The sequence below is a fragment of the Geotrypetes seraphini genome, chromosome 14, assembly GCF_902459505.1.
Source record: "Geotrypetes seraphini chromosome 14, aGeoSer1.1, whole genome shotgun sequence".
Taxonomy (NCBI): Eukaryota; Metazoa; Chordata; class Amphibia; order Gymnophiona; family Dermophiidae; genus Geotrypetes; species Geotrypetes seraphini.
In genome coordinates this window covers 1,108,061-1,230,593 of record NC_047097.1, presented here as the reverse complement: position 1 = coordinate 1,230,593, position 122,533 = coordinate 1,108,061, and the positions used below count along the sequence as shown (strand labels likewise).

At 43.4% G+C, this 122,533-nt stretch overlaps 4 protein-coding genes across 11 annotated transcripts in view; 2 read left to right on the top strand and 2 right to left on the bottom strand.

Moving 5' to 3' along the window:
• Positions 1-1,089, top strand: part of MPEG1 (macrophage expressed 1) — a 3,564-nt gene extending 2,475 nt beyond the window's left edge. The window contains exon 1 of the mRNA XM_033920948.1: positions 1-1,089. This exon is cut by the window's left edge and continues 2,475 nt beyond it. The gene's annotated coding sequence lies outside the window, so the exon portion shown is untranslated.
• Positions 1,090-16,686: 15,597 nt separating this feature from the next.
• On the bottom strand, positions 16,687-57,063 carry LOC117348706 (membrane-spanning 4-domains subfamily A member 4A-like). Its single transcript, XM_033921122.1, has 7 exons — positions 56,906-57,063; positions 52,837-53,022; positions 29,910-30,029; positions 29,191-29,247; positions 28,260-28,412; positions 24,941-25,063; positions 16,687-18,987 (listed from the first exon to the last, which is right to left on the bottom strand). Exons 2-7 carry the CDS (start codon positions 53,008-53,010, stop codon positions 18,895-18,897), a joined length of 720 nt encoding a protein of 239 aa, XP_033777013.1. The 5' UTR covers positions 53,011-53,022; positions 56,906-57,063; the 3' UTR covers positions 16,687-18,894.
• Positions 57,064-59,691: 2,628 nt separating this feature from the next.
• On the top strand, positions 59,692-60,822 carry LOC117348704 (actin-85C-like). Its single transcript, XM_033921112.1, has one exon. The coding sequence runs from the start codon at positions 59,692-59,694 to the stop codon at positions 60,820-60,822; it is 1,131 nt and encodes a 376-aa protein (XP_033777003.1).
• Positions 60,823-62,935: 2,113 nt separating this feature from the next.
• Positions 62,936-112,319, bottom strand: LOC117348705 (glycine N-acyltransferase-like protein 2). Of its 8 annotated transcripts, none has more exons than XM_033921118.1 (9): positions 112,219-112,241; positions 112,019-112,081; positions 101,371-101,519; positions 99,864-99,961; positions 91,456-91,563; positions 90,995-91,042; positions 89,463-89,589; positions 88,809-88,989; positions 62,936-64,238 (listed from the first exon to the last, which is right to left on the bottom strand). In XM_033921118.1, the coding sequence occupies exons 4-9, from the start codon at positions 99,939-99,941 to the stop codon at positions 63,815-63,817; spliced, it is 966 nt and encodes a 321-aa protein (XP_033777009.1). In that variant the 5' UTR covers positions 99,942-99,961; positions 101,371-101,519; positions 112,019-112,081; positions 112,219-112,241; the 3' UTR covers positions 62,936-63,814. The 8 variants fall into 8 exon arrangements, with proteins under 8 accessions (XP_033777009.1, XP_033777008.1, XP_033777010.1 ...); XM_033921117.1 differs by having other exon boundaries at positions 101,371-101,522; positions 112,219-112,234; XM_033921119.1 differs by lacking the exon at positions 101,371-101,519 and having other exon boundaries at positions 112,219-112,288.
• Between the last annotated feature and the right edge of the window lie 10,214 nt (positions 112,320-122,533).

Genomic DNA, 122,533 nt, shown 5'->3' with positions numbered 1-122,533 from the left:
ACCAATTCTAGTTTCTTTTGCTAGCAACTCGTTTTGCTTTTTGCTTTTTCCATTTCAATCTCCAGTTGTTAAAAATACAGACTCCCTATTTGCCCCTTTCGTTAAGCTTATGCAAATGAAAGCCAGAGTTTTACAAGAGATGGTAGGAAGGAAAGCAAACAGTTAACTTGCAGCATGAAATGGAGCTAGAGCTCACTATTCTCTGACTTTTACCGATCCTCATCCTAACCTAGTCTCACACAACCCACAGAATTTAGGACTGGCCCAGGCTCTCGCTTTCCGTGTCTCTGCACAGACATCATCTCCTCACAGCCTTTAACCCTGAGATTTATTCAGAAAACTGAGTTGGATTTTTTTGCACCGATTTTCACCTCCTTTCACCGTATATTAAGCCATGGAAAGCCTTAATTTACAATCTGGTGCCCCGGAAATCCCTCTGCTCACTGTAGCTTTATGGACAATTTTTTATTCTCATAAAGGTCACAGCAATTTTATAACGGGAAGGGTGTGCTAGCAACCCCGCTCCGTTTGGACCTGCCATTGAAACCATCACACTCATGGTAGCCCCAGAAGCCAGTCCAAATTTCCATTCTTGCCCTTCACCTATTGTACCTGTTTTTATGTCCAACTTTATTTAAATCCATTGAATGTTGTATTTGAGTAAACCCAAATTTTTTATTGTTCACTGCTTAGAAACTTTGTCTAGGCAGTTTAACAAATTTTGAAATAAACTTGGAAACAAAGCTAGCAATGGCATTTTAACTCTGCAACTGAAGAGTTTACCATTTAATGAACATTTTTATGCATTTCTACATCTTTTATTAGGAGGTTTCAGAGCCTGTTTAAACTCTGTTGCTCCGTATTTTGTTACCAACTTGTGCTTGTATATAAAAGAGAGAAAATAAATCTTGAATGTAATTTTAATTGTATAAGTATTCTTTATCCTTTTGCCTGAGATTGCATTTGACTTTATGGTAGATATCCTGGAAACAAGTTGGTTGGATAGGCTGGAGTGTGCTTGGACGGCAACTTCAGCATTTGGAACCTAAGATAATACCAGGTGGACTTTATAGTCCATGACCCTGAAATATCAAAGAAGAGACAAGTTAATTTAATCATGTATTTTTAATGGGTATAACTAATGGGCAGACTGGATGGACCATTCAGGTCTTTTATCTACTGTCATTTACTGTACTATGTTACTATATGTGAGCCCTGTGTGCTGAAATTAGATTCTTAGAGGCCCTTTTACTAATGCTTGCTTACCCCAGGTTAAAATCCGTTACCATGGGGCACGCTCAGGTGTCTCACAGTTTTCAGATCTCTGTGCACTTCCCACACATGTGGGTGCTGGGAGCATGTTTGGGGGGTGGAGAATGGGCATGCCCAGCACTAATTAGTCCTAACGAGAGCCCTTACCACCTAGAAAATAGGTCTAGTCTAATCTAATTTGGTGGCCATTTGGTCTGTGTCTGTATATGGCCATTTGGTGGAGGATGGGCTGTGGAGGGCTTCAAGGGCCGGTAGGGTGTAGATGGGCTGGAGTAGGTTTTAACGGAGATTTCGGCAGTTGGAACCCAAGCACAGTACCTAGTAGAGCTTTGGTTTCTTGCCAAGAAATAGCTAAGAAGAAAAAATTAAAAAAATTTAAATTGAATCAGGTTGAGCAGACTGGATGGACCATTCGGGTCTTTATCTGCCGTCATCTACTATGTTACAAATCTAATCTTCCATTTGTGTGTCGCTCATACCTATTCAGGCTTTAGGTGACTTACAGAGCGGGTTAAAGGGGCACGGGGGGGGGACTTGTGCGAGGAGAAGGAAAGGAGGGGGGCAGGATAGGCTCTGTTGACAGATAGGAGAGTCTGATGCATCTAGAATAAGATGAGGTTAGGTTCAATTCAAGGAGAGGCTTGTGGATTCTGCTTTTTCTGGAATGATGGGTGATCATTTCTGGTAGGTTGTTCCAGGCTTTTACGCCCATGAAGGTGAACATGAGGGTAAAAACAGGTGTGGTTACAGGCTCATGTACTAAAGAGAAAATGAGCACATGACCATTATTGCTAAAATACAACCTGCGGCCATTTTGCAGCCGAAAATAAACTGGCCTCAGCACACAGTCATAGCACAGGCCACCTTTTTAGGGCAGCTTAGTAATTAAAGAGAAAAAGAGACCAAAATATTAAAACGCAGTCAAACGCTAATATTAACGTGTGGTACATGCAAAGTCCATAAGAGAGAAACAGTGGTTTGGCTCCTACTAGCCGCTCCTGCCCAATCAGTAAGCACCAGGGAAAATGCAGGTTAAGTCTAGAAGCCAGGCAGTGCTAAGAGTACTTTTGAATATAAGAGAATTCAATTTTCTTTGCTACTCTTCCCTTCCTGTGTTGGCTCCAACTTACATCTGAACTCTGGATCTCATAACTTGCCATTGTAATTAAAAAGGACGAATAAACAGTTCAAAATTGCCTGAATCATTTCTTTCAAAACACTAAATGATGTGTACTTTTTTGGAGATGGTTAATGTTTTTCTTATATTGCATTTTATCATTTTATTGTAAACCGGTTAGATACCAGTTGATGGTCGGTATATTAAAAATTAATAAACTTGAAACTTGAAAGGGAAATGGAAAATGTCTTTTGGGATGTAGCACTAGTCTTAAGTTTCTGTATGGTACTTAAACGGGCCCTCACATTTAAAATTCACAATCCCATCAGGATCTCAGTTAGGGGTTCATCTGCTTCTGTACATGAAATAATCTCTGAATGGTCTTGTATGCTGTTGAATACACTGTCTTCGTATTTATTATGGGGTCGTTCTAGTTCAGGGGTAGGGAACTCCGGTCCTCAAGAGCCGTATTCCAGTTGGGTTTTCAGGATTCCCCCAATGAATATGCATGAGATCTATTTGCATGCACTGCTTTCAATGCATATTCATTGGAGAAATCCTGAAAACCCGACTGGAATACGGCTCTCGAGGACCGGAGTTCCCTACCCTTGTTCTAGTTATTTAATTTTTTTAGAGAAGGATAGGGGCAGAAATATTAATGAAGAACACACTGAAGTCCTCACAACCACAACAGAGGCTTAGTACAGGTGGCGTTCTTTTACTAAAGGCGTGGCGAAAGTGGCCTCAGCATGCCACTTACACATGGCTTTCCTAATTAATGGCTACATGTTAATCTTGTCATTGATTAGCGCTGTCACACCCATTCTCCACCTACAAACATGCTCCCTTAGAGAGAATGACGAAAAATTATATGGTTAAATATATTTTATTGAGCAAGCAAGAGCACAACATAGCAACACAAAGTACAGAAACAGCTCAAAAGTTTTGAAATAGTCCCCAAAAGAACCACCCTCCCAAACCCCCCAAACCCCCCTCCCCACCATACCCACCCCTGGGTCCTCCTTCGAAACACAAATGAACAAAGAATCTGAATAACAAACTATACAAAAGAGGCACAAAAAGGAAGTTCAAACAAAGCATCAATTAAGTATCCGGCTACGAGCCAGAGGGGTCAAAGTATTCCAGAAAGGTTCCCAAGTGGTCTGGAAAAGACGACCTTGTCGAGAAGCCAAGGCAGTCACATCCCTTCGCTCCCACATCAAAAGAGCGATCATGCGGCTCCTCCAAAGGGAATAGTCCGGAGCCTCAGCTTCAAGCCATTTCATCAGGATGCATTTCAAGGCGATCAGGATAGACCACTTGAGGAAAGCTGCAACTCCCTTGGAACGTGGAAAGTAGTGAGGAACAGTCCCAAATAAAAGCAAAGGGGAACTGCGAACAGTAACATGCCAAATAGACTGCACAAAAGCAAATATAGCAGTCCAAAAAAGTTGTATCTGAGGACAAGTCCAGAACATGTGGCCGAAGCTGGCTTCCGGAGCCTGACAACGAAGACAGGCTGCGTGAGGACGGAAGTGAGCCAAATAAGCCCTTTTAGGAGAAATATATAAACGAAAAATCAATTTAAAATGTTGCTCCCAAAAGGTAGTGTATTTACGAAAAGCAGGCAGTCGCCGGACAGCCTGAAGGAGAATATCAGAAGGCAAATCAACAGCAAGATCACCGGACCAAGCATCTCTCAGCTTAGAATGGTCAAACAAAGGGCATTCATCCTTCAAGTGGCGGTGATGAAACGTGAGAGGGACCGGTTGTTGAGAACCAAGGGTAAAGGCCGTGGACAAAGTCTCATGACAAGCGGCCTTCAAGGAGCTAGAAGGTAAGGAAGAGATGTAATGATGGATTTGCATGTAAGCAAAATAGTCAGTAGCAGGGAGATCAAATTCAGCTCGCAACTGAGCAAAAGATTTAGTGACGCCTTCATCATTAACCAAGTAAAATAGATAGTGAATGCCCCTTGTTTCCCACCGAGCAAAGCTCGGCCCATCTATCCCAGGTAAGAAAGAACCATTGAAACGAATAGGAAGGAAGGGAGATACAGAAGGAGAAAGAGTGTGAAATTTACAGACCCAACGCCAAACCTTCCGTAAGGGTCGATGTAAAACTTTCATAGAAAGAGACTCAGGTTCTGAAGAAGGAACAGAATGAAGATAGGCACTGAAATGAGTGGAAGAAAAGCAGGAAAGTTCCAGAGCTGAGTTAGTAAATGCCAAAGTACCCCTAAAGAGATCATTAATATGCCTCATTCCACAACCAACTGTCAAATATCGGAGATTCAATAATCCCAAGCCACCCCTATACCAGGGAGTCACCGCCCGCTTATAAGGCAAGCGAGGCCTCTTCCCTGCCCAAAGAAATTTCTGGACCAGTCGTTCCAATCGGCGCTCGTCACGAAACGTCAAATAAAGGGGAAGGACCTGAAATACATAAAGCCAACAGGGGACCAGAAGCATGTTGTACAGGTGTACTCGACCCAAAAGTGAGAAAGGAAGGGACTCCCAAAGGTGCAACCTATTTTGTAACGTTTGAAACAACGGGGTTACATTCAGCCGGTACAAACTGGATAAATCTAGCGGAATATTAACCCCCAAGTACCGCAAAGAAGAATCTGCCCAACGAAGAGGGAAGACACCCCGCCACGAAGTACGTAAATCTGGTGGAAAAGGTAAAGCCAAAGATTTATCGAAGTTAAGAGACAGCCCTGAATAAAACCCAAATTCAGAGATGAGATCCAGAGCCGCCGGGAGAGAATCTTCAGGTCGGGTAAGAATGAGAAACATATCATCCGCGTACGCCAGAGTCTTAAGTTCGAAGTCACCGACTGAGAGACCTCGGACCTCCGCGAACCCCCGAAGAGTGCACAGCAACGGTTCCAAAGAAAGAAGAAACAAAAGAGGGGAGAGAGGGCATCCCTGTCGGGTTCCACGAAGAATAGGGAAGGAGTCAGTACGAGTCCCATTAACAAGCAAGGACGCCAAGGGATTGGAATATAGGGAACGCACAGCGTCTAGAAAGAATCCCCCGAGCCCCACATACTCCAAGGTACGAAATAAGAAGGACCAGTGAATACTATCAAACGCCTTAGAAGCATCCAGGCTGACAAATAAGGTCGGAATCCGGAAAGATTGACACTGGGCAAGAGCAAGAAGTACCTTGCGAACATTATGTACAGACTGTCGGCCCCGAACAAAGCCTACTTGGTCCTCATGGATAAGCTGAGGTAAATGAGGAGCAAGACGATCAGCCAACATACGAGCAAAAAGTTTAAGGTCCACATTGATCAATGAAATGGGACGATAAGATTCCGGCAAATCAGCAGTCTTACCAGGCTTCAAGAGTAAGGTAATAAGGGCCTCGTTCGCAAAACGTGGAAAAGAACCACGGGCCGAAGCAGCATCAAAATATGCCAATAAAGGTCCATAAAGTGTCGGAGAAAGAAGCCGATAGAAATCTCCCGAGAACCCATCCGGACCCGGAGCCCGGTCAGAGCGGAGCGATTTAATGGCAGACTCCAATTCAACCGCCCTAAACGGACCATTAAGAGAGGCAATCGCATCCGCTGACAAACGAGGCAACCCAGAAGAGTGAAGATAGTCCGAAATCATATCCAAAGAAGCGTCTTCCGGAGCTTCATATAACCGACTAAAGAAATCAAATAAGACCCCAGAGATCTCAGAAGTCCGAGACACCACACCTCCGCCCTGGGTACGCATAGATAAAATCGGCTTCCTGCCAGTCGTAGCGTTAACCAAACGAGCCATAAGACGGCCGGGTTTGTTACCGTAACGAAGGAAACGATGCTGGTAAAAGGCTTTACATTTTTGGGAACGAGAATGGAGAAGGGAGTTCAGGGCCACCTGAGTAGACAAATAGCAGTCTCGAGTCTCCGGAGAAGGGTGGAGAGAAAAGGACCGCTTTGCCAGACGTAAAGCCCGTTCCAGAGTGACGATCCCCTGATTGATACGCCTATGACGAGCACATAGAAATGAAATGATATGTCCTCGAATCACCGTCTTCCCAGCCTCCCAAAACAAGATAGGATCATCCATGTGGGTAGCATTATTTGTCGAATAATCGTCCCATTGAGTCTGCAAAAAAGCACGAAATTCCTCATCCTTAGCAAGGTAAAAGGGAAACCGCCAGGACGGTGCGCGGAAGTACGCAGGATCCAAGACAACATCAACCCAAATCGGGGCATGATCCGAGATAGACAGAGGGCCAAGCTCCGCCGAGTGAACAGAAGGAAACATAGAGGAGGACAAGAAAATATAATCGAGACGGGACCAAGTACCATGGGCACGAGAGAGATGGGTATAGTCACGAACCTCGGGATGTAGAAGACGCCACGGGTCTACAATCGAAAGTGAGTCACAGAAATCAGAAAGGAGATGACTCTTAGAACCCAAAGAAGAAGCAGAAGAGCTAGACTTATCCTGATCGGGATGCATCACCAAGTTAAAATCTCCCAAAAGAAGCAGCGGGTCATCAGGGAAGCGAGAACGAAGCTGAAGCAATCGCTGTAAAAAGGCTGATTCACCAGAATTAGGGCCATATACCACTAAGAAAAGATAAGAACGACCTCCCAAAGTAAGGCGAAGAAGCAAGAAGCGACCGTCAGACGACTTGTCAAGAACCTGGACACCTATGGGCGAAGACTTACGGACCAGCACTGCTATGCCCCCATGACGACCCGAAGAGGAAGCAAAAAACACCTCCCCCACCCAGGATCGACGTAACTTAAGATGTTCTGCATCAGTCAATCTAGTTTCCTGTAGACAAGCAATGTCAGACCGGTAGCGTTGTAGAGCAACAAGTATTTTGGATCTCTTGACAGGCGACGTGATCCCCCCAACATTCCAAGAGGCAATTCTAAAAGGGGTACTCATAGTAGAAAAGCAGGAAGGAAACCATGCCAGAAAAGGAAAAGCCAGTGAAAACTACCCCAAGGGCCCAGCCTCCCCCAGAGCAGAAAGAATCGCCAAATAGTTTTAGGGAACAGAAAAGACCAACAATAAAACGTATCAAACTTATTGAGCAAATATAACGAAGGAGGACCCCCCACCCCCATGAACCCACCCCAACAACTCCCAAAGCCAGCCACCCCAACCCACCCCCAAAAAAGAACCAAGTAACACCTTCTAAAAGGTAACAGAAGAAACACAATTGGAAGGTGGACCCCCCACCCCCCAAACCCAACCCAACCCACCCTATCCCAAGACCCCCTAACTACCCAACCCATCCCAACTCCCACCCCCTTGAAAATTCTGCTCCACAAAAGGGGAACAGAAAAGAGTCACACAAAGATGTGAACGGGGCCCCAAATCCCCCCAATCCCACTCCCATCATACGCACCCCAGGTACTACAACACTCATCCATCATCCAAACAAACCCCACCAAAACCAGGAGAAACTAGGGCCCAAAATGAGGCAGGGCTGTGAAACCAGGGGAACAGAGAAGCCCGCCAACCGCCAGTACTAAAGCCCCCCCCCCCCCCCACTTCCAAACAGTGCACTAGTAGCCCAACAAGCGAACCACAAACCATGCAAAGGCCTTGCAAACCAAATAAACAACAGTCTTTCCCCAAAACAGGCAAACCAAACATACACACACACACAGGAGACCCAAAGCCACAGCGGACCCCATAAGCAATACAAGCAAGGAGCTGACACCCAAGAACCCACAAAAGAAAAAAGGGGGGGGTCAGCAGGCATCGCAGGAAACCCTCCAGAAACGGAGCCCTCCACAGACCAAGCTAGGGAGGCTGCCCACCCTCGCCTGAAGGTGCTTAAACCAAAGGTACAGCGGGAGCCCCCTGGGCGTCGCTCCCAGACAGGTGGCCCGCAAAAGCTCCAAACCAGCACAATGGTCAAGCAACCAAGAAGCAGGCAGAACCGGGTCCATCCAAAGTGCAGAGCAGGGGATACAAAGACGCGATGACAGCAAAAGTCAAAGAGGCAAGGCAATGGAAAAGTGTACAGACTCCAAAGGATAAACAAAACAAAGGCAAGGGAGTGTGAACACTCCAACAGGGACCAAAATGCCAAAAGAGCCAAATAGAAATAGGGAGCCATCCCAGAGTCACAAAGTTGGGTCCCGCAGACCAAGGGAAGATCTCTCCAGTGGAAAGTGCTAGGTCAGCACAGCAACCAGGACAGGAAGACTCAGGGGGCCGAAGAAGGCCCTGCTTCACCGGGTAACTCATCCAGGTAGGTTTGCGCGGCTTCCGCTGAGTGGAACATTCGCCATCCCGAAGGGGTCCAGATCTTGAGCTGCGCCGGGTAAAGAAGCTGGAATCTCAGTTTTCGGTCGTAGAGAGCCGAACACACAGGGGAGAAGCGCCTCCGGCGTTCCTGTAGCGCGGGGGAGTAGTCCTGGAACAGGCGCACCGGGACGTCTTCAAAAGAAAGAGTATTCCTCTTCAGCCTGTACTGCCGCATTAATTCAGCTTTAACAGCCGAGTTGTGAATCTTACAAATAGTTACTCGAGCCCGCTCTCGATCATCAGAGCGCCGGCCCAGGCGGTGTGCACGGTCCAGCCGCAGCGGTCCCACGCCAGATGGAAGCGGCAGTGCCGCTTGCAGCCAGGACTCCAAGGTGGAAAGCAGCCGGGCATCGGGGACTGTCTCGGGGAGACCCACCAGGCGCAAGTTGTCCCGCCTCGAGCGATTCTCGAGGTCCTCCAGCTTGTCGGCCTGGCGCTGAAGCTACGAAAAATTATATTAGCACGTGGTGTATGTACATGTGCAGATAGAGAAATTTCTTTGGCTTTATTTAAATCCCGTCATACCTTTTCAGTTTAAGATGGTATACAAGAGATGCTGTAAGGACAGCGAGGTTACATCAGATCAGAAAGCATTGGGAAGGACAGTTGAGTGACCGGGGTGGTACGGTGGGAACAGGGACAGCAGTGTACACCCCAAGTTATGCTCTTTTAAAATGTGGGGAGCATGTGCAAGCGCTTCCCCAGTTCAGTAAAAAGACACCATAATCTTCAAGCTGCCACATACATTTGTGATAAATCAGGGGTAGGCAATTCCAGTCCTCGAGAGCCACAGGCAGGTCAGGTTTTCAGGATATCCGCAATAAATATGCATGAGATAGATTTGCATCTCAAGGAGACAATGTATGCAAATCCATCTCATATAATATTCATTGTGGATATCCTGAAAACCTGACCTGCCTGTGGATCTTGAATTGCCTACCTCTGTAATAAATGACATAGTACCCAACTAGGAACCAATAGAAAAGAGGCATCTTCCTTCTGAATTCCCCCTGGCTTCTGTCTGTTTCTCCACTTGAGAGCATGTTCAGGACTTGGTATGTGTCAAGCTCCATGTTAGATAGAACAAAGAGATCAGAACTGGGACATCATCTTCACAGAAAAGTATCTGCCAACACAGAGAGGGGCATTTTTGACTTTGGATCTTCTGAAAAAAATGTCCAAAAATTGGGTGACGAAAATGTTCATTTTTGAACCTGTAAGACATTCATCCTTTTTTTTTTTTGTAATGATCCAGATAGAGGTTCCTTTTTGGCCTAAGGTCCTAGGCGCCCAAATGGTCGATCGCAAAGGCAACGCAAGTTAATCATGTTGCCTTTTCGATCTTGTTCTTCATGCCTCCCCGAGCCAGGCCAGGCGCATACAAACGCTGGACCCACAAGCCAACCTTCAACGTCAATCGCTGCCTGGCTAGCCTGGAACTTCTTCTTGTACGTCAGAATTGACGTCGGAGGTGAAGGCTTGTGGGTCCGGCACTTGTATGTTCCAGGCCTTGCTCAGGAAAGCAGGGAGAAATTGGTGTGGTGGCTTGGGGGGGCAGAGAGAGAGAAAGAATTGGGGAAGTGGATAAATCGGTGCGATGGCTTGGGGGAGCAGGGGGAGAGAGAAAGAAAGACAGAAATAAAGAGGAAGGCATGGGGAGAGAGAAAGAAAGAGAGACAGAAAGAAAAGGGGGGAGGGGAGGCAGAAATAAAGAAATACTGGATTTACAGTCAGAAGAAGGAAGTGCAACCAGAGACTCATGAAATCACCAGGCAAAAAGGTAGGAAAAATGATTTTATTTTCAATTTAGTGATCAAAATGTGTCCATTTTGAGAATTTATATCTGTTGTCTATATTTTGCACTATGGCCCCCTTTTACTAAACCACAATAGTGGTTTTTAGCGCAGGGAGCCTATGAGCATCGGGAGCAGCGCAGGGCATTCAGCGCAGCTCCCTGCACTAAAAACTGCTATCGCGGTTTAGTAAAAAGGGAGGGGGTATATTTGTCTATTTTTATATAGTTGTTACTGAGGTGACATTGCATATTTTAAAGTCATCTGCCTTGACCTCTGGAAAAAAAAACCCAAATACAAACGATAATTAACATTTTCTCTGCGTACAGTGCGCTTTGTGGGGGTTTTTTTAATTTTATTGTTGGTAGATCATTTTGACTTGGTCATTTTAAAAGTAGCTCGCAAGCCAAAAGGGATATGGCCTAAGGGATATGGCCAATCGGAATCTTAGTCCACTCCTGGCACATCCCAGAATGCACTGGGAGTCAGGCCTAAGATTCTTGGAGAGGCCTTAGGTGCCTGGGCCAATCAGGGCCTTAGGTCCCTCCAAGGTGAATCACACAATGCACCGGGAAGGGGAAGGGCCACCATTTTGGTGAAGGCAGGCCTGCCGGCCAGCTAACTACAAAAGGTAAAAGGAGGCAGGGGGTGGGGGGTCAGGTGGCCTACCTTGGTGGGGGGTTGGGTTGTCTGGCAGGAGGGACTGGGCATCCCTCCTGCCAGCGATGCTCGCAGGGAGTTCGGGGATGTCCAGCAGGAGGAATTGGGTATCCCTCTTGCTGGGGAAGGTTGTGGAGGCAGTCAGAAGGCCTAAAATGGTTTTAGATACATCTAAAACCCTGTTCACTCATCGGTACTTGGACAACCTATCTTTTTGATCGTACAAGTGCCGATTTAGATGGGTTTTTAGACGTATGTGACAGGGAGAGCCCTGCCACTCTGGAAGAAACCCTGCAGTGCTCTAAAACTATCCCTAAACCTGCTCCTAGAAGCAGGCAAGTTAGGGAAACTGCCCTGCAGAATTTATCCCAAGTGAAAGGCAGCCCAAAATTGACCCGATTATACTTGCCTAGTTCTAGTGTAGGGAATGCTAAAAGCAAAGAACTACAGGTACCAGCGGGCACCAGGCCAGGGATAGCAAAACCCACAAAGGGATTAGCTCCTACAATCAGCTCTGTTGGGGACAGGGCAGTACAGGATTAGAGAAAAGGGTGTGGTCTCTAGGCAATGGGGGCAGCCACAAACCTTTAGCATGCCTGAACCATTGGAAAGAGGCTTGCAGCTCTACTAGGACTGCCCAGAGTATCTGCAGCTGTCCTACAAACAGATATGTACTGTTTCATGCAGATATTTGGGGGGAGGGGGGTCAGTGACTTGTGGGGGGCCATATATTTCATCCCTCCAGTGGTCTATCTAGTTAGTTTGGGTACCTTTTCAACCCTAATTTGTTTTAAAAATAGATCTAGCTTAATTCAGGCCAAATTGTGCCCTGGACATTTTGTAAAATGTTTATCGCTGTAAAATGTCCAATTGCTAAACTTGCCCTAATCCTGCCCAAACCATGCCTCTGATGCCCCTTTAGCATTAGACACACTGGAGACCAAACGACCAGAAAGACATCTAAAAAGTCAGTTTTGAAAATGCCCACGTGGATGTTTTGACTAGTAAGACGTTCTAAGCAGTGGCTTATGCAATCTTTTGCATGTCTGTCATTTTGATATGTCTCAAGAGTGTTTTCTAAAATTCTTGCATTTGCAGTGGAAGAAGCCATTGTACAGATATACCTGGAGGAAAAATGGACAGCACAGAATTGTCAGCTTCCAGATGGAGGTGCTGCAAGTCTTATGTGGATGAGGCAATTTCACAATTTCCCCGTGTACATCCAGTTTTAGAAACCTACGTATGGAAGCGCCACTAAATAGCGTAAGTGGAAAGGACACAATTTTAACATAGCTTCATTTTGGAGGGGATAAATAGAAATAAAACAAAAAAAAGAAGATAATCTAATAAAAATGTATCATCTTAATACGTTTCTTGGAAGGCAATACCTTATATATTCCAGAATTTGTCATTTTTTGCTCATATCTGACCCAAAGAAGGTATTTATTACCTGTAAAAGTGAACTAATATGGCTACCACACTATTTTATCTATTTTGGAGGGAAAAGTCAGTTACAGTAAGTGGGAATAAGATCAATCCCTCATGTAAAGCACCAGCCGAAACAAGCACTTTAATAATGTGTTATTGAGTGGGTGTATAACCTGACATGGAACTTTTGCTTCATCCACAGGTATCCCCTTTGTGAACTAAAAAATATGGATAGATTATAATCCAAGTTTTAAGTTTCAAGTTTCTTCATATCTTCATATACTGCTTATCTATCCCCTCCTTTACTAAAGTGTAGCGCGGGTTTTAAAGCCGGCAGCGGCGGTAACTGCTCCAACGCAGCAGCTACGCATTACTAAAGGAGGGGGCTAATGCCTAAGTGGTTTACAATAAAAGTAAATATCATTTTTTTTTTAAATTGTTAAATTACAAATACTAGAAAAAACACACAAAAAAGTCAACTAGATACATAGGGATTGAAGGGGAGAAATACAATAATTTTGAAAAGAAGAAAAAAATACTAAGGTATAACATCAAGGGAGGAGAACATATATTTAAAAATTTCCAGAGTTGTCTACCTTTTGGATTAAAATAATCTCAATTTTGTTAATGATGGAGGAAGAAGTCTCTCTTTGTCATATGTTATGAGCATCTTTAAATAGAAAAGATTTGAGCTTTGATTTAAACCTGTCCATGGAAGATTCTTGGCGAAGACAGAGAGGCGTAGCATTCCATAGTGGCCAGTCAGATTTTGTTGACAAGAACGCAATGTTCTTGTAGGATTGTAGGGAAGAAGTAATCTCTCAATAAAAACTGGAGAACGTTGTTGTCTTGATTGAACGCAATGTTCATGTAGGATTGTAGGGAAGAAGTAATCTCTCAATAAAAACTGGAGAACGTTGTTGTCTTGATTGAACGCAATGTTCATGTAGGATTGTAGGGAAGAAGTAATCTCTCAATAAAAACTGGAGAACGTTGTTGTCTTGATTGAACGCAATGTTCATGTAGGATTGTAGGGAAGAAGTAATCTCTCAATAAAAACTGGAGAACGTTGTTGTCTTGATTGAACGCAATGTTCATGTAGGATTGTAGGGAAGAAGTAATCTCTCAATAAAAACTGGAGAACGTTGTTGTCTTGATTGAATGCAATCAAGCCCTTTTTGACTTAGACGAAGTCAAACCAGGTCTAAGTGCCTAAAAAGGGGCCGCTGAGCTGATTGTGGCTACTGCGATCAGCTCAGCGGCCCCAGTAACCTGCCTACCACTCCACCGCAAGCATCGCGGCAGGAGAGATACCTCATCTCCTCTACCGCGATGCCATAACTCCTCTACCCGAACTGCCGCGACCTGCGGCAGGAGAGATGCCCTATCTCTCCTGCCGCGGGTCGCGGCAGTTCGGGTAGAGGAGTGATAGCATCGCGGTAGGGGAGAGGAGGCATCTCACCTGCTGCAATGCATCACCCCCACACACACACACAACATCGGGGCAAGAGGGAGCCCAAGCCCTCTTGCCCCGCGGCAGCCATGGCACCCCTGACGATATCGGGGCAAGAGGGAGCTCAAGCCCTCTTGCCCTTGCGATCGTGCCCCCCCTGCCGAGTACGAGCAGGCCAGGAGGGAGCCCAAGCCCTCCTGGCCCCGGCGAACCCCTACCCCCCACCCCCCACTAAAATACAGGCAGGAGGGATCCCAGGCCCTCCCCCCAATGACCACCCCCCATTTGTTTTGGTTATGGACACTTTCTTTGCTTCTGCTTTGAACGTTTAATGACTTAGGCCAAAAGGGGACTTAGACGTTTTTTTTTTATTATGCCCCTCCACGTTTTTTAATGTTAATGCTTTTAATCTATAGGCATTATGTATCTTCTAGAAATAGCTTTTTTGTATTGTGAATCGGCTGGATGTTCAACCTTATTTTGCTGTGAACCGCCTAGAACCTTTTACTAGTTTGGTGGTATACAAGAAATTATTATTATTATTATTAAGACATCTCAAAAATGGCCTATGGCCTTCTCTTTTAGGAAATTATCCAAATCTTTCTTAAACCCCACTAAACTAACTGATTTCACCACATTCTCTGACAACAAATTCAAGAGTTTAATTACACGTTGTGTGAAGAAATATTTTATCCGGTTTGTTTTAAATCTACTAAAGTTTACTGCATGCCCCCTAGTCCTAGTATTTTGGAAAGAGTGAACACCACTCATTATTTTATAGACCTCTCTCATATCACCCCTGAGCTGCCTCTTCTCCAAGCTGAAGGGCTCTAGCCACTTTAGCCATTCCTCATAGGGAAGTCACCCCAAAACTTTTATCAGTGTCATCGCCTTTCTCTATTACTTTTCTAATTCCGCTATATCTGTTTTCAGATACGGCAACCAGAACTGCACATAGTATTTGAGGTGCGGCTATACCATAGAGCGACACAAGGGCATTATAACATTTTCATCTTTGTTTTCCATTCCTTTCCTGATAATTCCTTAGTATTCTATTTGCTTTCTTAGCAGCCGCCGCACATTGAGCTGAGAGTTTTAACATATCCTCAACAATGACACCTAGATCCTTTTCCTGGGCACTGACTCCTAACACAGAACCCAGCATCACATAGCTATAGTTCGGGTTCCTCTTTCCCACATGCATCACTTTGAACTTGCTCACATTAAACGTCATCGGCCACTTTGATGCCCAGTCTCACAAGGTCCTCCTGCAATTTTTCACATTCCTCTTGTGATTTCAACTTCAATTATCTCACTAGTTATTCCCATCTCTAGATCATTCATAAATATGTTAAAAAGCAGCGGTCCCAGCACAGACCCCTGGGGAACCCCACTTTTTAAAAAACTCAAATACCCTGTGCGCACAGAGATTAAGTGCCAATCGCAGCCCAGGAAGCCCAGACGCAGCTTAGCGAAACGCTGGCTGGCCATCGTTGGCTTTGGCTGAGCAAACTTGCCACAAGAACAGCCGTGTGTATGAAAGACACGTGGGCCTGATCCAGCCCAGCGCTGGGAAAGATAAGTGTTTATCATAACAGTATTAGGAACATTATATACTGACACAATCCGGACGCAGTCCAATTACATTAGCGGGAAGCGATTTTATGGTCGCTCCCGACACAGCTATTCTTTAGGAGTTTAGAGTAGGGCTCCCAGCGCATGTGGATGGAACTTTATTGAAATATTTGAAAAGTATTTATTATTGAAAAAATATTTATTACTGAAGGTAGGAATACTTGGAGGAGGGGGTTTTTATGCCGATAAGGTAACTCTAATAGTAGCCTGAATGCTTATAACATTAGCAGCATGCCTGAGTCTGAGGCTTTTTCTCCCCCTTTACAAAATTCCTGAAGCCTAGTAGTGGCTTTTTGAGTTTTAAATCCACAGTGCGTTGTTGAGCCTTAGGAAGAGGTTTAAAATGATGCTAATGTAAAGGAGTAATAAGTGAACTCTCATTTTTTGAGAACAGGATTTGCACTAAGGGTATTTGGATTATTACAGTCCCTTTGTGGTTGTGAGTGTGGAGTGAACCCCACTATTTACCCTTCTCCATCGAGAATATTTTTCTGTCTTTCAACCACGTCTTAATTCAGTGGTCTCAAACTCAAAGTTTCAAGTTTCAAGTTTATTTTTGATTTGTTGGATCGCTTATTTAATTTACTAAGCGATTTACAAATAATAATGCAAATAACAGGTTAGTTAAAATTTAATACATTGTTAAAAATAAAATAAAATCATACAGACTAACGGACACATAAGGAAAGAAAGGGTAAAACTACAATTGTATAAAAAAAATTAAAAAAAAATTAAAGGTAACAAAAACATGAGGTAAGGGAAAGAGAAGAGAAAAAAATAAGTTGGAGAAGAATTAGGAAAATTAGTTTCATACATTAAATGCGTCTTTAAAAAGGAAACTTTTTAAGCTACTTTTAAACTGTTTCAAATCTTTTTCTACTCTAAGATACTGGGGCAAGCTATTCCATAATTGTGGGGCATGTTTGAGACCGCTGTCTTAATTCATAATAAGACAAAACCCCCTATCCCATAACTTTCTAATTTCCTCAGAAGTCTTTCCTGAGATACTTTGTCAGATGCGTTTTGAAAATCCAAATACACAATATGTTTATGTTTAAATTTTTTTTTATTAACAAAATGAACCAGAAACACACAATGGCAAAATGACGACAAGCAAAGATTTTACAATGAAATCAACCTACTAGAGAGGACTGTACTCTGATGTCCTCTTAGGCCTCAAGAGAACCCCCCAGACTCCCACCCATGCCCCCATCCCCTCCCATCTCCAAACTAGAGAGTTGCGTGGGACACAAATCCCCTCCGTCCCCCATAAAAGTTACCTGTCCCCTTAGTACTTATTTGTATTTGGGCCAGTGGGAATCAAACCTGGATCTCAGGCCTCTGCACTTAGGCTACTCTTTGCCCATATTGTTTAAGCTCTTAAAGAAGTTGACTAAGAAGCCTGAATCTGTCTATCATACCATCACTCCCTCCACTCCATCATTCATTCATCTCTCTCCATCAGTATGCAGTGTGCTGCTAATGTCTTATCAAGGGCTTCTGGCCAGCTTTTTTTCGCTAACAGGGAATTCCTTTCCTGCAGTCTGTCTCCTTTTACACCATCACCATGCATGCCATTCTCAGCTGTCCATCGACCCTTCTTCCATCCAGTTCTCCTCTTCCCCCTGCCTTAGCCCTCTGAAATAATTTCTACACCGTGAAGACATGGTTTTGTTTGCGTAATGTGCGTAAGTGCCTCACAGCTGCACAAAGGATAACTTTGAGAATTGCAAGAAGCTCGAAGTGTGTCTGACATAGTATTTACCCCCCTCCCCCATTATACACATAATCAAGGCGAATAAAGATCTCTACTATCTGACTGCACCAGCCTCGCAGATGAACTTGATACCTAATTTCACGAAAGAGAAATCCGTAAACAGAGCAGCCAATTTGCTGAAAATGAAGGCATTCTAAGAATAACAGAATTTCCTCTGCCGGTCCACCTCACGCACTCCCTGCGCACTGGAGAGCCCCGATTCAACTTTCTCAGCCTTCCTCCGAAAGGGGAGAAGGCGGAGGTAGGGGAGCTGGATCACTGTCGCGTGTCTTTATTTCCGATTGGCCACAGCTGGGTTGAGGGCGGATGCTGTGTAAATGCATAGGTGGGGAGGGTGGACTCCATACAGGCTGACTTCCTGCTCTAGCCTTGCACGTGCCACCAACCGACCAATCAGCAGCAATCACATTGAGTGCCTACGTGCTGAGCTCACTGCTCAGAATGGCTGTTCCCACCACGGCACCAGAATGGTCTCATCTTGAAAATTAGGTAGGCCTCAGAATGGGAGCCCCAGTTCCATCCTAATGGGAGTCCCGTTGACCTTCGGGACCGTTCTTGTGCAGACCTCTACTCCAAACTCCAACAAGACAAGTTATAACTAAGGTCAGACAGGTGGGTCAGGAAACAGCTGAAGTCTATTCAGAATGCAACTACAACTCCTTGGAGGCAAAATGTTCAAATAAGGAGTCTAAATGTTAACAAAATCTCTACTCCTGCAGCGAGAGGAAGCCATCTGGGCCTCCCATCCCATCAGTTCATTCCAAATACTGTACACAATATAAACCGTGTTCATTCACCCTTTCAAAGAAATGCAGTAGTTTGGTGAGGCAAGATTTCCCTTGACTAAAACCATGTTGGCTTTCTCTCATTAATTCATGCTTAAATATATGTTCTGTCATTTTGTCCTTTATAATATTCTACCATTTTGCTGGCACCAACATCAGACTCACTGGTCTGTAATTTCCCAGATCACCTCTGAAACCCTTTTTAAAAATTGGCGTCACGTTGGCCACCCTCCAGTCTACTAACAATAGCTCTGCAAGTTCATTTTTCAGTTCTGTTAGCACTCTGTTCTGTTCTGTTCTGTTCATTTTGTCAAATTGAACCATTACATCATCCAGTGTTACAGAGATTTGTTTGAGTTTCTTTGATTTCTGGACCGGTAACTCCCCTAAATCTGTATGTGTAAATACTGGTACCGTATATCCACAGGGAAATTATGAATAAGGATGTACACCCCCTAATACTTATTTGATGATATAACACCATTTATATAAATCCAAAGCTTAAGCAGAGGAGTCCAAAACAGAAGCAAATGTACTGTATATCCCATATATCTCACATACATTATATAGAAAGCATATTTACTGGAGAATAGATATGAGTGTTCAGATGATCACAGTAACGTCCTCGGGAGGAGTTGCTGGAGCTCAAAGCTCAGAAGCTTCTTAACATAGGGTTTCCTCACAAGTTACATATCAGTAGCTCTTTGTTTCTTCACAAGGCGGTAGAGAAGGGCTGAGACCACTGGCAACAGGATTAGGAGACGTGTTCTGGTAAATGACTACATTCTGTGAAACAAAATAGAGACAATAGTTATCAGGACTCTATAGAGCCATTTTCTTACAGTACGTAGCGAACAGAGATCACTGTGAACACCTAGCCTGAGGAGAAGGACATGCATGAATGAATATTAGACCTCAGGCTGCCCTATAATGCAGAGCAGGGGGCAGGTTCTGCAGAATGAGTTATGTATAACTTCTCAAAAAGCCTCTAAAAGGAATCCTAGGAACATAGCAAGTATCATACAGGTCAATCTAATGACTCACTGAGCCAAGCATCAGTGACATACCTAGGGTATGTGACACCCAGGGCCTATTATTTTTAACACCCTCCATATAAAAAAAATATTTGTAGTATCACTCCCCCACACAGTCACCCACTGCCTGAGGAAGGGGATTTTGGACTCCAAAAATTTGTTTTAAAAAATGTATTAAAATTAGTCCAATAAAAAGATTATCTTATTTCCATTTTCTATTTATAAATGTTTATCAATACAGCTACAATACTATTTTATTCTAAAGCAACAACAAAAAAATCTTTTATCTACCTTTTTGTCATCTCTGGTTTCTGCTTTTCTCATCTTCTCTTCACTCTCCATTCCATCCAGTGTCCGCCCTTTTTCTCTGTCACTTCCATTTTTATCTTTTTGTTTCCACTCCCTCCCCCATGCTTTGGCATCTCTCCCTTCTCCTTTCCTTCCCACCCCAATTCATCTGCTTCCCTTCCTCCATGCCCTAGGATCTCTCTCCTCTCTTCTCCTTTCATCTCTCCCTCTCCCGCCAAATTCTGGCATCTCTTTTCCTTCCTTTCCCTCCCTTCCTTCTTTCTTGATGGTCTGCATCTCAGTCTCCTTCCCTTCCCCCATGCCCTGGCATCTCTCTCATCTGCATCTCTCTCCTCTGCTTCCCTTTCATCTCTCCCTGCCCCTCCATGCTATGGAATATCCTCTCTTTCTTTTCCATCCCTCTATTCTCCCTGGTCTGGCATCTCCTTTCATTCCTCCCCTCTCCCTTCTCTGGTCTTCCTTCTCCCTCCCTCTCCCTCCTTCTCTCTCTGTCACCCCCCAGTCAGCAGTGCAGCATTCAGAACTCGCTGCTCTTGCCGGTGTCAGACTTTCCTCTCTTCAGGGTCCCACATATTTCCTGTTTCCGTGAAGGCAGGACTTGGCAAAGAGGCAGGCTCGACACTGGCAGAGCAGCAAATTGTGAACACTGCCACAGCCAGAAGAAATTCATGGCGCTAGCTCTAGGAGCACCCTCATATTGGCTGCTTCTGGGACGGACACCCCCCCCCTCCCCTCCTCTTGGTATACGTCCCTGCCAAGCATCCTGTCTATTGGAATTATCCAGAAAATCTTACTGGCTAGATTGATTTGCTATTGTTCAGCCAGCCCTTGCAAGCAGGCAGCATACAAGATAGTTAAATGTTTATAGTGTAGCCCTTAATCCCTTTATTTGCCTGTAAATACCAGCAAAAGGAGCTCTGAGGTCACATATAGGTATGAGAGAATAAATTGTGAAACAGTAAATTTTTCTCTGTGCCTGGAAATCGTGGTTTGAGGACCTGTATAAGCTTATCTGATGTAGGGGATGAGACTATATGTACTGCTTGTTCTGTGTGGTTACAATGAAAGCGGTTTACATATTTTATTTGTTTATTTAGATTTCTATCCCATCCTCCCAGTAGCTCAGAACGGTCTACAAGCAAACATTCACAGTGGAGCAAATTTGGACAATAGAGATTATACAGTAGTTTAAATACATTTGGTCAATACAAGACTATACAGTAATTTAGTACAGGTTAAGAATGGACTGTAACGCAATTGAAGTAGGAGTTTCAAAGGGGAAGAGAGGTTAGAGGGCGGGGAGCGTTTAAGGGGGTGAGATGTAGACTGGTTGAATTTTAGTTGAAGAGGAGGGTATTTACTGCTCTCCAGAAGGTCATCAATGAGTTTTGTAGTCTGATTTGAGGGGGGAGTTGGTTCCAAAGTTGGAGGATGAAGTGGCTGTATGAGCGTTTACGGGCGGTTTCTGACAGGAGGAATCTTCCTGGGGGGATACAAAGGCGTTTCGCCATTTCTGAATGGAGGGAGCGGGTGGGGGTGTACAGGGCTAACTTGGATTTTATGTAGGTAGGGGTGGTGGCGTAAATTCTTTTATGTGCTATTACCAGAGCCTTGAATGCACAGCGTTGGTTAATTGGAAGCCAGTGTTTAGCACGGAGGGCTGGGGAGATGGGATCGTGGTAGTTGAGGTTGTGTAGGAGGCGGATTGCTGCATTTTGTACCCGCTGGAGGCGCTTGAGATCTTTTTTGGTTACTCCATTAAATAGGGAGTTGCAGTAATCCATCCAGGAGAGGACATAGGCGGAGAGGAGTTAGGCTAAGTCAGGTGTGGAGATGTAGGTCCTTATTTTGTATCTGGGGCAATGAAGTGTTAAGTGACTTGCCCAGAGTCAGAAGAAGCTGCAGTGGGAATCGAACTCACAACCTCAGGGTGCTGAGGCAGCTGCCCTAATCACTTGGCCACGCCTCCACTATGTAATCTATATTTTCAAAACATACTTTTAAATGATCTCAGACACTTTATAAGTAAAAATAATAACCTTTCTCTTGGTGTTTTTTCTTTGCAACAGAAATGCAAACAGGTAAAACAAACTTCTATACAAATAATGGCCAAACCGTGGTAGAGGTTTATACGTGGCCCAGAGTGCTAAATGTTCCAACATTGCTCCAACGTTCAAAGGAATTCTAGGCCAAGGACGGTTATCTTTTGGCACAAATGATACCGCTAGGCATCCCACTGAATGTATTGAAAGCAACTTCATATCCTTGGAACAAAGCATGAAACAATTAGGTGCAGAGGCGGTGTTCTCGTCGATCCTTCCTGTCTTAGGTATAGGACAAATGAGAGGAACTTGCATCATGGAGCTGAATGCTTGGCTGTGTGGATGGTGCAGATGGATTCCCTTTGGCTTCTTAGACCATGGAATGATTTTCCTAGACCTGCTCAGCATAGATGGTGTCCATCTATCCAAGAAGGGATGAAGTGTCTTCAGGAACAGATTGGCTAATGTACTGAAGAAGGTTTTCAACTAAATTTACTGAGGATGGGTGAAAATGCCCCAAAATAATGAATAACTCTGAGGAATATAAGACATCAAATATCATTATTAAAATGAGACAAAAGGGTGATAGCTGGAAAGCTTTGTATACCAATGCCCGTAGTATGGGATACAAAGTTCCAGATCTAGTAGAAGCCAAATTGGATTTAGTGGTGGTCACAGAGAACTATTGGAATGTAGTTATACCTGGCTATAATCTATTCAGGAGGGACAGGGTAGGTAAAAAGGGTAGCGAAGTGGCATTATATGTTAAGAATAATATTAAAGTGACAGAATTGTGAGACTTAGAGGGTAAAGAAGAAGCACTGTGGATTAATCTGGAAAGAGGAAATGGAAAATGTATTTGCGTTGGTGTGATATACAGGCCTCCTACACAGTTGAAAGAAATGGACAAAGATTTAATTGAAGACATTCACAAGATAGCTAGGAAAGGGGAAGCACTAATGATAGGTGATTTTAATATGCCGGATGTTCTTTGGACCGTCCCAGGAGATCTTGGATTCGCTACAGGAAGAATTGTTCTGCTAATTAGTCATGGAACCCACATGGGATAGAACTATTCTGGATTTAGTGATTACAAACAGGGAAGCTATGGATTGGCTGCCATGTCCTCAAGAAATAAACTCCAAAGGAATGGATGCTATGGATTTAAGATAAGTAGAGGATTTTTTTTTTTTAGGGGGAGGGGCAGGTTTGACAATCTGTAACTTGTGTTCTGCTTGTGTTACTGAGACCGCTGGGGCTGTTTGCTATATGTGACCCTTTGTTTTTAGAGAGGTTCTGAACCTGACTATGGTCAGGAAAAAGAGCTAGTTTCCCTGCCTAGGCTTTGAAATATAGCCCCCAGAGCCTGCTATTTTAGTGTTTGGTTAGAGTTTTCAATTGCCCCTGATGCTTCGCATCTGTTAACAGCTGGAGGACTGTGTAATGTTGTTTCCACATGGTTATTAACTCAAGGATTGGTCCACTCCACTCGGTATTTTATAGACTCACAACTGAAAGTCTGATATATCACGGGTGCAACACAAGAAAGAATGGAGGGCAAGTCGCATGGTATACAATTATAGCTTGCTATGACCCTGACTGCACATTGGGGTGGGGTGAGGTGTGGGACCATATGTCCTCTTTTTTGAATTCACAAATATGGAATCTTGAAGAGAAAGCAGCAATCTGAGGCTATCTCGGCCGGTTGCTCTGTTTTCAAAACTTTTAAAGTGCTTAGGCTGTGTATGTCATCCAGCAATGCCACTGAGCTAAAGGAAAACACAACTATTGCAGTCTTACCTAGGCGTACCAGATTTTACTATTGTAAAATCCAAACACATGTCCCCGGCCCCAGTACAATAAGATTTCATAGTTGCCACCATACTGGAGATCCATTGGAAGATGATGGTTGAGATCTAGTTTCCGGTTTGAATGCAAGATTATGTACAAAGGTAAGTTTTAATAGCTTTCCTGAAGTTCAGTAACCTTTCTGCTGTGCACGTAGCCAATGTACATGCACAACTTAATTGACTTAATCGGCACCGATAATTGGCAATTAACAATTTATAATTTGTGTTAATTGAAAGTTAAGCGCCTAACTTGGCAGGCGCCTGGCTCAGTGGTATGCGTCTTGTCCAATGCGTGTAGCTAAAAGTGGGTGTGGTTAGGAGGTAGATTGCAGACGTTTTTTCAAATGGTTTGCATGTTTTTGACTTATGTACCAATGTACGCATAACTTAGGCGCAGGTATTTAGATTAAGAAAAATGTGGCATAAATAGGGAGTACCTAAAAGTTGGGATGCATAGTGACACATAGCCAGGGCTAAGCACCATTATATACAGTGTGCATAGAATCGCACTTAGCACTGTACTAGTAGGTGCCAGTTTTGTAAACCCAAGGCGCACGGGCAGGGCGGACCAAAGTGTCTACACCAGAGTGCTGGATTTAGGTGTGCACATGTTGATATGGTGTGTGTAGGCGGACCTAAATATAGGCCTATAGAAGCCGATTTTGGAATCTTGGTGCCCTAATGCCTTTACGGAATGAGCGTTTAGCTCACTGTATCTACATTCCCAATTGTAAAGTTGCCTCCTTTTGAGTAAAGTTCAGCTGTCAGTTGCACCAATTCTCATAGGGAAACTATGGCCATATTTTCAGATGCTTGAAGGGTTGCCAGTTTTCAAAAAGCCCTTTAAACTGAATAAATCTGTAATTACCACACGAATGGCTTTGGAGAAGAGAGAGATGTTTTTCCAGGAGAATTCTAGGAGAGATTGTCATTATGATGGTTGACTTTATTCATTGAAATTTTAGGGAAGAGGGGTTTGGCGCATGCTAATATGGGGGAGAAGGTGTCAAGGTTGTGGTCCTAATATCTTTTCACCGACCCTGGATGTAGTCAATTATATCAATGAAGCTCCTTAAATAGCTCCCCTCCTATAATGCAAGTTCCTTTAAATATAAATGTTCCATCGATTCTACTGTGACAGAAAGGACCTGAAAGGGAAGGCGTTGATGGGGTAGTAATTGACAACAAAGCTGTTGGTTGTATCCTTCCTGAGCTTGAACAGACTCTGCAAAAAAAATAGGACTGGAGGATCAACCTCCAATATTGGAGTCATTTTTCCCTTACCTCCTCTGGATGGAAGGGCCCTGGGGAGCTAAATTTGGATCCACTAATATAAATGCTTTTTCTCGTTTTTCTCTCCTGGAAAACCCAGGGGAGAAAAGAAGCCCATAAAAGTAGTCACTTAAAAATGATCTCAGATATGTTCAGCCTGGTCAGAAAAAGAGAGACACGCAGGCAAAAGACGGAGAACCAGATGCTCAGACACAGAACAAAAGGACATTACCACTTCACTGTAGGCGTTCCTGCAGAGAACTTTGCATGCGAAGGCGGATGTGGAGATGGAGACGCAGAACTCCAGGATTGTCAAGACAAGCAGCAAGACTAAGGCTCCGTCAAACACAGTGTTCTGCGAATGAAAAATTACAAAAGTCCTGAGAATCCACATCAGGTTGGTTTTCTGTGTTAGATGTGCATTATTTTTCTGTAATTTCTAAGAAGTATGCATTTTTCTTGAGATATGGCCTAATTTCTTTCATCGTTACCTACCTTGAGCCTCACCTCGGTTAAGTGGAATAAAAATGCCCATGCTATATAGTAACATAGTAGATGACGGCAGATAAAGGCCCAAATGGCCCATCGATAAGAACATAAGCAATGCCTCTGCTGGTCAGACCTGAGGTCCATCGTGCCCAGCAGTCCGCTCACGCGGCGGCCCGACAGGTCCAGGACCTGTGCAGTAATCCTCTATCTATACCCCTCTATCCCCTTTTCCAGCAGGAAATTGTCCAATCCTTTCTTGAACCCCAGTACCATACTCTGCCCTATTACGCCCTCTGGAAGCGCATTCCAGGTGTCCACTACACGTTGGGTAAAGAAGAACTTCCTAGCATTCGTTTTGAATCTGTCCCCTTTCAACTTTTCCGAATGCCCTCTTGTTCTTTTATTTGAAGAATCTGTCCCTCTCTACTCTCTCTATGCCCTTCATGATCTTGTAAGTCTCTATCATATCCCCTCTAAGTCTCCTCTTCTCCAGGGAAAAGAGTCCCAATTTTCCCAATCTCTCAGCATATGAAAGGTTTTCCAAACCTTTTATCAGACGTGTCGCTCTCCTCTGAACCCTCTCGAGTATCGCCATATCCTTCTTAAGGTACGACGACCAATATTGGACGCAGTACTCCAGATGCGGACGCACCATCGCCTGATAACAACGGCCGGATAACTTATTTCGTTCTGGTAGTAATACCCTTCTTGATTGTACCTAGCATTCTATTTGCTCTCTTAGCAGCCGCTGCACACTGTGCCGGCGGCTTCATTGTCATGTCCACCATTACCCCCAAGTCCCTTTCTTGGGTACTCTCATTCAATAACATCCCTCCCATCGTATAGTTGTACCTCAAGTTTCTGCTTCCCATATGTAATACTTTACATTTCTCAACGTTGAACTTCATCTGCCACCTCGTCGCCCATTCCCCTAGCTTGTTCAAGTCCCTTTGCAATTCTTCACAGTTCTCTTTACTCCGAGCTCCACTAAATAGTTTGGTGTCGTCCGCAAATTTTATTATCTCACACTTCGTCCCTGTTTCTAGATCATTTATGAATATTTTAAATAGCAGTGGCCCATCCGCAAGAACCATTATTTCTTTCTCTCTCCGAGAGATCCCACGTACCTATCCCAGGCCCTCTTAAATTCAGGCACAGTCTTTGTCTCATAGAAACATAGAAATATGATTACACTAGATTATCAGGAGCACGGACACCAAATGGGGGAAAGCGGGGGAGGCGGAGGGGAGAGATTATAGATGTAACTATCACCCTTTGAGGTACAGTAGGTAATTCCCTGTCCCCAGAAGACATAATGGGATTTGAACTGAGCTACAGAAAAACAAATACAGGAAATCACACTTGTGGAAGAAGGAAATGAGGAATATCAGTAAACTACTCCCACCTTGTTTCACTGTCATTGCAAGGCCAACGTAGGTGTTGGCTCTTTAGCTGTTTGAGTACTCCCAGTATTGAAAAAACTCTTTTAAATGTGCTCATATCAAATTTAATTTAATATACTTGTGCCCAATCATCAGTTCAGGACAGATTAATTCAGATGATCCAACCCAGGATCATACGTTTGTGGGTATTATACTAGATCAAAGATTAACTCTTGCAAAGAGTTGGTTTTGGCTAATACCCAATCTTAGAAGAATTCATAAATATTTAGGCTGATGGCACAGGCTCTAACATTGTCAAAACTGGAATATAGTAATATTATTTATTCGGGCTTTCAAAGCATTTGAGTAAATTGCATACTATTCAAAGTACTGACTATTTTATTTTGGTCACACCATCAGAAGAGAGAGATCACTGGTGAAGCAGGTCAGTCACTCAAAAAAAAAGCATGGTTCGGGACAAGGTATCTTTAAAAGATATCATCATAAAAGGGAAGACAAAGCATCTTGATAGTAAGATTGCAATGCAGGCTGCAGTAGACCAGGTTTCCTTAAATTCAGAGCAGACTGATTTTAAAGATTGCAAATTATCCATGCCAACTGCTGAGCAAATTGTAAAGAGATAAGACAAACATTGTTTAAAATGTCTGTATGCAAATGCCGAAGCCTAAGAAACAAGATGGGAGAGTTAAAAGCGGATTAAGGGAAACATTTATATCCTTCATTTTACTTTAAACTTCGCTTGCGAGGGCAACTGGAGGACAGGTAATAAAAAGGCGTGTTTTCGCGGCTGGGAACCAGGCAGGGTTGTTTGGGTCTCAGAAGGGGCTCGTGCAGGGAAAGGGCATGAGAGCAAGTCCCTGGCCGTGTTCTGTTCCAAAGCCCACCCTCCCTTCCTTCATTGTTTGTGCAGCCTCGGGACTGTGCAGAGAACAAGCACATGAGCAGACCATCTACAGGCAAAGAAGATGGTCTGTGCATGTGTCTGGATCGCTCTGCAGCAATCCGTGCAGTCGCTATGGGGCATGCTTCCGATTGCATTAATTTGCATGAGGAGGCTTGGTGAATCGGTCACCCGGGAAGGGAAGACTCGGCCACGGATTGGCCGCAGATCGGATCGCTAAGGTAAGTTTAGTGAATCAAGGCTTGTGTCTGAATTCAAGAACATGTGGGACAGACATGCGGGATCTCTTAGGGAGGAGATAGTGGATGCTGTAGATGGACAGACTGGTTGAGCCATTTGGCCTTTATCTGCTGTCATGTTTCTATAACCATAAAGTTCTATGACCTCATAATGCAGGTGTAAAGAGCCTTAGCCTATAGGAAGAGAAGATGCAAATGTTAAGAGCCTTAACCAATAGAGAGAGGAGGAGATAGTGGATTCTGCGGATGGGCCATTTGGCCTTTATCTGCCATCATGTTTCTAAAATATTCAGCATGCCAAAAGCTATGGAAACTGCAAAGTCAGTTTTCATAGCCCCTGACGAGAGACAACAGCTGAACGTAGCCTTTAGTTCTTTGGGATTGTACAGGAAATGTGATCTGAGCCTGGGTCTCTAGAAATGAACATTCTTGTCTCCTCCCTACTCTCACTTGGGTCACTTGTCTTCTTATTTTGAAAGACAAAGAACCAACATGACGACAAAGGTGTGAAATACCTACGGAGAAGTTTAGGATGCTGCATTCCTCCTTATCTTCGGCATAATAACAGAGGCTATAAGATCTGTAATAAAAACTTGATAATGTGATGTATATGATGATGCCCAACCCGGCTGCTATACTGCTGATGATGTTCATAGCGAGGCTGGCACGGACCTGAGAAAAGACAAAGGCATTTTTATTGAGCACATGGGTGGGAAATGCTTCAGCTAAGTACAATGCTGTAGATTTGAACAGCTCTACTAGCTAACTGGGTATATGCGGCGGATAGAGCCACTGAAAATGCCCAAGCTGAAACCAGCTTTTTTGAGAGTGTTCTAGGGCAGAGTCAACATTAGCAGTTAAGTGTCGATATTCAGTGTTTAAGTGGCTTCTCATTCCAGAGCTTCCTTTCAAATGGTTCAGGTGGTTTCAAATGGTTTTATGCGTACAATCTGTGATGCTTCAGTCTATGCATAAATTTATGTATTGGCACCTAGGCCAATATTTAAAGGGTATAACCATCCAGAAATGGTTCCTGACTGGTTAAATCGCTCATTCAGTGGCACTCAATATCACCACAAACCATTGAACTCAAAGCCAGATATTTTGTGGGTGGTCTGTGGGCAGCGTCAAATGCCCATATTCTGCACTTAACTCTCTGGTTTAGCAGTCAAATCAGACCCCATAAAAGTCGGTCCTATTTTTATGCAGTTAAGTTCTGATTGCATAAGAGATAACTGGCCGCCTAAACCCAGATAAGTGCTGGTGCCTGGTCATAACTCAGCACTCAATATCTGGGAATAACACTGGGGGCAGTTAAAAGAAAACCCTCCTCCAGTGTTGAATATCGACCTCATATTAAATGAGCAACAGACCCCAAAATGTAAAGTACAGTCCAAAATGGCACCTTTTATGTGAGCCCTCCCACCCTCTGACATGGAGAATTCTTTACCAGAGGTATGGCAGGGTTGCAAGATGCCGCGACAGACAGTGATCCGGATATGATGTACTGTCAAGAGAAAGGAGAAAGAAGCAGGGTGAGTCCTTGTAACTGAAAACTGTCCAAGAAACAGAAAACTCCCAGTGAGCCCAGAAATTTGGAAGAAGACTGACCATATGCTGTCTAGGATAAATGGCTTTCAAGGATTCGATATTCAGTTCATGGCAATCGGCCAGCCCAGCAGATTGGCCAGTGACCCTCTGTCATGTGACATAGCCGGTACCTCCAATATTCAGCGGCCAGAGAGAGCCACCTAAAAGCGTGGTCTATCTTTGGCCGTTAAGACTTCGCTGGTCAGCTTATGTCTCAGCCAGCCAAAGATAGAGCAGAAATTCAATGCCAGTTGCCAGATGTGGCATTGAATTTTCGTTATTGCTGTGGACTGCGGGAGATCGCTGGTGATCTCCTGCAGTCTGAATATCAGCTGGGGGGGTCTGTTAATAAATAAATACACCTACATCCTGAAATACTACTACTACTCTTTATCATTTCTATAGCACATGTAATAGACAGTCCCTCCTCAGAAGAGCTTACAATCTATTAACAGTATAACAGCGTTAGTTCCCCCCCCCAAAAAAATAGAAAATACCTGTCTAGCTAAAGAACAACGGCTTGATCCCCACTCTTAGTCCGGCTGATCAACCCTGAAGCAAGAGTTTTCTCATACTCACCAAACTCCCAGACCAGAAAGGAACCCCAGTATACATAACAAATCTATATGATCGATATTCATTTTCAATCAGAATGGTCCCAAGGAGAATCTGTATAACCCCAGTTAATATTTGAGTTACCTGTAAAGAAGGAGAATACATTATTTTTGCCATCAGTATCTTTTCCTAGTTCTACCAGGCTGAAGGATCTGTATATCAGAAAAGGAAGAGGGATTAGGTTTGCTGAGACTGGGACCTAGTTAAATATTGTCTGGCATCCGCATAAAAGGAAAACAGGTGCCTCAGTCTCTCCAATTCCTCACCCTCCTCCAAAGACGGAGGTCGTTTTACTAGGGCTAAAACGGCTAGGGCGCCTTAGTAAAAGGACCCCACAATGATAGTCCTGGCCCAAGCCCTCGCTCCCCCCCAGATAATCCCCCTCCCAGGCCCCTATCTGTAATCTCCCTAGTGGTCTAGGAGGTCATATGGGCAAGAATGATGCCCACTTGCTTCTGTCATGGATCCAGCCTCAAAATGGCCACTACAACTTCTAGCAGTAGTCTTTCTGTTGTCTTAACTTTTGCTGCTTACTTAACCAGTTAGTGGTCTGACTACTGTCACTAACCAATTAAGTTCCATCTTTTCCCAGGCAGGGGTGGTTAGTGGTCATATTCTTTGACATTGGCTGCTTAAGTGTCCCTGAATATCAATGGTTAGGTTGCCACAAGTGATTTAACCGTGGGTGCTTGGCAACCAAGGCTTAATTGAAAAATTAGCATATTATATATGTGGTACAGAAATCCAAGATATGCAAAAGTGATATCCAAACAAAGAGATATCAGGGTGGTAATACTATATATTTGATTTATAGGCTGTTACCCATAGGAATTTTACTTCACAAGAATTAATTAAGAAATTTATCAACAATAGACTAATACCAACCTTATCGACAAGGTAAGGGATACCTTGGATAGCCTACTCACTCTGTGGACGGTTGAGCCAGCGTTGCCACAGAATTAATTTTGTCATCCCCAAGAGTGAGGAGACTTTTCAGCACATGTACTGATTGCTACCACCAGCAACTCATCTCAAGTAAATTTAGAGAGCCCTATGCTCTGCTCCGCAAACCTCATTTGCATGCACTGTTTTTGGAGAATGATATTAAAAAAACAAAGAAGAAATATCACCATACAGTCTGGTTTCAGTCTCTGCTTCATTGCAAGTCATGCGATGCTTGTTACACAAGTTTGAATGTTATAATGTTATTTCCTGTGTTTGTTACAGAGCAGAACAAAATTGTAGTGTTGGGGATTTTTCCCTGTTTTCCTCCTTTCTGTTAGGTCTTTTATTACAGTGCTACTTGATTTCTTTTGTACAAACGGAGGGGGTAAGAGCAGCACCCTGGGAAGGAGGTGTAGTTGGAAAATATGATTGACAGTGCAACTAGCCTTTAGTTTCAAGATTTCTTGCGGTTTATCCAGAGCTTCTCTCCTCGCATCTACTCAGGCAAGGCTGCTTCACTTGACCCCTCCACTTTCTCTCTCTTGGGCCTGTTCTTATTAACATTTTTGTAAGTGATATTTCTTGAAGGGCTGTTTGGTAAGGTTTGCTTCTTTGTGGATAATACCCCTGATGGTATGGTGAAGCTTGAAGAATTTAATACTAAGAAATGTAGGAAAATGCATTTAAGCTGCAAAAACCCAAGGAAATGGTACAATTTAGAACTGGTACAGTGAAGAACTTTTGTGCACGAAAGAGAAGCGGGACTTGGATGTGATGTGATCGAAAGTGATGATTTTAAGATGGCCAGACAGGCAGAAAAGGTGATGGTGAAAACTAGAAGGATGCTAGGGTGCACGGGGAGAGAAATGGCCAGTAAGAAGAAGGAGGCAATGATGCCCCTGCATCATTTAGATTATTTAGAATATTTATTCTAAATCATTTAGACCTCATTTAGTATATTTTGTACAGTTCTGAAGACCACACCTTCAAAAAGACATGAATGGAGCCACTCCAGAAGAAGGCTACTAAAATGGTCGGTGGTCTTCGTCATAAGGTATATGGAGACAGAATTAAAAATCTTAAATGTATACTTTGGAGGAAATTTGGATAGGGGCGATATGATACAGATGTTTAAATACCTACATGGCATATGAGGCAAGTCTCTTTCAATTGAAAGAAAGCTTTGGAATGAGTGAGGCTAGACTAAGAAATAACCTCAGAAAATACTTTTCTACAGAAAGGGTATGGAAATGGTGGAGACAAAAATGTATTTGAATTCAAATAAGCTTGGAATAAGTACATTGGATCGCTAAGGGAGAGGCAGAACATAAGAATTGCCGCTGCTGGATCAGACCAGTGGTCCATCCTGCCCAGCAGTCCGCTCACACGGCAGCCCCCCAAGTCAAAGACCAGTGCTCTAAATGAGTCCAGCCTCACTTTCGTATGTCCAGTTTAGCAGGAACTTGTCCAGCTTAGTCTTGAAACCCTGGAGGGTGTTTTCCCCTACAACAGACTCCGGAAGAGCGTTCCAGCTCTCCACCACTCTCTGGGTGAAGAAGAACTTCCTTATGTTTGTACGGAATCTATCCCCTTTCAACTTTAGAGAGTGCCTCCCTACCTGTCTTTATCTACTAAGTGTAGATGGCATGGATAGGCAGTAGATAGGCCATATGGTCTTTATCTGCCTTCATTTTTCTGTTTATATGTTTCATAGCTGGCTAGTAATTATTTATGTACAGAGGTGAAATGATAGTCTCAATTTTGTTCTCCATCCCTTTTCAAAGAATCCCTCACATTCTACTTGCTTCACGGCACAGTGGGCTGAAAATTTCCAGATATTTCAATCAACACTTGAAGTTCAATGACTTCAAAGAGCATTATTTGCCTTCAGCATTTTGAACTTCCATGATGAAACAAACGCCCTTATAGCAAAAATTAAAATAAGAAAAACACCCTTCAGCAAAAAATCAACTTCAAAATAGATCAACAACGTAACCAGGAGATTAATAGAATAATGATGAATAACTTCAAGGTGGCCAATACTGAGCTGCATAGAGAAATGTATAACCAGCAGAAGAAAGTAAGTGTTGATGCCCCTGTACAAGACAATAGCATAGCCCCACTTAGAGTATTGGGTTCAGTTTTGGAGACGGTATCTTGCTGAGGACATAAAATGACTTAAGTGGTTCAGAGGAAAAATGATCTAAAGTTTGTGCCAAGAGACTTGAGGACTTGTGTACCCCAGAGGAAAGAAGATGTTTAAATATTTGAAATGTGTTAATATGCAAATAAACCTTTTCCAAGTAAGGCTAAGTTGTAGAACTAGAGAACATGAATTGAGGTTACAAGGGGTGAACTTAAGGTACTTTTTCACAGAGCGGGTGATAGATGCCTGGAATATCCTCCCACAGGAGGTGGTGGAGACAAAAACAGTCATGTTATCTAATAACGCATGGAATAAGCATAAAGGATTCTTAAATGGAATGAGAATGAAATCAAAACTTAGCTTTGCTTAACTGACAAATCTAGTAATTGGGAAGTAAGGCTAGTGCCTGGCCTGTGTTCTGTGGTCTGTGTTCCGATCATGGTCTGTGTTCCGATCATGGCCAGATAGATATGGTTGGACCGAAGCAGTCTTCAATGGCAACACCAGTAGTTGAATATTAAGCCAGTGCTGGACAGACCTTTTATGGTTTGTGTCATGAAATGGCAAGGTTAACTCAAGATCATGAACGCAGGCATCTAATAAATAAACTGAGTGCCCTCAATATGGGCCTCAAAGTAAACTGGGAGTAGTGGTTAATGGAGATTGCTCTGAGAAAAGGGATGTTATCAGTGGTGTGTCTCAAGGTTTGATTCTTGGGCCTGTTCTTTTTAACATTTTTGTAAGTTATATTGTTGAAGAGCTGTCACATAAGATTTGCCTCTCTGCACAGGAAGAATCTAGTGAAGCTTGACGAATGGTCTGAAATTTGGCAGCTAAGATTTAATGCTAAGAAATGAAAGGTCATGCATTTGAGCACAAACACCTGAGAGGGTGAAGAACTTTTCTGCATGGGTGTGATAATATGTGATTATGTGGCTAAATAGGTTGAAAAGGCAATGATGAAAGCTAGAAGGATGCTAGGATGCATAGAGAGAGGTATGACCAGTAGGAAAAAGGAGGTATTGATGCCCCTGTATAAGACTCTAGTGAGACCTCATTTAGAATATTGTGTACAATTCTGGAGACCGCACCTTCAAAAAAATATAAAAAGGATGGAGTCAGTCCCGAGGAGGCTACTAAAAAGGATAGTGGTTTTCAGCATAAGATGTATGGAGGCAGACTTAAAGATCTCCATATGTATACTTTGGAAGAAAGACAGAAGAGGGGAGATACGATAGAGTTGTTTTAAATATCTATGTGGCATGAATGCACATGAGACAAGTCTCTTTCAACTGAGAGGAAGCTCTAGGATCAGGAGGCATAGAATGAAGGTGAAAGGGGATAGATTCAGAAGTAACCTCAGAAAATACTTTTTCACTGAAAGGGTGGTGGATGTGTGGAATGGCCTCCCAGTGTAGGTGGTGGAAGTGAAGAGTGTATCTGAATTGAAGACAGCTTGGGACATTGGATCTATAAGGGAGAGGAGGGGATAGTGGATGTCATCTGGGAGATATGATTCAGACGCTTAAATACTTGAAGGTATTAACGTAGAACAAAATCTTTTCCAGAGAAAGGAAAATGGTAAAACCAGAGGACATAATTTGAGGTTGAGGGGTGGTAGATTCAAAGGCAATGTTAGGAAATTCTACTTTACGGAGAGGGTGGTGGATGCCTGGAATGAGCTCCCGAGAGAGGTGGTGGAGAGTAAAACTGTGACAGAGTTCAAAGAAGCGTGGGATGAACATAGAAGATTTAGAATCAGAAAATAATACTAAATATTGAACTAGGCCAGTTACTGGGCAGACTTGCACGGTCTGTGTCCGTATATGGTCATTTGAGGGAAGATGGGCTGGGGAGGGCTTCAATGGCTGGGAGAGTGTAGATGGGCTGGAGTAGGTTTTAATAGAGATTTCGGCAGTTGGAATCCAAGCACAGTACTGGGTAGAGCTTTGGATTCTTGCCCAGAAATAGCTAAGAAGAAAAAATTTAAATTGAATCAGGTTGGGCAGACTGGATGGACCATTTGGGCTTTTATCTGCCATCATCTACTATGTTACTATGGTTGGGCATATGGTCTTCATCTGCCTTCATTTTTCTCTGTTTCATAATTCCTAGTACTTACATGTATGATATCTTGTTGGGCAGAGTGCCGTCAACTGCTGTGTTATTATGGGGCTCATAATCAAAAGAAAAATACGTCTAAAAACCTGCCCAAGTCGGTACTTGGATGACCTAAAAGACAGGTCGTCCAAGTGCCAATAATCAAAACGGGTTTTTAGATATATCCAGAGATCTTTTAAGCTTCTGAATTCCACTGTGCACCCAGAGCTGGAAGGAGTGGTTAGGGCGGGATGTGGGCGGCTTAGACATAGTCGTACTGCAGGGATAATCGAAAGTTTAACAAGACTGTCTAGACGGAACATATACGTTATTACTTAGGCGATCTAAAAACAAGTCCAAGTGCTCAGAAGGTATCCAAAGTGACCAGATAATCACTGCAGACACAAAGTACAGACCCCCCCCCCACACTCCACCAGTGATCACTGACCCCCCCCTCCCTCCACACACACCATAAAATTCAGAATAAAAACGTACATACCTGCCTCCAGAACATCAGCACCTGGCATAGGAAAGTAGAGCTGCACAGATGAATCTTAAGTAGACTGGGGGGGTGGCTTAGTGAACCATAGAGAGGAGGACTCAGGCGCATAAACCGCTCTAACCAATACGTTCATGATGGAAAATATGAGCCCACCCCCATAACTCTACTGCCATATTGGGGCTATTGGGGTAGTAGACAGGTGGGTGTAGTGGGTTTTGGGGAGCTCAACCTTACTTATATGGGAGTTCAGGTGAGATGTTTATGTGACACCCTTTTTGTGAAGTTCACAGCAGTGCCCTGTAAGGTGCCCCACTACTCTGTTGCCATGTCTGGTTGGCCAGCCCATCATATTGCTGGCCCCTCCCATGTCCAAAAGGTCTTGTTCTGGGTGTTTGGGATGAATATTTGGGTGAAAATATGGTATAAAGATAGACATACTAGTGGTTTGGAAGTACAGATTAGATGATTTTTGAGAAAAAAAAATATTGGGATGTACTTTTGAGAATGGACATTTTGGTGCTGCTGACATTGAGTGACTTATACACGTGGAATTATATACGTGGAGGGGCATAATCAAAAGAAATGTCTAACTATGTTGCTCAAACCAGTACCATCCAACAATCAGAACAGATGTTTATATGAATACAGAATATGACCATTTATTTTTTTCATCAAAATGGGACATCTATTAATTTTCAGTCTCGCCCCCCCAACCCTGCCCAAACCCCACTTCCAATTTCTTCCATTCATTTTTCATGTACACACAATATCTTATTAATTCATAATGGTAACCATAAATATATATATATATATATATTTTTAAACATAAAGCACACTGGATGCAGAGAAAATGTTAATTTTCATTTACGAGTTGATTTTTTTTCAAAGATGTCAAGGCAGATGATGTTAAAATATGCAATGTCATCTTAGTAACTATAGAAAATAGATAAATATTGTGCAAAATATAGACAGCAGATATAAATTCTCAAAACTGACATATTTTGATCATTAAATCGAAAATAAAATTATTTTTCCTATCATTGTTGTCTGGTGATTTCATGAGTCTCTGGTTGCACTTCCCTCTGACTGTGCATCCAATCTTTCTTTTTGCCTCCTGCATGCTTCCTCTTCCCCAGACCTTATTACATTCCCCGTCTCTCTCTGTCCCTCCATGAGTTGAACTTTTTCTCTCTCCATCCCCCCTTTCTTTCAAAATAGGATATATGGTCACATTCTCTTACCAGCTTGTAACAAATAGGCTCCAATGCACCTACTTATAAGTATGCACCTACATGGACTCCAATGTAGGCACCTAAGTAAGTGTCTAATCTAGGCTAAGTAGAAGCCTAGATTGGAGCCTATGTAAGGTGCATACTTAGAAGTGTGTACTTAAAAGTGCGTACGCACTTCTAAATATAAGTACTTGTAAATGCGTACTTAGAAGTGCGTACTTCTAAGTGTGTAGTTCTAAGTACGCACTTCTAAGTGCATACTTCTAAGTACGCACTTTTAAGTACGTACTTCTAAGTAGGTGTGTACTTAAAAGTGCGTACGCACTTACAAGTACATACTTGTAAGTACGCACTTCTAAATATAAGTACTTCTAAGTACGCACTTGTAAGTGCGTACTTAGAAGTACGCACTTAGAAGTATGCCCTTAGAAGTGCGTACTTAGAAGTATGTACTTCATTTCTACAAGAAAGTCTGCTTGCGAGGCTGTCCGCATCCGGGCTGCGTCGGTGACGTAACCCATATGTGAGAATAGGCTGCCTGCTTGTCCTGGGATAATTATAAGTATGCACTTCTAAGTATGTACTTGTAAGTGCGTAATTAGAAGTACTTAGAAGTACGTACTTAGAAATACACACTTAGAAGTACGCACTTCTAAGTACATAGTAACATAGTGCGTACTTCTAAGTGTGTATTTCTAAGTACGCACTTCTAAGTACTTCTAATTACGCACTTACAAGTACATACTTAGAAGTGCATACTTATAATTATCCCAGGACAAGCAGGCAGCCTATTCTCACATATGGGTTACGTTACCGACGGAGCCTGGATGCGGACAGCCTCGCAAGCAGACTTTCTTGTAGAAACGAAGTTTCAAGTCAGCCGCACCGCGCATGTGCAAGTGCCTTCCCGCCCAGTGCAGGGCGCGTCTCCTCAGTGCTCAGTTTTCCGCGAAGCCAAGAAGTCCGTCTTTGACTCTCTGCGTTTAACTTTATTGCTTCATGCCTTCTCTCACCGCAGTTTGTGTTTATTTTCTTCACGAATCGCTGTGTTCTTTTCTTTTATTTTCTAGTTTAAAAAAAAAAAAATTAATTTCTTACATTCGACTGCCAGGACAGGCCTCTCGGCCGCAGCCCGTGGGCTTCGACTTTGCGGCGGCTATTTTTCCTCCTATGTCCCGGACAGCAACGGGCTTCAAGAAGTGTAGCCAGTGCCAGCGTGCGATTTCCCTCACGGACCCATACCGTTGGTGCCTCAAGTGCCTCAACCGAAGTCGTGCGAGAGCTGTGTTACTCTTCAAACTCGAACCCTTAAAAGTCGTTGGATTTTAGTGGAGAAGCTTTTCGGGATGGATTCTTCAACCACTCCCTCGACTTTGAAAGCAGCCTCTGTCCCACCTTCAACCGAGGGCCTTCTTGCCTCCACTACTCCAACCTCTTGCCTCATCAGACCTTCTTCATTTGCAGTGGCTCTTTCCTCGACTACACCTTCTGTATCTTCCCCTGCATCCTCAGGTCAAATAGCTCAGCAGAAAGTTCCAACGCTGGTAATCAAGTTGGCTAAAACTTTAAAGTCGAAGCACATTTCCACTGCCTCGGTGGAACCTCCAGCCAAACCAGGTAGTCCGGTTTCAGATGCGGATCCATCCTTGCCGGCTTCTTTCCAGACCATGTTAGAGAAGCAATTCATTCAGTTCCTAAATAATATGGGACCGAAGCTTGCTACTTTAATCCAGCCTGGGCATTCTGCATACTCCCACGAGGTTGAGCCTCTTCCTATGCCTCCGGCTGAGACTACACACTCTATGCAGGGAGCAGAGTCTCTGCGAGTGTCTGGTCTGGCATCTATGCATGCGAAGCAAGGAGCAGATTCTTTTCAAGTGCCTCGACAGGAATCCTCACACTCCATACAAGGAGCAGAGTCTTTGGGAGTGCCTCGAGTGAGGGAGTGCCTCACATCAAGCCTCCTGAGCTTCGATCCACAGCTTCTAGCCCTATCCATTCCTTGGTAGCAACGTCTGCTTCCATCTCCAGGGCGAAGTCTCCTCGATCTTCGAGATCTGCTTCCAAGCACCACTCTCACCAACGATCGAGACCTTCCTCGAGGCATACTTCCAGGCATAGCTCTTCTTCCAAAGAGCGTCCTTTTTCAACTAAGCCTTGATCTACGCCTTCCATCTCTACTAGACCACCGACTCCTCAATTGAGGTCCCTGCTTCCAGTCCTCAAGGACTCAGCGGTTTCTATTGCTTCGTCCAAGTCTCCTTATTCTTTTAATGCCTGTTTTCCTGCAGAAGCTTCACCTTCGACCCAGGCTGCCTCGATGTCCTCGAGTCAAGGCATTAGGGGATCATCTATCTTTCTCTTCTTTTCTTCATCAGATGGCTGCTGACCTGGACCTTCAATTGGATGCTGGTTCTAAATACTCTAAGGAGTATCTCAAAGTCATGCATTTTCCTCAACCTCCTGCAGAGTCACTTAAGCTTCCTCTTCACAAGCTTTTGTCTCAGACTTTTACACGATGCCTGGAGACTTCTTATGCAATTCCTGCTGTTCCATGCAAGTTAGACTCCAGGTATAAAACTCTACATTACAAAGGATTTGAGAATTTGCAGTTGTCTCACCGGTCCCTACTTGTGGAGTCCTCCTTGAAAAGATCCCACCCTTCTAAGGTTTATGCTACGGTTCTTCCTGGAAGGGAAGGGAAAACCATGGACAAGTTTGGATGTCGCCTCTACCAAAATGCCATGATGTCCTCCAAAGTCCTCAATTACAATTTTCATTTTGTCATTTATTTCAAGTTCCTCATTGATCTCCTTCCTAAATTTCTCAGCTATTTAGATACTCAAAAGCACTTCGAATTTCAAGAAGTCATAGCTACTCTGTCACAACTCAGATTACATCTACTTCAGTGTTCTTATGATGCCTTTGAGTTGTCCGCCAGGACAATTGCTTGTTCTGTAGCAATGCGCCGCCTAGCCTGGCTTCGCACCATTGACATGGACCCTAATCTTCAGGACCGCTTGGCTAATATTCTTTGTGCAGGCAATGACCTTTTCAATGAATCTATCAAGGCAGCCAACAAGAAATTGTCTGAACATGAAAAATCCTTTGCTTCTATTGTCAGACCAAAGCCTAAGCCAGCTCCTGCCAAGCCTGCACGCCCCCCTCCAATTTTCCAGAGGTGTTTTGCTCCGAGATCAGCTCCTTACACTCATTCTCCTCTCAAAAAACAGCAGAATCAGAAGCAACAGAATCTCAACCTTCTGCTGCACCTAAGGCTACGCAGCCTTTTTGATTGTTTACAACAGAGCATAATCTCCACCGTTCTGTCTCTGACATATCTTCTCCCATTAGAGGTCATCTCCATCATTTTTACCACCGATGGGAGACAATCACATCTGACCTCTGGGTGTTGTCAATCATCAGAGAAGGATACTCTCTTCATTTCACTCAGGTTCCACCAGAGCTTCCTCCAAGAGAGTATCCTTCCAGTCCATCCCAGACCGCCCTTCTTCTTCAGAAAGCTCAAGTTCTGCTTTCTCTCCATGCCATCTAACCAGTTCCTTTGGAACAGCAGAACAGGGGGTTTTACTCCCATTACTTCCTTGTTCCGAAGAAGACGGGCGATTTGCGACCCATTCTGGATCTCAGGGATCTCAACATATTTTTAGTCAAAGAAAAATTTTGAATGTTGTCCCTGGATCCATTTATCCCCTTCTAGATCAAAACGACTGGTTATGCTCTCTGGATCTCAAGGAGGCTTATACTCATATTCCCATTCATCCAGCCTCCCGCCAATATCTCAGATTTTGGGTGGGGAATCTGCATTATCAATACAGAGTGCTGCCCTTTGGCCTGGCTTCATCTCCCAGGGTGTTCACCAAGTGCCTGGTGGTTGTAGCAGCAGCTCTCAGATACCATGGTCATTAGGTATTTTCCTACCTAGACGACTGGCTCATCAAAGATTCAACATCTCAGGGGGTTATTGTAGCGACCCAACGGACTACATGGTTCCTACAAAGTTTGTGATTCGAAATCAACTTTCCCAAATCACACCTTCAGCCCTCTCAGAATCTACAATTCATAGGAGCTGTTCTGGACATTATCCAACTCAGAGCATTCCTTCCACAACAACGTCTGGAAGCTCTCCTTCAACTCTGTCATACAATGTCTTCCAACTCTTCCATCTCAGCGAGACACATGATGGTACTACTACCGTATTTTCACACATATAACGCGCGCGTTATACATGATTTTTACAAACCGTGCATAACCGTGCGCGTTATAGGTGTGAGCGCGTTTTACAACTTTTTTTTTTATTCCGATCCGGCATCCCCCCTGCGAACCGGCATCCTCCCCCCGCTCGCGTCACCCCTCCTCCCCCGCGATCCTACAACCCCCTCAGCACCGCAAAACATCTCTTACCCGATTGGGCACCGGCACCAGCACCAATTCACAGGACGTGCCAGTGCCAGTGCCCGAAGATCCTCCCTCGTTGGGCTGGGCTGGGCTGTGCGGTGCAGGGAGATCCTCCTTCTTCCCTGTGCCGGGCTTGACTGGGCTGTGCGGTGCAGGGAGATCCTCCTTCCCTGTGCCGGGCTGGACTGGGCTTTGCGCATGCTCAAAGCCCAGTCCAGCCCAGCACAGGGAAGAAGGAGGATCTCCCTGCACCGCACAGCCCAGCCCAGCCCAACACAACGAGGGAGGATCTTCGGGCACTGGCACTGGCACGTCCTCTGCATTGGTGCTGGTGCCGGTGCCCAATCGGGTAAGAGATGTTTTGCGGTGCTGGGGGGGTTGTAGGATCGCGGGGGAGGGGGGGTGACGCGAGCGGGGGGGGAGGAGGCCGGTTCGCAGGCCAGAAGAGTAAGCGGGAGTGGGAGGAGGTTATAGCAGCATGCGCGGTATATGCGTATGCGTGCTATATAAAAAATTTTTTACAGACATGCTTTAGACCCGCGCGCTATACGCGTATGCGTGTTATACACGTATGCGCGTTATATGCGTGAAAATACGGTAGGTCACATGGCCTCCACAGTACACGTGACTCCTTTTGCCAGACTTCACCTCAGAATTCCTAAGTGGACCCTGGCATCTCAGTGGATGCAGACTTGTGACCTGCTTACTCGACACATTGCAGTCACTCCTTCCTTGAGACAGTCTCTCCGCTGGTGAATGCTCTCTTCCAATCTCTCCAGAGACTTACTGTTTCAAATGCCCCCACATCAGAAGGTCTTCACAACAGATTCCTCGACCTACGCTTGGGGTGCTGATGGTCTCCGTACTCAAGGCCACTGGACCAGTACGGATCGTCAGAGCCACATCAATCTGTTGGAACTCAGAGCAATTTTCAATGCTCTCAAAGCTTTTCAACATCTTCTTCACGACCAGGTAGTCTTCATTCGGATGGACAACCAAGTTGCCATGTACTATGTCAACAAACAGGGAGGGACGGGATCTTTCTCCCTTTGTCAAGAAGCTCTGAAGGTTTGGAACTGGGCAATCCATCACAACACCTTCCTCAAAGCTGTCTACATTCAAGGGGCAAACAATTGCTTAGCGGACAACTTGAGTCGTCTTCTGCAACCTCACGAATGGACACTCCATTCCTTGCCCCTTCATCACATTTTTTCACAGTGGGGAACGCCTCAGATGGATCTCTTTGCAGCTCCCCACAACCACAAACTGCCTCAGTTCTGCTCCAGGATATATTCTCCTCATCACCTCGAGGCAAATGCTTACTTACTGGAATGGACGAATTCCTTCCTGTATGCATTCCCTCCATTCCCTCTCATTCTTAAGGCTCTCATCAAGTTGAAGAACACTTATGCCACCATGATCCTGATTGCTTCTCGGTGGCCGAGATAACCTTGGTACTCCTTTCTACTTCAACTCAGCAGCAGGGAGCCATATCTTCTACCAGTTTTTCCATCTCTGCTTACACAGTCAGGGATCTCTGCTTCATCCCAACCTGCAGTCTCTACACCTGACAGCTTGGTACCTTTTAACATAACTCCTCTTCAGTTTTCTCAACCTGTAAGAGACATTTTAGAGGCTTCTAGGAAGCATGCCACTAGGCAATGCTATCACCAAAAATTCTACGTAGTGTTTTTCTCACAATAAGGAGCCTCAACATTCCTCCTTATCTTCTGTTCTAGATTACCTTTTGCACTTATCCACCTCTGGCCTCAAGTGTACATCGATCCGAGTCCATCTCAGTACAATTGCTGCTTTCCATCATCCTATTTAAGGGAAACCCCTCTCTGCTCATCCAGTGGTTTTCAGATTCATGAAAGGACTTTTCAATGTCAAACCTCCTCTCAATCCACCTCCAGTTGATTGGGACATCAGTGTTCTTGCTCAATTGAAGAAGCTTCCATGTGAACCAATGTCCACGGCTCATCTGAAGTATCTCATTCTCACAACCCACCCAACTCACCTGGTTGGCTTCTCTGCTAGCTATCTGAACTGAGGAGACGCGCCCTGCGCTGGGCGGGAAGGCACTCGCGCCTGCGCACTGCGGCTAACTCAAAACTTCTAGTTTCTCCAAGCAAGTCTGCTTGTGAGGCTGTCTGTATCAGGGCTCTGTCGGTGATGTAACCCATATGTGAGAATACCTGCCTGCTGTTCCTGGATAACACCTGTTACAGTAAGTAACAGTGCTGTACGTACTTAGAAGTGCGTATTACAAGTAAATACTTATAAGTAGTTACAAGTGCGTACTTATAAGTGCGTACGTATAACTACATACTTACAGGTACACACTTGTAACTACGTACTTGTAAGTGTGTACTATAAGTACGCACCTCTAAATATAAGTACTTAAAAGGCATAATTACAAGTGCATACTTGTAAGTACCCATTTATAAGTACGTACTTATAAGTACACACAAATACGTACTTAGAAGTGCGAAATTAGAAGTGCGTACTTACAAGTGCGTACCTATAAGTACGTACTTTAAGTACACACTTACAAGTACGTACTTAGAAGTGCATACTTAGAAGTACGAACTTACAAGTGCGTACTTATAAGTACATACTTACGAGTATGTACTTGTAAGTACGCACTTGTAACTACATACTTATAAGTGCATACTTGTAAGTACGCACTTGTCCCTGCTGTCTGCTGTCCCTGGATAACACCTGTTACAGTAAGTAACAGTGCTGTACGTACTTAGAAGTGCGTACTTACAAGTAAATACTTATAAGTAGTTACAAGTACACACTTGTAAATACATACACACTTGTAACTACGTACTTATAAGACGCACTTGTAACTACGTACTTGTAAGTATGTACTATAAGTACGTACCTTTAAGTAGGCACTTCTAAGTGCGTACTTAGAAGTGTGTACTTATAAGTACGTACTTACAAGTGCATACCTGTAAGTACGTACTTTAAGTACACATTTACAAGTACGTACTTAGAAGTGCGTACTTAGAAGTGCATACTTACAAGTGCGTACATGTAAGTACGTACATGTAAGTACGAACTTTAAGTACCCACTTACAAGTGCGTACTTAGAAGTGCGTACTTAGAAGTACGTACTTACAAGTACATACTTATAGCTACATACTTATAAGTACGCGCTTCTAAATACGCACTTACAAGTACGTACTTACAGGTACGCACTTGTAAGTACGCACTTGTTACTACGTACTTATAAGAATGCACTTATAAGTACGCACTTCAAAATATAAGTACGCACCTCTAAATATAAGTACTTAAAAGGCGTTATTACAAGTGCATACTTGTAAGAACCCATTTATAAGTACGTACTTATAAGTACACACAAGTATGTACTTAGAAGTGCGTAATTAGAAGTGCGTACTTATAAGTACGTACTTAGAAGTGCGTACTTATAAGTACGTATTATAAGTACGTACTTACAAGTGTGTACTTACAACTACGTTCTTGTAACTACGTACTTATAAGTACGCACTTCCAAGTACGTACTTGAGTACACTTATAAGTACGTACTTATAAATTGGTACTTATAAATGGTACTTATAAATGGGTACTTATAAATGGGCACTTGTAAGTACGCACTTGTAAGTACACACTTGTAACTACGTAGTTACTTGTAAGTGCGTACTTAGAAGTGCGTACTTATAAGTACGTACTTGTAAGTACGCACTTGTCCCTGCTGTCCTTGGATAACACCAGTTACAGTAAGTAACAGTGCTGTACATACTTAGAAGTGCGTACTTACAAGTACATACTTATAAGTAGTTACAAGTGCGTACTTATAAGTGCGTACGTATAACTACGTACTTACAGGTACACACTTGTAACTACGTACTTGTAAGTGTGTACTATAAGTACGTACCTCTAAGTAGGCACTTCTAAGTGCGTACTTAGAAGTGCATACTTAGAAGTGTGTAGTTACAAGTGCGTACATGTAAGTACGTACTTTAAGTACCCACTTACAAGTACGTACTTAGAAGTGCGTACTTACAAGTGCATACTTACAAGTGCGTACATGTAAGTACGTACTTTAAGTACCCACTTACAAGTACGTACTTACAAGTGCGTACTTACAAGTACGTACTTGTAAGTGGGTACTTAAAGTACGCACTTACAAGTACGTACTTACAGGTATGCACTTGTAAGTACGCACTTGTAACTACGTACTTATAAGTATGCACTTATAAGTACGTACTTCAAAATATAAGTATGCACCTCTAAATATAAGTACTTAAAAGGCATAATTACAAGTGCATACTTGTAAGTACCCATTTATAAGTACGTACTTATATGTACACACAAGTACGTACTTAGAAGTGCGTAATTAGAAGTGCGTACTTACAAGTGCGTACCTATAAGTACGTACTTTAAGTACACACTTACAAGTACGTACTTAGAAGTGCGTACTTAGAAGTGCATACTTAGAAGTACGAACTTACAAGTGCGTACTTATAAGTACGTACTTACGAGTACGTACTTGTAAGTCCGCACTTGTAACTACGTACTTATAAGTGCATACTTCTAAGTACGTTCTTGTAAGTACGCACTTGTCCCTGCTGTCTGCTGTCCCTGGATAACACCTGTTACATTAAGTAACAGTGCTGTACGTACTTAGAAGTGCGTACTTAGAAGTGCGTACTTATAAGTATGTACTTGTAAGTACGCACTTGTCCCTGCTGTCTGCTGTCCCTGGATAACACCAGTTACAGTAAGTAACAGTGCTGTACGTACTTAGAAGTGCGTACTTACAAGTAAATACTTATAAGTAGTTACAAGTGCGTACTTATAAGTACGTACTTATAAGTACGTACTTACAGGTACGCACTTGTAACTACGTACTTATAAGTACGCACTTGTAACTACGTACTTGTAAGTATGTACTATAAGTACGTACCTTTAAGTAGACACTTCTAAGTGCGTACTTATAAGTGCGTACTTACAAGTGCGTACCTGTAAGTACGTACTTTAAGTACACACTTACAAGTACGTACTTAGAAGTGCGTACTTATAAGTACTTACTTACAAGTACGTATTTGTAACTACGTACTTATAAGTACGTACTTCTAAGTACGCACTTGTAAGTGTGTACTTAAACTACGTACTTACAGATACGCACTTGTATATTTAGAGGTGCGTACTTATATTTTGAAGTACGTACTTATAAGTGCATACTTATAAGTACGTAGTTACAAGTGCGTACTTACAAGTGCTTACCTGTAAGTACGTACTTTAAGTACACACTTACAAGTACGCACTTGTAAGTACGCACTTGTAACTACGTACTTATAAGTGCGTACTTATAAGTATGTACTTGTAAGTACGCACTTCTAAGTACGCACTTCTAAGTACGTACTTGTAAGTGAGTACTTAAAGTACGTACTTACAGGTACGCACTTGTAAATACGCACTTGTATCTACGTACTTATAGTATGCACTTGTAAGTACGCACCACTAAATATAAGTACTTATAAGTGCGTACTTACAAGTGCCCACTTGTAAGTACGTACTTATAAGTAGACACTTATAAGTATGCACTTGTAAGTACGTACTTATAAGTACACACTTCTAAATACATACTTGTAAGTACGCACTTGTAAATACTCACTTGTAAGTATGCACTTATAAGTACGTACTTAGCAGTGCATACTTCTAAGTATGCACTTCTAAATATAAATATGCACATCTAAATTTAGTAGTTACAAGTGCGTACTTACAAGTGCACTTTTAAGTACAAGTGCATACTTACAAATGCGTACTTACAAGTACGTACTTAGAAGTATGCACTTACAAGTACGTACTTATACCCACTTAGAAGTATGTACTTAGAAGTGCATACATATAAGTACATACATACATGTGCATACTTAGAAGTGCGTACTTCTAAGTAGGCACGTCTAAATATAAGTACGCACTTCAAATTATAAGTACTCACTTCTAAATATAAATACTTACAAGTGTGTACTTACAAGTGCATATTTAGAAGTACTTACTTAGAAGTACGTTCTTATAAGTACATTCTTATAAGAACGCACTTCTAAGTACGCACCTCTAAATATAAGTACATGCCTCTAAATATAGCACTTAGAAGTACGCACTTACAAGTACATACTTAAAAGTGCATTCTTAGAAGTACGTATTTCAAAATGCGTACTTCTAAGTACGTACTTCTAAATAAGTACTTATAAGTGCGTACTTGTAAGTAAGTACTTTTTTGTACGTACCTCTAAGTACACACTTCTAAATATAAGTACACACCTCTAAATATAAGTACTTATAAGTGCGCACTTACAAGTGCGCACTTACATGTGCATAATTACAAGTACCCACTTATAAGGACATACTTATAAGTACTCACTTCTAAGTACGTACTTGTAAGTATGTACTTATAAGTACACACTTCTAAATAAGTACTTGCAAGTATGCACTTGTAAGTATGCACTTCTAAGTGCATACTTCTAAGTACGTACTTAGAAGTGCATACTTCTAAGTATGCACTTCTAAATATAAATATGCACATCTAAATATAGTACTTACAAGTGCGTACTTACAAGTGCACTTCTAAGTACAAGTGCATACTTACAAATGTGTACTTACAAGTATGTACTTTGAAGTATGCACTTACAAATACGTACTTATACACACTTAGAAGTATGTACTTATAAGTACATACTTACAAGTGCATACTTATAAAGACCCACTTATTAGGACATACTTATAAGTACACACTTCTAAGTACGCACTTGTAAGTATGCACTTGTAAGTACGCACTTGTAAGTACGCACTTGTAAGTATGCACTTCTAAGTGCATACTTATAAGTGTGTACTTATAAGTACGTACTTAGAAGTTCCTAATTTTAAGTATGCACTTCTAAATATAAGTATGCACATCTAAATATAGTACATATGCGCCTCTAAATATAGCACTTACAAGTACGTACTTAAAAGTGCGTATTTAGAAGTACGTACTTCAAAGTGCGCACTTCTAAGTACGCACTTCTAAATACGTACTTCTAAGTACGCACTTCTAAATATAAGTACTTATAAGTGCATACTTACAGATGGATACTCACAAGTACCCACTTATAAGGACGTACTTATAAGTACACACTTCTAAGTAAGCACTTGTAAGTACGTACTTACAAGTATGTACTTAGAAGTACGTACAAAGTACGCACTTCTAAATATAAGTACTTAGAAGTGCGTACTTAGTGTGTAGTTAGTAGTGTGTACTTACTAGTGCGTACTTACAAGTGCGTACTTCTAAGTACGCACTTCTTAGTACGCACTTCTAAATATAACTACGCTGTCTAAATATAAGTACTTATAAGTGCATATTTACAAGTACGTACTAGTAAGTGCGTACTTAGAAGTACGCATTTAGCAGTACGCACTAGTAAGTACGCACTTCTAAGTACTTATATTTAGAAGAGCATACTTATATATTAGAAGTGCGTACTTACTAGTGCGTACTTACAAGTGCATACTAGTAAGTACGCACTTCTAAATATGCACTTCTAAGTACGCACTGCTAAATATAACTACACACTTCTAAATATAAGTACTTATAAGTGCGTACTTACATGTACGTACTAATAAGTGCGTACTTAGAAGTACTTATAAGTGCATACTTTGAAGTGCATACTAGTACGCACATGTAAGTATGTACTTATAAGTACACACTTCTAAGTGCGTACTTCTAAGTACATACTTACATGTGCTTACTTAGAAGTGTGTACTTCTAAATAGGCACTTCTAAATATAAGTAGGCACTTCAAATTATAAGTACTCACTTCTAAATATAAGTACTTACAAGTGCATACTTAGAAGTACATACTTAGAAGTATGTTCTTATAAGTACATTCTTATAAGTGCGCACTTATAAGTATGCACTTACAAGTAATAATAATAATTTTATTTCTTATATACCGCCAAAGCCATGGTAGTTCGAGGTGGTTTACAGTAAGAGGAGCTGGACAGTCAGCAATATAGTTACAGTGTAGAAGCAATGAATTCAGTATACAGAATATGAGAGATATTGAACAACAAATTCTTAGGTGACAAATCGGTTGAACAGTTTCGTTTTTGCTAATGTTCTAAAACCAAGATAGGATGAGGAGAGCATGATAATGTTACCCAACCAGTCGTTCAGTTTACCTGTCTGGAAGGCTAGAGTTCTGTCCAAGAATCTTTTGTAACAGCAGGCCTTTATTGTTGGGGGTGTAAATTTGTGGATTTCATGTGTGGGCCTAATAGTGCAACCCAAATTGAAGTGGGAGACTAGGTACAAAGGGGCCAAACCAAAGATTGATTTGAAACAGAGAAAGAGAATTTAAATAATACTCTAGCCTCGAGGGGCAGCGAGTGAAGTTTTTGATAATAGGGACTTATGTGTTCCTATTTTTTTAAACCGAAAATCAGATGTAATGCTGAATTTTGAATAATTCGGAGTTTTTGAAGGGTTTTCTTGAAAGATCCCAAGTAAATAATGTTGCAATAGTCCAGCATGCTTAGAATAGAAGATTTTACCAGTAGACGGAATGATGCTGCATCAAAGTATTTTTTGATGGTTATTAGCTTCCATAATGTTTAGAAGCATTTTCTGGTCAGTAGATTGGTGTGAATGTCTAAAATAAGAAATCGTTCGAGAGTCACTCCCAGAATTTTTATGGATTTGACAATAGAGAAGTCCTGACCGTTCAAGGAAATTTTTGAATCTTTGATTTTATCATTTGGGCTCGCCAGAAAAAACTTGGTTTTATCTGAGTTAAGTTTCAATTTGAATTCTGTCGTCCATAATTCGATTTGTTTTAGGACGAATGCCAGGTGATTCCTTGTCTCAGAGGTTAGTTAGTGAGGGGAAGAACTATGGTGATGTCATCTGCGTAGATGTAGAATTTGACATTTAAGCTTTGCAGTAGATTTCCCAATGGGGCAAGGTAGATGTTAAACAGGGTAGGGGATAGAGGAGAACCCTGCAGAAGGATTGTTTGTTATCACTGTGGATTTGGTAAGATCGTTTACTCAGGAAACCTTGGAAACAATTTAACACTTTGCCAGAAAGACCGATTGACTCCAAACAGTCAATTAGAATGTCGTGGTCGACTAAGTCAAAGGCACTGCTTAGATCTTGTTGTAGGACAAGTGCACTAGAACCTTGGCTGAATAAATTGTGAAGGAGATCTAGTAGAGAGGCTATAACTATTTCAGTGCTGAAACCTGAGCTGACATACGTACTTCTAAGTACGTACTTCTAAATACACACTTCTAAGTATGCACTTCTAAATATAAATACTTATAAGTGCGTACTTACTAGTGCGTACTTTGCTTATGATTTATGGGTGGATTCTTAATGTTTACTTCATGAGTTTCCCCATGACTGATTTTGTCCACTTAGAGCAAGCATAGTATAAGTACTTATAAGTACGCACCTTACATAGCTACCTTACATAGGCTCCAATCTAGGCTATATATATATCAAATACTGTAAGACTTATTAAGAAATGGCCTTTGTGATCCCAAGACTCAAGAGCAGGTTTTTCTATTGTAATCTGTAATTTATAACCTCTGAAAAAAATTTTTGAGGCTCATTGAATTTTGGGTTATAATTGTATCACATAAAAATGTTTAATTTGATTTTTAATGACCACGTTTAACCTATTTATGCTGATTTTAGAACAGAGGAGTTTGGTGGGGCGATTCCCCATTTTTTTCATCAAAAGGGGACATCTATTAATTGTCAGTCCCTCCCTCCAAGCATATCACACATATTACTTTCTTGTGCAGTATTCAAGTTTGCATTACTTTAAAGCTGTGTGAAGATGATTTCAAGGAATGTGCCTTTGATTGCAATATGAATGCATAAATCTGCTGCTGGCCAGAGTCTTTATCCATTTTTGCTGCTGTTGTTTCTCTAGTGATTGCCAGAAACTTTATCTTTGCACTTTGAAAGTATTTCTGTTCTGCAGAATGGACGATTGCATGGTAGAAAGAAGTGGCACAACTGGAAAAATGCCTATTTTTGCTTGCTTCCCTTTCCCAGGCTTTAATTTTTTTTAAAAGCTTTTTTCTAATGAAATAGTACTGTAAAAATTCTGTACAGTATGCCAACTCTGCCTGATATGGGGTTATGGTATTATGGCTAAGTATCAAAGCACTGATAAATGCAGTTAATTATTTTTCTGTATACAATTTACTAAATAAAAAGCTCTTGTCATTAAAAAAAACCCAGCCCGCCACTGCTGCTTACCTCCCTGCTTCTGCTAATCGCGGCCCAGAAGCCTTCTTCCCGACATCAATTCCGACGTCGGCGAGGATGTTCCGGGCCAGCCAATCGCTGCCTGGCTGGCCTGGAACGTCCTCTCCGACTTCAGAATTGACGTCGGGAAGAAGGCTTCTGGGTGGTGATTACTAGTAGCAGCAGCAGGGAGGTAAGAAGGAAAGCAGGGGAGGGGGATTTAAATCGGCACTGAAGGGAGGCTTTTTTTTGTGTGGGAGGGAGGGACAGGAAGTGATCGCCTGTCCCATTGTCCCTGTGCACAGCTTTGGGATGCTGTCCCTGAAAACGGAACATTTCAGCGTCCCGAAGCTGTGTGTGGGAACAACAGGACAGGGGATCCCAAAACAGGACGGTCCCATTCAAAATGGGACGTATGGTCACCTTATGAATACACAACTTCATAGATTACTAAACACTATCTATATATATAAAATCGGAGGTATGTATGTGTGTATGTATGTATGTGCCGCGATCACGCAAAAACGGCTTGACCGATTTGACCGAAACTTGGTATGCAGATCCCTCACTACCTGGGGTGATATGTTCTGGGGGTCTCGCGGCCCACAATTCTATGTTGCTTGCTCAAGGGTGGGTTCACCCAATAATTTATATGTTCTTGCTCCAGGAGGTGAAACTAAAAATGTTGTTTATAATCAAGTTTTGTGTTAGTTGTATTGTATTCATTTTGTCAAATATTTCACATTATAATTTGAATATTGTACTTTTTATAAAGCTGTTAAAAAATAATTTCATTCACCACTTTAAAGTATCTTTATTTGATTCCATTTACAGTGTTATTGCTATAATTAAATACCCGTGCAACGCCGGGACATCAGCTAGTTAGCTTCATAAAATACAGAGGGGATGAATCGAGCCCTATTCCACCAAAAACTAGCAACCTTCTTATTTACAGGCAACTAAAAAAGTAAGAAAAGCACTAGCATCCCTCTGCATCTTTTGCTCCTTTTTCTCAATATTAGAGATGTTTTTCTACATTTTAGGGTTCAAGGAGGGTCTAGATAGGTTCCTAAAAGAAAAGGGGATTGAGGGGTACAGATAGAAGTGGAGGTAGGTTACAGGAGTAGTCAGAAACCACTTCACAGGACGTGGACTTGATGGGCCGCCGCGGGAGCGGACCACTGGGCATGATGGACTCTGGTCTGACCCAGTGGAGGCAACTTCTTATGTTCTTATATGCTTTTTATGGAGAAGGATTTCCTTACCCCTAATGCTTTGGGTTCCCCTTTGTAAAACTTCTGCAGGGGCCGAGGGTAAAAAGAGGTGAGGGACGCAGCTCTGGTGTTTCCTTCTGTCTGTGCCGAATCCATTGGCCTGGGCTGTGGAACAACCTGAGTGATAACCACAATGCCACTAGATTCTTGTACTGTTGAAGACATCCTGAGTCTTATCTAAAATGAGATAGAAAAAGAATGATTATCCTCATGCTCACAAGGGCTCAAGAGCTATGTTGAATTCCGTGAGAGTCGCTATACTCATTTCATTGGCCTCCGAATACAATTCAAACTCCTCTTACTGACCTAGAAATGCACTCACTCAGCTGCCCCTCACTATCTCTCTGCTCAGCTGCTAAGTTCCTCCTATCTGTGCCCTTCTCTTCCTCTGCCTACTCCTGACTCTGTCCCTTCTGCCTTGCTGCGCCGTATACTTAGAACAGGGGTGTCCAATGTCGGTCCTCGAGGGCCGCAGTCCAGTCGGATTTTCAGGATTTCCCCAATGAATATACATGAGGTCTATTTGCATGCACTGCTTTCATTGTATGCTAATAGATCTCATGCATATTCATTGGGGAAATCCTGAAAACCCAACTGGATTGCGGCCCTCGAGGACCGACATTGGACACCCCTGACTTAGAACAAGCTGCCTGAATCCCTATGGCGGACTCCGTCTCTGGCATTGTTCAAGGCCCAGTTAGAAGCCCGCCTCTTCAAGAGTGCTTTCCACTCCTAACTCCTCTCACCTTACCCATCCCCAACTCTATATGTCATGTCCATCTGTCCAAGTTAGATTGTAAGCTCTTATGAGCAGGGACCATCTATTAAATGTCAAAATGTACAGTGCTGTATATGCCTTTTAGCGCTATATAAGTGATAAATAGTAGTAGAATATTTTTAAGAATCTGGCTAAGAGGAAAGGCTGGTTCTGCCATTAGGCCACGAGAGGCGGAAGCTTCAGACTACAAAATTGTAGAGTTGGAGGTGAGTACAACAAGCTGCACTTTTTTGTAGCAATGTTGCTGTGTCAATTCTCAGTGGTGTATGGTGGAGACAGATTCCCATGCACTGGCTTCCCTCCCGCAGGCCACACAGGCCAAGAGTAGAAAAGCCAATACTGGCCACGCAGGCTGAAAAGTAAAATGATTGAATAATGGTGGCTGACCAAGGGAGGGGGAGAGAAACGAGACTGTTGGATAAGGAGGAAAAAAAGAGCTGGATGAGGGAAAGAGAGAGCGTTGAGAGGGAGTTGAGAAGAGCTGGCCAGTGGGGGTTGGTGGGAGATGGGATGACCAGATAGAGTAAAAGGGGTAGAAGGAAGGAGGGAAGTCAAAGACAGTGGAGGGAGAGATGGGGCCCTGAGAAGCCCATGTTAATGAATCACTTTGAAGAGAGAGAAAGAAATTGACTGCAAAAAAAAGAGACAAATGGAAGATAAAGGTAGAAGACATGGTGAAGGAGAAAAGAAAGGAATAGAGAGAAAAAAGAGAAAATAATGGTAAGAAGCAACTAAGAAGATAGTGTAGGTGAAGAAAGGAGAAAGAGAACACAGGAAGAGGTGCTGGGAGAGGACTTCTAGATAGAGAGATCTTCACTGCTAAGAATTTGCGGGGAAATTGCTTCTAAACTTAGGAAAAAGGAGACTTAGTGAAATAGGTAAGCTCTGGGAATTTAACTACTCTGCTCACTTAGCAAACGAGGTTAAGGGATAGATTCTTCTTAGCATAAGAAGTCTGTTACACTTTAGAGGCAAGCGTTTAAGAGGGCTAATAGGCAAAGGAAGCTTCAATTTAGACTTTAATTCCCAGGCGACTCGTCCCCCCCCTGCTTGGCAATTGAAGAGAAGGGCACAGACAGGAGAGACTTACAGTGATAGCCCATATGCAACTAGAATTTACTCCAGAGCTCTATTTGCTTAATTGCATTCCTGAATCCATGATAGAGGACAGAGAAACCCAAGTAATCTTTCGTGTAGATGGCATGGCTGAGCAGACTAGAAAAGCCATATGGTCTTTATCTGCCTTCATTTTTCTCTGCAGTCAGTCATAGCTCATGGAAAAATTCCTTACCTTTGACAACCACCAGATGGCGCCAAAGACTTCAATACAGTATGTACTCTTAATGGAACAACTATATAGAAACATGATGGCAGATAAGGGCCAAATGACGACGACTACTAGTTAGCATTTCTATAGGACTACTAGACATATGCAGCGCTGTACATCAAAAACATGGAAGAGAGGTCCCTGCTCGAAAGAACTTGTAATCTAGTTAAGACAGACAAACTGGACAAAAAGATGCATCTATACTCAGCTGCTGGAATTACAGAGGGAATGATAGGGAAAGGGGGCAGCTAGAATTGGCAGTGGAGGAGAAGGGTAATGTTAAGAGTGACGTATCTGAGGAACGGAGTTCTCTGGGAGGTGTGCGAGAAGAGATATTGAGGGGCAGCAGAATGAACACACTTGTAGGTCAGCAATAAGATCTTGAACTGTATGCGATGGCAGATAGGGAGCCAGTGAAGTGACTTAAGGAGAGGGGTGACATGAGCATAGCGAGGTTGGCAGAAGATGAGTCACGGAGCAGAGCTTTGCACAGATTTCAGTACCTGCTAATTAGCTGCTTATTCAATTAAATTGTGTATGCAATTTGTATTCTTTTTATAGAATTAGGGGGCAAGTCTCGCACCACAAGACTTATCTCCTGCTGCTCTGGGGTGAAGCCTCATGGGTTGTGGAGCTTCTTGTAAGACTTTGCTCCAAAGCAACAGAAGGTGAAGCATTTAAACACTTCTGCTGTCTGGTGACATCTGGAGTTGAACCACTAGGTCAGGGAAAGAATGAGGAAGATGTTGTCAGCCTTCTGACAACCTGCCCAGACCACACTCCCCTTCGATATCCCCTCTGCAACTGATGCCCTATGTTCACACATTCTGACACATTACAACTCCCCACAGCAGACACCCCTCACAGATAACCCTACTCGCTGCACACACTCTCTCCACCTCCACTATTTTGGGCAGCCTTTACTGTCGTTTTTGTGCCAGGGATGCCACAGAGGAAGCCCTCAATCCCCAGTTACAAGAGGTCAAAAGGTTTTATTACTGGGGATAAAATTCTCTTCCTGTTCACTGGTTTGTCGCTTTCTCGGTCACACAAGCTAAGTGTCAGGAAAGTGGTGGCATGTTACTTTGAACATGAATGTATAGAGAGAAAAATAAAAGAAGAAAAGTGAACATACTCATAAGAATATTACTGGATTCTGCTAGTGTTTGGCATTTCTGGCTCAGTGGTCTCAAACTCGCGGCCCGCTAGGTCCTATTTTGAGGCCCTCGGTATGTTTATCATAATCACAAAAGTAAAATAAAACAGTTTTTTGATCATGTGTCTCTTTAGCTATAAATGACAATATTATTATTAAGATTTATCAACGAGTTTGACCTCATTTCTTTAATAAGACCTGAACTTCCAAATGTGGCCCTGCCAAGGGTTTGAGTTTGAGACGCTGCTGTAGCTGCTACTTTCCATTTGCAGCATTTCCTGGGAAGCTTTATCATTTCTCTGTCAGCTTTGTTCAATGTGCAGATGTTCAGTACAGCAGAAAATGCATTTCTGATCCTCCCTCTTTCTCCACCGCTGCGTTGCATACAGAATTTAGCTTTTTAGAGGTTTCCATTTAAGGTTTTGTCTTTTTAATGTGTGCTTATTCTGTATTTTGAATTTTTCCTCAAATTCTATATATGGAGCCCAGATCCTTGTGCAAATTAATTAGTTTAATCAATTATTGACATTAATTAGCACTACTTTGGATTTACTACATGCTGTTCTCCCACATTGTCTCTTGTGCAACCCAAAAGGGGGCGGGGCAAAGGCCCTGCAAAACTTTAGGGTTGTTTCCTCCTCTCCTCTCCTGTGGCCTCTCTTCACCTTTCACTTCCTTTTTCATTCCATCAACCCCCATATCTGTTATTTTTCCTTTTCTTCTGTTTCTCAAGAAACTCAAAATACAGCTAGAGAATTTTGCTGCATTCGTTCAGACTTTCCTCCCTTAGAGCACATACCTTCGTCCTTGAGACCTTCCGAGTGACAATGTTTTTCTTGGATTTCCTGTTGCTGGTTTCTCCTTAGGAAAAAGCTCAGCTGTTTGCTCAGAAAGTTACTTTTTTGTTTGTGTGGCTGGGAGCAGCCCCTCGCATCAGGAGGTCTCTGATGTCACTTTCCTGGCAGCCCTTCCCCTTGCAGAGCACTCCCCTTAGCAGATGCAGAATTGCCACATACTTTTCTAAAATCCTGCCCGTTTGCCTTGAAAAAGCAGCTCAAACACAGTCCCGTGTATTTCTACAAGGACTACTGTAACTTGAAATACCTGGGAGACCCTGGCTAATCCTTCTGAGTCTGCTCACCATATACAAAAAGACACACACAATTAGAGACACTTAACAGAAACCTCACGAGAGAAGCCAAAGCTGTTTCATAGGGAGCACAGCAGAGTCTGCGTGCACTTAAAGCTCAAGTCGAATTTGCTCTGGAGAAATCCAAGCACAGGAAAACCTTGGATTGCAAGTGTTTTGCAAGACAAGCAAAACATTTGATTAAATTTTAACTTGATATACAAGCAAGGTCTTGCAATACGAGTACATACAGTATACACGTGTCACATCATCACAACTGAGCCGATGGTTCTTCTCTCTCTGACGCTGCAAGAGTGTAGTGACTGTTCTAAATGAGCGAGGTCTTGCAACACCAGTACGTATAGTATTTTGTATGAAAGTTTTGGGTTGTGGAACAAATCGTCTGAGTTTCCATTATTTTCTATGGGGAAATTCGCTTTGGATTACAAGCATGCTTCCGGAATGAATTATGCTCGCAAACCAAGGTTTTACTGTATAGGGAAATCTTAAGAGCACAGCAGAGAGCAGAATGGCCATAGGGGAAATGCAGAGAGGATAGGCAGCAAATTGCCTAACACTTCCGAAGAAATACTCACCCTGACTCTCCTTTTAAGAGACTTTGCCTTCATTTAGGATCCATCAAGACTGTCTTCCAGGTTTTTAAAAGGTGCCCAACTATCCCCTCTGAAGCCAGTGCAGAAAGTTGCATAGTAGAAATCAGGATTGAGCAAACAGCTTCTACCACAAAATTAACCCAAAAAAATACTGTGGCGATGCCATAATCAATGAGCATCCAAATTCTTGCCACATTAAAGTAGTTTTTCTCAAGTACCTAATTTCATTTTAGTTTGATACATTGTAAACCGCTTAGGTCAGTAAAATGCAGGAGCGGTAGATCAAATCTTAAATAAACCAATAATTTGCATGTCGTCATTATGAGGGAAAATCAAAAAGTAAAATACATTCAACAGCTTTAGTCGAACTGTGAGCAATTGAAGATACCACTTTTCCACATAGTCCCCATGCAAGATGACGCATTTGTTGTATCATTCAACTTGTGTCTGCATTCCTGCAGAGATGAAGTTTTTCGGCTGCTCCCAAAGTCAGGTGAGCACCACTTCCTGTACTTCATCGTGCTTTGTTTTGCTCTTCGGGATGCAGTGATGCACCAATGTCTTGTCACCGCTGACAATTCTCTCCAGAATACTCAGATCTTCTTCATACCGCTTCAGGAACTGAGTCATACTGACATCTGCACATGAGCAGAGGCCCTCGAGCCCGGGGCTTTCCAAAACACGGACAAACTCCCTCTGGATACCTGGATAGTTCTCTTAAAAGAGGATTTGGCTGGGTCTTCCTGGATATCTGGTAAAACTAACTATACCCCATCACTCTCCAAACCCATCAGATCCTCATCAGCCATTTCAAAAACAGTAGAAAAGCAAGAGTGATGCCTGCTCCAGAAGAGGACTTCCACTGGTAAGAATTGCTTGTAGACTTAAAGTAAAATAGAGACGCTCAGAGACTTTACCTAGCAAGGGATAGTTTTTTCTTATAGTTCAAAGGCTAGCATTTAAGGGAATTAGAAACTGATTGACTGACAGATGACAGAGAATGGTGGTAAATGGAATTTCCTCGGAGGAAAGAAATGTCAGTAGTGGTGTGCCTCCGAGATTGGTACCAGGGCCCGTTCTTCTCAATATGTTCGTGAGTGATACAGTTGAATCTCAGTTAACTGGCTCTCGGTTTACTGGCACTCTCACCCAACAGGCAAAAAAATTGTTGATGCATCAGAGGAAAGGCCAGCAGCCTGTTTTGAGGCTGCCTCCTGCTGACAAGCTGCACTTTGAATAAGGAAGGGAGCGAGCGAGTGAGGGGGTTCACAGTTCAGGATTGCCACCTGCTTCTGCCACTTCGAGGCTTGAGAGAGTGAGGGAGAAGGGCTTTGCGGCTCTGGTCCGCTGCCACGATGGTGCTTTGGGGTGGGAAGGAGGGGGGTTTTGAGTTCTGTGTTCTAACTCAGCACTCTCAATCAACCGGGAAAACTGTTACCTGGCATCCACCAATCCCGTTATGGGTGCCAGATAAATGAGATTCGACTTTATTTCTGAAGGATTAGAAGGTAACATGTCTTTGCAGCTGTAATATACTACTGCTGTACTTACAAAAAATATTCTGTAGAATTAGAATTTTCTTAAAGAAAAAGTTTTATAAGGAATATTCATTCCAAGTTTCAAGCAAGTTCAACAAGGGATTCAGTAGAGATATGTGTCTGGACTTTTACAATGCCTGTTTGTGGGGCATGGATAGTACCAGGAAGAACATCTCTGGAAATGTCTCAGTGATGCAAATACATTGTGACCTCACTGTCACCATATCACTGCTAACCCTTTGCAGGAGCAAGAAAGAAAAGTGGCTAAGGAAAAGGTGGAGTGTGAAATCAGAGATCCCATATAATGTGCAGTGTGGGAAAACTTCATCCCGCTGTGGTTTTAGACAACGGTACAGGTCTGCTCAAGGCGGGATTCGCAGGAGATATGAATCCCCGAAGTAGTTACTCCAATATCATTGGTCGGCCAAAAAGCAAGTGTGTCATGGTTGGAGTCATTCAGAAGGATTTCTACATCGGAGATGAAGCCCAGGCAAAAAGGGGAATCCTGACCATCAAGTACCCTGTGGAGCACGGGATAGTGATGTCATGGGAGGACATGGAATTGATCTGGCAGAATGTGTACGACAATGACCTGAGGATTAGGTCTTCGGACAGGCCAATACTAGTGACAGAAGTGCCCTTGAACCCTCTTTACAACAGAGAAAAAATGACACAGCTGCTCTTTGAGAACTTCAAGGTCCCGGCCATGTATGTAGCTGTCCAAGCTGTTTTGGCATTGTATTCCTCTGGGCGTATCACTGGCTGTGTGATGGACTCTGGTGATGGCGTGTCCCATACAGTGCCTGTTTTTGAGGGCTACTGCTTGCCTCATGCTGTTCTGAGACTGGACCTGGCAGGCGCAGACCTCACGGATTACCTCATGCGCATTCTGACTGAGAATGGGGTCTCATTTGTAAGTACAGCCGAAAAAGAAATTGTCAGAGACATCAAGGAAAAGACCTGCTATGTTGCTCTGGACATGGAAGCGGAGATGTGCAAGTGTGCCTCTGAGATAGAGCAAGAGTACAAACTCCCAGATGGGTGCCTTATAAAAGTTCAAAACCAGAGGTTCCGTTGCCCTGAGATTCTCTTTGCTCCTTCTTCCATTGGCTTAGAAGCCCCAGGCATTGACAAGCTCTGCTTAAATACCATCCTGAAATGTGATATTGACCTCAGGTCTATGTTCTATTGCAACATCGTCCTGTCTGGAGGATCCAGCCTCTTTCCTGGAATGGCTGAGCGGATAGCCAAGGAAATGAAAAAGGTGCTCCCTGCGTCCACTCCACTGCAAGTCCATGCTCCTCCTGAGAGGAAAATCTCAGCCTGGATGGGGGGCTCTATTCTGTCTTCCCTCTCGGCCTTTCAGCAGATGTGGGTCACTGCCGCAGAGTTCAATGAAATTGGACCAAACATAGTGCACAGAAAATGCTTTTAATGTATAGGAGGTTGTAAAAATATATTTACCAATGGTAAGGAATAAAAGACACAACTTTTGAAAGGACTACATAAAGTATTCTTGTACATTGCCGATTAATTATCATAAAAGCATGCATACCCTCTGTCCCAGTTACTAGGATGCAGTGGGTACAATCCCATTTCAGGTCTATTATTATTATACAAACACTTCTATTCCACCTATTTAGTTCAAGTATGGATTTCAAAAATTAGTAGCTAGTTTACCTGATCTAGGAGTTACAGCGCCTGAGGTAAATAATGCTAACATAACACAGAACATTGCTTAAAGTATGATTAGTTCATGGTTATTACAGTGGGTGATCATCTGGCATCCAGCGATCACCAAATGGTACTGATTAATATTAAGGTGGGTATAGAAAGAGCTCATTCAAAAGTAAAGTTTCTAGAGTGGCATGGGGTTGGGGAGGTTGTAATCCTATGTAATGTTATATAACACATGCCAACAAAACAAATGTTCTTGGTGCCTTGGGTTTTTGACCTTTGCCTGGGGCACTGATTCAGAGAATTGCATTGGATAGACCACATCAGCTCTGGTTTCTTAGATACACCTTTGGGATAGTAGAACCAAACATGAACATTGGGCAAAAAAAGATTGGCTTCCTGGGGAATATATGGTGATTGGGTGATTGGAGGACAAAATGTTGATCAAGGTAAAGGGGGAGAATGAAACATCCCTTTTTTAAAATATGAGAAGAAGAATTTTGAATGTATGTGATGGGGAGCCAGTGAGATGATTTAATCAATGGGGTTACGTGATCAAATTTTCTAGCACCGGTTATAAGACTGAATTATCAGCAAGCAATATAACTCTTTACTTGTGATGCCCTGATAGAGAGAATTAAAGTAATCTAATTGACTAATAATGAGTGAGTGTACCAGTATATTAAGGGCCAAAGGATAGAGGAGGGGTTTTAGGGAGCGGATTTTTCTAAGTTTGAAAACCGAAGAGATTTGAGGTTTGTAGCTTAAAGAGATATCAAATGTGACACCTAGTATTCAAAGTGTGGTGTGCCAAAAAGAATTAATGGGGTGGCAAGATCTGGCGACAGTATACGGGAAAATATTAAACCTCATGATTTTGTGGGCTTGAGAAATAGACGATTGTTTTTTAGCCAAGTATAAATAGTGCAAAGTTTAGAGTTGAGATTAATGGGATCGAGAAGCTGAATATCATCAGCATAAATGGATTGAGCTCTGGTTAGAAGTAATGTCATAAAAATATTAATAAGGGAGCTAGTAAAGAGCCTTGAGCGACTCTACAGGGCAGTGTGATGTAGTTGGGTTGAATTTTGGGTGTTAATATCATTTTGACAGTGTCTAATCGAGCCCACCATGACCATTTCAATGGAGACCATTTTTCTGTCAGTGTTTGTAATTTGCTCAATCTGATATTCTTGGATTTCTTGCTTCGTTGGCCCCAAATAGATTCCGAGGGATTTGATTTCAATTTCAAATTCTAAATAGTATCTCGATTTATCAAGTCGTTCAGCAGCATTATATCAGTTTAAGATAGATTTCGCTTAGCCAGATACTGTTTTCCAGAGCACTTTAAACACCTTCTTTGATACCTGTTTCAACTGTGACTCTTAGGATTTTAAGTTTACTTTCTAATTTATATGAAATGGCTTTAATAGTAAGTTCTTTACTGATGAGTTGGTTGAATTATTACTTATCACCATATATTTTGTTTCTTCCCTATTAAGTTTAATCTAAACTGGACATATCCAGTTCTCCAATATTGTTAGACCTTCATGGATTCTGCCAGTTACATGGGTAATATCATCTTGGTTTATATAACATGATAGAATCTCTGCACATGGGTTAAAACGTAAAGATTTCAGCTTATATCACAATAGTGCCAGATTAAAACAGGCCAATTGTGCTTCCTATAATCAGGGTAAAGGGTTTTCGAGGTATTATTCTATGCAGTGGCCAAAACTTTCATTTAATTTACGTTTTTATAGTCTGCTTTCTGCAGAGTGAATTGCAAAGACAAAATCAATTAAAATAATAGATAACAAACTGGATAAAATATGCATGTTATAACAGTAACAACTCTATAATTCCAGGAGTCTTTAGAATACAATGGTTTTAATAGAAATTTGAAAATCAAGTTAATAGTAATATCTTCTTATTTTTAGCAGGAGGTTGTCCCATTCTAATTAACAGATTTACAAATATTCTGGTACACTGCAGCTTTGTAGCAGAAGGGAATATTGTATTTCTTTTTAATTACAACTTTTGGGCCTCATTTACAAAGCCAATAACCGCAGGCCAGTGCAATAAATTCACCCATAGACTGCTCAGCTTTGTGAAAGAGGCCCTTTATTCTTGCAACGATTCTAATCATCAAAAAAAAGCAAATAAAGGCCCAGAAGCTCAATGTGCCAACGCCCATTGGAATTCTATGCGCATCGGAGCATTTAGCACTCCTGGATGCGGTAGAAACCTCTATCGTGGGGGGGGGGGGAAATTTTGTGCAAAACCTGTCTCCACAACTAAAATTTAAGAAAGTAGAAATGTTTCATTTTTCCCAGTAGAGAACTGGAGCTGTCTAAAATGGCTGTTATTCAATTTTATAATGTTCTGGTGCTGACTAACCTATGAGCAGTTATGTCCTTTAAAGCAGTGTCTCGCAAACTTTTTTGAGCCGATGCACACTATACCTAGTGTCCCCGGCTCAAGAAACCCGGAAGTGCGCTGGCATTGGCATGCTGACGTCATGCGCATGCCTTCAAACGGGCCTTGCACAGAAAGACCCACGCTGGAGAGAAGGGCTGGCAGAGAGAAGAGGTGCCGGCATTGGGAGATTGCTTACAGGACGTGCCTCAACATCCAGCACCAGCACCTCTCCTCTTCCCCAGTATACCACGGCACACCAGAAATCTCAGGAGGCACACAGTTTGCGATACACTGCTTTAAAGCTTGAAGAACCAGGCTTGTTTCTGTTCTTAGGCTATCCTTTCTGATCTATGCACGGGGCTACATTTCCACTGGTACCATCCACAGGAAGCAATGTGGAATCCCAATCCCAGGGGTACCCCTTTGGCATTTTCATTGTTTTCTGCCACATGCATGTACAAAGGGAAGTTTTTCTGCATAAGAGACCCCAAGAAGAATTTAAGCATGGATTTGGCAATCCCCATCCGACGATACCCAGGTAAGGTATAACCCATCCGGATCTCGGCAGACTCCTCCATAACAGTCCAAGAAACAGGATATCCGTTCTCATCCATGACACACAGGTTAGGAAGATAGCAGATGCAACGCTGAATGTATTTCAGACTCTGCTCATTACCCCCAAAACCCCAGTTGTTGTTCACCAGCTCAGCATGTGATATGTTTAGAGGGGAGATCCGAAATACCTTTCCAGCCCTAGAAAAAGAACAAAATATGGCTAAACTTTCAGCTGAGAAATTGAGATTATATTGCTGGAATCCATAGTCAAGCAATGATTATTATTATTAACATAATTTGAACATGAATATAAATGATTTTCAGCCAAAGACTTTCCAGCTGATTCAGCTCCTTGAGTTTTCAATTATGCTTTTCTCACTCACTTTTCCCAGTTCTGGAAGTCTCAAGAAAGCTCATGTTTTGCAGCTGGTCTCATTGTTTTAATTCAAAACATCATCCCAGTTTTTGCCTATGTTACTATGTACCTATGTATCTTATTAGATTGTAAGTTCTTTTGATATAAGAGTATTATAAGTTACATAGCTTTTGTCAAACCTTAGTCTTGTCACTCAATCGGTGTTGAGGTCTCACCTTAGCCCTGCCCATTAACCACCCAAGATACATGCTTCCTCCGCTTTTGAATGACATCATCAGATGATTTATTGCATCACAGGAAATGACCTCATTGACATGCCCCCAGCCATGCCTCTTTTTAATAACATATCCAAGACTATGGCCTCCAAAGAAACAGATTTAGCCAGAAAGTGGTGTCATCAACATAACTGCTACCACAAACCCAACATAGAGAGGTCATGTGACAGGAAGTAACATCATGCATGGTGTGAATAGAGTGCACAAGTGCTAATTTTTTCTCTCTGGGCATGATTGCTTCCTTATCATTGTTGTTTTCTATGACATCCAAAGAACATCTCATTGTGCAACTTGTGCAAGGCTGTGTATGATCACCATGTGTTGTGATTTGACAGCTTCAAGCAAAATTGTACATTCTGCTTTTTCTCCGGGGATGTTGACATATGCAACAGAACCAAGTAAACTCTCTCCTTTACTCTTTGATTGTTTGTCTCCGTAATTCTCTCTAAAACTTTGTTACAGCCCCTGATGAGCAACATCATGTGGAAAGTATGAATAATTTTTTTTTTTCAGTATGTGATTAACCTTCCTTAAGGTGTACTGGAAATTCCAGAGATAGTGAGATACAGAAGAAAACACAACTCGGCCCCTGCTCATTACTGCACAGAGGAAGTATTTTGTCCCTATGACAACCCCGACATCCTCATACAGAAAATACTCTAGTGCATCAGTTTTAACAATGAAAAAATGCCTAACGTCAGGTTTTGCAAAAATAAAACAAATCATGTGGTTGATATCCAAAAGGGATTTGCCTGGTTGCTGATATCCAGCAGCACTAAACTGGGTAGTCTCTTATGCAGCAAGACAGACTGTCCTAATTTTACGCACCGAGTTAAACCAGGCACCGTTCCGAATATCAGCTGTTAATTTCCAGGGGTTGGGGGTCAGCTTTCCAGCTGCTTAACACCTTAGTAAGCATTCTCCTTTTGTCTTATGTATAAATACTCTCAAAATCTACAAAAATGCTTAGAATTTGCGCTTACCTTCTGTATGGCCCCACGTCTTCCTGCTTCACAAAAAATGGCCGCGGCATTCCTTGTTACTAGATAGGCCCAACCCATCTGACATCGGCGCATCTGTACTACCCATTCATTAAAAAAGAAAATAAATCACCCCACTCACCAGAAACTAGCACAGCGGATATAAGTCCCTAAATATCCTCAGTTTCTTAAAACAATTTTAAAAAAAGGAAGTCCATTCCACTTTAGTCTTGATCATAGAAAAAATCAGAGTGGTCACCAAGAATATTCAGTATGATCTATTCCAGTGATTCCCAACCCTGTCCTGGAGGAACACCAGGCCAATCGGGTTTTCAGGCTAGCCCTAATGAATATGCATGAGAGAGATTTGCATATGATGGAAGTGATAGGCATGCAAATTTGCTTCATGCATATTCATTAGGGCTAGCCTGAAAACCCAATTGGCCTGGTGTTCCTCCAGGACAGGGTTGGGAACCACTGATCTATTCTAGATACTAAACTCGGTGAATTAAAGAGTACCTTAGAACAAGTAGAGTTTGACGAACAGTTTGTAGATATTCAGAAGAAGTTAGATGCCTTCAAATCAGATCTCCAGAAGTATAAAATCAAGAAATTTAAGAGGGATGAAGCAGGCTATGCAAGAGAGTCTATTTATTCTTGATTTGTTAACCCACAAAAGCCACCACGCCATGATTTTGAACAATTGAACGTATCTGGTAGGAGTTCTAGATCTACCTCTGGTGATGAATATTTTTTAAGACAAAGAGACAGAGGAAGATGCCAAGGATGTGGGCGAGTGAAACATTAGAATACACAGTCACACCCCAATACAAGGTCCCACAACACCATATCAAGGGCGGACCACAGATTGATGCAGTAATTAATTTGTCTCTCCATGTTTTAACTCCAGCTGAAAAATCTGGTCTTTCAAAGGGCTTGACATTTTTTCCAGTGCAACCTTTTAAGCCATTTCAGTTAAGGATTGACTTAGAAAAGTTTTTTCACAAGCTTATGCTGGGAGGTGAGAGACTGATATGCACAGATGGGCAGAGAGACCTTGGGGTGATAGTGTCCGAAGATCTAAAGGCGAAAAAACAGTGTGACAAGGCAGTGGCTGCTGCTGGAAGGATGCTGTGCTATATAAAGAGAGGCGTAGTCAGTAGAAGGAAGAAGGTGTTGATGCCCCTGTACAGGTCGTTGGTGAGGCCCCACTTGGAGCATTGTGTTCAGTTACAGTTCAGGAACAATAGACGGGTCCCTGCCCCAAAGAGGGCTCTATAATCTAAGAGCTGCATTAACTAAAGGGCACAACAAAAACTCGGCGACCGCGTGGAGGAGGCAGGCAGAGCTAGCGGCTGCTGAAGAAGAGAGGGGAGATCACAAGCAGCAGGAGAGCGGGGCCAAGACTTCCAGGAGGAGGCAGAGGACAGTGGGAGCGGAGAGCGGGTAGCGGCGAGAGTTAGCTCCGCCCACCCGCTCCACGTCACCACCAGCGTCAGCGCCCGGACTCCCCCTTAACCAGGAAGGGAGCCGCGGGTGAAGTAAACTCGGCGACCGCGTGGAGGAGGCAGGCAGAGCTAGCGGCTGCTGAAGAAGAGAGGGGAGATCACAAGCAGCAGGAGAGCGGGGCCAAGACTTCCAGGAGGAGGCAGAGGACAGTGGGAGCGGAGAGCGGGTAGCGAGAGCGCCTTCGCGAAGGGCCTCAAGAAGGGCATCCAGATAGGGCTATCAACTATAGCCCTAGCTAACTAACTAATCAATTGTCTTCAGTCTTTCTTTAGCATTCTACCAAGTCTTTAACTCTCAGTCTTACAACTTTCTATCTCACCAACAAGCTACTAAAATCTTTCTCACTAAACAGGCAGACCTCACCAATCACTCTATTCCCAAACCACTTTAACAGACAGACCTCCCCAGCACACTAACAAACATACATCCTTAACTGACAATTAACTAACTGTTAACTAACTACTCCATCCCTCAGACCAAGAACACTTACTGACCAACACCTAACACCCCCCCACCCTAACAAATACTTAAAAAAAAAAAAAAAAAAAAAAAAATTATAAATAAAAATAATAACAATAAACATTTGTAATGGCAGGTAGGACTAGAAGCAGCAAGACTTCAATCAAAACAGGCAGTACAGTCACCGAGAGCACCCAGGGGATGGCTATGGTCCGAGTACAGATGGAAGGGGAACCAGGACGGAGGGCAGAGGTCTCTGTACAGACCGAGGCCATCCCCTCAAAGAGGTCTACAGTCTCAACGCAGACAGAAGTAATGGATCAACTGGACGAAAGCCTTTTGATGGAGCTGAAGAGCCTGAGGGAGGAGGTTCAGCGTCTAAGGAGCATCCGAGACGACGAGACCTTCATCGATGGAGTCATCCAGGAGCTGTCTCAGATCGCTGAACAGGAACCTGACAAGACCACCCTGGGAACACCCAAAGCGTCCAAAACGGCCACCTTGAGACAAACCGCTGGAATGCAGGAAGTGGTTGGGGACGCTGACTCCTGGCAGCTGGTGACTTCCTCCACAGGAAAACGTCGAGGACCTAACTCTGTCTCTTTTTCTCTCACACAGGACAGCTCTACATCGACACCACAAATCGCCCTGAGGAACAGATATCAACTGCTACAGGAAGGTCCAGAGACAGAGGTACAAGAAGATGTTCAGCAGACGATTCCAGCTCCGGAATCAACTGTACGGCTTACCCCTAGGAAGCGCAGAGTGGTGGTCATCGGAGATTCACTGCTGAGGGGCACCGAGGGACCAATCTGCAGACCAGACCTACAATCAAGAGAGGTCTGCTGTTTGCCAGGGGCCAGGATCCGGGATGTCACTGCTTGCCTTGACAGACTCATCAAGCCCCGAGACCACTTCCCCATGATTCTAATCCACGTCGGAACCAACGACACCGCCAGGAGCACCCCGGACAACATACCTGAAGACTTCAGGGCCCTGGGGGAGAAGCTGAGGAGGATGGATGCGCAGGTAGTCTTCTCCTCGATTCTCCCAGTGAAGGGCAAGGGCAGAGCCAGAGAGGATCGAATACGGAGGGCGAACGACTGGCTGCGAGGATGGTGCAAGGAGATGAGCTTCGGGTTTCTGCACCATGGAGAAGCACTGCAAGGGCTACAGGGACAGGATGGGCTACACCTGACCAAAAGAGGGAAGAATGTCCTTGGACACCGTCTAGCCCGCCTTCTCCACAGGGCTTTAAACTAGGTAAGTCGGGGGAGGGTACAGGCATAAACAACATACCTGGCGAGCTAAACTGCCAATACTTTTTTGAGGCTGAGGTAAGTAGTCACCAAAATTCTGGGTCGGGGGTGAGTGCACACACTTTCAAGTCGGGAGTAGGGTCATATCATATTTATGGGTCACATTGTAATTCTGGGTCTAAGGGGAGTACACACTGTAGTTCTGGGTATATGGGGAATACACATTGTAGTTCTGGGCCTAAGGAAAGCACAAATAACGCAAACAATGCTAAAGGTGTTCAAATAGCTCAAGCAGAAATATCCCCATTGAGACATAACAGAAATACAACATGGAGGGCTATGTACGTCAACGCACACAGTTTAGGAAACAAGATCCTGGAATTGGAAACAGAAATAAGTAATGCCGACCTGGATGTGGTGGCGATATCCGAGACCTGGCTCACAGACTCCCACGGGTGGGATATGGTCATACCGGGTTACAACTTGCTTCGCCGGGACAGGGAGGGCAGAATGGGAGGAGGTGTAGCATTATATACTAAAGATGACATTAAGGTCACGAGAATCACAGATGTCCAGTACACTGGGGAATCCCTTTGGGTTAATTTGGCCAGAGGGAAAGACAAATGCTTGTATCTTGGCATAATTTACAGACCCCCAAGACAACAGGATGACCTGGATATGGAAATAATCGGAGATATAGAAAATATCACCTTGCGTGGGGACACAGTATTGCTAGGTGACTTCAACATGCCTGATGTGGATTGGGTTACACTTACCTCTGCTTCCGGAAGCAGCAGGAGGCTATTAAACACTATGAAGGGAGCAAGACTCAGGCAACTGGTGTTGGAACCAACAAGGGATCAGGCAATACTGGACCTGATACTTACCAATGGAGAAAGTGTCACAGAGGTCTCGGTGGGCGACACATTGGCCTCCAGTGACCACAACATGGTATGGTTCAATCTCAGGAAAGGTTTCACTAAATCTACCACACTGACCAAGGTCCTCAAATTCAAGGACACAAATTTCAAAGAAATGGGAGACTTCGTTCACCAGGCGCTACAAAGCCAAGCTGAAACTGATAATGTGGAAGAAATGTGGTCGACTTTGAAAGCCACCATACAAGAAGCAACAAACCGCTATGTTAAATCAGTAAGTAAACGGCGAAGGAACAATAAGCCACAGTGGTTTACTGCAGAGATCTCAAACCTCATCAAGGAGAAGAAAGAAGCTTTCATCTCTTACAAAAAATCAGGGAAGCAGGACTCTAGAGCAGACTACCTGACCAAATCAAAAGCCGTCAAAACAGCAGTCAGAGAGGCTAAATTCCACATGGAAGAGTCTCTGGCAAAGAACATCCAGAAGGGAGATAAATCCTTCTTCAGGTATATCAGTGACAGAAGAAAAAACTCAGGCGGGATTGTAAGTCTTAGGAATCCAGACGGAGACTATGTGGATAAGGATTCGGAAAAAGCCCAACTATTAAATGAATACTTCTGCTCAGTCTTCACCCGAGAAGCGCCGGGGCTTGGCCCTCAGCTACAGACAAGGGTTGGCTCAGTTGACCCTTTTAGTGACTTTGAGTTTACACCCAGCAGTGTCTACGGTGAGCTGTCAAAGCTCAAGGTTAACAAAGCAATGGGGCCGGACAACCTGCACCCCAGGGTGCTTAGGGAACTGAGTGATGTCTTGGCGGAGCCACTGTCCGCGCTCTTCAACCTCTCCCTTAGTACAGGCAGCGTCCCGTTGGACTGGAGGACGGCTAACGTCATTCCACTCCACAAGAAAGGCTCAAAGATGGAGACAGAAAACTACAGACCAGTGAGTCTAACATCGATAGTGAGCAAACTAATGGAAACTCTAATCAAACACCAATTGGATAAAATCCTGGATGAAAAGAATCTACGGGATCCCCGACAACATGGATTTACTAAGGGGAGATCATGCCAATCCAACCTGATCAGCTTCTTTGATTGGGTGACGGAGAAGCTGGATATTGGGGAGTCCCTGGACATCGTGTACCTGGACTTTAGCAAAGCATTCGATAGCGTACCACACCGCAGGTTGCTGGGCAAGATGAGTTCTATAGGATTAGGTGACACATTGACGCAATGGGTTGGGAACTGGCTTGGAGGTAGGCTTCAAAGGGTGGTGGTGAATGGCACCCCCTCCGAAATGACGGAGGTGATCAGTGGAGTGCCACAGGGCTCAGTCTTGGGCCCAATCCTATTCAACATCTTTATAAGGGACTTGGCAGAAGGGCTTCGAGGTAAAATAACATTATTCGCCGATGACGCCAAACTAAGTAATGTAGTGGGCAAATGCACAACAGACAAAGATTCAGTGCCCGACAACATGATGCACGACCTACTCCTGCTGGAGCGCTGGTCTAGGACATGGCAACTCAACTTCAATGCCAAAAAATGCAAAATTATGCACCTGGGCAGCCAAAATCCATGCAAGTCTTATACCCTTAATGGCGAGATCCTAGCAAAAACGGTAGCAGAACGAGACTTGGGGGTGATCGTCAGTGAGGACATGAAGTCTGCCAATCAAGTGGAGCAGGCTTCATCCAAGGCAAGACAAATAATGGGTTGCATACGAAGGGGTTTCGTCAGCCGTAAGAGGGAAGTCATTATGCCATTGTATAGATCCATGGTGAGGCCCCACCTGGAATACTGTGTGCAATTTTGGAGGCCACATTATCGCAAGGATGTGCTGAGACTGGAGTCGGTGCAGAGAATGGCCACCCGGATGGTCTCGGGACTCAAGGATCTTCCATATGAAGAACGGCTTGACAAATTACAGCTATACTCGCTCGAGGAGCGCAGAGAGAGGGGAGACATGATCGAGACGTTCAAGTATCTTACGGGCCGCATCGAGGCGGAGGAAGATATCTTCTTTTTCAAGGGTCCCACGACAACAAGAGGGCATCCGTTGAAAATCAGGGGCGGGAAACTACGAGGTGACACCAGGAAATTCTTTTTCACTGAAAGAGTGGTTGATCGCTGGAACAGTCTTCCACTACAGGTGATTGAGGCCAGCAGCGTGCCTGATTTTAAGGCCAAATGGGATAGACACGTGGGATCTATTCACAGAGAAAGGTAGGGGAGGGTCATTAGGGTGGGCAGACTAGATGGGCTGTGGCCCTTATCTGCCGTCTATTTCTATGTTTCTATGTTTCTATGTTTCTATGTATCTGGTGAAGGACATAAGAAGACTTGAAGCGATCCAGAGGAAGGTGATGAAAATGATAGGAGGTTTGAGCCATATGAGGAGAGATTGGAAGCCCTGAATATTTATACCCTAGAGCAGGGGTAGGCAATTCCAGTCCTCGAGAGCCGGAGCCAGATCAGGTTTTCAGGATATCCACAATGAATATGTATGAGATGGATCTACATGCACTGCCTCCTTGAGATGCAAATCTATCTCATACATATTTATTGTGGATATCCTGAAAACCTGACCTAGCTTCAGCTCTCGAGGACCGGAATTGCCTACCCCTGCCCTAGAGGAAAGGAGGGACAGGGGAGATATGATTCAGACGTTCAAATACTTGAAGGGTATTAACGTAGAACAAAATCTTTTCCAGAGAAAGGAAAATGGTAAAACCAGAGGACATAATTTGAGGTTGAGGGGTGGTAGATTCAAGAGCAATGTTAGGAAATTCCACTTTATGGAGAGGGTGGTGGATGCCTGGAATGCGCTCCCGAGAGAGGTGGTGGAGAGGAAAATGGTGATGGAGTTCAAAGAAGCATGGGATGAAAACAGAGGATCTAGAATCAGAAAATAATAGTAAATATTGAACTAAGGCCAGTACTGGGCAGACTTGCACGGTCTGTGTCTGTATATGGCCGTTTAGGGGAGGATGGGCTGGAGAGGGTTTCAATGGCTGGGAGGGTTTAGAGGTTTTCACAGAGATTTCGGCAATTGGAACCCAAGCACAGTACAGGGTAGAGCTTTGGATTCTTGCCCAGAAATAGCTAAGAAGAAAAAATTAAAAAATTTAAATTGAATCAGGTTGGGCAGACTGAATGGACCATTCGGGTCTTTATCTGCCGTCATCCACTATGTTGCTATGTTACTATGCTTCACTTGAAGGAATTTTTTCATTTTCATCTGCCATCAAATACAGATGAGTCATACGTTCATAACCGCTCTCATTGGGTACCTCCTACGGCTTTAAGTCCTCATTTAACAACTTGTAAAGATTTGATGTTGTGTGAGGGCAGGAAATTGATGTATAGCAGGGGTGTCAAAGTCCCTCCTCGAGGGCCGCAATCCAGCCGGGTTTTCAGGATGTCCCCAATGAATATGCATGAGATCTATCAGCATACAATGAAAGCAGTGCATGCAAATAGATCTCATGCATATTCATTGGGGACATCCTGAAAACCTGGCTGGATTGTGGCCCTCGAGGAGGGACTTTGACACCCATGATGTATAGGAAGCATTTCCAACCTTATAATCTTACAAAGGAAGAATATTTAGCATTGTCACCTTTGAAACACAATCAGCACATAAGGATATGCAGAGCGGATAAGGGAGGAGCAGTGGTTGTCCTTGACTTCTATGATAGGGAAGTCATGAAGCAACTGTCAATTCCCTCCAACCACATTCAGTTAAGTGATGATCCCACCAGCCTTTTGGCAGATAACATCAGGGAGAGCCCCACTTCTTGTCTAGAGAGAGGTTTTTTGACTAAACGTGAATTTCAGTTTTTGAATGCAGACTCGCCCAGGGTCCTGGTCTTTTATGTTTTACCTAAAATACACAAAACTTTGGTAGACCCCCCAGGGCATCCAATTGTGTCTAATAGTAGGTTGGTCCTGGAACCTCGTTGCTGTTTTATTGATGTTTTCTTACGCCCTATAGTGTCAAGTGGTTTTTCTTATTTATGAGATTCTTCCCTTTTTTTAATAACATACATAGTAACATAGTAAATGACGGCAGATAAAGACCTGAATAGTCTATCCAGTCTGTCCATTAGTTATTCTCATTAGAAATACATGATTAAGTTAACTTTGATATTTCTGAGCCATAGACTAAAGTCCACTTAGTAATGTCCTAGGTTCCAACTGCTGAAGTTGCCGTCCAAGTTCACTCCAGCCTATCCAACCATCCCGTTATTTTCAGGATATGAATAAGTTGATGGAGATCCCTGATATGTCACCTGTTACGTAACTTGTTACTTTTGATGTGAAATCCTTACAATCATACTGTAATACCACAAGAAGAAGCTATAAGCATCATTAGAGATTTTCTGAATGCTACAGCGATATCTAGACGTATTCCTACTGATTTTTTGATTGATTTATTAGCCTTGGCAATGCAGAAAACCTTTTTCAGATATGGGAAAAAGTTTTTTCAACAAATCTCTGGCGTGCCTATAGGGGCCACTATGGCTAATTTATTTATGCAGAGATTTGAAGAACTTTGGATAAGAGAAAATCCCTTTTAAGAACATAAGAAATGCCTCTGCTGGGTCAGACCCGAGGTCCATCGTGCCCAGCAGTCCGCTCACGCGGCGGCCCAACAGGTCCAGGACCTGTGCAGTAATCTTCTATCTGTACCCCTCTATCCCCATTTCCAGTAGGAATTTATCCAATCCTTTCTTGAACCCCAGTACCGTACTCTGCCCTATTACGTCCTCTGGAAGCGCATTCCAGGTGTCCACCACACGTTGGGTAAAGAAGAACTTCCTAGCATTTGTTTTGAATCTGTCTCCTATCAACTTTTCCGAATGCCCTCTTGTTCTTTTATTATTAGAAAGTTTGAAGAATCTGTCCCTCTTTACTCTCTCTATGCCCTTCATGATCCTATAAGTCTCTATCATATCTCCTCTTAGTCTCCTCTTCTCCAGGGAAAAGAGACCCAGCTTCTCCAATCTCTCAGAATATGACAGGTTTTCCATACCTTTTATCAGACGTGTCGCTCTTCTCTGAACCCTCTCGACTAACACCATATCCTTCTTAAGATACGGCGACCAATACTGGACGCAGTACTCCAAATGCGGGCGCAGCATCGCCCGATACAACGGCAGGATAACTTCTTTCGTTCTGGCTGTAATACCCTTTTTGATGATATCAAGCATTCTATTCGCTCTCTTAGCGGCCGCTGCACACTGTGCCGACGGCTTCATTGTCATGTCCACCATTACCCCCAAGTCCCTTTCCTGGGTTCTCTTATTCAATAACATCCCTTCCATTGTATAGTTGTACCTCGAGTTTCTGCTCCCCACATGTAATACTTTACATTTCTCAATGTTGAATTTCATCTGCCATTTCGCCGCCCATTCTTCTAATTTGTTCAAGTCCCTGTGCAACTTTTCGCAGTCCTCTGTAGTCCGAGCTCCATTAAATAGTTTGGTGTCGTCCGCAAATTTTATTATCTCGCACTTCGTCCCTGTTTCTAGATCATTTATGAAGATATTAAATAGCAGCGGCCCGAGCACCGAGCCCTGCGGGACACCACTCGTGACCCTCCTCCAGTCGGAGTAGTGACCCTTCACTTCTACCCTTTGTTTTCTACCCTCCAACCAGTTTCTGATCCATCTATGTACGTCTCCTTCCACCCCATGGTTCTTCAGTTTCCGGAGTAGACGTTCATGGGGCACCTTGTCAAAGGCTTTTTGGAAATCTAGATATAGGATGTCTATAGGGTCTCCTTTGTCCATCCGTTTGTTGATCCCTTCGAAGAAGTGCAATAAGTTCATTAGGCACGATCTTCCCTTGCAGAAACCATCCTGGCTGGTTATCAGAAGTTCATGTTTTTCAAAATGTTGATCGATGTTTTCTTTTATCAGTGCTTCTGCCATTTTCCCCGGAACCGAAGTCAGGTTCACCGGTCTGTAGTTTCCCGGGTCACCTCTTGATCCCTTTTTAAAGATGGGTGTAACGTTGGCTATCTTCCAATCTTCCGGGATCTCGCCTGTTTTCAGGGATAAGTTGCAAATTTGCTGCAGTAGTTCCGCTATCTCCTCCTTTAATTCCTTCAGAACCCTTGGATGTATGCCATCCGGACCCGGGGATTTGTCAGTTTTTAGTTTTTCTATCTGCCTACGAACGTCCTCAAGGCTCACTTCTATGGATGTTAATTTTTCTGCCTGACTTCCGTTGAAGAATTGCTCAGGTTCCGGTATGTTGGACATGTTTTCGTTTGTAAATACAGACGGGAAGAACATGTTAAGCCTTTCTGCCACTACCTTCTCCTCCTTCACCACTCCCTTCCTGTCTCCGTCATCCAGCGGTCCCACTTCCTCTCTAGCCAGCTGCTTCCCTTTAACATATCTGAAGAATGGTTTGAAATTTCTTGCTTCCCTGGCTAGCCTCTCTTCATACTCTCTTTTGGCTTTCCGAACCTCACGGTGACATTCTTTTTGATGCTTCTTGTGCTCTTTCCAGTTCCCCTCAGTTTTGTCCTTTTTCCATTTCTTGAATGATTTTTTCTTATTGCCTATCGCTTCCTTCACTGTTTTGGTTATCCACGTCGGGTATTTTGTTCGATTCTTTTTACACCCCTTCCTGAATCTGGGGATATACAGATTTTGCGCCTCGCTCACCATGTCCCTGAAGAAGGACCAGGCATGATTTACCGTTAGCCATGTTTTGGAAGTGTTCCTAAGTTTCTTCCTTATCAATTCCCTCATTGCTTCGTAGTTTCCTTTCCTGAAGTTAAAGGTTGTCGCAATGGATCTCTTGCCTTTTGACACTCCTACCTCAACCTTGAACTTGATCATATTATGGTCGCTGTTTCCCAACGGTCCCACTACTTCTACTTCCTTTGCAGGTCCCCTTAACCCATTTAGGATTAGATCCAGAGTGGCATTTCCTCTCGTCGGTTCTCTAACAAGCTGTTCCATGAAACAATCCTGTGTAGCTTCCAGGAATTTTGTCTCCCTAGCGCATTTTGAGCTTCCAAGCCTCCAGTCTATCCCAGGGTAGTTGAAGTCTCCCATAATAACCGTGTTGCTGCTTTTGCATTCACGCTTCATCTCGGCTTCCATTTCCTCATCGATATCACTGGTTTGCCCGGGTGGACGATAAAATAGGCCCATCTTTATTTCAGGCCCTTTCCTTCCCGGTATTTTAACCCATAGAGATTCCGGCTTGCTGGCCGTCTCTGCTGTGTCCATTTGTGTGGATTGTATGCCTTCTTTTATGTATAGGGCTATTCCACCTCCTTTTTGTCCTGATCTGTCCTGGCGATAGAGCTTGTATCCCGGTAGTGCTGTATCCCATTTGCTTTCCTCATTCCACCATGTTTCAGAGATTCCAATGATGTCGATGTCTTCTGCGTTGGCCAAGGCTTCTAGTTCCCCCATTTTGTTTCTTAGGCTCCTTGCATTAGCATAAATGCACTTTAGATCCTGGTATTTTGCTGTCCTCCTTTCTTTTCCCTGTGCTTCGGTCCATATTTTCTTCTCTTTTGCTGCAGACATTGTAACCACTTCTGGGTTAGTCGACTCCTGCAGTTTGTCCCTTATTCCTTCCCAGCCATTTTTCCCCTCGGTATCTTCACAGGATACCGTCTTCCGAATCGTCGACCCTTTGTCAACTGTCGGCTTTCCGCTTCTTCTTAGTTTAAAGCCTGTTCTATTCCTCTCTTGACGTTGTTTGCTAGGAGTCTAGTTCCTGCTGCGCTCAGGTGCAGTCCATCTTTCCTGTAGAGTTTGCTCTTGCCCCAGAACGCCGTCCAGTTCCTCACAAAGTGGAATCCTTCTTCCTCACACCATCTTCTCATCCACGTATTTATTGATTGTAGTTCCTCCTGCCTTTTCACATCTGCCCTCGGTACTGGTAGGATCTCTGAGAACACTATCTTCTGGGCCCTCATCTTCAGCTTCCTTCCCAGAATCTTGAATTGTTCTAATAGCATGCTTCTTTTGTAGTCTCTCCTGCTGATATCGTTCGTCCCGATGTGGATCACTACAGCGGTCTCTTCTGTCTCCGCCCCTTCCAGGATCATTCCAATTTTGTCCACGATGTCCTTGGTTCTTGCTCCTGGAAGGCAGGTCACCAGTCGGTCCTCTCTCCCTCCTGCTATGTGGCTGTCCACATGCCTAAGGATCGAGTCTCCCACTAGGATCGCTGACTTTCCTTTCTTCAATTTTCGCTTCTGTCTCAGGTCAATGTCCTCAATGTGCTTCACTCTTTCTTCTTTTGGGCCTCGACTAGCCAAATTCTCCCCCTCTTGCGGTAGTCCTCTGTGGGTGTCATCCTTGAGGTAATCTTCTTCTTGCTCTCCCTTGCATGTTGGTATCCGTGTAGCTTCTTCTTTCATCTGAAGTTCGTTCTCTTCCACCTTCGTCCTGTATGCCTCTTCAATGAATCTCTCGAGTTCCCTGACTTCCTCCTCAATGTGTCTCTCTGTGGTGTGAAATCCTTCTAGCTCCTGAATCTTGTCCTCTAGTCGCTTGACCTCCTTCTTCAAGCTTTTCAGTTCCTGACACCGACTGCATACATATGACTGTCTCCCCGAGGGGAGATAGTCATACATATGACAGTCTGTGCAGAACACTGGAAAGCTCATCTTCTGGCTTCCTTCTGCTTCCATTGTTGTTCCTTCTTTAAGATATCAGTTGAGATTACTTGTGACTTGTGTCCGCTTTGTGTCCTTTCTCTCTCCCTATCTGATGTTGGTGTCCTCCCTGACTCTCTCTTTATGCTGGTGCCCTCTCTTTCTTTCTCTAACTGTCTCTGGTGTCCTCTCGCTCACTGCCTGTTGGTGGTGTCCTCTCTGTTTCTTCTCTCTCTGTGTTGGTGCTCTGTGCTGGTGTCTCTCTCTCTCTCTACCAGCCGCTGGTGTCCTCTCTCTCACTCTCTCCCTCTGCCTGCTTGTTATACTTGTGTGAACGGCTTGGCCCTTTGTGTCTGTCTCTTTCTTACCTTCTGTGCTTTCCTTCTGTACTTGTCGCTTCTTTACCCTTCTGTCTTACTCCGTTGTCTTGTCCCTTCTCAAAGGCGCTCTCGCTAAGGCGAGCGCCTTTGCTGCTTGCCTTTGCCGCGCGCCGAACAGCTGCACATCGTTGGCTCCGCCCCCTTTCAAGGGGGAGTCCGACGCTGCCTCTGACGTGGTGGGGGTGGGCGGAGCGTACTCTTGCCGCTTCCCCGAGTCCTGTGCTTCTTCCTGCCTCCTTCCCCTGTGCAGAACTCTGTGTCTCCGACTCTCCCTCTTTTCACCCTTTATTGATGACATCTTTGTGGTGTGGACGGGGCCTGGTGAAGCCTTTGATAATTTCCACACATGGTTGAATAGTAGATATCCTACCATTCAGTTTACACTTTTAGAACACCAAGAACATTTCATATTTAGATGTGCTTGTTCACAAAGAAAATAACAGATTTAGAACTACTGTTTTTAAAAAATCCACTGACAGGATTTCACTAGTATATTTGGATTTCACTAGTAATCACCCTCTTGCACTAAAACCGAGTCTGCCCACTTCTCAATTTCTACACTATAGAAAAATTTGTTCTGATTTGGACGAGCCAAGATCTATATCATTGTTTAACAGCCAGGGGTTATTCCTCTGGTATTCCGAAAGGGGCTTATAAATGTGCAAAGTTTTCCAACAGAGCACTATTGTTTCAACAATGTGATTGTTCTGAGGATATTCAGACTGTGACTTATGTTTTGCAGTATTTCCCCATGATGCGGACCAAAGTTACGGACACACTGGAATGTTATAAGGACTGCCCCAGCTTTTCAGAACCTTAATTTTAGGGTGGCCTACTCTCGCCAAATGTGGTGAATTTCACCTTTCAAAATGTGGCAGGTGGGGGCCATATGAAATGTAACTCTTACTCTGTGTGTGCGGTTACTTTTGAATTTATTGGTAGCTTTACAGACCCTGTGACAGGTAGGAGCGTTTTTGCCACCTCTTTTGTTGTTTATCATAGAGTATGTTTGTCCCAAATTTATGTGCCTTCCACACCAACAAATTACAGGTTCCGATAGTCACTCGTTGCTTGAAAATGGGACAAAAATTTGAGGACTTGCAATATTATGCTATCCACTATATACCTACCACAGTGGACCACTCCCTGCGGAGTTCCACAAGATTCCCGACTGTCCCCTATCCTGTTCAACATATTCTTATGCTCACTGGAATTGCTCCCCATTATAGGGTCGTCTTTGTCATACATGTTTTTCAGGCGAGGATTAAAAACATATCTGTTCAACAAATTCCTAGTAGAGCACTAAACCCTGTGTCTCTCATTCTCAAGACAAAGGAAAGCTCTAGGTTGTGACAGTTCCATTCCTCCTGATGAACCTGTCACGGTTAAGTCCTATGCTAAGCCTGTTCCCAGAGGCAGTTGAATATAGAGCTTCAGAGGCTGCAGAAGGTCAGGGCTGTCTAACCTGAAGAAAGGGACCTTGATCCTGACACAGAACACCCATTTGAGCAGTCTCCCATAGAAAGCTCAGTCAGTTCCCAAGCTGTAGTTTTCCTAGTGAACTGAGAGGGAGCCAGAGAGCAGACAAACCTTTGCCCCGGCCACCTAAGCTAGGGAGTGGCTTTAACAAATTTAAAGAGCTCTTAAAGACTGGGAAGTGGGCAGCCAGGACTCTTCTGGCAAGCCACAAGGCAGGAACCCATGGATCGGCAGTGCACTGAATCTTGGAATATCCCAGAGGAATGTAAGGAAGTGGCAGGAATGCTGAGTCCCTGGAACCAATGGACGTGAGTTTGGCAATTTCTTGCCAGTGACGTTTTTATGATTAAGAAAGCTACTATGGAGAAACTGTGAGCTGAATAAGTAGCTGAAAAGGAACTGAGTTTTGTTTGCACCGCAGTGGGGGCCGGGCTGAAGTTGTGCACAGCCCTGATTGCTTTGCTGTGTACCAGCTGGGACTGAGCAGTGTGAAAGGAAAGGTGTCGGGGGGATTTTCCCTTTCCTTTCTGTAGCCTTGGCACCGAGTTGGATTATGGCAACAATATTTGTAAAGTGAGCTCCAGAATTGTGGGGCAGGGTTCATTCAAGATCTCGGCTTGGGATTTATTGAGGGTGCTTGTTGAAAGCTTTTTGAGCAATTCTGCCTCCCAGTTCCCAGGAACTGAAGAGTTACCATGGCCCAAGTAGGCAATTGGATTGAACTCTAATAAGAGTGTTTTTGTTGAAATGATAAGAGCCTGATGAAGAGAGGGACTGTGTTCAGTTTAAGCCCAGGTCTCTTCAGAGGGACTGTGTAAGGCTGTCACCAGCATGAACTCAGAGATACTTATCTAAAGGAAGAACCGGGATTTTTGTTTGCTATTGGAGTAAAAGTCAGTGAGTTATTTCTCTTTTGGTTTTGATCACTCACTGAGGAACTGTTCAAACTCATTAGCAGTTGGTGAAGAAAGCCTTTAATGTTTGGACTGAACTGAAAATTTAAAAAATTTGCAATGTCCTGAGGCATTTTTTGGTTTTTCCTCCACTAACCTAAGCCAGAGAATTCTATGCTGGCTACTTTGTAGGGTCTCCCCCATTGGGAGTCACGCCAGGATCTGTGCTGCCACCTGCCGGCTGTCCCCCACAGTCTTCTTGTGGCAGGTGACAAGGTACGGACTCATTCCTCCCTTACCGTATCTATACTGAGATCCAAACTCTGTTTATTTCTTGAGTTCTCCTTATATCTCGAGTCTTCACCTGTATTGTATTTGACTCAGACCTGCCATGATCCTTTGTTATTTACACTACTATGTTACTTGTCATTGTACCCTCACCTCTTATGTACAATTCTCTATTTAACCCCTGTATTGCGGTATACAAATACAATTTTATATTTCTATGTTATAATAGGAAATGGTCTCTGTTGCGTCAGGAGCCCTTCTTTTTCCATACCTATGACAGCAAGGAACCATGAGGTTTAAACTCCAAAGTTGAATGGAGTTCCTTTTTTTTTTTTTAAATTGTTTTCAGAAACTGAAGCTATTTAGGGTGTATATATCCTCAGTTTCTGGTATTGGGCATCTGTGAATGGGGTGATTTATTTTCTTTTTTAATGAATGGATAGTACAGATGCACTGATGTCAGATGGGTTGGGCCTATGTAGGAGCAAGGAACGCCATGGCCATTTTTAGTGAAGCTGGAAGACATGGGGCCATACAGACTCTCTGGAAGGTATGTGCAAATTCTAAGCACTTTTGTTGTTGTTAAGAGTATTTTTATAAGAACATAAGAATTGCCACTGCTGGGTCAGACCAGTGGTCCATCGCACCCAGCAGTCCGCTCATGCGGCGGCCCCCAGGTCAAAGACCAGTGCCCTAACCAAGATCAACCCTACCTGCGTTCATTCTGGTTCAGCAGGAACTTGTCTAACTTTGTCTTGAATCCCTGGAGGGTGTTTTCCACTATAACAGCCTCCAGAAGAGCGTTCCAGTTTTCTACCACTCTCTGGGTGAAGAAGAACTTCCTTACGTTTGTATGGAATCCATTTCCTTTTAACTTTAGAGAGTGCCCTCTTGTTCTCCCTATCTTGGCGAAGGTGAACAATCTGTCTTTATCTACTAAGTTTATTCCCTTCATTACCTTGAATGTTTCGATCATGTCCCCTCTCAGTCTCCTCTCAGGTCCTTTGCATACATACCGTATTTGCCGGCGTATAGGACGACTGGGCGTATAAGACGACCCCACAAAAATAGAGTTTTGTGTTATACTCGCCGTATAAGACGACCCCTTCTTCCTTCTCCACCCCTTTGTATTCCCCCATGTGCTTTCAGCGTTCTTCTCCCTCCTCTGTCTTCAAGTGCTTTCAGAGTCCTTCCCCCCCCCTCCTGTCTTCACCATGGCATTTCAGCGTCCTTCTCCCCCCCCTCCTTCTCTACCGCCCCGGGTGCAGCACAGCCAGCCAGGTCCCCTTACTTTTGTGGCACTTCCCCGACCGACCGACAACAGCCCGGGTCCGACAAACTTCCCTGCCCTTAACCGCGAATCTAAATTACCTTCTTACAGCTGCTGTAAGAAGGTAATTTAGATTCGCGGCTACAGGGCAGGGAGGATTGTCGGACCCGGGCTGTTATCGGTCGGTCGGGGAAGTGCCACAAAAGTAAGGGGACCTGGCCGGCTGTGCTGCAACCAGGGCGGGGCGGCCGCCCCTCTCTCTTGGTACCGCGAGGCTACTCTCCTTCTCCTTACCTGCCATGCCTGCAGCACAGAGCCGAACGGAAGTCTTCCCGACGTCAGCGCTGACGTCGGAGGGAGGGAGGGCTTTGTTTAAGCTTTGTTTAAGCCCTCCCTCCCCTCCGACGTCAGCGCTGACGTCGGGAAGACTTCCGTTCGGCTCTGTGCTGCAAGCGGAGAAGGTAGGGAGAAGAAGAGCCGCGCGACTGAGTACATCCAGCCCCGCAAGTAAGGGCATGTAAACTGTACCCGGCGTATAAGACGACCCCCGACTTTGGGGAGGATTTTAAGGTACTAAAAAGTCATCTTATACGCCGGCAAATACGGTATATATTTTTCTATCGAGGGATAATTGCACCCTGATGTAGCTATTCTGGCAAAAAGCTGATCAACATTGGTGCTTCAAGATTCCTCAATGTTAAGATAAGCAATACAGGAATTTGAGAGTGAAATACTTGTTGAGTTATAAATTTTAGCATAATAATAGCATTTTTGCATTGCACAAGACTCGAGAATACACTTTTAAACCAGGGGTTTTTTTATGCTGATGACGTAGCAACGATCCTGTTTACATGCTATCCGATCTCTGGAGAGTAGTGGCAAGGCTCTGAGGCTTTTTCCTCCTAGTCTGAAGTGATTTATGGTACTTGAGCCTTGCAAGTGCTTTGGTGACATTTATTTCTATATGAATGTATAATCTCTTTTGATTTCTTGATTTTATGGTTTTCCTAGAGTGTTCGTAGGCTCCATTTCTGGTGTATGGTAGCAGTGTTTTTTGAGGAGTTATTGTTTGAGTGCTGCAACTCTTGGGTGTGATAGTCTAGATTTTCTAACGGTGCATCTGGGGCTTAAATTTGGAAAGAGATGCATGTTTTACTTTCAAAATGCTGTAGAGTCTCTATGACAATGATTCGCAACCTTTTTTCAGTTAGGACACATCAGTGAGGTCATGGTCATATGTATGACACACTGCATATTCAACCCTCGGGGATCTGCATCCACAAAAGTCCAGCTTCTCCCCACTGCTTAGTTGAACCACAAGTAACTTTGTACAACAGTTGAGCCTAGGCCAGAGGAGGAAGAAGTACGGTAATATGATGCTCAGCTGCTTATTTCTTCCTTATGCCACATGACCCAAGAGGACAGAGTAAGCCCTAGTGGGAGACGGGGAATTTATTCGAGCAATCTATGGTTGTGTATCACAAGAAAAGGCATTTTTTATCACCTTCTGTTTCCTGTGCAGAATTTTGCAAGGCAATTGAAGAATTCTGTATAAATTCTGCATTGGACAGAGATGCAGAATTCCCCCCAGGAGTAACCTATGAATAGTCAGCACTACAAATATTACACTGGATCCTAAAACACCAAATCATCTATACAAGTAAAACAGAACAAGTGGGACTACTACAGATGTCAACACAGAAACTATATGCAAACAAATATCACACTTCAGTCATGCACAACACAGACCCTTACCAAATACAAAACAAGGGATCCCAAATTAAAGTTTGAAATATAAAGAGAAAAATTGAACTGGGAACCCCAAGAAGTTAAGCTCGGCATATTCTGCCACACTAGAGAAACAAAATTAAATGTGATTCCTTTTCTACTGAACACAATACATAAATATTTGTGTTATGCAATTCATAGAGCTAATGTATTCCAGGTAATAAATTCAAAATAAATACTTTTTTTCTACTTTTGTATGTCTGGGCAATTTATTTTTCCATCACTTTGGTCTCGGTTTCCTTTTTCTGCTTTCCTTTCTTCTGCCAATTCTTTTTTCAGCAGTCGCTGACAATTTATTTCTCCTCTTTCCTCCTGTCTTATTCCCTCACTACACCTGTCTGACATATCAATCTTTCTCTTAAAGCTCTCTCCTCCTTTTCTCTCTTTCCTGCCTCTGTCCACTCAAATTTCATTCTCTTGCTCTATTCCCTTTCACTTTTTATCTACTTATCAACTTTCTATCTCCTTCTCTCATTCCCTAGCTGTTATATTTCCCATCTTCCTATTACCACATTTCTACCCTCTATACTCACTATCTTCCTCTCACTCATCTCCTTGATAACCCAACAATGGATTCTCCCATTCCTAACATCTCCCTTCCATGTCCCTTGCAACTAGCAGTTCCTCCTTCTCTTTCTCCCTCCCACAAGTCCAACATCTCTGCTTCCTGCCCTTCCACTCCTCCTCTCCAGGGGCATAGCCAGACACGCCAATTTGGTGGGCCTCAATGCAAAGTGCGGGCCACACACTGTTTACCCCCACCCAGCAAGCCCATATTCAATTCTAATAGAAACATGATGGCAGATAAAGGCCAAATGGCTCATCTAGTCTGCCTATCCGCAGTAAACATTATCTCTTTCTCTTTCCGAGAGATCTCACATGCCTATCCCAGGCCCTCTTGAATTCAGACACAGTCTCAGTTTCCACCACCTCTTTCGGGAGACTGTCCCACGCATCTACCACCCTTTCTGGAAAAAAGTATTTCCTCAGATTACTCTGGAGCCTATCACCTCTTAACTTCATCCTATGCCCTCTCATTGCAGAGTTTCCTTTCAAATGAAAGAGACTGAACTCATGCACATTTACATTACGTAGGTATTTAAACGTCTCTATCATATCTCCCCTCTCCCGCCTTTCCTCCAAAGTATACATATTGAGATCTTTAAGTCTGTCCCCATACACCTTATGATGAAGACCACATACCATTTTAGTAACCTTCCTCTGGACTGAGCCCCAATAGCTGAAGAGGTCCTGCTCTAGCAGTTGAGAACACTCCCATACTCATCGCAGCTGGCAGCACTCTGTATGAGCCACCGCCAAATAGCCTTCCTCCCTTCTGCACATGCACACAAACCGTGTCACCACTAAACCAGTTTTCATCCTTACTGTGCTTGCACAAAAACTGAGCATGCGTGAGAAATAAGTGAGCAAGTGCAAAAAGTGGCCCATAGAAAGTGTTGCCAACTGCAACAAGTATGGGATTGCTCTGGGCTGACGGAGAAGAAATTTATCAGCTGGTGGAGCTTGGGGATTTCTTTCAGCTTAAAGAAGGGAGAGGGATTGGGATTTGATGTACTGCTTGAACAAGGTATATTAAGTGGTTTACAATCAGATACTCGTACATTTTTTCCTATCTGTCCTGGTGGGCTCACAGTCTATCTAATGTACTTGGGGCAGTACAGGATTAAGTTATTTGCCCAAGGTCACAAGGAGCAGTGTGGGGTTTGAACCCACAACTTCAGGGTTCTGAGGCTGTAGCTCTAACCACTACACCACACACTCCCCAAGGATGCCACAGTTTATGGCAGCATCACTGCTGCTCCCAAGTTTGATATCTCCTTCTCCCTCCTACTCCCTTTCCAGCCCCCACTCCATCTTCCCTCTGCCCTTACCTGTCTATCTCTCCTTCCCCTCATCTACTCTCCCTCTTCTAGTGCTTCCCCCAAGTTCCTCTCCCCATTTTACCTCTCCACCCTCCCCCAAGTCCATCTCTTTCCTGCCCCCTCCAAAAATCTGATATTTATCCCTCCTTCCCTTCCTCCCCTCATCTAACATGTCTCCCACCCTTCTTTGTAGGCCCCCTGAACCCAATATCTATCCCCTCTGTCTCCTGTTCTCCAACTTCGCTTCAACTTTTTCCAACTCATCAGGCTGTGATCTGGCTACCTACCTCCCTTCCTTCCTAAACCCCCCCCCCTTCCGAGTCTACCTTTAATTGTTTCAAAAGTTGCTGGGCGGTAGCAGCAGTCACACATACTACCCTTCTGCTGCTGGCCCAATGGAAATAGGAAGTTATGTCAGAAAAGGCGGGCCGCAGCAAAAAGAAAACTTTGGACTAGTGACAGAAGGGTAGCGTGTGTGAATTGCTGCCACTGCCTGGCAACTTTTGATACAATTAAAGGTAGACTCGGAGGGTGTGAGGAAGGAAGGGGTGAGATGTGGGCCCCGGGGGAGGGAATGGAATGGAAGGAGAGAGATTGGGGAAGGAATGTAGCAGAGATAGTAAGCAGATAGGCTTGTCGGTGGCAAGATGCGACTCCCAGAAGAGTGCCACCTGAGGCGTCATAGGGCCATCCCTGCTGTTACTGATCTATCTCAAGCTACAGTTTTCATAACAACTGCTAATCTGATTTAAAGACCCTTCTTTTTATAGATGCTGACACCTGAAATTGGAATCTGCAAGTTGCAAAATAGGATTGTCCCCTCCTTTTCTCTCTCAGCATTGTAATTATCTCTTCTCTCCCTTATTCTATATTAATGTCGATCCCCTATATCCTTTATTTTAGTCTGCAAGCCACTCAGACACCTATGTGATGGATGCATTGTAAATACTTGAAACTTGATTTCTCATTCCCTGCAGCCCTCCCCTGTCTGTCCAGTCTAGTCTCTATTTTCTTCCCTTCACCTATTCCCTTCCTTCTACCTTGCAGATCCAGCATCTCTCTCTACCTCCTTCTTCCTCTCCCTAGCCCACAGTCATCAGTTTGGAACTTTTCCTCTGAAATATCCTGCCCACATGACAATAGGAAGTTGTGACAAAGTGAAGGTCCCCATGGCAAGCTAGAAGCAGCCTGATTTAATTGCCGCTGGTGAATATAGCAAGTTTGGAAGGCTGTGTGGGGAGCGGGCAGAGTGAAGAAGCAAGACTTGCCCGAGTCTCTGCTATTGCTCCTAATGCAGTATTCTTCAATGCAAGGCCTATGGTCTAATCTAGGAGGAAATAAAACACGTGGGGGTTGCCATTGTCCCACAGGCCTTGCACTAAAAAACACTGTCTTGGGATTTTGGAGCCCAAATGCATGACCCTACTGTGTTTTTTAGCATTAATTGTTAGCTGCCAAATTCTAAACCATTTTTTAAGCTTCACTACATTCCTCCATGCTGTCCACACCATCAGAAGTATCTATCCTACTGCAGATTTTGGTGACCTTCACTTTAGATCCTGTAATCTACTGGCTTCTATCTGCAGTTTTAGTAGCAATTGCATTAATTTAGCAGAACACTAGGGGGTAAATTCTGTAAAGGACGCCTAAGTTCCGCCTAGTACCGAGATGCGTCCACAATTTCACCCCAAACACGCTCAAAAGTAGACCTGCTTTACAATTCCTATGCAGCTTGCTAGTTCACTCTGTGGCAAATGATTCAGACGTTCAAATACTTCAAAGGTATTAACGTAGAACAAAATCTATTCCAGAGAAAGGAAAATGGTAAAACCAGAGGGCATAATTTGAGGTTGAGGGGTGGTAGATTCAAGAGTAATATTAGGAAATCCTTCTTTACAGAGAGGGTGGTTGATGCCTGGAATGTGCTCCCGAGGGAGGTGGTGGAGAAGAAAACGGTGACAGAGTTCAAACAAGCGTGGGATGAAAACAGAGAATCTCTAATCAGAAAATAATGGGTATAACTTGAAGGAACTAAGGCCAGTACTGGGTAGGCTTGCACAGCTTGTGTCCCGTATATTTGGCATTTAGTTGAGGATGGGCTGGGGAGGGTTTTGATGGCTGGGATGGTTAAGATGAGCTGGAGTGAGCTTTGATGGAGACTCCAGTATATGGAACCTAAGCAGGGCTCTGGGTTTCTGGCCCAGAAATATCTAAGACCTTGGGGCTGCCATGTGAGCGGACCGCTGGGCAGGATGGACCATTGGTCTGACCCAGCAGTGGCAATTCTTATGTTCTAAGAAAAAGGACCATTTAAACTAAATTAATTTATGGAGCATGTATGATTGGACAGACTGGATGGACCACTTGGGTCTTTATCTGCCGTCATTTACTATGCTACTATGTTACTAACCTTTCAATTGGGGTCACTTCACTGTGCTCCCAGCCCTGCTGCAATTGTTGAGGTGGCATGTGAAGCTCAGGCCTGTTCCAGCTCCCGTCCTTCACGTACAGCACTGTGCGAGTGGTCTCTAAGTTCAGCATTTTTGCAGTGCAGATTGAATTAATCACTTCACTAATATTCTGTTGAAATGCTGCAAAAATACACAAAGGGATCAAATAAGAGGATCCAAAGTAATAAGGGATAGAGAGGAAAAGAATATGGCAATTATGCAGAGGTGAGGGGCTGATATAATGTAAATCTAGGACAGATGACGGAATGCACCAATTTGAGGAACGACTTTGGGATAGAATTATAAATGTCTTAGGAATTTGCCAAGAGCTCAATTATAAGGCAGTTGCTTGGAACAGGCGAAGCTGTCTGATTTGTTGAGCGGAAAGATAATGCAGTCTTGTCTATGAATGTGGGTGCAATACGGAGAAAAGATGGAGCTCCATTACATTAGTTTTGTCTATAGCAGGAGTAGGGAACTCCGGTCCTCGAGAGCTGTATTCCAGTCGGGTTTTCAGGATTTCCCCAATGAAAGCAGTGCATGCAAATAGATCTCATGCATATTCAAGTGATGGCATATAAAAAGACTTACCGTGTTTACAGATGTTTCCTCACCTTGTATCTGCAGAACTTGCTTCCAGTTGATGGTATCGGTATTTGTCAAGATGTCTTGCAGATTATCTGGGTCTTTGGTGAACAGGAAGTAGCTGTTTCTGTAGTTATCCAGATCATCTGTCATTTCCTGTGTGAAGAAGAATAATTTGGAGTAATAAGCATATTTCATTACTTCACTTCGTTCTTCCTTTTCCAATCATTTATAAATATGTTAATTTAACTTTGTCATTTCCTGAGGAGCTGTGAATTTCTTCTCCCAGATGATCCCAGTTAGGGTTACAAGATGTCCGGATTTACCCAGACTTCTCTTCTTTTTAGAGGACTGTCCAGGTGTCCGGACGGTTTCCTGGACTGGAGTGAGTTTGTCCAGGTGTTGGACTCGCTCTCCCCAGTCCAGCCCCCACCTCGGAGTTGGGGATGGCTCTTTGAGTCTCCTCTGTCCCTATGTACCTCCTCTGGCGCTTCAATTTCAAAACTTCGGGCATCCAGCAGTATTAGTGAGTGATCCTGCTGTCGTCAGTCTGCCCCATAAACCTTCACTCTGCAGTGCCTGTCTATGCTGGAACAGGGAGTTCTGCAGAGCGAAGGCCTACAGGGCAGGCTGATGGGAGCAGGATCACTCCCTAACCCTGCTGGCTGCCCAAAGTTTTGAAATAGCAACACCGGAGGAGGGGACGGGGAGATTCGAAGAGGTGGGTAGCTGGAAAGAAAGAGGCTGGGTGGAGCAGTTTAGAGGTGAAACTAGGGGGAGATGGGTGAGGTGTGGCGGGGCATGGTGGGTGGGCTGGGGTGGGGATTAGACAGGTATATGCAGGGTGGGGTGGGGTTGGGTGTCTTATATATTTTTTGACTTACCAAATCTGGTAACTCTAATCCCAGTCAGCATAAACTCATTGGACCTGTAGCCTAATAACTATCAGACTGGACTCAAATTTCTTAAGTAATTGTTGTCGGGTAAGATTTGCCTCTTTGCAGATGATACCAAAATCTGCAATAGAGGAGACACGCTGAATGGTGTGAATAACATGAAGAAAGACCTGGCGAAGCTTGAAGAATGGTCTGAAATTTGGCAGCTAAAATTTAATGCTAATAAATGCAAGGTCATGCATTTGGGCTGCAAAAACCAGAGGGAACGGTACAGTTTAGGGGGTGAAGAACTTATGCACATGACGGAAGAATGGTACTTGGGTGTGATTGTATGTGATGATCTTAAGGTGGCCCAACAGGTTGAAAAGGTGACAGCGAAAGCTAGAAGGATGCTTGGTTGCATAGGGAGAGGTATGGCCAGTAGGAAAAAGGAGGTATTGATGCCTCTGTATAAGGCACTGGTGAGACCTCATTTAGAATATTATGTACAATTCTGGAGGCTGCACCTTCAAAGAGATATAAAAAGGATGGAGTCGGTCCAGAGGAAGGCTACTAAAATGGTGTGTGTGGTCTTTGTGATGAGGCATATGGGGACAGACTTAAAGATCTCAATCTGTATACTTTGGCGGAAAGGCGGGAGATATGATAGTCATTTAAATACTTACATAATATAAATGTGCATGAGTCGAGTCTCTTTCATTTGAAAGGAAGCTCTGCAATGAGAGGGCATAGGATGAAGTTAAGAGGTGACAGGCTACGGAGTAATCTGAGGAAATACTTTTTTCCAGAAAGGGTGGTAGATGTGTAGGACAGTCTCCCGGAAGAGGTGGTGGGAACAGAGACTGTGTCTGAATTCAAGAGGGCCTGGGGTAGGCACGTGGGATCTCTCAGAGAGAAAGAGATAATGGTTACTGTGGATGGGCAGACTAGATGGGCCATTTGGCCTTTAGCTGCCTTCATGTTTCTATGTTAAGCGTATATATTTGTGCCATTCTTTGAGTTATCAGTTTTCATTATTGTATCTTTTCCTTTGTTTCATTAATTTTCTATTTTGTAAACCATGTCGGGACTTCTGTGCGATGGTCTAGAAGTGTAAGGAATAGACTAGAATAGAACAAAACAGTACCTTAGGGGAAGGCCTGGCGATAACTGTGCTGAACTGTGGCCAGGTATCAACTAGTACTTCCAGCCTGAAAGGATTTCCATGGTTAATGTGGAAAACAGAGCCATAAACCTGCAAAGAAAGGAACATTGCAGTCATTCCTGGGATCGAAAAAGACTAGTTCATCTTCCTGTACTTTCCTCCCTTTTCCCCTTTCTTTTTTTTCTATCCTCTTTCCCATACTTTTCTTTCCCTTGTTCACTACTGTTCTGTATTTACATTATTCTTTTTTTATTCTTCATTTTTTCTGATCCCTTATTTTTATTGTAAACTGCTTTGCTGCACTTTGGCACCAGATGTAGTATACCAAGCCTCTGTGACAAATCAATAGATGCATAATGGCACCTTACATCCATTTGTGCTGTTGTCCTGCCCCACAAATGGTAACTCATTCATCCAGTTTAAAAAGGATAGTCTACAAAGTCATTGATTACATATTCTGTTTCTAAAGGACTACCAGACACACACAGCACTGTACATTAAACACGCAAGAGACTGAACTGCTCTCCCAAAGCTAAGAGTGCTAAAGGATTAGCTTCTCGGTGAACTGCAAAGAATTTGTTACGGTGAATGATTTGCTGATGAAAATACCCTGCATAACAAATGTTACCTCTTGTCCTATATTGCTCTGCTTCTCATTGTAGACTATGCCCTTAAGGGAAGCGCTGTGGAACTTGGCAACTCCTGAGAAACAGAATTTGGGAGCACACGTGATTTGAAGTACTGCAAGCCTTAAGGTTAAGCACTTCTGGATTTATATATTTTCAGATCTTGTGTTTGGTTTGATTTATAGATTCATTTCTAGGAATAGTGTTGGACTGACCAGATCATTTAAGACAGAATCCAAATGCTCAAAGCCCATGTTCACACCACACAAGATACCCAGAGCCCAGACTGTATATAAAACGTGCTCCTATAAATCACCCAATTGGGCAGGAAAATCGAATCGAAAAACCAATTCAATAGGCTGAATCGAATTGAAATTTTTTTTCCTGAATCGGGCAGCATTAGTTTGCGCTACTGTCTTAGACTTTAGGATTGGGGAGAGATGGCATCCTCAGTACTTTATAATGCAAGTGAAACGAGGATTTGGTCAGACTTTTGAAGGGTCTGCAGAAGAAAAATATTGTATAGGCCGAGGGAAATGGGAACTTTTCTTCCTTCTATTTTTGTGAATGACAAGGCTGAGGATGTCAGAGAGTTCAGTTAAAATATGTGCTCTATAAGAAATATAATAATGTGTTTTATAAAGTTTATAAGCATTGCTGGCCTACCCGGTGAGGTGTTCCTAGTGGTGGTGGTGGTGGCAGCGTGTCAATGTGTTGAGAGGAAGAGGTGGTCTGGGAAATTCTGCTGAGCAAACTCCGGGCCCATTTCCACCCCACAGTTAGTCCACTCCACTCAACTGGTTCACACACTGAGTGGGTCTTTGGGTGTTGTGCCTGGGTAGTTGTTTTGGGATCTCTTCCAGTGGTTTGTCAGTATCTCCTTGTGGTTGAAGGAAGGAAACTTTGATAACCTTAGCATTAACCTTCAGAATATGTTTATAACAGCACTGCTTGTGTGGCATTAGGCTATGTAGTGATCGAAAGAAAAAAAACAGATCTTTGCACATTTTTGCACTATATGGTGGGTGTATGAGGAGATTCACATTTCCTGCACAGCTAAGTCCATGTGAAGTTACCTTGTGCTGTATTTGACATCTAGCAAGGTCTCTGTTTGAAAGGAAAGATCTAAACTTAAAAATGAAGTGGCCAGAAGTTATGGTAAAAGCAGATAGTGTAGCTGGTTTTAAGAAAGATTTGGACAAATTCCTGGAGGAAAAGTCCATAATCTGTTATTAAGACATGGGGGAAGTGTCTGCTTGCCCTGGATCGGTAGCATGGAATGTTGCTACTCTTTGGGTTTTGACCAGGTATTAGTGTCCTGGATTGGCTACCATGAGAATGGGCTACTGGGCATGATGGACCATTGGTCTAACCCAGTTAGGCTATTCTTATGTTATGTTCTCATCTGAAGGGGACTTTGTTTTCACTTCTTACTTTAATGTATTTTTTTTCTGGGAACTTATCAGTGTTTTTTTTATAATGGAAACAAAAATGGAAGAGAATTAATGTGTGTGGAATGAGGGGGTAACTAATTTCTTCAGCTAAATTCAATCCACCTCAACCAGACATAGGAGAACTCACGCACCATTCACACACCCTCCAACCAAAAACGTCAAAAGAAAAAAAACTGTTCGACAACCTCCTAACACTCAACCCCCAACTCTACAACCTATTGACCTCGACCACAGACTACAAAACCTTCAAAAAAGAAATAAAAACCCTTCTATTCAAAAAACACATAAAACCGAACTAACACAATCAGAACTGTCCCAAGCATCACCTGCAACTACTCCATACGTACTTCTGATGTCATGACAATTCAGACATAATTTATGTTATGTTATGGTATGTTTGGAATAATGGTTACATATATGAGGTTCAATAAAAGAAAATTTTCACTGCCTGTTTCTATTATGACCATTTATTCCGTTTCATGGTTATTACAAAAAATATTTTTTTACATGCGGGGGTGTCAAAAAATGATGGGCCCCGGGTGCCACATACCCTAGGTATGCCACTGGATAAGAGCCTAATCTTCGATCTGTTCCTGTTGCTCATGCAGTTGGGTTGAAGGAGACGTACAAGTCGATGGAGATACTTTAAAAACTCACATGCCATAATCCAGGACTCTTTTATAATCTATGAAAAGGCAGCTCTCAACTAACTTTCCCCTACCCTTTTGTGTTATCCTTAAATATCTTCTTTTCTACCCTCTTATTTTCTGTTTGTCAGTGGATCTTGTTCTGTGTTTTGGTTCTCGTTAATTATTTTAATTTTGATCCCCTCAATTTAATTGTATTGTATATCACCTAGAATGTTAATAGGCAAGGAATCCAATTTTTAATAAACCTTGCTATGCAGATCACCAGTGGAATCTCTGTGGTGATCTCAAAGTTGTGTCACTCCTTCTGGGTCTGCAACTGGGGTACACCAAATACATGTGCTTCTTATGTCTTTGGAACAGTCATGATGATTGCAGAAACAGTGGCCAAACCGAGATGAATCCGTACCTGGCAGATACAATGTGAAGCACTTGCCATTAGTACATCATGGGAAAATCTATCTTCCAGCTCTTAGGGGGCATCAGGCTCTATGCAAGAAGTTGAACTTACTGGCCAGGAAATGTATTCTTCTGTGCTGGACGGTCCTGGCCCTCTGGCGTTTTAGCATTGGCGGAACCAGTTGCATCAGTTGGCCACCTGGGGGGTGTGAGATGCTGGAGGAGCTAGGAAGAGAAAGATGCTGTTCTTGAATATCTGGGAACCATATCTGCGGTCCTTGCATCCAAAGGGACGCAGTGAGGGTTTTAAGATGGGTGTCCTAATTTGGGCGCTCAGTTTGTAGGGCTGAGAGAGCCATGGTGAATAATGGTGGGGCGGGGTGGAAAGTACCACTGGGGGGGGAGGGATTGGGGAGGGGAGGTTCTGGCACTTTGTCAAGAGTATGATCTGTGGGATTAGGTGTGTGTGGAGGGGTGGTGTGGCTTCTTCGGGGCTCATCAGAGTCCAGGGCCTCGGAGTGCCTTTCCACCTCCTCAGGTCTCGCTAGCCCTGCGTAGATTATAAAAGGAGGGGGTGTTATTTTGCTGTTACTCTTCTTCTGTACCTGCTTGTTATATTATTATCTTCTTGTATATGATGCATCATTGTCTGTGCTGTGCACCCTTGGGGTGCTCTGGCATTGTATTTGCTGTTTGCATCAATAAAAAAAATTGTTTGAACCTATCTTCCAGCTCTTCACATAAAACTGGGTCTGCTGAAAAATTTTGTCAAGGCAATGGACAGAAATGGTGATGCGTTTCAGCACCTAAGAAGTACGTTTGGTTTTGAGAATGTGAAGCCAAAATCAAAGAAGGGGTTTTTGTTGGACCCGAAATCTGTGAACTGATCCTTGATGATGTGTTCAAACAGACGCTGAACCCAGCTGAATCAGCAACATGGGAAGCATTCATGCAGGTTGTTCGAACTTTTCTTGGTAATTATGCTGAGTTTGTGGAGAACATGCTGACAGCGTATCAGCCAATGGGTGCCAGAATGTCCCTTAAAATGCATTTCTTACATTCTCACCTCGACCTCTTCCCACCCAGTCTTGGTGATGTCAGCAATGAGGAAGGGGAAAGATTTCATCAAGATATCAAGGTGATGGAATGTTCAATCCCATTCCCAGTATGATGGGAGACTATTGTTGGTTCTTGCAAAGAGAGACAAATGTACAGTACATGGGTAAAAGCAAGCGTCTTAAACATTTCTGAGCATGCTGACATCACTTTTGTGTGAGTTAATGTCTCCTTATTGTCTTCAGAGTAAACTCCTTAACACAATTTTGGTGGGACACATTTCACTCGCAATATTGTTTCAATATGGCAAACTGATCTCAGAAACCTGACTTGCTAAAAATCTGAAATCCGTTATAGCAAATGACAGGGACTGTCTATAAACAATAGTCAGTAAAAGGCTATGTATATAATGGGAGACTGACTATATAATAAAGAAACTACCAGTGTGGAGAAAATGAATAACTCATTAGCTGTACGCTCAGAGAAATGAAACTCTGAAGAGGGGGTGAGAACCTCCTCTTAGGGTAAGAGTTTACCATCCAATCATAGCATATGTTTCATGAAAAAACACTCTCTGAACACTGGTAGAATATGTATTGATAATTAGACTTGCTTGTAAGGCTGGCGTAAATATTCCAATTTCTTATGCCACAAATCTCACTGGATTGCTAGTTTGGAACAATTATCTTGTAAGTATAGCTCTCAGGGGTCTCAACGCGGCCCCGTTTCGTGTTCTGCTTCAGGAGACCCAGAAACACTTAATTGAACGATGTTCTCATTGAGACTCTGTACAACAGTACCAGCTTTCCATGAGAAAATCTAAAATACAAAAACTTAAATCAGAACCACACAAACCGTAGAAAAATATACTTAAATAGTCTACGCTGTGGGAAAAGTACATACCAATTGCAAACTTCCAAAGTTCCAAGCAACAGAGAGCCCTGCCTGCCTCACCCGATTGAAAGCAAAGGGGAGGGAGGGGGAGGGGAGCTCCGTATGCAAACGTGATGACATCATAACGTGAAAAAAGTTACAGCTGTGGGTGAACAACTGTCACTGTAAATAAAGATGATTGAAAAGATGAAAAAACTGTAAAAAATGAAAAAATGTAAAAAGATATTTGTGAAAAGTCCCAAACACATCAGAGAAATGCCACCCATTCAAGTCCTTGAGGGTGCAAAGTATTAAGTTCGCGTATCCATTTCTGTTCCTTTCGCCAGAGTAGCTTAGCTGTGTCACCACCTCTCGTGGTAACAATGGTGTCTAATACTGAGAATTTCAAATCCGCTAAAACATGCCAGCGTTGAAGCCAGTGAAGAACCAACGGGGCTTCTTGTATGCCTGACTTGATCCTGCTGATGTGCTCAACAATCCGAGTTTTGACACTGCGGGTGGTGCAGCCCACATACAGTAGGCTGCACGGACATTGAATTACGTAAACCACTTGTTTAGAGTTGCAGTCCGAAGCCCTCAGCGTGTGTTTTCTCTTTATGTGAACATTCATCTCTTGCAGGGAAACACTGTATTGGCATATTTTGCAATGCCCACACGGGTGATGACCACCCGCGGTGGCAGGGACTTCATTAGAGGGACTGATGAACTGAGAGTGAACCAATCTCTGTTTCAAATTCTGATTCCTAGAAAATGCAAAATGAGGAAGTTCTTGAAATTCCTGATGTATCTGTAAAATGTGCCAATGTTGTTTGATGATCCGTTTAATTTGAAACGCTAAGTGTGAATATGGTAACACACACACTAAAGACTGTTCATTAGATTTAGGATGGGATTCTAACAACACCTCACGGTTGGCATATAGCCCCCTTTTGTAGGCTTTTCAAATAACTTTAGTGGGATACCCCTTCTCCCGGAACCTCTCTTTCATAGCTTCTGATTTGGCAATATAATCCTTCACAGAGGTGCAGAGCCTACGAAGCCTCAGAAACTGCCCTGCTGGGATGTTATCCCGCAAGTGCCTGGGATAAAAGCTATCATACTGTAGGATGTTGTTCCGATCAGTTGGCTTGTGGTATATGCTAGTTTGGAACCTTCCATCCACCATAAAAATGTTGATGTCCAGGAATGGCACTTGATAACAATCCTTGGTCATGGTAAACTTTAAATTGACATCACAATTATTGAGCCATATTAGGAACTGATCTAATTCTCCTGCAGTACCCATCCATACGCCCAAAATGTCATCAATATATCGCTTCCAGAACAGGAGATTTTGCCAATATATTGATGGATATAAAAACATCTGCTCAAACTTAGAAACATATAGGCAGGCTATGGATGGGGCCATTTTGGCTCCCATGGCTGTACCCTTAACTTGCTTGTAAAAGGTATCTCCAAATTGAAAATAGTTCATACCTAAGGCGATAGAGGCTAGTTTCACAAGGAAGGTAATCCTGTTAACAGAGATGGCCAGCGCTTGTAATTCAGATCTAACAACATCTATTGCCTCACGTTGAGGTATGTTCGTATACAAAGCTGTGAAGTCCAAGGTAAAGATCGTAGCGCTATTAGGGATGTTATCAAATGTGGCCAAGAATTTTATCATGCTAGCAGAGTCCAAAACATATGAAGGCGCTAAAGGAACACGATCTTTAAGGTATGAGTCCAGTATGGACGAGAGAGGTTCCAAAACAGACCCTATGCCTGAAACAATCGGTCTGCCTGGTGGGTTAGTGAGGGATTTATGAATTTTGGGAACAAAATAGATGACTGGAATCTTGGGATACTTGCATGACAGATAGTTTAGACTGCCTGTGCCGGTCCAATATATAACCACAGGTCGATTATGCGTGTATTCTATGAATAGAAACGTGCCAGTGGGTGCTCTGCCTTGGAGCCTCATTGTAAGTCATTAATATTCCTCACCATCACATCATCAATAGAATAATTAAGCACATTTTTCATGTACACCTTAGAATGTTGTTGAGGTGATAAAAAGTGGGTGACTGAAAAATTTAAAAAATGTAGATTGCAGGCTCTAGACACATTTTCCAGATTATCTAGTTGTAAATGTAATCATGGATTATCCTTGGAATTCTCTACAATTAATTATTGACAGACGAACTTCTGATTTTTCATCCTTTTCCATCTTTATTAAGTAAACAACATCCTAATTTCCTCTTCAGTAAATTTTTACAAAGCTTCCTCACTAAACAATACCAAATTATCTTGCAAAGATTTCTCAATTCTATTAATAGCCTTCATTAAATCATTGAGATACTGATATGGAGGAAGTTTGTAATAACGCCAGAGATGAAAATTTCAAAATATCTGAAGGCTTATCGCAATCATTTGGTTGAGCACTGAGAGTTGAAATGGGAACTAGAAAAGTTCCAGATCAACCTTCAGCACTCACCTGTTCTTCTCCCCTAGCTGAACTGGTTATGGAGGAGGGGTAAGCCCTCTAGAAGAAAAGAAAACCTCTGAGCTAGAAATTGGATTCATACTGTCTACCAAAACTGGAAGCACGTGTTGGTCTATTGTTCACTTCAGCATGGCAGGATTCATAACTTTACTTTTACCAGCCTTATGTTTCCCCATGAAGGAGCAAAGTATAGCCTGCTCCTCAGTGACTCCAAAGGGGTGGAACCTGCCCCTTTAGCCATGTGGCTTCAGGCACATGCCATGGGCTGCGGGCCACGGCTGGAATGCCTTCTTGTAGCAAATGACAAGGGCCTCACTCCCAGAAGTTCACAGAAGAGGTGTCTTACTCTATGCCTGCAGCAATGTGCAAAATCACCCAATGGCTCCTGAAGTGCTGCAGCTGGGAACCTTCTTGTAGCTAATGGCAAAGGCCTCGCTCCCAGAAGTTCACAGAAGAGGAGTCTCACTCTATGCTTGCAGCAATGCGCAAAATCACCAGATGATTCCTTGGCACTAGCAGTCTACCTTCTGAAGAAGGAGGGAAGAAAATCCCCAGTAATCCCTTGATAAGTCGAGCCCTTTTAGATGCAGGAGGAAAAGGGAGGAGGCAAGCCCCTTGGCGCTGTAGAGCCTCAATACTTAACTCCAGGAAGAGTGGTGGAATAGGAAGATTTTTCCCTTGGGAAGAGGAGACTTCTGGGTTCCTTGTGAACAGCAAAGTGCTTAATATTATACTATGCAAGCTGTAGATATGAGTTTGCTTCAGTGCTTGTGTCATAGGGAGATGTATCTAACAATAAAGAGGAAATTTTTTCCTGCATTTCACCTACCTTCAGAGACTCAGGAAAGCTTCTAATCAAAACCCTCTCTAGCGTAGCCAGTTTCTGAGAACAATGTAAAAATAGCATTTTCAAGGCAGAGTCAGCTACTGAAAGTAGAAGAACAAATGAAAATTAGTTACACAGTTAAACAGTTGGTTAGAGTGTGAGATAGAGACTTTGAGAGATTTTTACAGGTTGTGAGACCTATTCCTGCATTTTGCTGGAGTTGCTGAAGTCACGGACTTATACAAACTGGTTTCAGTTCAGCTGCTGAGATGCTAATATGTGGCATGTGAGAGTGTAGATTTCTTGCTGTGAAGAGTTTCTCAAGGACACAAAACAGTGCTGTAAAGACAATGAGCTATTTAACAGTGCTGAAAGGAAATGCAAGTCAGCAGGACACTCCATCTGGGAACCTAAGAATTGATATAGAGATGCCAGGCTGCACCGAGGCACTGATACTGATGTACCTGTCTGAAGAATGGAAACTTCAAGAAGAAGAAAGTTAACATAAGAACATAAGAATTGCCGTTGCTGGGTCAGACCAGTGGTCCATCTTGCCCAGCAGTTCACTCCCGCGGTGGCCCTTAGGTCAAAGACCAGTGCCCTAATTGAGTCTAGCCTTAACTGCATACATTCTGGTTCAGCTTTGTCTTGAATCCCATGAGGGTGTTTTCCCCTATAACAGCCTCCGGAAGAGCGTTCCAGTTTTCTACCACTCTCTGGGTAAAGAAGAACTTCCTTACGTTTGTACGGAATCTATCCCCTTTTAACTTTAGAGAGTATCCTCTCCACCTTTGAGAGGGTGAACAATCTCTCTTTGTCTACTAAGTCTATTCCCTTCATTATCTTGAATGCTTCGATCATGTCCCCTCTCAGTGCTGCCTGTGGTGGCCCCAGTAGGGTTACCAGACATCTGGGGTCCGGATGGCTTTTCATAACCCAGTACTTTGTCTGGGTTTTGAAAAGCTTTCCTTCGTGCGAGAGGGCATCCACTCATGTGCGGATATGGCATGTGTCATCATTGCACTTCATGCGCGGATGTGCTGCCCAACGAACAGGCAGCGGGGACTGGGATTGGAGGTGGGGCTTGTGGGCGTGATGGGGTGGGGATGGGTGGAACTGGGCGGGCCTGTGGACGGGTCTAGTGTTCTGGATTTTCCAGATAGAAAATCTGGTAACCCTAGACCCCAGGAAAAAATGTTCTGCCTGTTTGGGGTAGGGGGAGCTATGTTTTCTATCTACAGTATGTGCATGGTTATGGGGAAGTGTTGAAAAGAAGGGAGGAAGATAAGATTTTGCAGCGAAAATGGGAGGATGATAATGTCAGGCTTAAGGTATAGTAAAGAGGGTGTTGGGGGGTGGTCCACCTCAGACAGTTTTGTAAAGGGAGCAGGCACCCGTCCTCCTATCCATACCCCCTCCTTCCCGGCGCCCCTTCCCTTCCCTCATACCTCTTTCATTTTTCTTGCGCAAGCAGCATTATAATAATACCTTTATTTATATCCCATCATACCTTTCAGTTCAAGACGGTATACAACAAGAGGTGCTGTAAGGACAGCAAGGTAACATCATTAGAATTGGGGAGGGGTAGAACGATGTGATGTGATATTTGACAGTCTGCTGGCGACGCATGCAGCGAAACTGGACCACACTATCTCCAACCTGCTGATAACAACAAACGACTACAAATATTTTCGCAAAGAAATCAAAACCCACCTATTCAAAAAATTTATACAGATGGCTTAACCCCAAACAGACCCCCCTTCAATGCAACTCCCCCTCCTCCCCCTTCACCAGTTCACTTCTCTTTAGCCTCAAGCAAGTCAACTGCTTCCCTAACGGTATATATACTGGATCTGCACTATTTCCTATTTGTACAGCATCTTGTAGCTCTTGAAATATACAGCTCCATTATTCTTGTAACTTCTCCTGGAAATGACCAGAATTCTCTCTGTAATTATCCTGGAAATGTCCAGTTGTTTCTTTTGTAATCCGCCCAGAACTGCAAGGTTGAGGTGGAATAGAAATCAGTAATGTAATGTAATGTGACATAAGGAAGGAGGAAGGGGTGTGTAGGATGAGGTAGGTGTAGCATAGAATTTGAGGATCGGGTAAATTTGACAATAGGTGGGTTTTTAGTGATTTTCTGAAAGAGTGGTATGTTAGAGAATTCAGGATTAGGTCACTTAAGGTGTTGTTCCAGACCCCTGCTTCAAAGGAGAGTGTTCTGTTGAGGAGTCGTTTGAATTTGCATCCTTTGAGAAGAGAATGAGAACAGTAGTGTTCTGTGTGAGAAGCGGAGTTTGTCCTGCAGGGTGAGGTGATTCAGGAGGTAGGTGGGTGCGGTGCCAAAAAGAGTCTTGAAGCAGAGGCAGCCGAATTTGAAAATTATTTTTGCTTCTATAGGTAGCCAGTGGATTTGCTTATAGTATGGGGTGATGTGGTCAGATTTTTTCAAGCCAAAGATTAGTCAAACACCTGTGTTCTAGATAAGTCTCAATTTCTTGATGGTTTTTTTTGTGAGATCCTAGGTAGATTATGTTATAATAGTCCAGTGTGCTTAGGACCAGAGACTGGACCAATAGTCTGAATGAAGTGAAATTGAAGAATGGTTTTAGCGTGCAAAGTTTCCACAGTAAGTGGAAGCATTTTTTGATTAGGATGTTGGTATGGGCTTTGAGTGTCAGTTGCTGGTCTAGGGTTACTCCTAGGATTTTGATGGTTGGGTTGATTGGGAAGTTTATTCAGTTTAGGTTGATAGTAGATACAGTTGGCTTGTTTGTTGGGGAGGCCATAAATATTTTGGTCTTTTCCGGGTTTAATTTTAGTTTGGAGTTTGTTGAATATTGTTCAACTTGGTTGATGATATATGTCGTGAAGTGACTGGTTTCGGTTGACAGTGCAGAGATGGGGACGATGATTGTGATGTCGTCTGCATAGATGTGAGATTGGAGGCTCAGTTTGGATAGTTCCTGGCCTAAGGAGGATATGTACAGATTAAATAAGGTGGGGGATAAAGGGGAGCTTTGAGGGACACCACAGGGGTTGGTCCAAGTCTGGGAGTAGGTTTGTTTGCTGATGACTTGGTAGGATCGATTTTAAGGAAGCCTGTAAACCAGTTTAAGTACGTGGCCCGAGATACCTGTGGTATCTAAACAGCTGAGTAGTTTGTGGTCAACCAGGTTGAAGGTGCTGCTAAAGTCGAATTGGAGTGTTAGTGCAATGTGATCTATGATGGAAGCTAAGGCTGTTTCGGTGCTATGGTGTGAGCGGAATCCTGACTGATACTCGTGAAGTATAGAGAATTTATCTAGGTAGCTCATAAGGGCATTGTTGATCAGACCCTCCATCAGTTTGATGAAGAAGGGGATGTTGGCTACTGGTCTGTAGTTGGATGATGTTGATATGGGATTTTTGTGGTTCTTTACAATAGGCGAGCTGAAGATGTGGCCAAGATATGTTGGGAATTTGCCATTTGCCATTAGATGGGAGATCCAATCAAAGAGAATGATCTTGAAGGGGGTGGGGGCTTCTCTCATGATGGTGGGTGGGCAGTTGTCTAGGCGGCAGAAGGTTTTGGTGTATTTATTATAGAGCTTGAAAAATAGGAACCAACTAGGGGGTTTAAAGTGGCTCCAGTTCCTGTCTACCAGGGTTGAATCAGAGAGTGTGGGTGTGGTTGTTGGGAGCTGGATGGAGGGTTTTGGAAGGAGGTTCTGAGATTGCTACACCTTGGGTTTTGGCCAGGTACTAGTGACCTGGATTGGCCATCGTGAGAACGGGCTACTGGGCTTGATGGACCATTGGTCTGACCCAGTAAGGCTATTCTTATGTTCTTAAAGTGTTAAGTTCTTAACGGTAGGTAATTGTGTGGAGGAGGATCTTTTGTGGTGATCAACTTCCAGTAGCATGTCGATTAATCTGAATAGTTCTTTACTGTTCGTAGTGGGGGATCCTATTTTGTTGGAGTAGAAGGTACGTCGTTTTTCCTTGGTGATTCTTTTTGTACTCGTGGCTTTTGGATCTCCATATTGCTCTTCCTTCTTTGTTTTGTTCCAGATTCTTTCAAGTTGGCGTGCTTTTCTTTTGAGTGAGGTTAGTTCTGTGTCGTACCATCCGTCTATTAAATGTTGTCTTTGCCTTTCTTTAGTGGATCGATTTTGTCTAGGATCTGATTTCTGAGGGTGATACAGTTGGATTTGAATTCTATTTCTGAGTTTGGGTTGAATAGCAGGTCGAAGTGGGACCAGAATTCTGTGGGATTGAGGGAGGGTCTGAAGGTTGTTGTTGGGTTATCCTTTCTGTGTTTTGTTGATGTTTGGGGTGTGGGTTGCTCCATAGTATTTTAAAATTGGCCCTCAGGTGGTCAGACCAGATGGTATCTGTCCAGGTGACATCTGTTAGGCTGATGTGAGAGGAGTGAGGGTCTTTGGATGAGAGGAAAATAAGGTCTAGGTGGTGGCCTTTCTGGTGGGTGGAGGTTATGAAGGGGATGGAGAATCCCAGGGAAGGAGAATAATTATTTGAAAGTTGGGGTGTCTTGTTGCTCTAGGTAGAGGTTGATGTCACTGAGAAGCAGGTTGTGCTTGACTTTGGAAGTGTTCAATAGGAGAAATTCAGAAAAGTCTTCACTAGCATTACACCATCTGTTGGGCAGGATATAGGACAGAGTGGTGTTCAGGTTGGCGGTCAGGTCATGTTTTGTGAGGTTGCAGGTAAGAATTTCTAAGTTTTCAGTTGACTTGGGTCTATGACCTGGAAGTTAAAGTGGTCTTTAAGAATGATGGCTATTCCACCACCTCTTTTGAAGTTTCTGGAGAGGGGGATGATATAGTCCCTTGGTAGAATGTCATGGATAATTATGTCGTTGTCAGACTACACCCGAGCTAAGTACTCTATATTAAGATTATAGTTCTAATAAGGACTTACAATTGAGAGATTACAATATAAGTAGTAAAATATATAAAATAAAAAAACTTTTTATAAAAATTAAGTAGCCCGCAATAGAGATATTTTGGACAGATGATAGCTCGCATATGGACTAGTGAGTCCTTGACCTAGTTCAAGCGGCCGCTAACCATGAGCATTTGAGATCCATAGTCTTTAAGAGATAGCTATTGTGATAAATCAAATTTGGCACTAGCCTTTATTTGGATATCTTCCTTTAAGGTTTAACACTTAGGCAGTGTTCCAGTAGCATTTAAGCCACCCTTGAAAATAAGTAATGCAGATCCTCTTATTCCAAATAACTACTGGCCAGTATCAAACCTTCCATTTCATTTACGTCCAGGGTGGGGTGGGGGCATGGGATTATTTTTTTGATTTCTTTTATTTATGAATAAATATAGGATATAAGGGAGAGGGATTATTCATTATAGTTTAGAATTTGATGTTATATTAAGTGTGATTTAACTATAAATGATTGTATTATTGTATTGTATATATGATTGTATTACTGGGAGCTTTAAAAATGAATAAAGATTAATATAACAAGTTATGGGGAGGAGGGGGGAAATGATTGTTTTCTGTATTAATTGTGTAGCTAAAGTGCCTTTTCTGTAATGTTTAATTAAAAAATGTTTAATAAAAAAAAATTTTTAAACCCTTCCATTTCTTTCAAAACTACCATACTTGAGAGTGATATTCAACCAACTTCAGATCACTCAACCAACTTCAAACTCATGTTGAATCTAATGTAAAGCGACAGTAGTTCCTGCCTTAGGGCTCCTTATACAAAGCTGCGATAGCAATTCTGCCACAGCAAATTCACTGAAGCCCCTAGGAATTGAATGGACTTTGGTGCATTTGCCATGGGAGAATTGCTACTATAGCTTTGTAAAAGGGGCCCTTACTGCGTGAACTCCACAGTCACCTAGACCAGTGTTTCTCAACTTCTTCAAGCCAAGTACCCCCTAAGTCTAACAAATACCAACCAAGTACTCCAGCCCAAGCTCCGCCCCTGACCCCCACCCCCATTATAATAGTACTTGTAATGCAATTTCTTCCATTCACTTTTCATGTACACACAATATAATCTTATTAATTCATAATGGTAAGAACAAAATTTAAAAAACAAAACACAAAGCACACTGTATGCAGAGAAAATGTTAATTATCATTTATATTTGTTTTATTTTTCAAAGAGGTCAAGGCAGATGCCTTTAAAATATGCAATGTCACCTCAGTAACAACTATAGAAGAATAGACAGCAGATTATAAATTCTCAAAACTGACACATTTCGATCACTAAATTGAAAATAAAATCCTTTTTCCTACCTTTGTTGTCTGGTGATTTAATTAGTTTCGGGGAGGAATTCCTTCTGACTGTGCATTCCCTTCCCCCAACCAACATCTCTCTCTGTCCCTTCATGAGTCCAACTTTCTTCTTCTCTCCTCCACCCCTATTGGCAACATGTCTCCCTCTCTCTCATGATCTTGCATCTCTCTGTTCTTCCTCAGGGTCTCTCTCCCTCTGCACCTCCCATAGTCCAGCATCTGCCTCAATAGAGATATTTTGGACCGATGATAGCTCGCATATGGGCTAGTGCGTCCTTGACCTAGTTCAAGCAGCCGCTAGCCATGAGCACTTGAGATCCATAGTCTCTAAGAGATAGCTATTGTGATAAATCAATTTTGGCACTAGCCTTTATTTGGGTATCTTTGTTGTCAGAGATGAGCCAGGTTTCAGTTAGGAATACTAATTCTAGTTGAGATTCAATTAGCTAGTCTTTCACTAGTTGGGCTTTATTTCTGATGGAGCGTATGTTGAGGTAGGCACAGGGTGTAGGAGTGGTTTGCCAGGGTGGAGGTGGGTTCCAAGTTGGTGATGTTCTTTAGCAGGTTTTCCAAAGTGGGTTCCAGGGTGGTGGTGATCTTTAGCAGGCGTTTCACCACATCTACCAGATGCCGCCATTACCACAAGTGCCCACTGGCTGCCCCGGAAGTGCCACAGACCAAAATTTGTTGCCCCTTCCAGTGCCACTCTACGTCATGAAAGGTGCCACCCTCTTCCAGGCTTCCATTGGCTAACCCCATCCAGTTGGGCCAAGTTCCACTATACTTAATTGGTTTATTTTCACCTTCCACTCAAAAGTACTCTTGTAAAACTCATGCTTTGTTTATCCATCAGTGAAGGGTTGCAAGTTTAAAAGATATCACAAACGTAAACTCTCATATCAAGCTGCCATTTGGGACAAAGATTTTAAGCAGCTGTTTACCATTTCATTTTCCTATTTAGAATTTAGGAGACACTTGAAAACCTACTTGTTTCATCTTCATTCCTTAATTGTCACATTTTATTAGTCTTTTATAAACTTCATAGAACTGCAAGGTTATACGGTCTAGAAATTGATTTTATGTTTATTCATGGCAGCCCAGATACAGTTGATTGGCACTACAGAGCAACTGTCCACTTCGCATCCTCTGCGGCATCTGTGATTGGATCTCAACGTTGCAAGGGAAGTTTAGCGGCAGAGCATGGGAAGTAGACAGTTGCTCTGCAATGCCACTCGACTGTATCTGGGCTGGAGGCAGTTGCAAGCAAGAGACAGAAGCGAGGTGAGGGCTGCTAGGAAAGGATTCCCAGTAGCAGGAGCGCTTTGGCTTCTGCATGAGTTGGCCCAGACTTCAACTCTAGCCACTTTACTCATGTCAACTCAAAAAGAGTCTGGTTTGGACTACCTCTCCATCAGCCCCCTTTGCCCAGCTGGGCAGAGGAGGAGAACAGCAGCTGCAGGCAGGAGGGAGAGCTGTGCTTAGCAATTGCTCTTCTGAGCAGGCACCAGGCACAGTTCCTTCCCCTTTTAGCAGGGCTGCTCCACACAAATAGCACACATATAATTTGCATGCTATTGTGCTGAGCATAACCCCCCATAAAATTGCTTCCCCAATGCATTTTTTTACCATGGAGTCAGAGCTTTGTGCATCCTGCCCTTAAGTGTTTTAGTCTCGGGTTTATGTGTGTATGTTTTGCATAACCATAATGAATATGTACAAATGTACATATGCTGATGAACATAAGAATAGCCTTACTGGGTCACACCAATGGTCCATCAAGCCCAGTAGCCCGTTCTCACTGTGGCCAATCAGGTCACCAGTACCTGGCCAAAACCCAAGGTGTAGCAATATTTCATGCTACCGATCCAGGGCAAGCAGTGGCTTCCCCCATGTCTTTCTCAATAAAAGACTGTGGACTTTTCCTCCAAGAACTTGTCCAAACCCTTCTTAAAACTAGCTACGCTATCCGCTCTTACCACATTCTCTGGCAATGCGTACCAGAGCTGAACTATTCTTTGAAAAAAATTTCCTCCAATTGATTTTAAAAGTATTTCCCTGTAACTTAATTGAGTGTCCCCTAGTCTTTGTAATTTTTGATGGAGTGAAAAATCGATCCACTTGTACCCGTTCTACTCCACTCAGGATTTTTTAGACTTCAATCATATCTCCCCTCAGCTGTCTCTTTTCCAAGCTGAAGAGCCCTAACCATTTGTCTTTCCTCATATGAGAGGAGTTCCTTCCCCTTTACCATCTTTATCGCTCTTCTTTGAACCTTTTCTAGCACTACTATATCTTTCTTGAGATAAGGAGACTAGAATTGAACGCAATACTCCAGATGAGGTCGCACCATGGAGCGATACAGGGGCATAATAACATTTTTAGTCTTGTTAACCATCCCTTTTTTAATAATTCCTAGCATTCTGTTTGCAATTTTTGCCACCGCCGTACATTGGGCAGACGTTTTCATCGTATTGTCTACGATGATACTCGGATCCTTTCCTTGGGCACTAATCCCCAAGTGGACCCTAGCATCCGGTTGAACAGTTTAGTGTCATCTGCAAATTTAATCACCTCACTTGTCGTTCCAATTTCCAGATCATTTATAAACAAGTTAAATAGCACCAGTCCCAGTACAGATCCCTGCAGCTCTCCACTGTTTACTCTCCTCCATTGAGAAAAATAACCATTTAACCCTATCCTCTGTTTTCTATCCAATAACCAATTCCTTATCCACAACTGAAATTTGCCACCTTTCCCATGTCTCTTTAATTTTCTCAGGAGCCTCTTGTGAGGAACTTTATCAAAAACTTTCTGAAAATCTAGATACACTATATCAGCGATGGCAAACCTATGGCACGCGAAGGCCTTGCAGCTGGCACGCGCAGGGCCACCATCAGGGCAGTACTACCAGGGGGTGCACAGGAGAGAGAGCTGAACGGGGACGATGGGGGACCTGCGGGGGTTAAATACAACTCGAGCCGCGAGGCTCGTCTTCTACTCCGACTGCCCTGCCGCTTACACAGCCGATCGGAAATCTTCCCCGACGTAAGCGCTGAAGTCGGGGAAGATTTCCGATCGGCTATGTGTGCACGGCGGGACAGGCAGGAAATAGAAGACAAGCCTACGCGGCTCGAGCTACATTTTGCTGAGAAAGTTGCTAAGATGGGCTGGGAGACAAACGGGGAACACAAAAGGGGGAGGGAGTGCGTTTTGGACACAAGGCATGAACTTGGGAGAGAGGAAGGGAGGGGAAGAGATGCTGAGGTGGGGGAGGGAATGGGTTTTTGGACACAGAAGGCATGGACTTGGGAGAGAGGAAGGGAGGGAAAGAGATGCTGAGGTGGGGGAGGGAATGGGTTTTTGGACACAGAAGGCATGGACTTGGGAGAGAGGAAGGGAGGGAAAGAGATGCTGAGGTGGGGGAGGGAATGGGTTTTTGGACACAAGGCATGGACTTGGGAGAGAGGAAGGGAGGGAAATAGATGCTGAGGTGGGGGAGGGAATGTGTTTTTGGACACAGAAGGCATGGACTTGGGAGAGAGGAAGGGAGGGAAAGAGATGCTGAGGTGGGGGAGGGAATGTGTTTTTGGACACAGAAGGCAAGGACTTGGGAGAGAGGAAAGGAGGTAAAGAGATGGTTGTGTACACGGGGAATAGAAGAAAGGAGAATTTTTGGTCATAGGGAGGGAGTGAGGTACAGACAGTGACATACCAAGGTGGGGGCGGGGGGCGGTCTGCCCCCGTTTTACGCCCCAAGGGGGTGCACAGCTGGCCACCCTCCAGTGTTCTCCCTAGGCTGGCAAACTGCGTCTCTTTAGCCACTTGAGTGCCACCGCCGCCATTGGGAACAGGCCGGTGCCAAGTTCTCCCTGCTTTTCCCTGTGGGGCCGACCAACCCTCGCCACCCGCGTCAATTCTGATGTCGGAGAGGACGTTCTGGGCCAGCCAATCGCTGCCTGGCTGGCCCAGAACGTCCTCTCCGATGTTAGAATTGACGTCGAGTGGCGAGGGTTGGTCGGCCCCGTGGGGAAGAGAAGCAGGGCGAACTCGGCGCCGGCCTGTTCCCGATAGCGGCAGTGGCAGCCTATTCCCCAGTGGCGGTGGCAGCATTTTCCCAATGGTGGTGGCATAGGAGAGAGCAAGGAGAAAGAAAGAAAGGGGGGGACAGGGAGCCAAAAAAAAAAAAGAAAGAGGGCTGGGTGAAACAAAGAAAAATGGGGCACGGAGAGAGAGAGAAAGACAGACATACAGAATGAAAGGGGGTATGGAGAGAGAGAAAAAGAAAGAAGGGGGCAGGGTGAAACAAAGAAAAAGTTTGGGGAGGGAATGAGGTCTGGAGGAGAGAAAGCATACAGGAGGCTGAAAAAAGGGAAGAAATATTGGATGCACAGTCAGAAGAATAAAGTGCAACCAGAGACTGATGAAATTACCAAAGGTAGGAAAATGATTTTATTTTCAATTTAGTGATCAAAATGTGTCCGTTTTGAGAATTTATATATGCTGTCTATATTTTGCACTATGGCCCCCTTTTACTAAACTGCAATAGCGTTTTTTAGCGCAGGGAGCCTATGAGCTTCAAGAGCAGCGTGGGGCATTCAGCGCAGGTCCCTGCGCTAAAAACCGCTATCGCGGTTTAGTAAAAAGGGAGGGGGAATATTTGTCTATTTTTGTATAGTTGTTACTGAGGTGACATTGCATAAAGTCATCTGCCTTGACCTCTTTGAAAACCCGTGGAATATAAATGATAATTAACGTTTTCTCTGCGTACAGCGTGCTTTGTGTTTTTAAAATTTTATTGTTGGTAGATCATTTTGACTTGGCCACAAAGGTAAGGGGGAGGGAGGGGAGCTGCTGAAAGAGTCTACCTTGACGTGGTTGCAGGCTTACAAATCTTTTGGTCAAAGAGTGCGGCCACAGAGAAAAGTATGTGTGTATTCGGCCCATGAATGAAATAATTAAAACATTATAAAATTGCCAATAAATTGAAATGAAAACCAAAGGATTGTGAATGAAATTGATTCTCTGACAATACAAAGATTCCAACCTTTAAAAATGATGTTACATAGTTCAGGCAACTTTATAAAGAGTTTTTAGATACTAAAATCTTGTTATTAAGGTTTAATTGACGTACTGGCACTTTGAGGAAATTCTTTGGTTTTGTGCGGCAGTTTGGGCACTCGGGCTCAAAAAGGTTAGCCATCACTGCACTATATCAACTGCTCACCTTTATTCACATGTGTATTCAAACCTTCAAAGAAGTCAAGCAAATTGGGGAGGCAAGATCTTCCTCTCTGAACCCATGCTGGCTCTGTCTCATTAAATCAAGCTTGCCTACGTGTTCCACAATTTTATTTTTTATAATTGTTTCTACCATTTTGCCTGGCTTAAAAGTCTGTAATTTCCCGGATCTCCCCTGGAGCCCTTTTAAAAAATTGGTGTAACATTTGCCATCCTCCAGTCTTCAGGTACTACAGGCGATTTTAGCCCTTTGCCCCAAAATATAATAGTCAAACTATGATGCAAGTGAGTAGAGAGCAGAATGGAAAAGCAGCTTTAAAATAGCAGATCAATATAAACTTTTTAGTCATAGTTCTCTACCCTACAGCACTGAATTATATTTGAAAACCAAGAGGAAGATAATACATTTCTAGTGGATTCTAGACTGTAAGCTCCAAGGAACCACAATTCTCTCACATGAATGTCTGCACGTGGATCTACTAAAGCTTTAAAAACATACCCCCTCCTTTACTAACACGTAGCGTGGGTTTTAGCGCCGACAGCGGCAGTAACTGCTCCAACGCTCATAAGAGTCAAGGAGGGGGGATAGGAAGTAGAAGTTCAAATGCTACAGTAAAAACAGAAAGAGGCAAATTAAAAATGTTATACCTGGCACTTAGACTCGATCCTTCCCTCAACAGATAATCCTTGAGAAAAACAAACACGGACAGTCTTCCATTCCCAGTAACACGTTACAGAATTTAAATGTTCAGAGAATCCCAAAAAGCAAAATTAATAAATCAATACAGGAGACAACAAACCAATTATATTAACAGAAGCATTCCATTAAGAAAATATTATATACATACAATTTCTTAAAAGAATAGGAAGAAAGTCCCACTGTGACGATCTAACACTTATATTACCTGCAAAGAAGATGAAATGCTGTGAGCACCCTGCCACCCATTTGGCAACCTTCATCAGATTAAAGATTAGTGATTTGTACTTTGGAACTAACTTTTAAAGCTGGATGAATAGACATGTTACAATAGAAATGCTCTAAAACGGTGTTTTTTAAACCTGTCCTGGGGGGACCCTAAGATATCCCAAATGAATATGCATGAGTGAAATTTGCCTATAAAGTAGGCAGTAAGCATGTAAATTTCTCTCATTTAAGATATCTTAGGGTCCTCCAGGACAGGAACCACTGATCTCAAACATTTTAAAGTGAAGCGGAGGGTCAGCAATTAATTAGGCACATGGCCATAGAATATATGAAAAGATAAAGAAGAGAGGGAAGCTCACGAAATTCTTTCCAACCATTCCATGTATGTATTGTGTACCACAGTTCACGCTGTTCCCCCTACACTTAACCACTCCAGGAGTTAGATGGGCAAACAAAATCAAGACTCTGCGTATGTCGGCAATGGCAGCATTTGTAACTTGAGAAAGAGTTAGGCCTGGTTTCTCTAACCATTGCAGATGTTTGGGGGGTTTTTTAGGCGTCGGTAGGCAAACCTAAGCTCAGTAAAAAGAAAAAAAAAAAAAAAGCCTTTTAAACAATGTTTTTAACTGAGTTTCCAGGTGCCTAATGCCACTGTGTGCGTTGCTAACACAGGAAGTGGCATTAGGCGGCCTGAAGCGTGATGCACATCAAATGTAGGCCTGGAAACCCCTGGCCTCCTTTTTGGCATCTACCTTTGCCGGAGGCACGATTCTGTACCCAGTGCTGTCACATGGTTGACATGTGATTGGTGGCAACGGTTACAGAATCTGGGCCTTAGTGACTGTCCTGGGACAAGGGGGCAGATGCTGGGATAGTAAAAAGGAGAAGAATGGCTGCAGGGAAGGAGCACCGGAAAAACAGATACGGTGGTAGAGATGGAAGAGCAGAAGTTTACGGAGTATCCTTTTCTTACAGATACTCATCATTCACTTCTAGCCAGGACCAGATATTTCCGGCAGGCCGCAGCAAGCTCTTCTCTCACACTCTTCTGAATAGTGCCCTGACCACACAGGCAGTTATAAACAAACTGAACTCCAACTTTATTCCTTGTCTCCAAATGGAAAAGAGGCACTTTTTAACAGTATACTTGCAAACAAAAACAACAACAGTGTTCTCTCCACAGAAATTTTTTCCAGCCAGGTGGCATAAAAAAGTAGCTGGGTGGGGTGGGGTGGGATGGGCAAATTTGGTGGCGGGGAAAATTAAATGTGCACTATTTTAATTAATTTATTAATTTATTATTATTTTCCAATGCTCAATATGACTCCCTTTTTTAAGGTTTAACACTTAGGCAGTGTTCCAGTAGCATTTAAGCCACCCTTGAAAATAAGTAATGCAGATCCTCTTATTCCAAATAACTACTGGCCAGTATCAAACCTTCCATTTCATTTACGTCCAGGGTGGGGTGGGGGCATGGGATTATTTTTTTGATTTATTTTATTTATGAATAAATATAGGATATAAGGGAGAGGGATTATTCATTATAGTTTAGAATTTGATGTTATATTAAGTGTGATTTAACTATAAATGATTGTATTATTGTATTGTATATATGATTGTATTACTGGGAGCTTTAAAAATGAATAAAGATTAATATAATAAGTTATGGGGAGGAGGGGGGAAATGATTGTTTTCTGTATTAATTGTGTAGCTAAAGTGCCTTTTCTGTAATGTTTAATTAAAAAATGTTTAATAAAAAAAAATTTTTAAACCCTTCCATTTCTTTCAAAACTACCATACTTGAGAGTGGTATTGAACCAACTTCAGATCACTCAACCAACTTCAAACTCATGTTGAATCTAATGTAAAGCGACAGTAGTTCCTGCCTTAGGGCTCCTTATACAAAGCTACAATAGCAATTCTGCCACAGCAAATGCACTGAAGCCTATAGGAATTGAACGGACTTTGGTGCATTTGCCATGGGAGAATTGCTACTATAGCTTTGTAAAAGGGGCCCTTACTGAGTGAACTCCATAGTCACCTAGACCAGTGTTTCTCAACTTCTTCAAGCCAAGTACCCCCTAAGTCTAACAAATACCAACCAAGTACTCCAGCCCAAGCGCCGCCCCTGACCCCACCCCCATTATAATAGTACTTGTAATGCAATTTCTTCCATTCACTTTTCATGTACACACAATATAATCTTATTAATTCATAATGGTAAGAACAAAATTTAAAAAACAAAACACAAAGCACACTGTATGCAGAGAAAATGTTAATTATCATTTATATTTGTTTTATTTTTCAAAGAGGTCAAGGCAGATGCCTTTAAAATATGCAATGTCACCTCAGTAACAACTATAGAAGAATAGACAGCAGATTATAAATTCTCAAAACTGACACATTTCGATCACTAAATTGAAAATAAAATCCTTTTTCCTACCTTTATTGTCTGGTGATTTAATTCGTTTCGGGGAGGAATTCCTTCTGACTGTGCATTCCCTTCCCCCAACCAACATCTCTCTCTGTCCCTTCATGAGTCCAACTTTCTTCTTCTCTCCTCCACCCCTATTGGCAACATATCTCCCTCTCTCTCATGATCTTGCATCTCTCTGTTCTTCCTCAGGGTCTCTCTCCCTCTGTCTGCACCTCCCATAGTCCAGCATCTGCCTCCTGTCTTTCTCCTTTGGTCCAGGCCTATCTCTCTCTGTCTTTCTTCTGCTTACAACACCCCCCCCCCCATATCTAGCATTTGTTCTCCTTTCTCTACCTCTTTCTCTATCTTCCTTCCTCCCTCCCTGGTCCAGAATCTTTCCACCTCTCTGCAGTCTCTCTCTTCCCTCTATACACCCCTAAGTCCAACATCTGCCGCCCTTCTCTTCTGCCTCTTTGTTTCAGGTTTCTCTCTCTCTCTATCTTCCAACATTTTGAGTCCTCCCACCTTTATCCGGGTCTTTCTGTCTCTCTCACTCTGTCTTCCCCCTCTCCAGGGCCTGGAATCTCTCCTCGGTTCAGGGTGTTTCCCCTATCTACCCCCTCTAGTCCAGCATCTGCCCTGTCTTCCCCATCCCTTTTGGTTCAAGTCTGCTTTCCCATCCCTCCTCAAGGTCTTTTTTTGTCTCCCTCCCTCCATGACAATCCCAATTTCACTGGAGCCCTCGCGATGGGCGGGGCCTTTCCTCAACTGCTTCCCACACCCAGCGAGAGAGGTCATCTTCCACACTGTGACCACCTCTTATCGAGGACCAATCTTTAAAGCTAACTAAGGCAGCCTGCAGAGCGAACCTAGTAGGCTGTTGATGGCCTCCGCAGCACGGTAAGAACATAAGAATAGCCTTACTGGGTCAGACCAATGGTCTATCAAGCCCAGTATCCCGTTCTCATGGTGGCCAATCCAGGTCACGGTACCTGGCCAAAACCCAGAGGCGGGACCGTGGCAAAGGGAATGTGCTGCGGAGGCCGACAGCAGCCTGCTAGGTTCGCTCTGCAGGCTGCCGTAATTAGCTTTAAAGGTAAGACAGTGAGACTAAGGGGGAATCCGGAGGATGCTGAGGGGGAAGCGCCCAGCTAAAAGACGCTAAGGAGAACACTGCTCTTCTTGGTTGGGCTGAAAACTTTTCAGCAGCACATCGTAGTTGCAAATGAAAGGCCATGGGGCACTAGCAAAGCTGAAAAGCATACAAGAGGAAATAGACTCACAAAATTATCATAATGATTTTAGTCTGCAATTATTTATGAAAACCGATCAATTGTATATTCTTCACAGCAATTACATGCAGTTCCATTTACCTGTATCAGATGTACATAATACTACAGTACTTGTTTTTCAATGCATATTATTTTCATTTGCAAAATTCTACCTGTCCATTATTCTGAAATATCTCTTCTGAAATTCTCTGTTTCTAAAAGTTATGAAATGAAGAGTAAAGTGCATTTCCTAACCACCTTATACAATTGTTAACCTGCTAAAGTCATCCCTCACTCACCCCTACCTGTTTAAGTATTTGATATCAATTTGGGATGACAATATAGGAAGAAAGAAAACACAATACACAGCACAAATGAATCAGAAAAGAGCAGATGATGCACTGTGGGTTCTGGATAGGAAAGTTATTTTTGTTTGAACACTGTAAAATTGCGTTAAAGTAAAACTAATCCTATTGATAGTTCAATTAACAAACTAAGTTCCCTAAATTTAAACCTTTCATACATCAATTTTGAGTAATTTAGATTTATATCCAGCTAGAATGCATACAGACTTAATTCCAACTTGATTGCTAAGTCCACTTGCACAGAGATTAACAGTGCACCTGAATATAACTGGCTTTCAGCAAAGATTTGGAAGGAAAAGGCCAGCAAAATCAAAATCTAAAATGAGAGCCCTATTTACTAAGAACTCGTATTGTTCCATTGCCATAGGCACCAAATGGGATAAAAGTTTTAGTAACTAGGCCCCTCCTGTTACCCTGCTTCCTTCTGAAAGGTCAGATTAGTTTGGATTTTGGCAATGCACTCTGAGAAAGGAAAAGCAGTGAGAACACACAATCACCACAAGCTGATAAGTACTCAGGGAAGCTTGCTGCTTGCAGCACTGCTCTCCCCCCCCCCCCACAGTGCCCGCAAAATCAACCAAATGAACACAGGGTAGCTCAATTATCCTTTCAGTGCGGGCTAAGCTATTTATTTAGCCTCTCTTTGCTTGAAGCTTGCCCATCCTGCCATCCCTCGAGGTGGCCCGCCCATGTGGAGTGCCAATGCACGGATTGTGTTGGTTGCTGCTGCACCCCTCCGGCACTAATTACATGCACTCACCTTGTGCATCTTCCACATGGCCTCTGGAATGTTTGCCCAACTCCAGGCACTGGTAGCAGACGGGCATCTTGCACTGCACACAATACATGCTGTGGTTCTCCAGCTCGTGGGCCATGCAGGTGGCGATCTTGCAGGGGTTCACCCAGCCCTGAGCGGGGGTCACCAGATGGTGCTTAGCCAGGGGCCCGCAAGGCAGGTGGCAGGGCTCGCAGTAGAAGACATCGCACAAGTAAAGCTTAACATGATATAAACTGGCCTTCTTTTCTTTGCAGCTCTAATACTATTGAATTAATTTTTTTGCTTCCAAAAAGGTTCGAAGCTGCTCTGGCTCAACAAATACATATTATATCTGACATTTACATGGGTAGTGAGATAGATGACAGGAGCCTATGCAAGACTTTTACAGGTTCTGAAACCTATTCCTGCATTTTGCTGAAGTTGCTAAAGTCATGGGCTTGTATAATCTGGTTTCAGTTCAGATGCTAATGTGCGGCATGTGAGTGTGTGGATTTCTTGCTGTGACGTTTCTCAAGGACACCAACCTGTGCTGGAGAGACAATGAACAGTGCTGAAAGAAAAATGCAAGTCGACAGAACACTCCATCTGGGAACCTAAGAGTTGATAAAGTGATGCCAGGCTAATGCTCTCAGGCACTGATTTTGATGTACCCGTGTGAAGAATGGAAACTTCAAGAAGAAAGTTCTAGAAGCTATGCCTGTCCATGGTCCCCCAGGGAAGAATGGAGGTGTGGACTAGGAGAGGGTTAGATAGGCATTTGGGCCCTGATTCTGCAAAGTGCTCCCGATTGTAGGCAGCTGTATGTGTCCTACAGCTGTCTAATCAGCCAATCAGGAGGCACTTTTTTCTATTTAAAAAAAATGCTCCCCAGGCAGGTCGCCTATATTGAAGACGCCGCTAGAGAGGCCCGCAAGCCTGCCTAAGCTCGCCTAAGGCTAGGCAGTAGCCTTAAGCGAACCTAGGCAGCCCTACACGGCTCCCTAGCAGAACGGGAGACGCTTACAATGTAGGCTAGCAAAATGCTGGCCTACATGGTAAGTAGACATGGCTGCTGTACCTAATCGCGGCAAGGATCTCCCAGCCGTGATTAGTATAGCGGCCGCAAGTCTCCCCTCCCCCCAGGGATCGCGGCAGAAGGGTGCCCAACCCCTCCTGTCGACAGAACCCGCCCTCCCCCTCAATCGCCGACAGGAAGGTACTCAACCCTTCCTGCCAACAGAACCCGCCCCCCCCCCCCGACTATCGTGGCAGGAGGGTACTAAACCCCTCCTGCCGGACCCCCCAATGGCCCTCCTGAAGATTATGGCAGGAATGTACCCAACCTCTCCTGCTGACCCCCCCCAATGAACCCCCCCCACCCCAGAACCCCCCTTGGGCTTACCTACAAGTTGGACCGGACAGCTCCTCGCACGTCTGGCCAGCAGGCCCGCCGCCATCCAAATGAGGCAGGCTTGCACCTCCCCTGCCCAACCCACAGGATCCTAGGGCCTGATTGGTCCAGGCACCTAAGGCCTATAGGAGGGGCCTTAGGCACTTGGGCCAATCAGGACTTAGGATCCTGTGGGTTGGGGAGGGGAAGGGAAGGCCCGCCTCATTTGGATGGAAGCGGGTCTGCTGGCCAGACATGTGAGGAGCCGTCCGGTCCAACTTGCAGGTAAGCCCAAGGAGGGATTCCGGAGTGAGGGGGCTCGTTAGGGGGTTCCGGCAGGAGAAGGGCACCCTCCTGACGGCAAAGTTAGGGGGGGCCATTGGTGGGGCCAGCAGGAGGAGATGGGCACCATCCTGATGGCGATCTTAGGGGGGCCATTAGGGGAGCCGGCAGGAGGGGTTGGGTACCCTCCTGCCACATTCTTCAGGAGGGCCACTGGGGGGTCCAGCAGGAGGGGTTGGCTACCCTCCTGCCGCGATTGTCGGGGGGCGGGTTCTGTAGGCAGGAAGGGTTGAGCACCTTCCTACCGGCGATCTTAGGGGGGGCATTGGGGGTTCAGCAGGAGGAGTTGGGCAATCTCCTGCCGGTGATCTTTGGAGGGCCTTTGGGGGGGGGTCCGGGGAGGGGGGTTGAGCATGTTAAACATGTCTGCAACACGGACGTCAGTTACAGAATCGGGTTAACTTTGGGCGGGTGTAGGCCCGATTCTGTATAGGACACCTGGCACAGGCGTCTTATACAGAATCCGGGCCTTGGTCTCTCCAATAGGGTGATACTTTGCGGCCCATTCACATTCATTGACTTTATTTACTGTTGCCACCAGATGGCGCTATTGTAATTGAAATACTGTATCTTTTACTTTGCAGCCCATTCATTGCCTTTTTTTACCGTTTCCACCAGATGGCGCCATTGTAATTGAAATCATGTATCTTTTACTTGGCAGTCCATTTGCATTCATTGCCTTTTTTACCTCTTCCACCAGATGGCGCCATTGTAATTGTAATCGTGTATCTTTTACTTTGCAGCCCATTCGCATTCATTGCCTTTTTTTACTGTTTCCACCAGATGGCGCCATTGTAATTGAAATGGTGTATCTTTTTTTTTAAATATTTTATTTATAAATTTTTCATTCTTACAATATTTTAATTGTACATAAAACTTCAAATAATACATGAAAAATTGTGATTACAAATAATTCAATTTATCATATAAAATATAACCCTCCCCTTTTTTCATTTCTTAAATCCAATCAATTTGTATAAAATGACTTTTCTCACTGTTAGATCCTTTTTAAAAGGTTTTGTGCATTACTTACATTCACTTGTGAAAGAAATGGTGTATCTTTTACTTTGCAGCCCATTCACATTCATTGCCTCTTTTTACCTTTTCCACCAGATGGCGCCATTGTAATTGAAATACTGTATGTTTTACTTTGCAGCCTATTCATTGCCTTTCTTTACCTTTTCCACCAGATGGCGCCATTGTAATTTGAAATCCTGTATCTTTTAGTTTGCAGTCCATTCTCATTCATTGCCTTTTTTTTACCGCTTCCACCAGATGGAGCCATTGTAATTGAAATACTATATCTTTTACTTTGCAGCCCATTCACATTCATTGCCTTTTTTACCATTTCCATCAGATGGCGCCATTGTAAGTGAAATCCTGTATCTTTTACTTTGCAGTCCATTCATTGTCTTTTTTTACTGTTTCCACCAGATGGCGCCATTGTAATTGAAATCCTGTATCTTTTACTTTGCAGCCCATTCACATTCATTGCCTTTTTTTACCATTTCCACCAGATGGCGCCATTGTAATTGAAATCGTGTATTTTTTACTTTGCAGCCCATTCGCATTCATTGTCTTTTTTTACTGTTTCCACCAGATGGCACCATTGTAATTGAAATATTGTATCTTTTACTTTGCAGCCCATTCACATTAATTGCCTGTTTTTACCTTTTCCACCAGATGGCGCCATTGTAAGTGAAATCCTGTATCTTTTACTTTGCAGCCGATTCAAATTCATTGCCTTTTTTACTGTTTCCACCAGATGGCGCCATTGAAATTGAAATACTGTTATTTCCTTTTTTATGTTTCCACCAGATGGCGCCATTGTAATTGAAATCGTGTATTTTTTACTTTGCAGCCCATTGGCATTCATTTCCTTTTTTTACCGTTTCCACCAGATGGCGCCATTGTAATTGAAACACTGTATCTTTTACTTTGCAGCCCATTCATTGCCTTTTTTACTGTTTCCACCAGATGGCGCCATTGTAATTGAAATCCTGTATCTTTTACTTTGCAGCCCATTCACATTCATTGCCTTTTTTTACCATTTCCACCAGATGGCGCCATTGTAATTGAAATCGTGTATTTTTTACTTTGCAGCCCATTCGCATTCATTGTCTTTTTTTACTGTTTCCACCAGATGGCACCATTGTAATTGAAATATTGTATCTTTTACTTTGCAGCCCATTCACATTAATTGCCTGTTTTTACCTTTTCCACCAGATGGCGCCATTGTAAGTGAAATCCTGTATCTTTTACTTTGCAGCCGATTCAAATTCATTGCCTTTTTTACTGTTTCCACCAGATGGCGCCATTGAAATTGAAATACTGTTATTTCCTTTTTTACGTTTCCACCAGATGGCGCCATTGTAATTGAAATCGTGTATTTTTTACTTTGCAGCCCATTGGCATTCATTTCCTTTTTTTACCGTTTCCACCAGATGGCGCCATTGTAATTGAAACACTGTATCTTTTACTTTGCAGCCCATTCATTGCCTTTTTTACCATTTCCACCAGATGGCGCCATTGTAATTGAAATCGTGTATGTTTTACTTTCAAGCCCATTCACATTCATTGTCTTTTTTTACTGTTTCCACCAGATGGCGCCTTTGTAATTGAAATATTGTATCTTTTACTTTGCAGCCCATTCACATTAATTGCCTGTTTTTACCTTTTCCACCAGATGGCGCCATTGTAAGTGAAATCCTGTATCTTTTACTTTGCAGCCCATTCGCATTCATTGCCTTTTTTACCATTTCCACCAGATGGCGCCATTGTAATTGAAATCGTGTATTTTTTACTTTGCAGCCCATTCGCATTCATTGTCTTTTTTTACTGTTTCCACCAGATGGCACCATTGTAATTGAAATATTGTATCTTTTACTTTGCAGCCCATTCACATTAATTGCCTGTTTTTACCTTTTCCACCAGATGGCGCCATTGTAAGTGAAATCCTGTATCTTTTACTTTGCAGCCGATTCAAATTCATTGCCTTTTTTACTGTTTCCACCAGATGGCGCCATTGAAATTGAAATACTGTTATTTCCTTTTTTACGTTTCCACCAGATGGCGCCATTGTAATTGAAATCGTGTATTTTTTACTTTGCAGCCCATTGGCATTCATTTCCTTTTTTTACCGTTTCCACCAGATGGCGCCATTGTAATTGAAACACTGTATCTTTTACTTTGCAGCCCATTCATTGCCTTTTTTACCATTTCCACCAGATGGCGCCATTGTAATTGAAATCGTGTATGTTTTACTTTCAAGCCCATTCACATTCATTGTCTTTTTTTACTGTTTCCACCAGATGGCGCCTTTGTAATTGAAATATTGTATCTTTTACTTTGCAGCCCATTCACATTAATTGCCTGTTTTTACCTTTTCCACCAGATGGCGCCATTGTAAGTGAAATCCTGTATCTTTTACTTTGCAGCCCATTCGCATTCATTGCCTTTTTTACCATTTCCACCAGATGGCGCCATTGTAATTGAAATCGTGTATTTTTTACTTTGCAGCCCATTCGCATTCATTGTTTTTTTTTACCGTTTCCACCAGATGGCGCCATTGTAATTGAAATCGTGTATTTTTTACTTTGCAGCCCATTCGCATTCATTGTTTTTTTTTACCGTTTACACCAGATGGCGCCATTGTAATTGAAATCGTGTATGTTTTAAGGCCATTCACATTCATTGC

Excerpts from the sequence above, each read along its gene's own strand:
- LOC117348706 (XM_033921122.1), bottom strand. The coding sequence starts at position 53,010 with ATGTCTTCAACAGTACAAGAATCTAGTGGCATTGTGGTTATCACTCAG. Across the intron at positions 30,030-52,836 it reads GGGAACCCAAAGCATTAGGG|GTAACTCAAATATTAACTGG; the intron begins GTAAGGAAATCC and ends CCTTCTTTACAG. Across the intron at positions 18,988-24,940 it reads GGAACGCCTACAGTGAAGTG|AATGTAGTCATTTACCAGAA; the intron begins GTAATGTCCTTT and ends TTTGTTTCACAG.
- LOC117348704 (XM_033921112.1), top strand. The coding sequence starts at position 59,692 with ATGTGCAGTGTGGGAAAACTTCATCCCGCTGTGGTTTTAGACAACGGT.
- LOC117348705 (XM_033921120.1), bottom strand. The coding sequence starts at position 99,941 with ATGCTATTTTTACATTGTTCTCAGAAACTGGCTACGCTAGAGAGGGTT. Across the intron at positions 91,564-99,863 it reads GCTTTCCTGAGTCTCTGAAG|GTTTATGGCTCTGTTTTCCA; the intron begins GTAGGTGAAATG and ends CTTTCTTTGCAG. Across the intron at positions 64,239-88,808 it reads GAAGTGACCCCAATTGAAAG|GGCTGGAAAGGTATTTCGGA; the intron begins GTTAGTAACATA and ends TTCTTTTTCTAG.